This window comes from Myotis yumanensis, unplaced genomic scaffold (genome assembly GCF_028538775.1).
Source record: "Myotis yumanensis isolate MYYU_CA2020_CCGP unplaced genomic scaffold, mMyoYum1.0.hap1 SCAF_2, whole genome shotgun sequence".
Classification (NCBI taxonomy): Eukaryota; Metazoa; Chordata; class Mammalia; order Chiroptera; family Vespertilionidae; genus Myotis; species Myotis yumanensis.
The window spans coordinates 5,550,883-5,667,977 of record NW_027223753.1 but is presented as its reverse complement, the minus strand read 5'-3'; the positions used below and the strand labels follow the sequence as shown (position 1 = coordinate 5,667,977).

General features: G+C 45.7%; 2 protein-coding genes and 1 pseudogene across 3 annotated transcripts; 1 reads left to right on the top strand and 2 right to left on the bottom strand.

Annotated features, from left to right (window-relative positions):
* Positions 1-257: 257 nt before the first annotated feature.
* UBE4B (ubiquitination factor E4B) lies at positions 258-91,796 on the bottom strand. 2 transcript variants are annotated; one of them, XM_070404049.1, is made up of 29 exons: positions 91,182-91,796; positions 65,474-65,660; positions 56,187-56,322; positions 49,113-49,200; positions 47,969-48,113; positions 46,148-46,376; positions 45,285-45,701; positions 44,172-44,315; positions 37,340-37,481; positions 36,330-36,430; positions 35,246-35,360; positions 31,062-31,145; positions 28,611-28,667; positions 27,894-28,010; positions 27,699-27,797; positions 27,030-27,143; positions 23,727-23,925; positions 20,045-20,183; positions 17,106-17,205; positions 15,810-15,937; positions 14,748-14,846; positions 13,780-14,015; positions 11,825-11,951; positions 9,637-9,781; positions 7,215-7,349; positions 4,993-5,184; positions 2,605-2,779; positions 1,966-2,112; positions 258-1,636 (listed from the first exon to the last, which is right to left on the bottom strand). In XM_070404049.1, exons 1-29 carry the CDS (start codon positions 91,203-91,205, stop codon positions 1,575-1,577), a joined length of 4,083 nt encoding a protein of 1,360 aa, XP_070260150.1. In that variant the 5' UTR covers positions 91,206-91,796; the 3' UTR covers positions 258-1,574. The 2 variants fall into 2 exon arrangements, with proteins under 2 accessions (XP_070260150.1, XP_070260152.1); XM_070404051.1 differs by lacking the exons at positions 44,172-44,315; positions 45,285-45,701 and having other exon boundaries at positions 91,182-91,791.
* A 16,030-nt stretch (positions 91,797-107,826) lies between these two features.
* On the bottom strand, positions 107,827-115,070 carry RBP7 (retinol binding protein 7). Its single transcript, XM_070403125.1, has 4 exons — positions 114,942-115,070; positions 108,840-109,018; positions 108,622-108,723; positions 107,827-108,071 (listed from the first exon to the last, which is right to left on the bottom strand). The coding sequence occupies exons 1-4, from the start codon at positions 115,012-115,014 to the stop codon at positions 108,021-108,023; spliced, it is 405 nt and encodes a 134-aa protein (XP_070259226.1). The 5' UTR covers positions 115,015-115,070; the 3' UTR covers positions 107,827-108,020.
* LOC139001612 (gamma-glutamylaminecyclotransferase-like) lies at positions 112,415-112,881 on the top strand (annotated as a pseudogene).
* Positions 115,071-117,095: the final 2,025 nt, after the last annotated feature.

Here is a 117,095-nt window from a genome sequence, read left to right as displayed (position 1 = left end):
CAGGGGAGAGATATTTTAGATAAGGGACCAACTTGAGAACGGCAGAGACAAGATGTTAAAGCTCAACCCCCTCAGACAAGCAGACAGTGGAATGAGAACCAAACGGAGCATCAACTCGCACAAATCCCAATGTTTTCTTTCGAACACAGCCACTCCTAACTGCTCCAGGGGAGATAACGCACCACAGGCACACTCACTTAGCTCTTGTTGTTTATCCACCCCTTTATTTTCCACAAAAAGAAGAGACTCAAAGAAGATGCCTTCTAAATGTGTATCACCATTTATTGTAGTTTGCATTAGGAAATGAACAGAGGACATTGTCTGTGGAGGGGAGGGGGAAAAAAGGAAAAGAAAAAGAAAGTTTTTGTAGACTTAATTTCTTCAAAAACACTTTATGGTTTCAAATCCTTTTTTACCCCAAAGGAAATTCGAGAATTCAAGTATGTTAAGTAGGGAGCGGTAATACAAAAAGTCTTATGTTTTTGTGCGTGTGTGTGGGTGTTTGCCTGTGTGTGTTTTTACAAGCAGACATCTCTCCACATTTCTGGCACCCCTTTTTTGCTTTGGTAAGGCCAAGCCCCAAAGGACACATCATGTACATGACCCCTGCCTTGAACTCACAGACCCAAGAGTTGAGGAATTTATGGACCCTCCTCATAGGATAACTGTAAAGGTTTCGAACTGTCATGAAGCATTAAAAACACCAACCTCCCTTCCCCCCAAACCCTAAGTCATTTAATCCTGATAGACTTAAGCATTTCCTTTGCTGCAGCTGCTCCTTAGGTTCCTAGAGAGGGTTTATGACAAGGACCAGAGCAACAGAATTCTCTTCATTTTGCTTAGAATTAAAAAAAAAAAAAAAAAAAAAAAAAAAATTTAAGGGCCATTTCAAAATAAAAATAAAAACTGAAATTCAAATTCTGAAAATATCTTGCCTTTTTTATTAATCATCTAACACCAATTAAAAAAACAAATATGTGAATATGATATAAAAATACGATCCCAGGATTAACACTTTGTTGCAGGCACAGTTATCTCACAGAATATATGTTTGGAGAGCCAGGGAAAGGAATTTATTTTTGTTTTCGTTTCTCTTAAAAAAATCCACAGCAGTGCATGTAGGGGCAGGAGAGGAAGGGAAGGGGAAAGATTCTTTAGCAGCAAAATGTCCAAGGTTCTCTAATCACAATTAAATCAATGGAGATTGGATTTAGAAAAAAAAAAAAAAAAGATGGAGGGGATGCTGCCCAAACCCATTCATTATCAATCACTAAAAAACTTCCGCTGCAAAAGCCCCAAATTGTGACATACGAAGGACGTGCTGCATTACACCAGCAATCAATCAGTGTGTCCCTCACGCTTTTGACCAGTTTTGTCACTTAAATATATATACAGGAATTGGGCTCCTTCTCGTGCGTGTCCTTGCAGATGGCCACCGCTCGGTCGCGTTGGGGGGGCTCTCGGTGTCTTCGCCAGGTCTGGCCTCCACATTTGAAGAGCATTTCACCACCGATGCTGCTTCTGCTTGCCTCGCCGGCCGTGGCTGCTGCGAGCAGAGGGTGGGCGAGGGACGGTTAATGATCACTGTTCTGCTTCTCTCTCATCCAGGCGTGAATCTGTTCTTTTAGTTCTGGCACTGAGAAAAGAAAAGGGAAGGATGAATGCCTTGATGGAAGGGCTTTTCAGAGAGATGATGCTCGTTGTTGGTATGAATGGAAAGAAAGGCCATTCATTTGCTCAGTGCAATGAAGACTGAAGAAGAAAGCAGCAGGACATGAGGAGGACTAGACTTCTACAGTGAAAAAGAACAAGGAATGCTTCGTGTCTTTTCCACTAAGTGTCATAGACTAGGGAGAGTTTCTGGATTTGATAAGTTCCACATTTGATTAATCTCCAACACTGTGGATTTTGGCCGCCACATTTGTTGCTGCTGTAGGCACCACCCCCCAGCTGTGCACCCTGTACCTGGCTCCAGCATGCTCTCGGTCAGCGTCTGCCGGTTGAAGGGGTCCGTGGGGGAGTTGAGCAGGTGCCGCAGAATGATGGAGCGGTCCATGATGGTGCCGGAGGGCAGCCGCACGGGGTCAGTCATCAGGGTGTCCATCAGAGGGTCTACAGAGACAGAGCAGAGCAACTTCTAACCTAATAGGACCTACAACCGGAAACAAAACGAAGCCTCTCCGGCCAACAGGGAAAAATAAAACAGATGTCCATAAGAATAGCAACCAAATGGGCCCCAGGTTTCGAGGGAAAGTGACCTTTTATCAGCTACCGCTGGGAGGAAAGAAGAGAGAAAAAGATTGGGCCAGACAGCTTCCATTTGGACTTCTCGGGATGCTTTGGAAACGCCAATCCCCACTTGGAAAGGCGAAGCGGCCTTAGAATCTTCAGGGTTTTACCTGGTTTGAAATCAGGCTAAGGAGCTTTTCTCCTCTTTTAATTTACAATATGAGCTAAAAGCAGGCAGATGCCATTTCAGACAGTGTCTCAAAAGCAACCACCGCACACCAGGAACAAGCTGGAAGCACAGAACGTCCGTCCTTTCACTGTTACTGTTTCCAGTGAACTCAGGTCAAACTGGGCAGGAGGAAAGCGGCCACTTGCCTCGGAACTCGTCCGGAGCGTCGCTGTAGTCGATCTCGGCGCGTGCATTCTTGGCCACTATCTCCTCCACCTTCTCGGCGAGGAGTTTAAACTTCTCTATCGCGATTGTGGATTTGATCCCCGCCTTCCGCATCTTCGAAATAACTTCTTCAAACAACTCTTTGCTGTAGGATCTCTGTGGATGAGGAAGACAATGGAAAATGTGAATACAGTGTAAGTGGGAAAAAGCAAGCTGCAGAAGAAGAATGATCTATTTGTGTGCGTATTTTCTAAAAAAGTCCTAAAATTATAACGTGTATATACAAATACTCTTACACAACTATCTATATATAAAAAGCCAGCGACCGGAACACCGTAACGACCAGAGTGACCGGTCGCTATGACGCCCACTGCAGCCAGCGAACCGGCCTGATCAGGGGGTGGCGCCGGCCAGCCAACCTCCCCTGGCCCCTCCCCGCAACTGGCCCCACCCCTGATCAGCCTCTCGCACCCCAATAGGGGGCAGGGCGGCCGGCCAACCTCCTGCAGTCCCTCCTCCTGCCTGGCCCTACCCCAGATAGGCCTCCCCACCCTGATCAGGGGCAGGGCTGCAGGTCAGCTTCACCCCCAATCGGCCCCCACACTCCAATCAGGGGCAGGGCTGGCCAGCCAACCACCCATGGCCCCTCCCCCAGGCCACTAGCCCCTGATTGGTGCCTTCCATCCCATTCAGGGGCAGGGCAGCCAGCCCACCACCCACAGCCCCTCCCCATGCCTTGCCCCACCCCTGATCAGCCCGTGGCCCCTGCTCCCAGCCAGCTCCGCCCCCGATCGTCCCCCCACACCAATCAGGGGTGGGGCTGGCCAGCCAACTGCTCACAGCCCCTCCCCGCCCCCAATCGCCCCCCTAAATCAGGAGTGGGGCCCACCGGCCAATCACCCTCGACCCCTTCCTCCAGCTGGCCTGGCCCTGATGGGACCCCAATTGGGGAGGGCCAGCTGGCCAACCTCCTGCCGTCTCCTCCTCCTGACAGGCCTGGCCCCGATCCACCCCAATGGGGCTGGGCTGGCCGGACCTCACCCATGCAGGAATTCATGTACTTGGCCTCTAGTAAATACATAAAGATGGGATAGTACACACCAAACTGTACAAGGTCATCACCTCCTGGGAGGGCTTCGGGATTAAGGCAAACGAGGGGAATTTGGAAATATCTGAATTACTTTTACAGCAAGCCTGCATTTCTTTTTAAATTTAAATATTAAAGAGAAAAATCTAGTCTATTTCAGCCTTTGCAAGGCACTGTGCTCTAGCAGCATGAGAGACGGTAGAAATTTTAGCTCTTTTTCCTAAAGGTAAATGTGGTGAAAACAAAGTACTTACGTACGTGAGTAATATCTCAATAAAGCTGTTATTTTTAAAAAGTACTTACAGTTCCCCCATTTTAACCTTTGGATGAAGGTAAGGGTGAGGAACCTTCTAGAATGCTTACCGATGGTTAAACTGAGATGTGAGTTGTAATTGGATAAAAGTGTGAACAGAGATGGGAAGACAGAAACGAGCATGGAACTTTGGGGCATTATAAGTGGAGAGCAGAGCGATTGAGATCAGGGGCTCAGGGAGGCTCTGGATCCTGCTCTACCCCCACTAACTTCACACAAGCTACACCATCTCATTTCAAAAGGAGGAATCTAACTAAGCCTGTATCATAGGATTTTGTGAGGATCAAAGAAGTGAAAACATGGAAAGTGGGTAAACCTGGTGTTCAGTTAATACGAATTAGTTATTTTATGTTCCAATGGTGCAGGAGCGAGAAGAGGAGGGAGGACATTACTTGGAAATCCAGGGTACAGCTGGGACTGGCTACGTCGGGAGCCATGGAAACGAGAAACACAAGCAGGATGTGGTCACAGGGACACAGGGAGAAGGGGAGGGAAGAATGTGAAAATAACCATCGAGGGTTGAAGCCTGGAAGACCAAAGTGAAGGCAGCACTAAAGCTGAGGCTTTGGGACGACAACGTGGCTCCCCGAGAAAACGGGGCTCTTCCTGGGAAGGTCACGGACTTGTGGAATGAAGCCCCGAGCTAGATCTGCGTCCAGACCGCAATTGGAGGTGGACCTGGGAGCCTAATATTGCCTTTTACGCCCGAAGGAAAACGGCCACTTCACCTCCATGTACAGCAGACAAGTCCCCTGGGCGCCGTGCTCATGATTCCCACTTATGCTCTAAAAATGTCTCAAACCGTATTTTGAAAAGTATCACCTTCCTTAATTTCAAGTGGGGAATTCAGGGACAGATGGCTATGTCATCGCACGGAGCTGCCAGGAAATCCAGAACAGCAAACTCGAGTTGCCAGGCAGCAGCCTGACCCCAGACTCCCTCTGAAACAGCAGGGACCCTGGCACTGACCTGGTCGTCAGCGATGGCTTTAGCGAACCGCGCACAATCCAGCTGCAAGTAAATATCTGTCAGTTGGTCCAACAGCTTCTTTGGTTCAAAGCCATATTTCTCGGGGTTTTCGACTTTCAGGTCACGGCACTTGGGACCACAGAGTTGCTGAAGATTAAAGTTCAGCATTGCAGCCAATCGGGGTCCAAGTTCCTAGGAAATCACAGGATAATAGGACAATTCATGCTGTTGAGACCAGTGAGAAGGACCAAAAACTCCCATTTCAGTGGGGCGACAGGAATTGGCTGGATTCATCTTCAAAGAATCCCTGGTAAGTGCTATGAATCATCAGCTGAAGGAAAACACTATATTCAAAATTTTTTACTCTCCATTTCCAATCCCATCATTCTAATACTTAATAGAATGTTGTAAGTTAGGGAATATTTATAAATACCAACAAAAGGCAACCTTTTCTATAAAGTCATTCTTTTACTTATAAAAACAAGGATCATTCTAAATTTGTAAGAAGCAGGTAAAAGAGGGAAAATTATTCGTAATTCCATCATCATAACACAAGTCATAAGTTTTTGAATATGCTCTGTAGGCCATCGTTGTATGTTTTACTTTTGTATAAATTTCAAAAGTCCCTGGCAGTTCAGGCAGTGCACACCATTCTTCACTTATCAGGCACAAAGAGGAGAGAAATGCACAGAAGCAGAAGGTAAAACTTATGTCTGAACAGTTTTAAATTTAGCCAGAAAGACAGAGCCAATGTAAGCGAAACAGCTGGAATAAGCAATCATGCAATAACCCCACGAGAGGACACAGCACCTACTACTGTTGGGCACGCTCTGCTGTAAGCAAACCGGAAACAGGGGAATCTGGCTGCGAGAGGGTAGGAGCAAACGCCGGCCCTGAACAAGGCGCTCTGAAGGCACCCCTTCGGGTGCAAGGCTTTCATTAAATCAATGACTGGATTTACACAAATTCAACTTAGCGCAGGAACCTGCTTTTCAGGAATTGGCTTTTGCAGAAAGTAAAATACTCTGGTATTTAATTAGGAACCTGTGGGATATGGAGGGAGAAGCATAGGAGAGAGTTGGAAATCTGTTTTCCTCTGGAAGTGGGAATTTTGTGTAGGGAAGGAAAAGAACACAGCAAAGCAGGCACAGGCATGGACTGGGCAGAAGACCAGCCCAGGCGTGTGGACAGCCCCGGTCTATGTGCAGGCCCTGAAATAAGTTCATCTCAATGGACATGAACAGACTAGGCTTAGCTTTCAATAATTTCCTTTGAAAAGGGAAGACTATGGAACTAAATATGGCTTCATGTTAATTTAGTCTTCAATCGTTTTTATGTTTCCTACCTTTTCACTATCAGTGGCACTGCCCTTGGGGTCACTGAACATGAAACCAAACATGGTCACAGCAGGGACTGGCAAACTACCAGCCGTGGCCAAAGCCGGCCCGGTGCCAGTTTCTGTAGTTTCTGAAGTGCACTTGCTGTGCCTGCTCTTGCAGGGCAAGGGCAAAGCTGAGTGGCTGCGGCAGAGACCATGTGGTCCACATGCCTAACTGTTTACTGTCTGCATTTACAGGTAAAGTGTAAGCCTCTTTTTTGCCTTCCCACGACCCTTTGTCCTGGCCATACCATGAAGTTCCTAAACCGTGTTGGGGTGGTAAGGGGGGCTCAAGTGCAGCAAAGCAGAGATCTTCAGTGATGTCGCTCAGCTTCAATTTCAGAAACAGGACGAGGTCTTATGCTTCATGTCAAGGCCAAACATTTTGACAACCTTGGATCTATCATAAACCTAACGATGGCTCTCATTAACCTTTGGCTTCTTGACTGTCACAAGCTACACCTAAGAGAATCCAAGATTTTCTACATTATCAACTACTTCTACTTAATGGTCTCTAATTTCTAATTGATGCTACCTTACTTTTTCTATAAATAAAATACAGGAATCAATAATGATAAAAATACGTCATAGCTTCAACATTAACAACCCAAAGTGCTGTCTAAACAGAAAGTGGTTCCTAAGTTAACTTGGAAGCGACCACTTGTGGACTTCAGTCTATCAACGGCGCTGTGTGTATCAATGAGCCTAAGTGGGGAAAATCAGTAACAGAATTTCCCTCGTCAGTGACTGTGACACTGAACCTTCCAGACTCCATTTAGTTACAAGTGACCGAATCTGAACGTGGAATCCAACAGACACAACAAAGCCCCCAAAGTCTACTCACTGGCCTGAGGAAGGGCTTCTGGACCTGCTTCGTGAGGATGTGGAACATGTCCACGGTTTCCGTTGCCAGGGCAAGATAGGAGCGTGACACCCGCTCGTCCTGAGCCAGCTGGGACTGCCGGGCCTGCTGCTGGTCCTGGGAAAAGTGAGCAGAGGCCAAACAAATCTCAGGACTAGTCATCAGCTCACCGACACGCCAAGTGAGAGGAAAAATAGTCAGCTCATAAGTGGAAAAGCCATCGAGAAGCCAACGTCCTTAGGGAATGACAGGACAGCCCACCCCAGGGAACCCTCCAGATCACTGAAGCTTGTCCTGTCCGCATCGAACTCATTAGGGCTTTGAGTCAGGCGACCTCGGCACTTCTTTTAACTTACACAGACTCAGTTCCCTTTGTGATAAAAGAAATCACCATCAACTTCTTTGCAGGATGAAATGAGTGAAACTTATGTCGTGTCTGATACATGTTCATTTCCCTTAATAAAGACTTTTACTTAGCATTACTTTAAAAACATGTGATATGATACTAAGACCTGTGGGTATTGTACGTGCAGGAGGCAACCAATTGATATGTCTCTCTCACATCAATGTTTTTCTTTCTCTCTCTCTCCCTTCTTCCCCCTCTTCCACTTTCTCTAAAAATCAATATCCTCAGGTGGCCCTAGCTGGTTTGGTTCAGTGGATAGAGCATCAGCCTGCAGACTGAAGGGTCCTGGGTTTGATTCTGATCAAAGGCACATGCCCGGGTTGTGGCCTCGATCACCAGTAGGGGGCCTACAGGAGGCTGCCAACTGATGAATCGCTCTCATCATTGATGTTTCTATCTCTCTCTCCCTTTCCCTTTCTCTCTGAAATCAATAAAAATTTTTTCTTAAAAAAATACACACACACACACACACACACACACACACACATACACACCCTGGGGTGAAGATTAACAACAAAAAGATGGAGCCTAGAGGTTCTGCTGAGAGGGAGAGGAATGAAGGATGACACGGGGGTGCTGAGCCAGGGCAACTGCAGGGTGCAGCTGTCGTTTGCCGAGAGTGGGCAGACCTGGCGAGGTCTGGAGGGCTACACAGCGTTCACTTGAGACAAGTTAAGTCTGAGTTCTCCAAGAGACCACCCGGCAGAGAGGCAGGTCAACAGCGGTTATAGAGCCAGGAGAGACCTGAGCCGGGAAGGCACATTCTGGATTCCTCAGAATACAGACATTTCAAGGCTTGGGACAGAGGAAATCACCCAGCAGTGATTTTCAACGGGGGCACCAGGCCACGCGCAGCCGTTTCTCGCTGCCTGCAGACTCAGGGAGGAGGGCCCATCACTGACATCACATGGGCGAGAGCCAGAGATGCTAAATGTCCTGCAGTGTGTGGGACGAGTCGTTCATAATACAGAGTTATTATTACATCAAAATTCTACTACATTCAAAATACCAACCAGCACCCTGAGGAAACACCGACCTAGGGAGTAAGTGTGGAGAGAGGAGCAGCCTGGGGGGCTGGGCACTGGAGCGCAGGGGGTGGGGAGGCGAGGAGCAGGCAGGGAGGTGGAAGCTGGGAAGTGACTTCAAAGTCAAACGGAAATGATTTCTGAAATTGCACTTGTTAGGGATTATTTATGACCCTTTTCCACCCATTAACACAGACAAAATCAATGCTATCTGTTCAGTCGTCTCAAACAAGTGCTATGAAGCTCTGACTGTGAAGAAGATGACGTGCAAAGACCTGTATCCCAGCATCTACAATACACGCTGGTCCAGGAGAAGCCTCGTAAGTGGATGACACACTAGCATAGACAAAGCTGAGACTTTGCAGCGACACCGATGGAGGAGGCCAACCAGATGTCAACACGTGACGTCAGCAGTAGTTGGCAAGGGCCTGGCAACTGAGCGGGGACCATCCACATGGCTGCAGTGCATGTCGGGGCGGGGCAGTGGGCCATCAGAGGCAAGACATGATTTCCTCACGGAACCTGGCAAAACAGCCTCTTTTCCACTAGTAACTGAATAGAAAAGCGAAGATCAATGGAAAGAAAAGCCCCACTAGAACCCTGAGTGATCCCCCAGATGCCTAAAGATCACATGACATTCTTGTCTCGCGGACAGAATTTGAGATTTACTCCTAGTTACTTTCATAAATCTTAATAACATATTCAGACAATAAAAGCTCTTCTCCAAAAAGCCCTTTAAAATGAAAAGGCACAAGTTCTAGACACCAGGAAGACTTGGTAACTCACTTCTTAGCTTCAGAGCAAGTGTTTAAGTTTTCTCCTGCCCCAAACCTAGGATATAACTTCATGGAAGCCCACAGGTGGGAGGAAGGGCGCACTGACGAGAAGTCAGAGTTACGGCACAGGCCCCCACACGCAGCCCCGCGGGGGCCAAGGCAGCTTCCCGCCAGGCTGTGCCGGCCCCTGTGCTCACCCGGGGCAGCTGCTCCCACTGCTCTTTGTTCTTCATCTCCTCTTGCACCTCGTGGATCCGCTTCAGGGACTCCAGACTTTCATCGAGCAAAAACGTCGTGTCATTGATCAGCATGTTGATATAGCGAACAAACTGCTTCCCAGAGCTGAAAAGGTATTTACATGGGACATGGTCACACATCTCCCTCCACCGAAACGCGGCAGCAGATCCCACAGAAGAGGGCCACGCAGGTCGCCCTACAAGACCTTGGCACAACTTGAATACCACAAGGTCAAGGCCTACAGGTCTCTCCTCACACTGTGCTGCCCTTTGGGATGAACTGTGATGAGCTCACCCCAGTACGTGCTGGAGATACCTGGCATGACTCCTGAGAGCCAACTGCTAATATTTTAGAATTCTATTCTGAGCAGATTCCCGTGGCAACTTACATTTGGCAACAGTGGACGTATTTATACTCCAGAAAACCAGGACATACTGATACCTTTTCCCTTCAGAAAGGAGGTTTACCAGCACACCCCTGGCTCATTCCCTCAAGGATTTTAAGCAGAGAAAACACTCTTCCAGACTAGGAAAAAAACATGCTTAAATTTGCCAGGATAAAGAAAGCACAAAAAATTACCCACCTTTAAGAGACAAGAGAATGACTGACAGCTATTCCCATTATAAAGAAGACGCACTGAAGGAAAACTGGAGCCTAGCCAGCATGGCTCAGCAGTTGAGCACTGGCCCAGGAACCAGGAGGTCACAGCTCGATTCCAGGTCAGGGCACATGCCCAGGTTGCGAGCTCGATCCCCAGTAGGGGGCGTACAGAAGGCAGCCGATCAATAATGCTTCTCTCTCTCCTTCTCTCTCAAAAATCAATAAAAAAAGAAAAACTGGAAGCTGTAACACTGATAGAGTGGGCCATTAACTTGCTACAGAGAGCTCGAAGCTCCCAGCTCATAGCACTGTCCTGTCACCTGTTCTAACACAGGGACTCGCTGGTGATGGAGACGGCCTGGCCTACCTGTTAGGCTCTGGAAGATTAGTAGAGAGAGGAGGGCTACACTTCAGGACCGCCCACTGAGCATCAGGGCCGGCCAGCCCAGCCTGGGGCATAGAAGCTCCCTTGACAAGGTCGGAGCCTGGACTCCAGGAACGTGGAAAGTTCCCGAGCCCCATGCAGAACCAGCTGTGGGCCTGCCTGGTTTCCTACACCGGTGCTAGGCTTCCGTTGGAACATAATTCTGACCAGAAGAGCAGTTCATGGAAACAAAGAACTACCTCACAGTTTCCTTTGCAGCAAGCTATTTAGCAGATAGTGACTCCACTGGAAATACGGACATTATTGACTCGTAATCAGTGAACGAGTGACCGCCAGACCTGATCAAAGATCTAACGGGGGCTGCAAAAAAAGGTCCAAGTGGATGGGATAAAACTCCTCCTGGAGAGTAAGGCAAGAGTTCAACCTTACTGCCTACCTTTCTTTCCAAAGTAGTTTAGATGGAATTACTAATGTCAGGTTCAGGTAGGTGCTAAAATTTCAGGGGGCTAATGAAAAGACCTTACTCGCAGTGGTTCTCAACCTTCCTAATGCCGCGACCCTTTAATACAGTTCCTCATGTTGTGGTGACCCCCAACCATAAAATTATTTTCGTTGCTACTTCATAACTGTAATTTTGCTACTGCTATGAATCGTAATGTAAATATCTGATATGCAGGATGCATTTTCAGGGGTCGCGACCCACAGGTTGAGAACCGCTGCTTAGAGCCTTACTACAAATGCAAAGAACGACACTTCAAGTGACAACCCTAATCTAACTGCTTCTGAATCTCAACTCCTCCGAACATTCCCAGCTCTGCAGCTTGGTATCATGGTCAAGAACACAGTAAGATCTCGCTGCAGTCATTCCGACAACCTCCTTTAACACGGTAATCACGAAACACTTAACACATCATCTCAGAATAACTGTCATTCTTTCCTTATGTGCGCCATCCCCAAGGTACCGTGGCCAACCTAGAGTTCAGCAATGTCTCGTAGGCACAGACATTAAGATGACCTTCTCACGTTCAGCAGTACCTTCTGGAAACTTAAAGGAGGCTGAGACCAAGCACACAGCCAAGAGCCAGCTGTGAAGGCTTTGAAGCAGCCACTCTCCCTGTGCTTTGCAAGAGAGCAAGCGGTGACAGTGGGGGCGCAGTACTCACTTGAACTCCTCCATGAAGGTGCCGTGGTGAGCTATGTTCTGCCAAAGGCTTTTAAAGATGGTGCTAATGTGGTAGCGAATGGTGAACTTGTCATAGAACTCGCTGGTCGCTCCGGTATGCTCGACATCTAATAAAGAAAGACACACGTGTCATATATAAACTGACTGGAAGGATACGGAGAAAAATGTTCCTAGATTCTCTACTGAGTGCAGGGATTATCAATGACTTTTATTTTCTTCTTGGTATTTTCTGTATTTTCCAATACATTTTTTGTGACTAAAACAACCAGACACCTGCTGACCTCACCCTGCCCGCTTGCTGGCTGCAATCCCCCCTTTCACTCTCTGGCTGCTTTCTTACCTGATTCATTAAGCTGCCCGGCCTCAGGCCTTTACACCTGCTGCCTCTGTCGCCTGCCACTGTGGCTGAGATCTCCTAAGACTCACTCTTTTGTCTCATTTTCAAGGTTACTCCAAGCCCTCTTCTCAGCGACCCTCCCTGCCTAGCTTCTCAAAGTAGCACCCCCCACCCCACTGTGAGAGTGTATTATTTATGGGTCGGCATCTGTCTCCCACCTAGAACGTCTGACCCAGGGTGGCAGGGATTGTGCCATCTTCACCGACAGGCCCGAGCATCAGAACCAGCCCAACACACAGGAGCTTCAGAAGCACGTGCTGCATCAGGGCCTGGTCTACTTGGGCTAAGGATGGCCTTGCTGACTAGATCGGCCTGGGAAGAGGAGTTTTGAAATAAGTCATCAGAGTCCCTCTAAGTTCTGAGTAGCAGACTTTTGAGAGCTGGTCCTTACAAATAAATACTCTTATTTTGAAACTGAACTTTCCTTTTGAAACAAAAATTTGATCTTAAGAATTTCCTAAGCTAGCCTATTCTCCAGTGGTTCTCAACCTTCTGGCCCTTTAAATACAGTTCCTCATGTTGTGACCCAACCATAAAATTATTTTTGTTGCTACTTCATAACTATAATGTTGCTACTGTTATGAATCGTCATGTAAATATCTGATCTGCAGGATGGTCTTAGGCGACCCCTGTGAAAGGGTCGTTCGACCGCCAAAGGGGTCGCGACCCACAGGTTGAGAACCGCTGCTATTCTTCCTGGGGTGCAAAAAGGTGCTTGTTCTGTATCTGTCTCTCACATTACTGAGAGGCAGGCGTGTTCAGGGTGTGCTGGGCATGCGGGGAGTGTGTGCGATGCCCCGCTGCAGGCCCTCCGGCGCCAGTGCCTTGGTAACCGTGGGAGGCACAGCACAGAAGCCAGGAGCACCTGTGCTACAGCCCAGCTGCCGAGGTTGCTGCCTCGCTAGCTGCTGACCTTCAGCAAGCTTCTTGACCTTTCTAAGCTCCGGTTTCCTCACTTGTAAAATGGAGATATTTATAGCACCCATCTTGAGGCCTGTGGTTGGGATTAAGTGCAAGGATCAGTGAGGATTCAGTAAGTGGTGGCTATTCTTAGCAAGGGTATCATCTGTCCATGACCACAGAGGTGTCCAGGGCCAGAGGGGACACTGCCTGGTGGGAGGGGAGGGAGAAGAGCACCCGCCCGCCAGCTCCTGGGACCTGAACAGTGGGGCCCCGCCAGGCCCAGCACCGGTCTCGCAGGGGAGGCCCAGCTTTATCCCACACACCTACACACCCGTCGCTTAAATCCAGAAGCCAGTGACAGCTGCAGGCACGGGGTACAAAATGTTAACTTTTTTAGTTTTAACACTAACAATGCATGTTTACTGAAGAAAATTTTAAAAGTTCAGGTAACAAAACAAACAAAAAAAAGAAATGAACTACTCATAATTCTCAGGGAACCAGTAGCACATGCTCTGCTCCCAGTGGGCTACCGAGCCACACCTGTTAGTGGATGTCAGCACATTCGGTAACAGGTTTAGAGTAACTTCACCACTGGCTTTAGATGGCCTTGTCGGCCTGTCTACCCAGGAACCTACCTGTATAAAACTTCATCAGGGAAGGGACCAACAGTTTGGTGGAGAGAGGATGGTTCTCAATCATTTCAAAGAACTTCTGCGTTCGTGGCTGAACAGCAGGGTTGGTCATAAACATGACTTCTACCAGTTTGGCCACCAGGTACGGATTGCGGATGTAGTTCTGGTTGCACAACATCACAACGAGGAACATCACAATATCCTGAGTGCAGGGCTCGTAGAGCACCTGAGGCGAGTATCTGAAGGGCAAGAGGAGTGCGAGATGAAGCCCTGAGTCTCAACCTGGGTGGGCGCTGGTGTCCTCAGGAGGGGAGGCGGCTAACAGGTCCCGGAGCCGGGATGCTGAGTCTCCTTTAATTTGCTGAGTTTAAAGTGATTATTTATATCGTAACTAGATAGATTTAAAATCCATCATGTCTACTGGCCACAACATTGTAGACTAACTTATTATGTTTCAGAAAAGAAACCAAAGCTGTGATTAAATCATCATATGGATTTCAAAGATCTTCACTACCCAAACACTTAAAAAATATTTTAATAGAGTTATTTTCATTTCAAAGAAGCCAGTTATAAACTTAACCCATTACTTTGCTACCTTTCTCCAATTCTACCATTGAGAACAATTTTGGTACAAAATATAGATGTGGTTATTTCTGGCTTTTGAATGTTCACTCAGATATTTATAAACCGCTCCTGTTTCTCAGAAACACATTCTCCATCATTAGAAGTTCAACTCCATTTTCACAGAAGGCATTATTGCCAGCATCGTTAATCCTCTTTGCCTCCGAGATATTATTGGAATTGGCCTGGTGCCACAGTTTGGATTTATTTTTCCAATCTCCAGGCAGCAGTTAAAGCAGTGACACAAAACTTCCGGCATAAAATGGAGGTTTGTAATATAATTAATCACAGAATATGCACAAAACATATAAAAACATATAAGTTCTATGTAATATGGTAAAGAAACTTACTGTACAATAAAAAATAAAAATTCAGCAATATCTTCTACATAAAACTCAGGCAATGCTGCAAACGCCTTGGGGACGTCTGAACTTAAAGGCAGTGTTACACTGTCAACGAGAAAAAAGCACAGGTCACAGGTGAGACGACAGTTCGGGCCGCACTTTCAGTAACACTTTCCACGCCTGCAGAGGGCTCCCACAGCAGGACGCACAGGCTTCGCAACAATAACATGAGAACCGTAAGCTGTACAGGTGAGGATACAAGGTCAACAACGCTCTCAGCGCAACAATAAAAGTTATCTCTAGCTTTTTTAAAAAAATTGATTTCAGAGAGGAAGGGAAAGAGAGAGAGAGAAACATCAATGATGAGAGAGAATCATTGATCAGCTGTTTCCTGCATGCCTCACACTGGGGACCAAGCCCGAAAATCCGGCATGTGCCCTGACCAGAAATCAAACTGTGACCTCCTGGTTCACAGGTCGACGCTCAACCACTGAGCCACACCAGCCAAGCTTATCTCCAGCTTTTAGCTTCCAACTTATAGATTCCATCTTCTACTGATCAAAGATTGATAAAAATAAAGCCAATTTTTACAAAGCACTATGTCAAAATTAAAATTGCAGGTGTTGACATTCCCTTTACTGTAACTAATTACAGGGAAAATATTAATATTACATACTCTACATAAGCACAATCTGGAAACTGAAAAATGAATTCTTTATTTTTTTTCAACCCTCACCTGAGGATATTTTCCCATTAATTTTAGAGAGAGTGGAGAGAAAGGGAAAGACAGAGAGAAACATCAATGTAAGAGAAACACATCGATTGGTTGCCTCCTGCACGAGCCCTAACCAGGGCCTGGGCCGGACAGGAGCCTGCAACCGAGGTATGTGCCATTGACCGGAATGGAACCCAGGACACTTTGGTCCACAGGCTGACGTTCTATCCACTGAGCCAAACCGGCCAGGGCAAAAATGAGTTCTTGGTGAGGGGAGGGTTTGGGTTCCACTTGTGGGCTGTGAAGAGCAATGCGCTCCACACAGCCCCGACAAAGAGGAAGAGCGCACTCACTCGGGGTAGGCAGGGTCCAGGATGCGGAGCAGCAGCTGAATGAGAAGGCCATAAAAATTCAGACATCTTCGCAGGAAGCTCTCGTCAAGTAAACCAGCGTCAGCGCAGGCCTTGCATCGTACCAGTTTCTGTGGAAGCAGGTGTGGCCCGGCCATGGTTAGTTGGCAGCTGAGCCCCGGCAGCGTGCTGGGCGGGGTGAGCCAGGAGAGGGGAGCTGGGGCATCCAGAGCTTCCCCGCTAACTAGCTTTGGGTCGTGTTCTAAGAAAAACAAAAGCTATGCCACACGGACCACTGGACACACAGCCCAGCACGCAGCTCAGAGGCAGGTCACTGCTGCACATTTGAGTAACTTGGGGAGCTCTTCGGGGGCCAGGGATGATTAGTGGGAAGAAGCCAGACAAATCTGCATCTGAGTTCCAGGGCACCACTCATGAGCTGCCTTTGGGGAAAACGCTTGTCCCCCTACCTCAGAGGATCACTGTGGGAATAAGACACACGCACATGCGCACACAATGACATATTAAACAGTTTGTGGGCTCCTTGAAGCGTCACCTTTGGAGAGCTTAAGGGTTCTGCAGACCCCAGACAAGAGCCCCTGCCTTATTCTGCATCTCAAAGGGGTCTAGTGTCTTAGCAAAACTAAATATGACCTTAACGTGTGACAGAAATCCAAGTCAGACTAATCAGCAGAAAGCACGACCAGCTGACACTCAGCTTTCTAATTTGAATATAAACCTAAGAAAAATGCCTCAATTTGCTATCTGTGCTTCCCTCGTACAACCTTCTCAAGCTATGTTTCACGAGAAGAAATCTTCCCATCCATAGTTGGTTCTGTGTGATGGATCATTTTCAATTAAAAATGAAGAATGAGGAGGTGCAAAAGAAAGAAATCTTTCCACGACCACGAATCTACTTTGCCACACACCATGAACACGCATGACTGGAAGGAATGGTGTGTGCTTTGGGGGCAGGTGGCAGGGTTGGGGGTAGTAGGAGGGGAGGGCACTGCACAAGGTAGGGAAAGGGAGGAGATGCTAAACTGAGGATGTAACATCGACTAAGAATTCATGATGTCGTTGGCACAGCACTTGATAGTTTGTCCTGAGGCTTGAATGTTATATAGATACATGTGAACTACCAACAAGTTTTAGATGCACCATTTTATCTCGGGGGGGAGGGGGGAAGAATAATGAAGAAAAAATAAGGACACGAAACTGCTTACTCAGGGCACATATCCTGCGGGAAATACACTATCATGAGGCTGGTCGATACTTATCCCAATTACCGATACGGACCTTAAGCTGAGTTTTGCAGCGCTTCAGCATTTCACGGTGTCTAGTTGCCAGGGGGGAATCTTTCCATTGGCTTTCGTTATTTTTCAAATCTTCTACGGTTCTGAAATCAAAGACGAATGGTCAAATGAAAAGAAAACACACACACCCACTATCCATCTCATCTATTCATTCTGACCATTTCATTGACTCTCAGACACATATTTTCCCCCAATTTTAGCATTTTGAAAACCAGAGAATGTCTTACAATCAATGCACGTTATGGTTTAATTGGCAGCATTTTTCTTTCTTATTGATTCCTAAAATGATGTTGTAAAAGTGATGACACTTTATTTATTCATTTACTTATTTAACATATTTTATTGATTTCAGAGAGGAACAGAGAGGGAGAGAATGATAGAAACATCAATGATGAGAGAGAATCATTGATCAGTTGCCTCCTGCACGCCCATGACTGGGAATCTAACCAGCGACCCCTTGGTTCCTGGGTTGACGCTCAACCACTGAGCCACACCAGCCGGGCTCTTGATGACACTTTAGATGTGATGAAATACAGTAACCTCTTTTAGAAGGAAATACATTGTTCCCTTGTTTTTCTTGGAGGGAGAAAAAGAGGTCTCAAGAAAATTCAAGGTTACTATGCCTGTTCGATTACCCAAAACAAATGGCGAAAAGGCGACTTCACTGATGGCCTTTCCTCCTTTTCTTTTACAATCGTCACCTCTGCTTGGAAGACCCCTCTCTGTGATCACCTTTGCCACCTGCTCGTTCACTTCCTTCAGGTGTCTGTCCAAGTATCACCTGTCAGTGAGGTAGTGTCCCCGATCTGTAATAATGCTGCACATTTTAAAGATTGCTCACTTAACATTATTTCAACCCCTTTCTATCAAGACATTGTAAGGAACTAGAGGTTGATCTTTAAAAACAAAACAAAACAAAAAAAACACTACCACTCCCAGACTCCCTTGCTGCCAGCATTTCTGCACATGACCTAGTCCACCAAGAGGCGAACCCTCACTGACAGCAGAAGTGAACGTTGCCAAGTGGCAGCCACATGGTTCTGGGAGCACTTGGTGGAGGCTCTACTGTCCGGCTGACCCCTGAAGCAGCTTCCTGCCAGGCCAGGCTCAAAGGAGAACCGTTTTTCTAGCCATTTCAAGGATTCAATAAACCAAATGGTAACCTTTAACAACCCTCTGATAAACTAGAGTACTCTGTGTGCAACTATGCGTGTGATAGAACAATGCTCCCCCCTAATGTCACACCCCAACCCCCAGAACCTGTGCACGCATTTGTTACCTTACATGCAACAGGGACTCTGCAGATGTGATTAAGGGTATGGACCTCGAGATGGGAGATTATCCTGATTGTCTGGGTGGGCCCAAGGTCACCACAGGGAGTCAGAGTAAGAGGAGGAGATGTGAAAGCAGAGGAGGGAGAGTGCGAGCTCAATATGCTCTGCTGCTGATTTCGAGATGGAGGAAGGGGCCGCGAGCCACGGGATGCAGGCGGCCATCAGAAGCTGGGAAAGCCAAAGCAAGAGCTTCCTCCCTAGAGCCTCCAGAAAGAATGCAGCCTCGACTTTAGGACTGTGCCCCCAGAACTGTGAGATAATCACTGATGTTGTTTTAAGTCATGAAAGTGTGGTGATCTATTGCAGCAACAATTGGAAACTAATACGATGACCTATATTACTGGCACCAGAAGAGGACACACAGGTAACAGGCCCTGAAGAGAAACGGGCCTCTGGGATTAGTTCTCTGACGGGGCAGTGAAGATTCGGGCACCTCAGGACAGAACACTGGCAGCCCAAGGCTCTCTGTGGAAAAACAGCTGCAAGAATGGCCACCAGCGATCTCCGGGAAGGAAGACACGAGGGCTGCTTCTATGTGGAGAGCTTACAGAATACAAGGACAGGCCAGGATACTCAATCTCACCTCCAGGAATGTCAATGAGCCAAGGAGTTCTAAGATGACCATAAAGTAGTGTCTGGTCCCACCAAGCATCACATTATATTATAAACTGAATCGATAACCTTACTGGGTCTCTTAGCTGTGAGTGAGAGCAAAGATGGGCACTCCAAGAATTCAAAAGGAGTGTGGGAGACTTTGATGACTTCGAGGTGGTCATATTACAGGAGAATGCCAAATTCCCTTTCATTGCCCCAGAACCATACCCAGAGTGAGGCCAATTTCTGTCCTTACTGGCTAATTACAAAGTCATATGCAGGGAGTTCATATTGGAAGAAAAAGAAGGGCAAGATTTGCTAGTTTGTCATATTCATTTCCCACGGCTAGTGTAACAAGCTTGCACAGACTTGGTGGCTTGAACAACAGAATTATCGGCCCAGAGCTCTGGAGGTCAGAAGTCTTACGTGGTCAGCGTTCCTTCCGAGGCACTAGGGAAGAATGTGTCCTTGCCCTTGGCAGCTCCTAGAGGTCACCTATATTCCTCGGCTCATGGACCAACCACATCACGCTGACACCTGCTTCCGCCATTATGTTTCCTTTTCTCACTCTGTGCCTCCTGCCTCCCTCTTATAAGGACCCTTATAATATTGGGTCCACCCAGATAGTCCAGAAAAATCTCCCATCTCAAGATCCTAAACTTAATCATATCTGCAAAGTCCCTTTTACCATGTAAGGTAACGTGTTCACAGGTTCTGGGGTCTAGCACGTGAACATCTTTGACACCGTTACTCTCCCTACCGCACACGAGGTGACAGAAATGTGGGAGTATGTGTGGGAATGGATCTTAAAGGGCTTCATCAGCAAGAGAGGAGCGTGTAGAGCAGCTTCAATGACATGGTTACACCCACCAGAGACTCTGGACGCAGCGCCATCCTGAGTGGCTGGGAGGGGTTCTAACTGTGTGCCCCGCTATCTGAAGCTTGGAACACGTGGCGACTCAGGCAACCTCAGGACAGGACATCACACACATACCTATTGAGCTCCCGGATGGCCCGGAGTCTGCGGATATAGCGACGGCAACTTGGCAGGATAGAGAGGTGGTGGGCGTGCAGCGTAAGAAAGAAGCATTCTGTAGGGAATTTCGGCTCAGAAAAGGGAGGCTGATCTCCATCTAGGAAAAAAAAACACATTATCCCCTAAATAAAAGTGGTTGCAGGACTAAATCAAAGAAAAAGCACAACCAATAACGCAAAATGACACTTGAATTTCCCAATAGTTTAATGACTCTTAAAAAATTATAGACAATAAAAACTAAAATCTGGGGGGGGAACAATCCCTAAAAAACATATAGACTTGACTAATGTTATAAGAAAAACAGAATTCCTGTGGGCTTGCTCCATTTAAAGAGCAGGTGTTCTTCCCCGTCTGATGAAATGTCTACATATAAGTACAGCAACAACCTTTTGTAATGTGTCTTCCCAATGTGTTTATCTATGACCTGTATTCTTCAAAATGGGTGTTTCTTAATTTTCTCTATTAGAAGTGGTACTGGGAGAATCTATGTACAATAAATTACTCCCTCAGCCCAGCTTTGGGAGCACATGCTGGAAAGTGAAGTTACTGAGAATGATGGAATTCTAGCCTTTGTTATGAATCCCCAGAATCCACATTAGGGAGACTAAATAAATGGATTAAATGCCACCTAGTTCTTCACAAGCTCACATTCTTCTCTTATCACTTTGTTTTTGATAATTTATAGCTATCTGATATCTTGAATTTCTTTCCATTTGTATCTTATTTTTCCTACAAGTACACATATTTTCCCTACAAGTATATTTTATTTTCTATGACACTTACTGCTTACATTTTGTTTCAAATAAAAAACCCCATCTCTTGATAAAATATAGTTCTCACCTTACATATTTGTAACAGTTCTGGATTTTGAATGGCATGATTTTATGAATTCTAGGACACTAGTTTTCCTCCTTTCTTTTATTTTACATATTCGTTTTGTCTCACTCTATACATGGTATGTTTAGAAATTAAGACACACACACACAATGTCTCTGAAAATGTGCTTCATTTCTAAAATTACTTTAAATTTCTCTCTTACATCTAGGTTAAATCCTGTTTGGCTTTTCATCTTTTATTAGATTTTTAGAAAAATGCTTAACCTTTGATTCTTCTGAATTTCTTAGTCTATAAGGTATTCCAAGACTTAACAAAACCTACTCATTGAATGGCACTAATCACACACTGACATTACTGTTCGCAGGTACCTGGCTCTTATGACAGTCTAAGTGCTTTTCTGGAATGTGCCTGCCTGGGCATGATGCTGTCGCTGCAGCGAGCAGGCACCCGCCACCCTCCCTCATAAACAGTGCTGCGGGCTCTGGTGGCTGTCATTAAGCAGCTGTCCTTAGTGTGGAGAGAAAGGTCAATGACCATAATGGTTTCAAGATATTCATATATTAATCATACCATCAATTCACCAAGATCTGTGAGATATTTCATGAGAATTTTAATTGGCACATATAAAATATATATGTAGCTAAACTGCTGCTGTCAGCTTTATTAAATATTTATTTATTTAAACTCAGAGAACAGTCTATTTCCTTCCGTTTCTTCTACGTATATATTTGATTTTGGCCAGTCCAAAGAACTTTTTTTACTGTATTAATTTTTATTGCATATTATATCCCTAGCTCCTAAATTCATTTTTTGGAGAGGCAACAATGTGTGAGGAATCACTAGCATCCAAACAAAATTATCTTCTTTCTAGACCAGGGGTGGGCAAACTTTTTGACTCGAGGGCCACAATGGGTTCTTAAACTGGACTGGAGGGCCGGAACAAAAGCATGGATGGAGTGTTTGTCTGAACTAATATAAATTCAAAGTAAACATCATTACATAAAAGGGTACGGTCTTTTTTTTTTTTTGGTTTTATTCATTTCAAACGGGCCGGATCCGGCCCGTGGGCCGTAGTTTGTCCACGGCTGTTCTAGAGTCTATAAACTCTAACTTTTTAACCGGGGCAGCTGGGAACACCACCCACGTAGCAGGATGTGGCCACTCAGGGGCATGTCGGGTATTGAGATCCTTTGGGATTGGACATAAACAAAAAAGTGGAGAGGCAGAAAGTTATCCCCTCCCCATTCCCCTCCCCGCCACCCTTAGGATCCACTTTCAAACCCAGTGTCATTACTGTTGAGTTTCTGCCCATTGCTCTTGCATTTCCACTTTTCTGTTTACCTGCTCACCTGTCTCCCAGATACATTCTGTCTGTCACAAGCCTCCATACCTTCCCTCTGCCTGTTCTTTCTTTCTCTGTCTTTACTCCTTCGCACGCTCTCCCTCGGCCTGCCTGGGCCTCTCTGGGGCACGACTGCTGTTAGCCAGGAAAAGGGCTGAGGCCAGGCAGCCTAGGCTCCTTCTTCCTCCTCCCTCCCCCTCCTCCCTCCCCCTGAAGGGCCTCTCGGAGGACCTTCCTGAGCTGCAGCCTTCCATCGGGCAGGGCTCCCTAGAAACCCGTGACCACCTCCTCCACAGCCTGAGACTCCCCCCACTCCGGCCCTGACCCCGAGAGCCCACAACTTTTTTTTAAGTAATTTTCCTTTTTATTTATTTTATTTTTAACATTTAAGGAATATTCTTTTTTTTTTTTTAATATATATATATTTTTTTATTTCAGAGAGGAAGGGAGAGGGAGAGATATAAACATTAATAATGAGAGAGAATCACTGATTGGCTGCCTCCTGCACGCCCCCTACTAGGGGTGGGGATCGAGCCCACAGCTCGGGCATGTGCCCTTGGCCGAAATCGAACCTGGGACTCTTTAGTCTGCAGGCTGATGCTCTATCCACTAAGCCAAACTGGCTAGGGCCAGAGCCCACATCTTAATTCTGAAATCTGCCCGGCTTATCTGAAATCAGGTCTCCTGAGTGAAACAGAAATTCTGTAAAGAATTACACTGCCTCCTTCACTACTGACAAACATGAGAAACTGCAACCCAACTAACCACCAGGAAGGATGAACACAGACCAGGTTGCGTGGCAGAGCAGAGAGAGCCCTGGACTCGCGCACAGAACCGAGCAGCAGCGCCACGTGCTGAACGGGCGAGGCGAGCGTGGCACCTTTTGGAAGCTCAGTCTCCTCATATTTAACTAGAAAACAACAGAGTTACTATTAAGATATTAAAGTTCTTTTCCTGATCAGCCCATAAGCCTACACAGAGAATTTCCTATAGAATATATGGGATGGTCAAAGGGAAGGCACACTATGAATCTTTGTTTTGGTTAAAATCTCCCATGACTCTGAAACAGCTCTGTACTAGCCAATAAAACCTGGCCCTAAAACAGTCATTAATGGTAAATATCAGTAATGTTGCCTGATTGGGCAAGACCACAATCGAGCCCTCAGACACGCTCCCTGCTCTGCCCCCCACTGAGTGAATCCGGGGTCTGATGTCACCGCTGCAGGGGTGAGGAGTCAGTGAAAACTGTCCCTGGGGGACAGGAGCAAGGGCCAGAGGGAGCAAGGAGGTGGGGGCAGGAGGCGACGGACAGGGACGCTGAACTGGTGTCAGATCCAAGCTGTGGGGTGACGCTCTGGGTGCCACTGCATCCTGCTGTTGACAGACGCATACCTATTGTTTTTTAATTAAAAAAATAGAAGGGTAGCTTTTCAACGACCTGATAATGAACACATCACTCACAGAGTTCCGCCAGCCAGTCCTTCACATCCTCCATCGTGGCGTTCACTCTGGTCTCATCGGTGGGCAGAGTGATCCGACACCTCGGGTGGAATATATACGTGGGGTCAACTGTCTCTAACTTGATCTTTGTACTTAGCTGCTGCAGCACCCAGAGAAAATTCAGCATAAATCCATCTGTAGAAACCAATCTGTCATCTGTCTGTGAAACATGAAAGGAAGTACTTAGAATAATGACTAAATAGAAATGCTGACCAAACATGCATCTTTTCTTTTTTTTTATTAAGAAAAAAAAAATATTTTTAAATCCTCACCAGAGGATATGTTTCCATTGATTTTTAGAGAGAATGGAAGGGAGAGAGGAGGGGGAGAGAGAGAAACATCGATGTGAGAGAGACACACTGATTGGTTGCCTCCCGCACATGCCCCAACCCGGGCTAGGGATCGAGCCTGCAATCCAGGTACATGCCCTTGACTGGGAATCGAACCTGAGACCCTTCCATCCACAGGCAGATGCTCTAACCACTGGCCAAACCAGCTAGAGCAGCGGTCGCCAACCGGTGGTCCGCGGACCACTGATGGTCCGTGAAGTCTGAAAGGTTGGCGACGGCTGAGCTAGAGCACCAAACAGTCAACGACAGGACACACATATCACGTCACCACTGTCACTCTTTAGCAGCTACCACTTGTTGAGTGCTCATCATTGTGAAGCATTTCATACGTTCTCTCACCGAATCTTCACTAAAGCCCGTAGAAGGCAGTTATACTATTACTAGAGGCCCGGTGCCAAAAATTTGTGCACTCGGGGGGAGGGGAGTCCCTCAGCCCGGCCTGTGCCCTCTCCCAGTCTAGGACCCCTCAGGGGATGACCACTTGCTGGCTTAGGCCCGCTCCCCGGGGGATTGGGCCTAAGATGGCAATCAGACATCCCTCTGGCAGCCCAGCAGCCCTCGGGGGATGTCCACTCGCCAGCGGGGAACAGGCCTAAACTGCAGTCAGATATCCTTAGCGCTGCCGAGGCCGGTTTGGCTCAGTGAATAGAGCGTCGGCCTGCGGACTGAAGGGTCCTGGGTTCGATTCCTGTCAGGGGCATGTACCTGGGTTGCAGGCACATCCCCAGTGGGGGATGTGCAGGAGGCGGCTGATCGATGTTTCTCTCTCATCGATGTTTCTGGCTCTCTATCTCTCTCCCTTCCTCTCTGTAAAAAATCAATAAAATTTAAATAAATAAATAAATAAATAAATAAAAGGTATCCTTAGCGCTGCTGAGGAGGCAGGAGAGGCTCCCACCACCACCACTGTACTGGCAGCCATCAGCCTGGCTTGTGGCTGAGCAGAGCTCCTCCCATGTGAGAGCGCCCTGACCACCAGAGGGCAGCTCCTGCATTGAGCATCTGCCCCCTGGTGGTCAGTGTGTGTCATAGTGACCAGTCATTCCCGGTCTTTCTGTTGTTAGGGTCAGTTTGTATATTACCCTTTTACTATATAGGATAGAGGCCTGGTGCATGGGTGGGGGCCGGCTGGTTTGCCCTGAAGGGTGTCCTGGATCAGGGTGGGGGTCCCGCTTGGGTGCCTGGCCAGCCTGGATGAGGGGATGATGGCTGTTTGCAGCTGGTCACACCCCCTTCAGGATGGGGGTCCCCACTGGGGTGCTTGGCCAGTCTGGGTGAGGGGCTGAGGGCTGTTTTCAGGCGGGCGGGTGACTGAAGCTCCCAACTTCTCCTTTTTTTCTTTTTTTCTTTTTTATTCTGGGATTTATTTACCTTTTATGGATGTCACTGGAACTGAGAGCCGGCTTTAGCTCTGAGGCTCGGCTCCAGCTCTGAGACCTCGGCTGCTGAAAGCAGGTATCTGGGTTTGTTTGGCTTCTATAATTGAAACACTGTTGCAGCTCCAGCTCTGAGGCCCGGCTGGCTGAAAGCAGGTTTCTAGGGTTTGTTTAGCTTCTATAATTGCAACATTGTTTCTTAGAGTGCAGCTCAGAGGCTGGCAGCGGCAGGTGGGGAACCTTGGCTTCCTCCATCACTGGAGCAAGCAAGTCTCCTATTTGCTTCAGCTGCCTGGCTGCCGGCCGCCATCTTGGTTGGCAGTTAATTTGCATATCGCCCTGATTAGCCAATGGGAAGCGTGTAGGAGGTACGGTTAATTACCATGTTTGTCTATTATTAGATAGGATTCCCATTTTCCAGAGAGGAAAACTAAGATTCAGAGAATTAAGTGATTGGCTAAGACTCTCACAAACAGCAAGCAACACACTACACACTGCTGCCTTCCTCTTCATTCCCCTCAAGAGCATGAGAACAACTAGTGTCACGGTCCCGCCTGACAGTCTCTCTAGCCGACAGCATTGGCACGGTCCTCACTAGGAACAGAACAATTGTAACAGCGACAGTTACAACGCAGAGTGCTCACTATGTAGTGCTCACTATTCCACCAACTTTACGGAGAGGAAATATACACGTTCAGTGTTTATCATCCCCATTCAGCAATGAGGAAACGGAGAAACAGAAGTAACTGCCTAAGGTCCCACTGTTAGCAAACACCGGAACCCCAATGGCGAATCCAGGCAGTCTCGTGCAAGGTCCAAGCTTTGACCTACACTTTTTCCATCTTGAGTAGAAATGTCACATCATTCATTACTAATACAGGGTGGACGGCCTTGTAGCTTTTCTGCTCTGGCAAAACAGTCCACGCCAGTAGCCTCCACATAGGGCTGGTCTCAGGTCTGCTCCGGCTCCCGCCCACTTTAGTCCCTTCTCTACACAGATTCAGACGGTTCCTCCCTGAGCAAACTGATGGAGCCTCTGACCACCCTCCTAACACACCACCCACCTTTTACTTCCTGTTCACGGTCTTCCAGCTACAAAGGCCGGCATGTGGGCTTGCTCCAAAGCTAGTCCATTCCAACCTTAGTGCCTTACGCCTGCCTAGAGAGCCCTTTCCCCGGCCTTGCAATGGCTGGTTCTTTCTATCAGTCAGGTCTCTGATCAAATGCCACCTCCTTAGAGGGGCCTTTCCGCCACTCAGACAAAATTCACCCACAGCTTCTTTCTGGAACCTCCACTGTCACTCTCCAGGGCGGTACCTTGCGGTCTTTGCTTCCTAGGAGCTATGTCTGCTGAAACCATGTCTGTGGGCTCACTCATTTACCCTACAGGACACCCGCTGCACAGAAGCAGGAAGTGTCTCCATCTTGTTCAACACGCATCTCCATCTCCTAGGACAGTGTCGGGTCAGCGCTGAATGAACAGAGGAGTTAGAGGAATGAATTAATGAAGCAATAAAAGGAGCCTTTAGGGGTCCTACCTGCATCTGTGCTTTTTTCATATTGGCATTGACGACAGCCGCCATGTAACCAAGGGCGGCCTCCCGGGTTTCACCATTTAACAGAATACTATGCAGAATCTTGAAAAGCTCTTGCTGAAATTTATTTTAAAAACAAAGAAAAAAATTAAAGCTTTACTTTAAAAACCATTCCTTTGGACTTAAGGACGGCTAGCTCCCTCCCCACCTTGTCTCCTCCCCACTTCCTCTGATTGCAAGAAGCTGGCGACAGGAAGAGCAGACGACAAGCCCACACTCAACTGTGTCGACAGCCATTAGCATGGAAGGGGATGTGGAGTGGAGAAGGAAGTAGTTAGTTTTAATAAAATAGCCTTTGCCATTTCCTTTCCAGGAGAGGATCACAATTACCTTAATGACGCTATAACTAGCCTATAATTTTGCTGCTTTTTTTGAGAACTGAAGCCATATAAACTACATTTGGGACCAGCGAGTTAAACTAACAGCGCTCACTCACCCCATGTTTTAAATGCCTAAGAGCAAGTTGGAGAAAGCCTGGCCACTAAACTCAGGACCCGTGCCCAGCGATGCCTCCTACCGAGGGCGCGTAGCATTCTTGCTGACCATTCAAGGCACCGGTTACTCGTCTACCGCCTTTTATTCATCCCCCGAGTTCATTTTCTGAACACCTACCCTTCCCAGCTCCAAGTAATGCTGCAATGATTGGCTAACCACTCGAGTATTTTCCAGGGTAATAGCAGGCCCTGAGAAATATTTTTCAACCACTTTAGCCTGGAAAGAAAAGAAACAAATTCAATCGACATATATTATACATTTGGGAAGGAATCTGAACACAAGAGCAAAGGTGCAAATGGCCACTATACTTACATCATCTTCTGCGAAGACTGAGAAGCTAAAAAAAGACCCCAAATAGGAGAGTCTCTGCAGCTCCCGCCCGGACCCAGGGCTGAGGGACTTCGGCAACCACAACGGCAAGGAAGCGACCTGTGCAGAAATGAAAGCGGCAGATGAAGCCGGCTGTCTCTGCGAGGGAGGTAAAACAGTCATGGACAGAGTTCCCAACAGCCGACCTCCGCAGCGGGTCCTGAGCCACCAGCACAATGTGGGCATTAACATCCCAAAACACACGCTCCCACGTGTGCTCGCTTCCCCCTGCTGGTGTTTTCTCATCTCGGATGGAGGAAAGCCTCCAGCTCCTCCATACTTTTATAAGATATACTTCTAAGTTTCTATGGACATACTTTTAAGTTTGATGTTTCAGAAACTCTGCGATGGAGTGCACATGAACTCTTCTTATACTGCAAAAGGATTCAAGTCAATTCTTCCCTAGGACTTGCTATTCTAGATGTATTATTCTAGATGTATAATACTAACCCAAAATTTAAAAAATCACTAAAGAAAGTCAACAGCTTCATCCCAGGAAATGGTATATGACATCAATTTAAGAATCCAGAGCCACCCACACATGCTACCTATGTCTAGATCTAAATGCCCTACGGCGGACATCTCCCATGATGCACTGAGGAACACCTTCTGAGTTATATGCTCACTCCAAGTGTGCAAGCCCACCAGGGAGGCACTTACCAAATTGCACACGGGGTGTGTCTTCCCAAACTTGGTTTCGCAGAGCTCACCCAAAGCCTGGAAATCAGATCAGAGAATCGTTTAAACATATTTCATCAGACCACAAAGCCTTCGGAGCTGGAGGCTTTCCGAAGAATAGCTCTAACTGCTGCTGTAAATGCGCATGTATCCCTCCCAACCCTAACAGCTTCACTGCTTCCCTGACTCAGCAATACATCGCCCTGTAAAACACTTAACATAAAACAGAAATATAAAATGAAGCTAAAAGTCACTCAAACCTTACACCAAGGGACAACCTCTATTGATATTTTAGTTAACAGCTTTCCAGACATATTTTTGTGCATATACACAGAGATAAATGTATCTATATATTTTTGAAATAACTTTTTTTCCATGTCAAAAAGATATGCTTCATAAACTGTAGATGGGTAATCTTGCCAGTGCTAAACAGAACTATAAAGAATTATAATTTAATAAGCTATCAAATCCAGAACATATTTAAAAGTATTCCTTGGTTTCATGATCTCTGGTATTTTTGAGAACTCCAACATTTTCCTTCTGAGTGTCAATCATTCTCATATCAGAGAATCATGAAAAGTGTTTTTTTAGGGACAAGCAGCACTAACACAGCCACTGTAAGCCAATCAAATGCCATGTGAACAGTGGGCTTACTTCTCTCTGCAATGTGGACACGGTGCACCGACACGTCTTTGAGAAGCCCAGGCTCAGTGCACCACCGAGAAGGGAGTATTCTTGCTGCTCAGTTCAGGGTTCCCCAACTTTGCTGCACTTTGGGATCTCCTGGGAAGTGTCAGAAATCCCAATGCCAGGCCACAGCCTCACCACGCACGCGATGAATTCAATTACAGTGCCTGGGAGCCGGGCATCAGGATTTTGTAAAGGTCCCCAGGTGAGTTGAAGGTAGGGCAGAGTTGGGATCCACTGACCTAGAGAATAATCAGTTTCTGGTTTTGGCTCCAGGAGACTCCCTCTGCCTGCCTCTCACTACTGTCCTTTCCCAAAATGCACACTCATTGCTGTACAGGCACCAATAATGGTACAAAATAAACTGATTGTCTATCATAATGAAAGCCTTTGTGTTTTGTTGATATCTGACACTAAAAGCTCCTTACTGAATCAAACCACCATAGGAAAGTCAGCGATTCCAGGAAGGAATATTTACAGAATATGGTGGTAAGTCATGTGCACCGAAATACTTCACCACTGAGTTCAAACCATCAGCTTATTCCACTTCCTTTTATCTGCCACACACAGAGCAGAGCATAAGGATGAATGACTTTTGTCAGGAACCTGAAGAGCATGTGCGATGAAGAGCCCTGTACAAATCCAGGCAAAAACGATCTTTAAAACCAGAGTTCCGGTTCCCAGCAGGGTCTTTAACCTGCCTGTGAGCTCGGTTTGGGGTTTTTAGGAGGTAAGTGTACCCTTTGTGCACGCCTCTGCGCCAGCATTTATCCCGTGCACTTTGCTGACTGTTTTGCTGGTTTTTGCAGCAGACTACGAGCACCCTGTAGAGAGCTGGTCCCTTGTCTAGTGGGCTCCTGCATCCCCAGGGCCTGGCACAGACCGGGTCCTCAGTAACTAACAAGTTAATTGTGAGATATAAACATTAAGTGTGTATAATGATTAAATGGAACAAATGCGGTAAAAAATATCTATTTAACCAAGACCTCAATTTATGGAAGGCTGTATTTATACACAGAGTTAATGGATTATTTTGATATTTCCCTTCATATTTCTAGAATAAAAAATATTCAGTAGTGCTTCAAAGTATTTTTCTCCTAAAATTTCAAAGAAGCAAATTCAGAGAAGAAAAGAGCCTGTTATTTTGTTTCTGGTTCCAATATTTTTATCACAGTCAAGGTCCTCGATGAGAATCTAGCTGAAACGTTCGTCCACAATTTCTGCTGAGCTAAGTAGATCCGTGTTTTCCATGTTCAAGTAAAGCTTGAAGTGTATAGCCCCAGGAAATGGAAGGTGAACAAGAAAATTGCTCTTAGACCTTCTGTACAAAGTCACTACATAAATGATAAAGCTGTATACTTTTCTTAGAATAGCCTAACCTTTTATTTGCATTTGTAATTTTTTTAAGCTAAATTTTATCCCAAATAGTATGGCATGCTCACTGCTGGGAGAATCAGAAGGATACCACCAATAATGATCGTTCTCATAAGCTATCCAATGAGCGGGGGGCACTTTAATGACTGATCACTGACTGTCTAGGCCTCGATGGGTGGGATGGGTACTGGGCTGCTAACTGTCGTCGCTGACCCATCCCACTGCATGCCACACACTCTGCATGGCCACACAATGATTTCGTGTTTTAAATTTGAAAACAAGGTTGATCGTGGACCTGAAAGAAAAGTGTATGTTAACATAACCTGGGAGAAAACAGCTAGTGAATGGGTTATAAGAAAGAAGCAGCTTTACCATGAGGGGGTATTTAAAGTAGTCACTCTCAAGGGAGCACTCTTTGGCAGCAAGCGCCAGGCCTTGCAAAATGGGGATAAAGATCTGTAAGAAAACAAAACAAAATGAGAAATATAAGTTTAAGGAAATTTAAGAATGGGAGGCATCGTAAATAAAGTGCGGATCTGAATGCACAGGCGTCTCCCGCATCCCCAAGGAAAGGCTGTTTGCATATAAGGGAGTCCAGACCCAGCCAGGGTGCTGCTGTCCTTCACGCCCAGCCACAAAGTAATGCAGCCGAACTGTCCAGAAGCAACAGCACACGGAGAACCCTAACACCCTGGCAGGACTTCCCACTCCCCGGGATTCCACAGAAACTCAGGAATCTGGAGCCTCCAGGGGTCCCTGCTTTAATCAGCTCAATTCTACACAACTCAGAACACATGTTTCTGATCATCAAGCACCCATAATCTGTAAAGAAACTGGACTACATGTTCTAATACTTTCTCACCTCTATCAATGGTGTTAAGAAATGCTTTTCACCTCCCACCTCCATCTAATTCCTTCCATCTTTCCCTGTATTTTGAAGAGAACAAGAAAAACAGACCAATAATGGATATTATTATTACACTAGAGGCCTGGTGCATAAAATTCGTGCACGGGTAGGATCCCTAGGCCTGACAGGCGATCAGGGCCAATCGGGGCCTTTCGGCTGCCGGCCGGAGCCTTCCTACATTCCGTGCTGCCCGCTGGTGGTCAATGCACGTCATAGCGAGCGTTGAACTACGGTCGGTCAAACTCCCGAAGGAACAATTAGCATATTAGCCTTTTATTACATAGGATTAACCTTAAATATGTAGAACAAAGAGATAGCTGATAAACGTTAAAATTGAAAAAGACAACTTTATCAGAATGTCTTCCCTCCACATACACAATAGCCTGCTGTCAGAGCTGCAGGGCACTCCCATGTCCTTTTACAAGTTTACCACTAATGCCAGGGCACACAGACGCTGCCAGATGAGCACAGCACACATGACTTCGAATGTCACGATGCACTCATACTCATCAACACATCTGGGGATCTGGTAGGGATTCGAGACTTCTAATTCCATTAAGGTAGAAAAAGTCGTTACCAACGGCTAACAATCTGAATGCCAACATGTTGGAAAAGGGAGTTCTATGAAGCCCCTGGGAAACCTGAGAAACTCCCTTTCCTACTAATAACCTCCTTCCATTGTACTGAGCACCTTCATGGTTTAGGAAGCACAGTATTACAGAAAGGTGCCCTGGACTACCCGGGCCTTACGGCATCCAGAGGTATCAACACAGCTCTGGAAGAAATCATTCTAGTTTTGCAAATGAGCAATCGGGGTGGAAGTAATGTGCTTGCGTAAGAGCTAAAAATGGAGAGGAAGTGCTGAGATGGGGAACGCCAAAACTGCAAGCAAGAAAACAAACAAACAGAAGTTCCAGAATCACCAGAAATAAATTTCTTAACTGGTCATCTCAAGTAATCTCTGAGCACCGTTTTCAGGAATGCTATAAAGTAAAGCATCATTACTCTCTCTAATAGAGCTTTCCTTTTTTGTAAGTAGAGTTTGCGTAACAAACAGACAATATTGCTAAGCTTATTTTTCAAATAGGCAAGTGTTATACTATCTGTGTGACTTACATATTTTAATAATTCTCTTCTATTCATATAAATAGCTCCCAGCAATGATAAAAAATGCTACAGGTGTTCATCTCCAAGCTTAAATTCTAGCAACAATTTATTTCTGATATCTTTATTTATCTGTGAATATCACAAATATTTACATTTTAGTCAAAAGATTTAATAATTTAAAGAAGACAGGAAACTTGTTTTTCAGTTCAGCAACTCTGTTTTACTCATCCTTTCTAGAAAAGACATGGTGATACCTAAGGAGAGACAAGCCTTGTTTAAGACTAAGTGGCAGATAAGGCATCAGAATCCTGTGATTAAAATTAAGCAGGCCGCCCCTGACTGGTTTGGCTCAGTGGATAGAGCGTCAGCCTGCGGACTGAAAGGTCCCAGGTTCGATTCCGGTCAAGTTTCTCAGGTTTCCATGTACCTTGGTTGCGGGCACATCCCCAGTGGGGAGTGTGCAAGAGGCAGCTGATCGATGTTTCTCTCTCATCAATGTTTCTAATTCTCTATCCCTCTCCCTTCCTCTCTGTAAAAAATCAATAAAAATATATTTAAAAAAAAAATAAAAAAAGCAGGCCTGCGGTGGTTGACACATTGTGAATATACTAGATGCCACTGGACTGTACACTTCAAAATGGGTACCTTTGCTATGTGAATTTCACCTCAATTGTATAAAAACAAAGAGGTCATTTTATAGCCTCTATGCAATAAAACAGGCACAACACACTCCTTTCAGCTGATCATTGGGATGATATTTTAGTTGAAGCTACTCTGGGTCCCTCAAATGATGTCTTTATTAATGCAAGTATTCTAGTTAAAGCAGTTACACATATAACACAATGTATCACCTTTCAAGACAGTTACTTATTTTCATCAGCGTTCACTCAACGTTCTAGAGAAGAAAAGCTTACTCTGATGCCTTAACTATTCCCCTATGTCAACGAGACCATCAGGTAAGAGAAGCAACAGATGGATCCAGACAGAGTATGCAATGCTAACTGGGAGTTTCACTCCTGAATTTTAAAGACACAATTTCTGAGAATTCAAAGACATTAAAATGAATAGCTATAGCCTGGCTGGTGTGGCTCAGTGGTTGGGCATCAACCAATAAACCAGGAGGTCACAGTTCGATTCCCTGTCAGGATACATGCCCAGATTGTGGGCTCTGTCCCCAGTGTGGGGCAGGCAGGAGGCAGCCAACCAATGATAATCTCTTATAATTATAATTGATGTTTCTCTCTCTCCCTTCCTCTCTGAAATCATTAAAAATATATTTTAAAAAATTAATAGCTATAAGTAATCCTCCTATATAATAAAAGGCCAATATGCAAATTATCTCCTCTACTGGAAGTTTGACCAGGGGGTGGGGCTGGCCGCCACCCCCACCCCCCTACACCCCGATCAGGGCAGCTATCCAGACCCACCCATGCACAAATTCGTGCACCGGGTCTCTAGTATTAAGTATAAAAACAGTTTAATAGGAATCATATCAAGTATAGCTTGCCTCTGTTATTCTTCCTAGTCACACAAAAAAGAAATGATCATACAACAAACTGAGAGAAAATGTCATAAAAATCCTTTCATGAAGGGAAGGAAGCAGCTTGTGTGAAAGTGGCTGTGGCAAAGTGCATACTATTTTTTTTAATTTTTAAAAAATTGATTTCAGAGAGGAAGGGAGAGGGAGACAAAGATAGAAACATTAATGATGAGAATCATTGATTGGCTGCCTCCTGCCGCCCCCCACTGGGGATCCAGCTGGCAACTGAGGCACGTGCCCTTTGACTGGAATCGAACCTGGGACCCTTCAGTCTGCAGGCTGATGCTCTATCCACTGAGCCAAACCGGTTAGGACCAAAGAGTGTACTTTGTAAGATAAGCCATAAAGCAGCAACCAAAAGGCAATGCTAAAAAAACCCTGCAAGCCTGAGCTTATTAGTTATTATTATTATTAAGCTTTATTATTAAATGTTGCATATCTGCATTTTCACCTGACTTTACACAATGAGGTATCAAAAATGAATGAATAGTTAATGAATGAAGTAATCAGTAAGATATGAGACATCACCCCCAGATTACTGGTAGGAAGAGAAAGATTTTATGTGGTGTGCAAATTGCCACTGCCCTAATTTGGTCATTAATTTATTAATCGCCTTTTTGTAAACACGGAGAGCTAATTTTCAACACTACTCATCAAATGCACAGTGAGCCTGATGCTATCTCTTGGTATTCCTGTGTTAAAAGCTCCTTAAAAATCAGGGACACACCCTTATATTTCTTATTTCCCAAAGCACTTAGCACGAATCCTATTTAGAATATTCCTGCCTCATTGATTAGTTGAAATGGCACCTGATTTGAACAATGCAGCTGTCAATCTGATTTCCCTAAGAAAGGGATCTCAGGTCGGTCTCCTTTCTGAGCAGATAACACGTGCATAATAAAATTCAGGAACAGAGTTTCAATACATGGTGCATTTAAAAACCAGCCTCATCATAGAAACTCCTAAGCTAAAAGTCTTGGTAGCAAATTCCCGAAACCTTACCTGCTTGAACACTTCTTCATCCTGGTGAGTGGTTCTCACCAGCTCTTGAATGAAGCCGTATGGGAGGTTCCTACACAGCATGTACGGCACCAAGAAGGATGGCTGCTGCATGGACCTGCGGACCAGGAGAGTCAATAACTGCGATGAGTCAACCAATTACCCCATAATACAGAACACATGGAAGGCCATGTCAGCAACTGCCAGCCAAATGTCAAACTTGAAATCTCCCAAATATTCTACAGGACATAGGTAGTTTAGGTAAAAGATCACTCTTCTTATCTATTATAATAAAGGCATAATATGCAAATCAACCAAATGACCGAACAGCAGAACGACCTTCCGGACAACCACACTATGACACGCACTGACGCCAGGCCAGCCAACACAGGTATGATGTGATTGGTCGGGGGGAGGGGGGACCTGCCATCGCCCCACGATTGCCCTGCAGAGGGAGGCCCAGGCCAGCCAAGTGATTGCACTGCACGCCTGTCATCCACAGAGGGAGGTGACCCACGGTGGGGTGGGAGGAGCAGTGCCACACAGATGGCAAGCAGTGGCAGCGGTGGAGGCAGGGCCAGCTGCCGGCAGCTAGGGGAAGGAAAGCCCCGATAGGCTCTGATTGCCGGCCAGGCCTAGGGACCCTACCCAAGGGGTCCCAGATTGCAAGAGAGCACAGGCTGGGCTGAGGGACACACACACACCGTGTACGAATTTTATACACCCGGCCTCTAGTCATAAATAAATTCCTTTCTGTCTAAAAACTGAGAGATTAGCCCTGGCCAGTGTGGCTCAGCGGTTGAGCATAGACCTATGAATCGGGAGGTCACGGTTCGATTCCTGGTCAGGGCATATGCCCGGGTTGCAGGCTCGATCCCCCATGGAGGGGCCTGCAGGAGGCAGCCAATCAATAATTCTCTCTCATCATTGATGTTTCTATCTCTCTCTCCCTTCCTCTCTGAAATCAACAAAAAATATATTTTAAAAAATTCACCTCTTTCACTTATTGGTTTATGCTTTATCCAATTAAAGATGAGCAGTGTCTAGACTTCCCCTGCTAACATCAAGCAATCTCGGTTTCTCCTACCTGGGCTGGGTGAGGGAGCCTTGCAGTACTAACGCAGTGTGGGATATGCACTGTGAGCGGATGTTGCTCAGAAGCTGGCTGACCGCTGGCTGGCTGCACATCTGAAAAGAAAAGACAAACAAAATAACCCCAGACTGTTGAAAACTGACAACATTCAGAAGAGACGGAACTCCAGAAAAAGGCATGCTCTGCTCTTCCTTAATTCACACTGAACAAGCCGGGGTAACTGTATCACCCCGGTCACTACTTCTGCTGAAATCTACATTAGAGAAGAAAGAAGTGGAGGCTGGAGGCGACCACTCAGGAATCTCAGACATGTGCCCACTCGCTCTGCTTTGCTAAGGTTAAGAGCAACAAACCCCAGAGGCCCTGCAGACATATGAAACCAACAGGTGGACAACCAGATTAGTTTCTAATGGAAAACTAGAACTAGAAAATGAAGTAGGAATAAAATGAAATGATAATGAATTCAGCACAAAAGAGAAAAAGTATAGCTTCCTAAGTTTAAATGCAGTTTTGCAACTTATTATGTAAGTGATTCTGGACAATTACTTAATCTCTCCAAGGTTCATTTGCTTATTCATACAACATTAAAAATAGTATGCATCTTACTATTAAAAATAGTAGCCTGGATTACACCAGGCTAACTGAACTGGGAATCTGAACTAATGCAGGCCCAGCACAGCACCTGCCAGTCTACGGGCTACATAAATGTTGTTTATTATGATTATGAGAGACTATCAGAAATTACTAGGGCCATGTAAGCTGTTGGTAGCAATGACCCTTGGCCCTGTCACTTCTTCCCTCTGCTAGGATGTGAGTTCTATGAGGGCAGGGGTCTTCGTCTGTTTTGTTCATATCCCAAGCTCCTGGAATAGTGCCTGGCACGTAGTACATGCTCAATAACACTTCATGAATAAATAAATGAATGCTAAGTAGGGGGTGGAAACTATTATTTATCAAATGACCAGGCTCTGTGGGCTCTTTTAGATGAATCTATTTCTTATTACCTTTGGTGCTTTTTTTTCCTCTATTCCAACTCGGTCAAAACACTCGATGAGGTAGTTCAGCATATCTGTCTCCTTGCAGGTCTCAATGGTGAAATGGTCACTGTAGGAATCCCAAGAACTTGCCCCACCACAGGCTCCAAAACTTTGGAGAAGAGAAGAGAAAGTGATGGTTCGCACCTCTCCTCAGCACATTGTTTTAGACAGTTTGCACTTCTGCAGCAGAAAGCCTGTTGGGACCCCTGCCCCGGGCCAGAACGCAGGCCCCATGCAGCCAAGGCTGGAGCTGACTGCTCATCCCCCTGCTCCAAGGCCACCCACAGTCATTTCTAATAAACATTTTATTCTGACTTAAGAAGTCTGACCAGAAACCCAACATCTTATCTTTTGGGAATGGCAACTTGCAAAACCAGGAGGCCTAAGCACGGCGAGGCATCAGAAGGGAAGCCACACGTCCCTAAGCCAAGCGGGCAGCATCGCTCGGGCAGACACGGGGGTTAGAGCACACTGAGCTATCGCTGACAGGAGAGCAAAACACCCCTCCTCCTCCTAACTCCTAGCGTGGATCTCAAAGCCTTCAGCTAGCATTTGGCAACAGGGCCAGAGCTTAGGAAAACTGTCCAGTTAGGAGACATGAAAATGTTGGTTATCAACACAAATTTTCCAAAGCTCTCAGTGAAAAAGGCAAAGCAGCACAGTAAGAACAAAACCAAACCCTTGCTCGGGGAGAGTCCCAACCTGGGGTCTCTTCCCAGCCTACAGCTTACCTGTCACCTGAACCCAAACCTCATCTCATGTGCAGAGAGGGTTAAACAAAATCATGTGAAGTGCTTTGTAGACGAAAGCAGGAGACTGTGTGAGGCATTGTTATCATCAGTATCACTGTTCTCTAGGCCAAAGCCAGACATCACCACAGGGTTAGGTGTGAGAGAACTCCAGTTTAGAGCATTAGGTCATATGCCCAATCTGATGTTAACTCACCGATTGATTTGATTTGCACAGAGGAGACAGATTAATCATGGCATAGGAAGAGGCCGGGAATTTTGAAATGAGATGAAATGAGAAAACATAAGCTTACCCAAAAAGTTACATGTGAAAGATGATAAAGGATGGGAAGAATATCAGGAACCTGAGAGACCCATTCCTACTTCAACGTGGGCCAACAAAGGATAGAAATTAAAAAGCAAAAGGAACTGACACATTAACAACATGTTACGTACACAGACGGGTAGATACACAAAACTAATTTTGGAATATAGACATAACCAACCTTAGCTTTTAGAAAAATATAACTGCCTTCAAATGACATTAAAGTATTTCAATCAAAAATATGAAAACAATGCCAGTTTTATATCCAAAGCTTCCAGAAAATTTGAATTCCTACAATACAGGCCTTACTATAGGTGTGATAGGGAAGGGAGGGAGGAGTTAAGGCGGAGAGGCAGGCAAAGGCACCAGGCAGCCAAGGCCCTCCTGACAGGTGACTAGCACTCACAGAGCACCCGGACAAAGCCAGGACAAAGACGGGCAGGCCAGCATGGGAACCCTAAAAAACAACACACAATTAACTTCTGTGTCTTCTTATCTGTTAATTTTGGGGCACTCTTCATGAACTAAGGGCAGGACCTGATATCTGTTCACTGGCCTGACAACAGAGGATGGGTACTGTAACAAAGCACAGGAAAAAACCCGTAAGAACAAAACAGGAAAACCCACCCACAAATATAAGAAGTGTGCTGAGTCCCCGAAAGCAGAAAGGGGGAAAGGGATGTTTGTGTTCACCTCAGCTTCCCCCCCACCTGCTATCCCTGCCTCCTCCTCTGACGTCAGTCACTCAGGGGCTACGGTAGGGCGACAGGTCCCCAAGATGAACTGTGCGAATACAGGCTGTGCCTACGCACCGTTAAGGTCACCTTTCCTTTGAGCAGCTCTTGCAAATGACAATGAAAACAGAGACTCCTCGTGTTTAAAAAGGAAATTTAAAACCATACATTGCCTTGGCCCTAAGCCCGTATTTCTCCATTTTTACATTTCTGAAGCGGAAAGCACCTTATATTTCTTGGATGTTGATGGGTCCTTGCCAGCAGCAAGGAGTCCATCAAGGCAGTGCCCGCACTGCGTGGGCCCGCCTGTGAGACACTGAGACACTGGCCTGCTCAGATGGTGGCAGGTCATGCCCGGACACTAGACTCCACTCTCAGCCAGCACACCCATCCCACTGTGACTAAATCTGAACACCTCAAGCCAACTGAAATATCTTCACAAATGCTGCACTAAGGCATGAAGAGTGACAATGCAGGTAGAGACGGCCTGTCAGGTGCCAGGCAATGCAAGGGAAAATAGTAGAGTTTTCAAAGCTAGGAGGTTGGTGTCTGTTGGTGACCATCTGTCAGGCACCAAGCAACACTTCCAGTTGATTTCAAGAGAAGAGAAAGAAAAAAGAAGAAAAGAAACAAACAAACAAAAAAAGGTTTAACCAAATAGGATATGTAGAGTATATTGACCAGTGTTGGTCAATATAGTTCAAAAGTGTAAGTTTAATCCTAAAGGTGCTAAAGTAGACCATGATCACAAGTATGAAAACCAGCCAGTCCAGCCAACACTTGCTATGCATATGTGTCAAAGGTCAAAAGTCACTTACAAGGAGCTGTAGATTCACAGTCAAAGAATTGGACTCAAATTCTGAATGACAGATAGTAAAGGAGAAAGTGGTGGATAGTTTATATGCCTAAATTCATGCTATTGATAAACCCTTTAAATGTTTTAAGTATTTTCGTTTTTTCCTAAAAATGCTGTTATATTTTATAACTGCTGACATATGAAATATGACATCGGGAATGTGTCATATGTAAGTCCTAAGAGTATCTCTGGGAAAACATATGAGCCATTTTCTGAAACTACATCAGTCCTAGTTAATAATGTAATTACCTCACATGCTGGAATCACATAATACCTGAATCCTTCTGAAAACACAATGAAAATATTCCTGGGGATATTACACATGCCTCAGATCTGTGCAAACTAAATCCCATTTTAAAAACTTGTTTCTTAAAAAGATTCCATTGCAGTTTCTTTTCTTCTCCAAGGGGAATAATCACCCTCCTATTTTCTTTCCTTTTTTCCTTTTTTTTTTTTTTTTTTTTGCATGCAGGTCCTGCAATTTTATATCTTCTCAATGCAGCGTACAATCAGAACGGTGTAGCTTTCAGCGATGCACTAACAAGGGAAGCAGTGTGCCTGCTGCTTCCAGGCCCTGCCGTGGGCCCTGGGTAACACGCAGAGTCAAAGAGCTGCAGACCTGTTCCTAGGCACCTACGTTCCAGGAGAGAGGCTCAGTAACGACTGAACAGAGCAGAGCTCTGGGGGAAAGAAAAGCAGAGGACGGGGGACAGAGCAGGGCGGGACGTGTGCGTGTTTTATACCACGTCTAATACAGCAGGGTCAGGGACACAGTCTGATAAGATGGCATTTACACACAGACCTGAGGGAGTCGGGCAGCCAGCCAAGTGCAAAGGCCTAAGGCAGGAGGAGATATGCTGAGTAAGTTCAAGAGCAGGAAGGAGAGTAGGAGCTGGAGGAGGGAGGCAGGTGGAGGCAGATGCGGTGAGAAAGGAGGCGTGTGTGTTGTATGTGCGCATTTGTGCACGTGTGTGTACGTGAGCTGCGCAGTCTTGTAGACCAGGGTGAGAGGTTTTGGGTTTTATTCTGAGTGAGGAGGGAAGTCACTGGAAGGTCTTGGGACTGACAGGAAGAATGATTTATTTTAGACTATTTCCATGTCTTATCTCCAAGTAGTGACGGCCAGCACAAATCAGAATAAACGTCACTTTTTCACTACCTTGTCATTTTTCTCTTCCTGTTCAGAGAGGCTCATGACTTTCAAGATTTGACCTGCTTCATTGCAATATCTAAGCAGTGAAAAAACAAAAACCGGAATATTTCTTTCTAGTCACCCACTTCCTAGGAAACAATGAGAGAAACTTTCCTCAGAATAACTCCTATGTTCTTTATCACAAGACAATTCTCTCACCTCACTCACTTCCACTCCTGGGAGAAGTGGTTCCTTATAATTCACACAGCTCTCTCCACACAACATTGCAGAAGGAATGGTCCTACCTTCTTTAAATTAACCCTTAGCATCGCCACTATAAGAAATGAAGATATGAACATAGGAACCTATGTCCAGACTACTTCCAAAAAGATTTGCATGACATCAACTCCACGGGACACACAGAGGGGGGCAGATATAAGCCCTGCCGATTCCTTCCTCACCTTAATCTTGAATGTAAGAAGTGGGTGTTGAAATCTTCCTTCAAAGGAAATAAAACTCTGAGATGATGAATTAGAGAGGGGAAAAGGAAAAACCATTTGCTGAGCGCTTCATTAACAAGGTTTGGCCCTTCCTGGTTCTGGCCCTACCAGCATTCTCAAGTTCCTCTCTATCTGTTTAATCAGTTATGTCTTTTTACCCATCCTTTTATATTCTTTTTTATATCTATTCGGAACCTCTAAGGGGCCAAAATCTGGATAGATCAGATTCCATTTTGACAGCCAGCAAAGGGCGTGCCTGCTGCCTGGGATGCGATTCTGTAATTACGGAGTCAAATGTTCTTGCGCAGAACAGAGTAGATGCTCTTGGCAGCAAAAGAACCGGTAAGGAACGAGAACAACACAGTCCTATTGGACGAAGATGGACACGCCAGAGGCAGCCCGGGGGCTCTGACCCAGGCTCTGCACGGCCTAGTCACGTGACTCGCCTCCCTCCCCGTGGCCCAGTTCTCACAGTAAGGAGGAGGACTGCTGGGCGGATTACGGTGGCAATGAATGCAGCACTGACAGTGGCTGGCACGTGATGCTCAGTGAGTGTGCTCAGCTATTATTACACAACCCCGGAGTTTTACTTCTCCTGGCAGGTGTAGGATCTAGATCTGAGACAAAGCTGGGATGTTGTAAGTCCAGAAAGACAGGTGTTAGTGACAGCAGCACACCATCTGATACCTTTGTTAGAGAAAGCTGGGATTAAATAGGCCAGGGAGAGAGAATTCTCCCGCAGATAGTTCACAAACAGCTAACAAAGCACTTATCATGCATGGAAACTGATTCCTAACGAGGATACCTGCCGCATAACTATGATCATGCAACAGGATTTTCCTACAAGAAAAAGGCACCTTTTCGGCTGGGAAGCTTACTCGAGAAAGAGCGGCATAATGTTCAAGCTAATACAAACATCAACCTTCCTGAGTCAGCAGTCAACCTGCGCCCCCGTTCCTCTCCCTTTATACACTCAGTCCTCTGCCCACTGTCAGAGGTAATGAAGTGTACCTACTCCTACTGCCGGCTCTATTTATAGCCTGGAGTTATTTTTAAACAGTGTTGGGCACAAATACTGTACCAACTCAGCCCAGAGGAAACTTCAATTTAAGAGCAAAATTATAAGACAATGAGTCAGAGTGTTAGAAAGACGGTATTGTTGTATTTTCTTTTTCAAAGTCACCTGGACAACCTAAGTAGCCTTTTTCAGGAGGGAACACTCAGCAATATTAATGAACTGTGTTTAGGCCTCTGCTGCCATTCCAAAGGCCGTCTAAACAAGCAGGGGCTAGCCCAGCTGGTTTGGCTCAGGGGTTGAGGGTCGACTCAAGAACCAAGAGGTCACGGTCAGGGCACATGCCTCGATTATGGGCTTGATCCCCAGTACGGGCCTTGCAGGAGGCAGGTGTTCAATAATGTTCCTCTCATCGATGTTTCTCTCTCTCTATCCTTCTCCCTTCCTCTCTCTCTAAATATCAATAAAAACATATCCTATATAATAAAAGCCTAATATGAAAATCAATGGAATGGTGGAACGACCAGTGGAATGACCAGTCGCTATGATGCACACTGACCACCAGGGGGCAGACACTTAACGCAGGAGCTGCCCCCAGCCCACAGGCCTCGGGCCAGCCAAGGCGGGTGCCAGCAGGGGATCCCCAATCACCCTGCCGGTAACCCCACAGAGGAAGGAGACCGGCAGCGGTGGCAGGGGGCAGGGCTGGCCAGCAAGTGGGGCGGGGGACAGAGCTGGTGAGTGGGCAGCGCCAGGCCAACCAAGGCGGGTGCCAGCGGGGGCCCCAATCCCCCCGCCGGTCGCCCCACAGATCGGCCCCGATGGCCAGCCAGGCCTAGGGACCCTACCTGTGCACGAATTTCGTGCACCAGGCCTCTAGTTTTTTAATAAATAAACAAGCAGAGTCTAGCTTCACTGAGGTCAGGAGGCGATCAGTGAAATCGAGGTTAGACATGAAAGCAGACTCACAATTACAGTGGAAGGATGACCCCATAGGCCCATCAACCGATTGCCCAGACTGAGCCGGGGCAGGACCCGCGCAAGCGCGCATACGCACACACACCAGCACCTCTGCCGTTCCTAAAGAGCAGTCATCCATGCAGCTGTGTGCAGGAAAACATGCCTCTCAGAGCACATGTTGCTACATCTGCTTGCTCACAAGAATATCCTCGCAACAGGTAAGTGCAGGGTTCTTCATTTGTAGAGCTTAGGGCGGCTGAAGTTAATGGTGACTGATCTCTACTCTGTTATTCATGTTTTTGACAAAAGATTATATGTAAGTTTTCTCTAAACTTACCAGGCAACAACTATGAAAATTTTCCTATGTGCCCTGTACCCCACGAGAGGGTCCTAGCATTTCAGGACATGCAACTGCTCACATCTTCACTCTCCAGTGGGCTCGCCTTACCCTATGCTGTTGGGTTTCAAAGCAGCCCCCTAACCAGGGCTTACGGGAGTTAGTTCCTAAGCACCTATGCACATGCAGGGGTAAGACTCCATTCCTGATACCTGGACCCAAACTGGACACAAGAAAACTCATCACCACCACCAACACCTTCATCATCACCATCATCTTCTTCTTCTTCATCATCATCATCACTACTGTCCCCAGAAAGCGCGAGGAAGAGGAAGGAGAAAGGACTGTCGTACATACTACCACAACAAAAGCAAAAAAGGTGATCAGGGAACAGAGGAAAAACAAGAGGAAGAAAGTTTTTTTTTTTTTAATATATTTTATTGATTTTTTACAGAGAGGAAGGGAGAGGGATAGAGAGTTAGAAACATCGATGAGAGAGACACATCGATCAGCTGCCTCCTGCACACCTCCTACTGGGGATGTGCCCACAACCAAGGTACATGCCCTTGACTGGAATCGAACCTGGGACCTTTCAGTCCGCAGGCCGACGCTCTATCCACTGAGCCAAACCGGTTAGGGCCAGGGAGAAAGCTTTTGCTGTCTGATTAATTAAAGCTTATGCTGGAAGTTTTCTCTACTGACATGCAGGAAAGTGATTCACCTGAGCCACGGAGATGCACAGGGGCCTGTGAGAGGGGCACTGGGTTAATGGAACTCTGGGGCCACCTCTGTCTAGGAGCTGGAATCAGAGTCAAGGCATGAACGCTGGTCCTGTCCAGTGACCAGAGCTAAGGGACATCAGGCCCAGCTCTGCCCCCACCACTGCTTGGTCTGACTATATTTCAACTACAAGTGTCAACAGTATGAAAGTCAAAAAGTGGTTCTGTGATCCACAACTCTCAAATACCAACTGCCTACAGTCTCTGAAATTCTTGTAATGAGGAGTGACATGTGAATTCAATTTTAAAAACTAAGTTACTTTTTCTTCCTTACTTTTATTTTTTTTACAGGACAGAGAAAGGGTGAGGGGAAGGTAGGGAACAAAGGTGCCCACACCAGAGCCACCCATGCTTTCTGGTGTTACCAAAGCCGGGCAGAAGCACGGAGTCAGGGCAAGAGCCTACCAACTAGTTAGACACACGGTTAATAACCCCAACAGAAAACCCATGTAGCTGGAGTCAGTGCCACACAACAGTCCTTCCAAACGTGTTAACCTGTTTCCCTGCACTGCACGCACGCCGCCAGCTCTCCTGCTGAATAAATACCTAGGAGAGGTCCTGAGGGAGGAGGGGCGTCTGCTCAGGGCACTGGGTGAGGCGGGCAGGAAGGCTGGCCCCGTGCTGGCGGCCCTCTGTCGGGAAGAGCTGGCCGGCACGGCTTGAGGGCTACTAGCGAGGGCGGGGAGGCTCGGGGAGCTAGACGGAAGGGAGAGGCCTGGGGACCTCGGGGCAGGAGAGGCTGAAGGCCCCCCGGGGTGGGTGACAGTGTAGGGGCGATACCGCAGCGATGGCGATGGCGGCTGGCTTCCCGCCGCAGTCCCGGGGGCCGGGCCATGAGCACTGAGGGAAATGGAAGGGACAGCCACGTGGCTGGCCGCCCCGGAGGGGGAGGCAAAGGGCAGGCTCATGGCCGGCACAGAGCTCCAGAAGCTCGCGCTGGGAGCGGGGCTAGTTTCATAGAGGCTGAATTAGGTGAGAAGAGGAGGAAAGAAGAGAAAATGGAAGAAAAACTTGAGATAAAGAATTAAAATAAAAAATATCACGCTTTTAAAGAACAGTATAGTCACACTTCCCATCTCTAAGCATTCAAGTATACGAATCTTTGAGATACCTAAATAAGAATCGCCTAATTGCTGTAAAGGTCTAGAAGTTATACTTCTATTTTAAAGCCCTCTCGCCAAAGAATAATGTACAATTTTATTTCTAAATTTTAGTTTACCAAAAGCCAAATCATGGAAAGCCAAAGAGACCAACCTGAAAAGGACAACACCTCCCGCAGTGACCAAATCCAAGCCCCCAAATATGACACCTGTTATAATTTGCACAGGCCCCCGAAAGAATGCTCCCTTCTCCTACATGCTCGTGGCCGTTTTACTACCACTTAACTGTGCAAAAAGAACCGCACTGACCTAGACAAAGAGCTGGCGCCGAAGGAGCCCACACCGCAGAACATGGGACTCGTTCCAGGGACCGAGCCAGTATTTAGCGTGAGATTTCTGTCGGGTGACCGAGCTGCCGCGGCAATTGGCTGTGACGTGGCTGTCAGACTGGCGAACGGGTTTTCATCTCTAGTCTGAGTGGACATCATTAGCACTTCCATTAAAATCTGGCCAATCAAGTCCTTAAAATCAGAGAACACTGTTGGAAAGGCAGAATAAAAGGGAGGTTACACGTGGTTCTTTAAATACACAGTCTTTGAAAGAGCCAAAGGGAACCAGAGAGGTGCAGGGTGGTGCCCCGGCCTGGACTGGACCCTGGAACAGGAAAGAGATGTTAGTAGCGAACTGGAGAAATCCAAATCAGGCCTGGAGTGCAGTTAATAGGAATGTCTTAGTTTGGACAGGTCTACTGTGGCTATGTAAGATGTTAACGTTAGGGGAACTGGGTGAAGTGTATGCAGAAACTCCCTATACTCTAATACTGCTTTAGAAATCTAGGATTATTCCAAAATACAAACCTCATTAAAAAAAAATTATTAGAGTGCAGTCAATGAGTTACTGCTGACCATGTATTAGCTGTAAAAAAGTTACTCCCAGCTAGAGGTTAGTTTATCACACTAGAAATCAACTGGGTTAATATTTCTTCTCCTGTATATGTTTTATACACAGTAAAACTATCAAGTACAAAGTTCAAAGTATTTTATGAAGGGTCTGACTTGTAGTCACCGTCTGGCTCTTTGGAGCAGATTCCCACTGCTTAGCTTCCTTCTCACTCTCTGCAGCTCCCAACTGCTTTACTGTATGTAGGATTTAAATACATTTTAAACATCACTACATAAATAACAGCTCTGATGCAGGCAAGTCTTATCTGATTTGGTTATTAAAAATTATAACTTATAGCCCAGCTGGTGTGGCTCAGCAGTTGAGCGTCAACCCAGGAACCAAGAGGCCATGGGTTCGATTCCCGGTCAGGGCACATGCGCAGGTCGTGGGCTCGATCCCGTGTGGGACTTGCAGGAAGCAGCCAATCAATGATTCTCATCACTGATATTTCTATCCCTCTCCCTTCCTCTCTGAAATCAATGAAAATAAAATAAAATGCATCTAATGAGGGATTAAGTGCAAGGCACTCTTTGTGGCACTGGGAATGCGTCAGTGATCAAACCAGACACAAATCCCTGCCAGCGGCATTGCTGTGATGTGCAAAGAACACCCTTGCCCACCTCCCCTACCTCTTCTGTATTCCAAAGGGCTGCCATGCTGAGTTTTATTACTTTGTTGTAAGTGTGGTTTGTGCAGCTTCTTAAAATAGAATACTGGGAACACAGCAAAATATCAGTATGTCCAATCTTGCTAAGCAATTGAATTCAGCAGATTTACTCCACTGTCTACAAAGGACCTGGGAGGCACTTCAGGCAGGTACAGGCCATACCGAGGGCCTCTCTCAGGGTCCCTGCAGACTACCCAGAATGCTCCTGCTTTGTAAAAGGTGCTAATGCTCTAAGCATCTTCTTTTTACAAAGGAAAAAATGTCAACCCTGAGACAACGGACACTATTAACTTATTTATATAATTTTCTTTTAGAGAATCGCAAAAGTAAAAAAGAGATGTATTGATAAGATCAGTGGAAAGTGGCCATACATCAGTGCCCTGACCAAGAAGTACCCCTGTACTCAAAACCCTCACCCAGAGCAGGACAGTGACGGGATAGCAGGGAAGGACAAGACCTTACATTCTCTTTTTCCCTTAAGGACAGGACTCCGAAATAGGGCAGGTAAGCTAGAGTCCTACCTTCTTTTGGGTTCTGCTTAAATTGTGCAGAAAGAGAAGAAAGAAAGATGACATCTCTGTCCCGGTCCTTCCAGGAGACACGAAAGATCTTACAGACCAGCTGCAAGGCCTGCTCTTCAGATACTTCAGAACCCGACGACGGCTCCTTGTGAGGAAGAAGATTTGGGGGTTAATTTCAAGTGGTGGGAGGTCCGAGTTAGACTTCCATAGAAATACTTAATCCTGACTTAATTCATTTCAGAAATGCATAGAACTATTCACCTACTGACTTAGAGAAAGATAAACTTGTTACTGTGACTCTAGAGCTACACTTTTCATAACACTAAAGAACTATACAAAATAAAGCACCACACTGCTTCCACTCCAACTTGTAAACACGTGTTGCTGAACACTAATAACTTACAGAACAGAAAGTGACCCAATTACCTATACCAGTTCTACACCACACCAAAAATAGCAAAAACCCACAACACCCTGTTTCTAAATATAGAAACTGGACTCAGATGATAACAAAATATGAAGACTTCATGTTTTCAAGAAGTTTGTTCTTGCTACTGGGTCCCACATACTGTCTCAATTTCCAGTCATTTTCCTTGGAATAGTCCCAAAGACATGATTGATCTACTTGCTTAAGCCAAACACCAACAGAAAACATTCAAATTAGCTCTGAATGAATTCCTATTACAAACCAAATTTCCTGTTGGAAACATGGGCCTGAAACAAAGATAAGGGAAGAATTTTATCAGTTAAAAGGACTGAGTTAGGCCAGCTGGCATGGCTCGGTGGTTGAATGCCGACCTATGAACTAGGAGGTCAAGGTCGATTCTGGTCAGGGCACATGCCTGGGCTGCGGGTTTGATCCCCAATGGGGGAGTGCAGGAGGCAGCCAATCAGTGATTCTCTCTCATCATTGATGTTTCTCTCTCTCCCTCTCCCTTCCTCTCGAAAAGACTGAGTTATACTTCCATTAGTAAGGGCAGGCTGGGCTACCCATTTTTCCTCAAAATAAAAAACCAATCACCTGACCAGGACCTGCTGATTGGGTGGCCACTCTTAACAGACTCCGCAGATACAAGACATGAGCGCTGTTTCCCTGTGTCATGTCACCTGTACTAAAACAGAAGCAAGGCTTCCTCTTACCAACCTTGTCGCTGAGGCTCCTTTTTTCTCTTCGATCATTTTCATCAACTTCCATATTTTCAATTCCTGAATCCACATCCACCTGGGACATGCTTTAAGTACAAAAGACAAATACGTCTTTTACCTTTCATAAATCCACCCAATGTCCCAGCCTCTGGCTGAGGAAGTTTTCAAATATCAATCAAAATCAGTCAGGAAAGCGAAATAATAAAGGTTCATCCTTTGTTTTTCTATTAATTCTTTAAAGAGCTCTCTTCATATATTAAGATAGAAACATTCTATCATAATTTTAATATTTTTCCCAAGTTGTCATTTTCTTAGGCTCACTTTCAAAAAAATAGTCAGAGCATATTTTCTATACATATTATGGTAAGCTATAGACAATCATTCAGAGCCTGATTATAAAATCTAGTTAAGAACATATAGTACTTTCCCCCACATTAAATAAATAAGTGTCCCAGGACCATCTATTGACAAGACCATCATTTTTACACTAATATGAAGTCACCTATTCATATGTCCTATTATATAGTATATGTGTGGTTCTTTCTGGACACTGGTTTCTGTCCCATTGGACAAGCTGTTTGTCCCTGAGCCAACACCACGCTGTCTTACTAAAACTTCACACTAAGTCTTGATACCTGCTGGGTCAATGCCTCCACCTGGTTCTTCTACTTTAGGAGAGTCTGGGCCATTCTTGACCCTTTGCTTTTGGATACAGAACTAAGAATTAGCTTGCCAGGTTCCTTAAATATTCTGCTGGGCCCTAATCAGTTTGGCTCAGTGGCTAGAGCGTCGGCCTGCGGACTGTAAGGTCCCAGGTTCGATTCCGGTCAAAGGCATGTACCTTGGTTGCGGGCACATCCCCAGTGGGAGGTGTGCAGGAGGCAGCTGATCGATGTTTCTCTCTCTCATCGATGTTTCTGACTCTCTATCCCTCTCCCTTCCTCTCTGTAAAAAATCAATAAAATATATTTTTTAAAAATATTCTGTTGGGATTTTGACTAATTTCACTGACTCCAGAGATCAAAGTGAGGAGAAATGGCATCGTTATGTTACTGAGTCTACCCATGGTATCTCTCTCCAAGTATTTAGGCTTTCATTAAGGTCTTTCGATAAACTTTTATAATTCTCTCCACAAGTCTTTCACTTCTTTTGCTCAATTTATACCTATGTACCATATATTTTTAAATGAAATTATGAATGGTACCTTTTTAAAAATTAAGTTTTCTTATTTTTGGTTGCTGCTAGTACACAGTAATGTAACTGATTTTGGACACAGATCTATTTTAAGCAACTTTACTTATACACAGGGTTCACTAGGTAATCATTTTATCTTTGAACAATAAGTGTTTTGTTTCTTCCACTCCAATCCCTACTTGTTCACTGCACGGGGTAGGATCCCCATGGTGAAGAGAAGCAGAAATAACAGCCATTCTTGTTATTACTGATTCTAAAGAGCGTTTCTAACTCCTCACCACTGAAAATGAGAGTGCTGTAGTTTTCTGGTAGATGTTCTTTATATTAGTCAGAATAAGATAGGCTCTGCTGTGGTAACACATATACTCTGAAATCTTAGAGGCTTAACACTATAAGGGTTTATTTCTTGCTTACGCAAAGTCTGGTGAGAGTGAAGCATCCTGACTTCATCTTTAATCTATGCCATCTGCAATACTCAGCCTCCCAGGTCACTGGAGCAAGAGAAGAGAGGGACGGAGGAGGAACATCGGCTCAACTGCCTTTCCTAAAAGTGACACATGTCACTTCCACTCACAGTCTATGGGACAGAACTAGTCACTTGACCCCAATCTAGCTGCAACGGAGCCTGGAAATGCTGGGGAAGGTATGATTATTTTGTTAACTCTATCTCTGCTATTGTCGGTTTAAGGACGCACCTTTCTGTACCCTGTTTGTTAAAATTTTTATCATCAACTGTTGAAGTTTAGCAAAATTTGCAATGGTTTTTCTCTTTTATAATATGGTGAATAATATTTATAAATTTTCTAATGTTAAAAGCACCCTTGGATTTCTGACATAAACTGAAGTTGATCATATTATATTGTACTATATCATATCACATTAACCTATAAAATTATATGAGCAAGGTTCTTTCGTTGAAAATTTTTAAAATACTGATTCAATTTATTTCATGTGTTTTTTTTATTATTATTCAGGTCTTCTTGATTCAATTTTGGGAGAAATATGTTTTTCTAGGAATTTGATTTTCATCCAACTTTTCAAATTTATTTGCATTTGCATATTTACACTTTTCATGGACACCTTTCAATAACAAATATTACTGAGCGCCCATTCTATGTAGGGCTTGTGCTAGGTGTCTGAAATGTCAGTGAACAAAAAAGATAAAAATAAATAAATAAATAAATCACTGTGTCATGGAGCATACATTCCATCTAGAGATAGAAATAGAATAAACAGCCTGGCCTCTTGGTGGCTCAGTGGTTGAGTGTCGACCTATGAACCAGGAGGTCACAGTTCATTTCCTGGTCAGGACACATGCCTGGGTTTATGGGCTCGAGCCCCAGTAGGGTGTGTGCAGGAAGCAGCTGATCAATGATTCTTTCTCATCATTGATGATTCTATCTCTCTCCCTCACCCTCTCCCTTCCTCTCTGAAATCAATAATAAAAAAAAAAAAAATTAAAAAAAAGAGACAATAAACAATAAACATAAATAAGCAAAGCATATAGTATAGTGAGTGCTATGGAAAATTTAAAGAAAAAAGAACAGGGAAAAGGCAACTGAGAGTGCAGGGCTTTCTGCTTGAAATGGGGTGAGCCTCACTGAGAAATGCCAGATGAGCAACAATATGAAGGCGGTTACTCATTCATGCCCAGGGGAAGAGCATTCCAACCAAGGGGTTCTTAGTCCCAATATTTCCTTGTATTCTTTTTTCCTTTTTAATATATTATAGCTTTATTTTCTTCTAAGGACCACTCTAGCTGCAACACGCAGATCATGATTCATAATATTTGTTACTGTTCAGTCCCACATACTTTCAAACTTCCATTATGATATTTTCTTTAACCTTTATATAGAAGCATACTCCATTTCTAAAATTTACAAATGTCTTAAGGTTTTTTTAAAAAAGTTTTTTTGCCCTAGCTAGTTTGGCTCAGTGGATAGAGGGTCGGCCTGCGGATGTAAGGGTCCTGGGTTCAATTCTAGTCAAGGGCACATGCCCAGGTTGCGGGCTTGATCCCCGGTAGGGGGCATGCAGGAGGCGGCTGATCAATGAGTCTATTTCATCATTGATGTTTCTCTCTCTCTCCCGTCCTCTGTGAAATCAATAAAAATATATTTATAAAATAAATAACTTTTCCCCCCCATATTAATTATCAAACCTAATACTAGTGAGAAAACATGTACGATTCTGACTGTTGAAACTTTTTGGTCAGTGAGTATTAGGAAAGCAATGTGTATTCTCCAACTGTACAGGACAAAGTTCTGTATCTTTCCACTGGATCAAGCTTGCCAGCTGTGTTGTTTAATTTGCCCATACGCTTATTCATATTTATTCTCTTTAATCTATTGATAAATGATCTATTGTTAAAACACTCCCACTATGACTGTGTCAATTTCTTCTAGTTCTGTCAATATTGGCTTTATTGCATATTGCTGTTATATTACTAAGTACATAGACTTTCAGAACTGTTAAATCCTACAGGTAAACAAAACTTGTGTCGTTATATAGTGCTAACGTCCAGTAATACTTTGTGCCTTAAAGTCTACTTCATTAATATGCTTACCCCAAGTTTCTTTTGTTTACTTTGTTTCGTTTGCCTGGTATAACCTTTTATGTTTTTTTTTTTACTCTTAACCTTACTTCTCTAACCTAATCTTTCAGATATCCCTTTTATAAACAAGGATAAAGCTGGGTTCTGTTTTGTTTTCAATACAACCTATTCCTTTTCACTGTGATTTACTGTAATTGCTAACATATTTTCATTTTTTTTGACCAGCTTATTTTGTGCTATTTGTCACTTTTTAGAAATTTGTTTCTTCCTTCCCTTTCTTTGAATTGACTTAACTCCACCCTCCCACCTCCTCACTATGGTTCCATACTTCCCTTTTACTGGTTTGGAAGACATACTATATTTCCATTCTATTAGTGGCTACCCTTGAAATTTAATCAAGTATTCTTAACTCAAAATCTAAAAGTTGGCCAGTATCTTAAAAAAAAAAAAAAAAAGTTGGCCAGTACCTTTACCCCTTTCTCAAGTATAAAAGGACTTTAGATCTTGCTTGGGTCAACGAACCCCCAAAACGCCCCTTACGGCTAACCTGCTACTGCTGGCCAGCTAAATGTTAGACCTATCTAATTTTTCTACACTGTTGTTATTGCTCTATACCATCAGTGTTTATTATTTTCTTCACTCACTCTTCTTGCATGTCACACATTATTCCTGTGATCATTTTCTTTCTTAACTACATCTGTTAAAAAAGTCAGGGGGCCCTAGCTGGTTTGGCTTAGTGGATAGAGCATTGGCCTGCGGACTGAAGGGCCCCGTGTTGGATTCCAGTCAAGGGCATATGCCCCAGTTGCGGTTGCAGGCACAATCCTCAGTAGGGGGCGTGCAGGAGGCAGCCGATCAATGGTTCTCTCTCATCTGTGATGTTTCTATCTCTCTCTCCCTCTCCCTTCCTCTCTGAAATCAATAAAAATGTATTAAAAAAAAAAAGTTGGGGGTCTTTTAGTGGCAGGTTATCAGGTTGTGTTTTTAATCTATTAATGTCTTTATTTCATCCTTGCTCTTAAAAGATCGTTCCACAAAGGTACACAATTTCCAGTAGACTTCCTGTCAGCATTCAATGCTATTACTCCAACATCCTCTGGCTTCCATCTTTGAGACATCTAATAGTTGTTCTTTTGTAGAGAATCTCTTTTCTGACTACTTATAGGTCTTGGGTATTCTGCAATTTTATTAAGAGATGTCTAGATAGAAATTGCTTTTTGTTTAACCTGTTTGCGAGTTGCTGGGCTTCCTGAATCTGGAGATTCATATCATTTATCAACTCTAGAGAAATTCTCAACCATTTATCTTTTTTAAAAAAAATTATAATTGACATTCAATATTATTTTATATTTCAGCCATTTATTTTTTGATAATGGCTTCCAAATCAGTAGAGGAAAAAATGTCTAATAAGGAGAAGAGTGGGGAATCTCTTCAAGTCTCTCTCCTCTCCTTTTAATGTTTCTATTAAATATATATTGATTCTGTGTACTCTACATCTCCATCTTTCATATTTTTCATCACTTTCTCTCTTTGTGGTGTACTCTGGGTAATTTCTTCAGCTCTATCATTCCATCTGTTAATTCTCGCTTTAGCTATGTCTAATCCTTTGTTTAACTCGTTTCAATTTGAATTATCTTTTCCTTTCTAAAAATTGTATTTGGTTCTTTACAAATGTGCTTGGTTGTTTTTATAGTCACCTGCCCCTTATGTTTTCAATTCCTTTTTTAATTTATTTAAATATACATATTTTATATTCTGTACCTGATAATTCCAAAACCCTAAAATCTCTAGATGAAATAACTATTGTTACTAATCTGTTGGCTGTTAGTCATACTGGCTGTTTTCTGCTGTGCTTTGTGATTTTTGACCATGAGCTAATATTACTTGGAAATTTTTCTAAGGAAATTCTCTGAAGACATGATGCTTTGTGTTTTCTTCTGTTAGATGCCTTGGTTCACTGTATATGACAATTCTTAGCCTGAGGTTTTTTTAGACTATACCAATAGTGTGAATCTAGGTGCTAAACCCAGATGAAAGTTACCTATTAGCCATGAAATCACAGAGTTGACTTGATTAACAAAAAAAAAAGTCCGCCGAAACCGGTTTGGCTTGGTGGATAGAGCGTCGGCCTGCGGACTGAGGGGTCCCGGGTTCGATTCCGGTCAAGGGCATGTACCTGGGTTGCGGGCACATCCCCAGTAGGAGATGTGCAGGAGGCAGCTGATCGATGTTTCTCTCTCATCGATGTTTCTAACTCTCTATCTCTCTCCCTTCCTCTCTGTAAAAAATCAATAAAATATATTTTAAAAAAAAAAAAAAAAAGTCCATGTATTCCCAGTCGGTGTGGCTCAGTGGTTGAGCATCGGCCTATCATTCTCTGTCAGGGCACATGGCCGGGTTGTAGGCTCAGTCTCCAGGGGAGGCATGCAGGAGGCAGCTGATCAATGATTCTCTTTCATCATTGATGTTTCTGTCTCTCTTCCTCTCCCTTCCTCTCTAAAATCAATAAAAATATATTTGAAAAAAGAAAATACATGTATTCAAAGCAATGGTAATAAGAACAAAATTGTTTTTACTCTATGGGGTTAACTTGATCTTTTCCCTGAGAGTGCCGACCTTCCTGAATTCTTGCCTAATGTGTGTGGTCTCTGATCTGGTTCCTCACCCCCAACCCCACCCAACTACCAAAGCTCTATTCTAGTACTTCTCAACCTTTTTCATATCATAACACACAGAGAAGATAATATTTGTCTGGCCTACTGACATAAACAGAGGGGGCAGCTTAGGGCAGTGGAATGGGTCTGGGAGTTGGGCTGGGTGTCTGGCTGGACCATGGAATAAAGAAATAAGCACCTCAGCCACTCTATCACCTGGTCATGGTGCACTTGCAGCACAGGAAGGCTCTGCTCCAGGACACCCTGATCCTTACAGAGCTCATAGACTGTTTGGCTCAGCTAGATCCGTCCACTTACTGAGCTCCATCCACATTTTAAATGTTCACTGATGAGTAAAATGTCAAAGAAATATTTAGGGGCTGACAGATGATGCCACCTTTGTGTTTATAAAGACATTAAAAAGCTAAAAACATTTCTTACCACCTACACCATTATTTCACAAAAGATATTTCAACACCAAAAACATAAAAAGGTATAAAGAACACTTCAGAATAATACAAAGATATTTAAGTTTAATAAATTTAGCTCTAATTTGCTATGGACTGGCATGGATCTCTGGGCTGGCGTCTGAGACTAATGACTGAGACTAAATTGAATGGATCTTTCTCTTTCCATCAATACACTCTATTGGGAAATCAGCTCACTTTACCTTTTCTCACAAGAGACACCATCTATATCCATGCTCTGGGAACGTGAGAGAGACTGCGATTGCGTTTCAAGGCTATTGGAGGGCGAGCTGCTGAGAGAACTGACTCCTTCACTGCTCTGGCTTCGATGGGCTACTCCTAGGCAGAAAAAGACATGAAAGAGTAAGTCTCACATGAAGTAACAGTAAAACCATTTGTAATGACAACAGTAAGTATACACAATTGGTATTCATACCATGTGACAGTCAGCAATCGAAGAATCTATAATAATAAAAGGGTAATATGCAAATTGACCAAACGGCCCAACGACCATCCGGATGACCTTCAGGATGAAGCCGGGGCAGCCGCCGGGGCTGCGAGAGCCGAGCCCCTTGCAAATATTTTGTGCATCGGGCCTCTAGTTTCTAATAAAAGATTACACTAAATGCAAAAGTAATATTAAAATCATAGGAACATTAACACTTAGTCATAACTTATCAATATACATCGTATGAGGTCAGTAACACAGCTGTATCTAATATCTAAAACTGATTCCTCATCACCTTCTTTTTCACCAATTTAAACTATGATCCTGGAATACAAGTTAGCTTCCATCACAGGCCAGGAAAACCCTTGAAATGTACCCAGAATAAGAAGGGCTATAGAGACATGTAGAGGGAGAGGTGTGATCAAGCAAATACACTAAAATGTTAATGGAAGGATCTAGATGGTGGGTATATAGGTGTCCATTACAAGATTCTTTCAAATCTGCTGGAGGCATAAACTTGTCATAATAAAATGTTGAAAGCACGCAATAGACCCATCTGAGCTATTGCTAAATACAGGTCAGTGCACTTACTGAGTGAACATCTTCTCCGTGGCAGCCGGGGTAAGGGAGTAACTGACGCTGCTGACCTGCCTCACAGAGCTTCCAGAGGCTTGAGCCACAGCACGAGAGGGGACAGATTTCTCATCGATGTCTTTAAAGGCAGGTTTTCATAGAATTTTAAAAAGTACTTTAACTCTATGAATATCCAGACATCTGCAAGTACTTTTAAAAATAGAGGGCATAAAAAATAAAAAATACAGGGTGTTCCAAAAAAATGTATACACAGTTTAACAGCTGACACCTCAATTGATGTTTCTTTCTTTTCAGATGTAACCCATTGGGATTAATAGTGGTATTCAATGTGTATATACATTTTTGGGACACCCTGCATATACCTATTGTGGTGAAAGGAAAATGAGACTTACATTTTTTAAAAAACAACTTGAGTTACCAGTTGTAGCTGAAATAACTACCAAGTGGATAACATTTTAACCATCCCAGCATTCCAAGAAAGTAAAGCTGGCACCTTTAATGTCTCTCCATTGAAGAATGTTACAAAACATTTATCCGCTCCTGATAGCAGGTATTAACATATACCTGTTTATTAAAACTTCTGCAGGACTCATGAAGGAAAAGAGAAATGAAATTGTCAGTGTTCCTAAGTAGACACAAGGGAAATATGGACAACATCTAATGTAGTGAGAATTCTGAGAGAAGCTTGTGGAAGACAGCAAAACTTTAAATTCATTAATTCAAGAAGGGTAATGCAAAGTAAGTTCTCAGTAAATATTTACTGAAGGACTAGATAATAGAGCACCAATAATGTCCTTAGGAGAACATTAGTTTACCTACCACAGTGAAAGGTCTGACAATTTTTTAATAAAAATGAATCAATAATAAAGCTCAACAATTTTTATGGGATAGCAATTCAGCAGATTTTAAAAGCCTACCTGATAAAACCAGGCTTAGAATAAACTGGTAATTACAGTACGCTGTCTGAAACCTGTATTTGTAAGATCACATTCCACAGCTACACTCTGTGTACAATAGCCCATAGCAGTACAGTGCCAGGGTATTCCACCCCGCTAATGGACTGCATCCCAGTGTTTCTATAAGACAGCCAGGAGATCATCTGCATCCTCCTGAACTCCCCATGTGAGCCTCACGTTCTGGGTCAAGTGGCGCAATTCTCCCAGAATTAACTATGTTTACTAGTTCCTCCATCTGTACAACCACATGACCCCACTCCTTTCTGAAACTTAAAAATCAGATGGTCTGATTTTATTTAGAATCAATATGAATTCAATATCATGAGTAACAACCAATCAAAGCACTTGTACAAAATACCGCGTTGTTCTCAAACCACACACACATGCGTCTGTCCTCACCCGCTCCCACCCCTAACTTGAGAACTCACTGTCAGGAGGCCAAGCTTTAAGGCATAGGTAGCGCCCCCTTCATGTCCATAAAACCAGACATTAGAGAATTAAAACACAGGCAACACCTCTGATCCTCCTTTAGAAGATGAGTAAATTCTCTACGTACCAAATTTTACAGAGTGAGGGTGTGTATAACAAAGAGCGGAGAGAGCCATGTCTGCTCAGTAAAATATGAATTACGACTTTCAAAATGGCAGCTTCCCAAACTGCTATGGTGACCAGGATCTTGTTAAAGGTAAATTATGCATTCTGTGTGGGAAGGCTAGATTTTTTATTTAATAGGGTTTTATTTTTGTAAGATTTTGCTCCTAGCATTGAAGTATTTACTGAATGATATTCCCTTTCAGGTATAAACCAAACCAAATGCCTATAGTTAAGCTGCAACACTAGCTCTGTTCCAGTATTTCTCTCTCTCTCACACACACACACACACACACACACACTATTTTATCCTCTTGAGATTTTTTTTTTTTTTTTAAATTAAATCTTTATTGTTCAGATTATTACATTTGTTCCTCTTTTTTCCCCCCATAACTCCCCTCCTTCCAGCTCCCACCCCACCCTCCACCCTCACTCCCCACCCACTGTGTTCATCCATAGGTGCATGATTTTTGTCCAGTCACTTCCCGCATCTCCCACACCCCTTTTTCCCCCAAGAATAGTGAGTCTATTCCCTTTCTATGTCCCTGATTCTATTATAATCACCAGTTCATTCTGTACATCAGGTTATTTATTCACTTGATTCTTAGATTCATTTGTTGATAGATGCATGTTTGTTGTTCATAATTTGTATCTTTACCTTTTTCTTCTTCTTCCTCTTCTTAAAGGATACCTTTCAGCATTTCATATAATACTGGTTTGGCGGTGATGAACTCCTTTAGCTTTTCCTTATCTGTGAAGCTCTTTATCTGACCTTCAATTCTGAATGATAGCTTTGCTGGATAAAGTAATCTTGGTTGTAGGTTCTTGGTATTCAGCACTTTGAAAATTTCTTGCCATTCCCTTCTGGCCTGCAAAGTTTCTGTTGAGAAATCAGCTGACAGTCGTATGGGTATTCCCTTGTAGGTAATTGAGCCTCTTTCTCTTGCTGCTTTTAAGATTTTCTCTTTGTCTTTTGCTCTTGGCATTTTAATGATGATGTGTCTTGGTGTGGTCCTCTTTGGATTCCTTTTGTTTGGGGTTCTCTGCGCTTCTTGGACCTGTAAGTCCATTTCTTTCACCAGGTGGGGGAAGTTTTCTGCCATTATTTCTTGAAATAGGTTTTCAATATCTTGCTGTCTCTCATCTTCTGGCACTCCAATGACTCTGATATTAGACCGCTTAAAGCTGTCCCAGAGGCTCCTTACACTATCTTCACACTTTCGGATTCTTTTTTCATTTTGCTTTTCCAATTGGGTGTTTTTTGTCGAATCTTTGGTTTGATTATTGTACTCCTCTGGTCTGCTATTGGGTATAATATTCTTTATTTCAGTCTGTGTATGCTTACTTTCTAATTTCTTTATCGTAGCATCGAGGGTCTCATTAGTTTTCGTGAGGTTCTGCACAAATTTATGGCAAGCCCTCAAAATTGCGATTCTTAGCTCCATATCCTCCATTTCTGTCATGTTTTTTTGTCTCCGCATCTTTTATGCTTTCTTGGTGCACCCCCTTGTGGTCTCTGTGCGCAGTCTTGTTCTAGCCAAGCCTTAATTGTTGTAGTTAACACTAGGGGGATTTGACCCTCAGGCCGACTGGCTATAGGAATCAGCTGTGCGGAAAACGTCTGTCTTCTGGGGAGGCGCTAATCCAGCCTTTGCCTGAGGCGATCGGCAAATGGCTGTGCGCAGGCTTTGGGCGGGGCGGGATCAACAGGGCGGGTGGAGGGAGCAGTTATGGCCACGCTCAGTCCCGTTCCCAGAGGCTCTGCTTCTCAGAACCCCGGCAGCCGCTGCAAACCTCGGAGAGAAAGCTGCCCTCAGGTTCCAACTGATGCCGGGTAATCCCGCTTCTCCCGTTTGAGTCTGGGTCCCTAGAGACTCACCCGGATCTGGAGCCCAGAGTCTGAGACTCACTCCCGACAGAAAACGACAACCGCGCCCTCAGCCACCAGCCCGCTTTCGCGCGCACCTCGGTACCTTTGTATTTTCCACACTGCGCCGCCTCTGAGCCTCGATTTGCTGTTCTCTTTCCTTCTAGTTGCAGAGTCTCTCTTCAGCCAGCCTTCCTGTGGTTCTGGGTGATGTCCGTTCAGTCTTTTAGTTGTATTTTTGAAATGGTTGTTTGCGGCAGCGGTCTCCGGTGTTTACCTACGCCGCCATCTTGGTCGACCTCTCCCCCCTCTTGAGATTTTTAAAAAATGTTTTTTCAATTGTTTTTAGAGGTAGAGGAAAGGAGAAGGAAAGAGAGATAGAAATATCAATGATGAGAGAGAATCACTAATCAGCTGCCTCCTGCACATGCCCCCTGGGGATCAAGCCCACAACCTGGGCATGCGCCCTCAACCACTGAGCCACACCGGCCAGGATTGAGATTTCCTTAAGCCACACATGCTGATGTCATTTTGGTCATTTCCTCTTGTGATTGATTAATTCAGCAGATCTTTTATTTGGTGCCCATCATGTGCTACCACTGTTAAAGGCACCGGGGACAGAGCCTGCGCCCCATGGAGCTTACACTCTAGGAGGGAAGGCAGAGAAAACAGGACATGCAGGTAGCACATGTGCCACATCCGCCCAAGAAAAGCGATCTGTGTCGGATAGAGGTTGTGGTTTTAGACAGGGCGGCCAAAGAAATGTTATTGAGAAGGTGACAAATAAACATCTGGAGAGTTAAGCAAAAAAGCCTGTGGATTTTAGGGCATGAGCATTCTAGGCACAGAAACGGAAAATATAAAGGCCCAAGTCGGGATCACGCCTGGAATGTTCCAGAACAGCAGGGAAGCCAGCATGGCCGGAGCAGAGGAAGTAAGAAGAGCGGTGAGAGAGGAGGTCAGGGCGGCAGCAGGGTCAGGCCACACATGGCCCTGGTCGGGGGGGACTGACGTTCACTCGGGGAAGGCAGGGAGCCAGAGCAGGGTTTTGAACTAACGTGACCTTTTTATGAGGGGATTGTCTTCTGTTTTGTTCTGCTTAGACTTGTTTATTTAATAAATTCATGTAAATTTGTTTCTCCAGTCTGCCAAGGACATGGCCAATAATATCTACCTGCATGTGATTAGGAATAATGGCGACTATGGAGAAACACAATTAGGACTTCACAGCACAGAGGCACTGCCAAGAACTAAGAGCTGTCCTCGTCTTTCTGTACGTGAGTGTGGGCATCGGAATGAGCTTGCCGTAAAACTGACGCTGCTGTTGTATGACCTGGTACTTGTGCTTTAGAGCAGTGGTTCTCAACCTTCCTAATGCCGCGACCCTTAATACAGTTCCTCATGTTGTGGTGACCCCCAATTTCATTGTTACAAATTGAACATAATTAAAGCATAGTGATGAATCACAAAAACAATATGTAGTTATATATGTGTTTTCCGATGGTTTAGGCGACCCCTGTGAAAGGGTCATTCGATCCCCAAAGGGGTCTCGACCCACAGATTGAGAACCGCTGCTTTAGAGGGACTCACTGGCTCCACACCGAGGCCAGAGAGGGCCTGGCGAGACCAGTGAGGAGGCCCCCCAGCATCCAGGCAGGATGTGCAGGTGCCTCGGACCTGGGTGGCAGCAGGACAGGTGAGGTGAGTTGTGAGAATCTGCTCAGGTTCTATTTTGCTGATAGGCCTGGAGTAGGGGCCAGGAATCTAGTTCGAGGGCCACATCTGACCCACTGAATAAAGTTTTATTGGAACACAGCTACGCTCCTTCATTTACATATCGTCTGTGCCTGCGATTGTGCCACAGGGTGGAGAAGAACAGCTGTGGCAGAGACTGCACAGCCTTCAAAGCCTAAGTTATTTACTGCCTGGCCCTTTACAGAAGAGTTTTCATGACCCGCAACTAGAATATGAGGTAAACAGAGGAGAAAATGCTTAGGCTTAAGCAAACAGGAAAAGAAGAGTTGTCATTTATAGGGACGGGGTCCTGGGGGAGGATGGCATGCGAGGAAGCATCAGGAGCTCTGACTGTGGACGTGTCAACTGTGAGATGCGTATTGGATGATGTTTGAGTCTGAGGCTCCAGGAACAGGTCTGGGCTGGAGTCATCAGATTAGAGACAGTAAAGCCAAGAAGCCAGATAAATCAGTGAGAGAATAAACACAGGAGAGGATGAGAGCTTAACTATTAAGTCCTGGGCATCCTCACATTCAGAACGCAGAGAAATCAAGAGCCATGCAGAGAACCAGGAAGAAGAGAGGCAGGAGGAAACCAGGAGTGTGGGGGCCTAGAACAGCGGTCGCCAACCTCTCGGACCTCACGGACCATCAGTGCTCCGCGGACCATCAGGTGGTGACCGCTGTTCTAGAAGATGAGAGGAAAGCACTTCAGGAAAAGAGGGTAAAGCCAGGCCAAGTGAAGCTGACAGGTAAGATCAGAAGTGACTCAGAAACCACGGGCCTCACCTGAGGGATCGATTCAGCAGAGGGTGTAAGGGCGGGGAGTGAGCACAGGCAACTCGTCCCGAAGTTCTGTTGTGAATGGATGCAGAGATGTGGGGGGAAGCCCACAGGGGAAATGAGATCAGGAGTTCCCCCTTTTTTTAATCCTCCCAGAGGATATATATATTTATTGATTTTTAAAGAGAAGAAGGGAGAGAGAAACATCACCCAACAGGAAACCAAACCTGCAACGTAGGCATGTGCCCTGACGTGGAATCGAACCTGCAATCTGTCGGTGTACGGGACGACATGCCAACCAACTGAGCCACCTGGCCAGGGCAAGAGTTCCTTTTTATTTATTCCCATGATGGGAGAAGGAACAGAATATAAATGGCTATTAAAAAACGAAAGTTTTTTACTTGAGTTGGAAAAATGGGACTGCTGGGCAAGGGCTCTGAGCAGGTGGGAGGAGCTGGGACCTAGGGTGGGCCTGCAAGGACGTGGGGCAGTGCGAGCCCTTCAGGCGGTCTTTTCTGCCCCGTGTTTCTCCACGAATAGGAAGGCGGGCCATCAGCTGAGAGTGAGCGTGGAGAATGAGGCCGCAGACTGCAGAAGGTAAGGAATAATTAACAGAGTGGGGAAGGAAACCAGGAAATATGGTATAACTGCCTGCACTGTTAAGGGTCCACTTGGTTTGTGGTCATGAATCTAAAACGAGACAGGCAGCACGGTCTGGGCTTTTCTCTAGCTTTGTTCACTGCACAGGGGCATGCTGGGGTGAGCGCTGCTGGTCCCAAAGAGACAGCGTGCTGCGCCCAGGAGTGCTGAGGGGCCTGCCAGGAGCACAGAGTTCTGGGTCTCCTGCCTGACCTTTCCTGATGTAGTGAGACTCCCCATCAAACCAGTTCTCCCTGGACAGTTTCTAGCATTCCTGGGGGGAGGGGCACGGGAAGGAAACAGGACTAGGGGAGGGGGGATGGCAACCATGGTGAGACAAGGAGTGCTGTCTCCAAGGAAAAGGTAAAACACAACCGGAATCCCGAACGCTTCTCCTACCAGAGGCCCAGCACAGCTTCTCGGAGTGTACAGAGGAGACACTGCAGGCAAAGGCACTGTTGATTACTAACTGATGATTTGGCCTGAACTGCTCTCACTTTTCTAATGATATCTAAGCATTTATTTTTACATAAGGAGGAGGCTACAATGATATCTACAACAGAAACTCTGTAAAACACGTTTATCTTATTTTAAAATATATTTTTATTGATTTCAGAGAGGAAGGGGAGAAGGAGAGAGACAGAAACATCAATGATGAGAGAGAATTATTGATCAGCTGCCTCCTGCATGCCCCCTACTGGGGATTGAGCCCGCAACCTGGGCATGTGCCCTAGACTGGGATTGAACCTGAACTATTCAGTCTGCAGGCCGATGCTCTATCCACTGAGCCAAACCAGCTAGGGCGGTAAAACACTTTTAATTGACTAGTCAACCTAAACAAGACAGGTTATTCAGAGGGAACTAAGGCAGAGTGCATTAAATGGCCACAGACCTAAAAACTCCATGTTCAATTATTAGATGATATGATAATCAATACAGATCTCTTAGCACCTGCTTTCTCATAATTAGGATCTTAAATAATTATAATAATTACTACACTGGTAATAATCATGTTTGATAGAAATGTTCATTTAGAGAAAGGACAGATATTTTCAAATATTCAGTATGAGTCACTATCATCGTTTCCCAACAAAGATACTTCTAGATATCAACCTGAACTCATTAATTATAAAGAAATAAACCTTGCCCTAGCTGGTTTGTCTCTGGATAGAGCATCAGCCTGAGGACTGAAGGGTCCCAGATTCAATTCCGATCAATGGCATATGCCCAAGCAGCAGGCTCAATCCCCAGTAGGGGGCATGCAGGAGGCAGCCGATCAATGATTCTCATCATTGATGTTTCTATCTCTCTCGCCCTCTCCCTTCCTCTCTGAAATCAATAAAAATATATTACCAAAAAAAAAAAAAAAAAAAAGAAAGAAACCTTTTGTTAGCTAAGTAATTGTCAATAAAATGGTCCTAAAACATACCAGGTAAACGTTTACACCCTGAAAATTCAGAGAAAGCATTCTATGCCAATGCAAACAAGGAAATCTGTAATTAGAGGCTTGTTACTTTGACCATTATTTCAATCTCATATTTTCAGATGATTTGTCTTAAAAGCATCAACCAAACTCATCAAATCAGCAGAACCAAATATAGTCTTAATCACTTTGCCATCAAAGACAAGACCTGACCCTGTTGGGAAAAAATGGTAAGTTATGGAAAGGAAAACAGTTAGTTTTAACAGATCACTATCAAAATGAGTAGACATCAACAAAGCATGCTGTAATAATCTCACATTCTAAACTATGGCTTGCAGGATTTTAAACAGTTGCTGTCCAATTGATTGTACCCTGTTGTGGAAATGTCAAAACTATAAGCGAATAAAAGGCTACGATTAGAATGATAAACACACCCAGCTATGAAGAGAGGCTTACCTGATGCACCTATTGGGGAGGTAGCTGGGGTCATGTTGTGGACATTGAGACCAAGACTCTGGGAGGGGCCGGGGGCTGATGCCGCTATAGGGGGCCCCGGAGGGTTCTCCCTCTGGGGAGAGGTGAGCGGGGTGGTCGGTTGGGAGGTCTGTCCACCAGCAAGTCGAGCCAGGCGCCTCCGCCGGATCTGCGCGGGGAAAGGGCATGTGTGAGTAAACAGCAGGAACACTGCCGGAGAGGAACGCTAGCTCATCAGTAACCACACTAGAGCTGAACGACTAAATGTGCCTTGAGAATAAAGTACCCGTTTGAGGAAAGTATTAACTCCGTGTACCAGTATTTCTGCAAGCCACCACCTCACTTTTTAAAAACTGCAGCACATAATTATTTTAATTCCACCCGGCCGGCTTGGCTCAGTGGCTGAGCATCGACCTATGAACCAGAAGGTCACAGTTCGATTCCTGGTCAGGGCACATGCCCGGGTTTCGGGATCCATCCCCAGTGTGGGGCGTGCAGGAGGCAGCAGATGTATGCTTCTGCCTCATCATTGATGTTTCTATCTCTCCCTTTCTCTCTGAAATCAATAAAAATATTTTTTGAAAATTTAGTTTAATTCCTAACCCAAACCAAATGTTAAATTAGATGTGAAGGTGAAATAAACACATTTTCACACACACACAAATAAATAAAACTGCATCTTACTCGCCTTATCTTATGTTTATCACACTTCCTTGACTGATTTTGTGAATTTACAATTAGCACACCACACTTATAAACACACTAAAGCTTGTTATTTTATTAAAACTATGTAACATGGCCATCTTCATCACTCAAACATTGACAGAAAGTAACAAAAATTTTACTAAGACACAAATTTTACTTATCGCGTTCAAGAGCAGAATGATTAGTTTTTCTTAATTTCAATAAAAATGTAATCTACGACTTCTTCCTTATACCAATATCCCAGAGTTATGAAGATATTACAATTATGTCCACGAAATCCCAGTGGATCGAAGAACCGCTTCCCCGTGTTGAGAGTCATTAAATTCCTAACCAGTCAATACTCTCACTGACCACCTGCCGTCCCAGGCCCTGAGGACGCGTGATAACAAGGCTTCCGCTCTAAGCAGGACTCAGAGAAGCAAAGCAACCAGGCTGCTCACACTCTTTCCATTAGGAATAGGGAAGGGGACACATTACATATGACAAAGGTTATCAGGGAGGGACCTCATCTGAACTGAGAGGCTCGCTGTCATTGTAACATTGTAGGAAATCTGCTCCTTTACTGTTCAGACAACCGCGGCAACCTGATTCTGGACCCCACGCTCAGAAGCCCCGTGTGTCCCTGCAGCAATACAGCTAACCATCAACTTCTACGAAAAATGAAAGCAGTACTTGTTCATCTGTGTTCACAGCAGCACTATTCCCAATAGCCGTGAAGTGGAAGCAGCCCGAGTGTCCATCCATAGATAAACGGATAAATGAAATGTGGTGAGTCCACACAATGGGATCTTACTCAGCCTTAAAAAGGAGGGAGATTCTGACGTACACACCACATGGTGAACTTTGAGGACATTCTGTTACGTGACAGGAGCCAGTCACAGAGAGACAAATGCTGTGCCTTCCACATGAGGTGCCCAGACTAGGTGAAGTCACAGGGACAGAAAGCAAAATGGAGGTTGCCAAGGGCCAGGGAGATTTTAAAAATCTAAGTATAGAATAAAATCGGAAGTGACAAGAAAGGGTAGCATGTTGTCATAGTCCCTCCTCCCACCCACTCTCCGCACGCACGCACAGGAATTCTTTACAATCACCGGTCACTCCCCCGCGTACACCCGGACTAAGTCCTCACTGCGCCAGCGGCTGCCTCCGGGCGCACGGCATCCCATGCAGCCACGCGGGCCCTCTGACATTTACTAGAACATCATCTTATCTCTGGCCGCTTGCTAGTCCTTTGGCCTCTGGGCACTTTCTCTCATTCTTGGCATGGCTGGTTCTCTCTCCAGCTTGAATGTCACCTGCAGGACTTCCCCCGCCATGGCATCTAGCACAGCCCTCCGTGCCACCCTCACTTGATGTCACGGGTCTCTGTTCACATCCTTCGCACACTCCTCATGGACTGCTAATACTTACCTTTCTTACTCACTGTCTTACTCTGTTTCCCTAGTGCTGTGGTCGGCAAACTGCGGCTCTCGAGCTACATGCGGCTCTTTGGCCCCTTGAGTGTTGCTCTTCCACAAAACACCACAAAATACCACGTGCGGGCGCGCACGTACAGTGTGATTGAAACTTCGTGGCCCATGCGCAGAAGTCGGTATTTTGTGGAAGAGCCACACTCAAGGGGCCAAAGAGCCGCATGTGGCTCGCGAGCTGCAGTTTGCCGAGCCACAGTTTGCTGACCACTGCCCTAGTGGAATGGAAGCTCCCTGAGAAAACCATGCCTACCTTGCTCATGCGGTATTCCCAGCTTTGGGCACAGTGCCAGGCACATAACAGCTCTGTACATACTGACCAACGGGAGAAATTAATATACGGAGTTGAGGGAGGCCAAGGACCGAAACCACACACGAGAGTGTTTAACTGAATATTCAAAACCCAGGCGGTGCATCATCTTCTAGTCCTGACTCCTCTTCAGCTACACATTCAGCAAACATCACTGAGCACCACAGTAACCTAAGCAGTTCCACTCCCACGGAGCTCAGGTTCTAGAGGCCGAAAGACAAGAGCCGAATGAACCGACATGATGCCAGGTGGTTATGAGCACCATTAGTGAAGAATAAAGCAGGAGGAAGAGCCACAATCTCTGTGGGAAGCACACTGAGGGCCTCTCTGGTAAAGGGGCGTCTGGACACCCCTGAAGGAAGAGATGGTAGCTGGGGGGTGCGGTGGGACTGTGCTTGGCATGTTCAAGGTCAGGAAGACCAGTGTGGTTGGAGCAAAATGAGCAGGCGAGAGAGAGCAGAAGACAAGCTCAGAGATGAAAGGGGTCTCCCAGGCCTGGGAGAGCTCTGGCTCCGGGAAGCCACCAAAGGGCTTTGAACAGAACATGATCTAACTTACATTTTTACATTTGTTTTGGCTGCGATGGGGAATAAACTGGGGGGAGCACGGGCGCAGGCAGAGATACTGGGGCGGCTACTCCGAAGTCTAGGAGAGGATGGGTGATGGCTTGGACTAGGGTGGGTAGCTGTGAAGATCGTGGTGCGTGGTCAATTTGGGATACATTCTGAAATTAGGGCAGTATTTTAATATCTTAAAATGTGTCCATGTATACACACCAATACAACAGAAGGTCTGGTGAAGAGAGACTAAATTTTCATGGAAACCAGCATTTAAGTTTCAGTACCTTAGAGGCAGTTAAATTTAGCTCATGCTTGACTTCAAAGTCAAATTCAACCTTTACTACCAACTACCAAGGTAGTTTCAAGATAAGTCGCTTAACCTCTGTGCTTCAGTTCCGCATCTGTCCCTGGAGATAAAAACAGTGCCTTCCTCCTAGAGCTGTGAGAAAACCACCACCCTCGCCTGTTCTCTACCTCACGGCTCCTGCCTTCGTGGCTCTACTACATCTGTGATGTTCTTTGCGTACAACTTACTCACCACCCCCCACAGTAAGTTTAAGACAAGGACTTTTCTCAGTTTTGTTCTGATGTCCCATCAGTGCCTAGAAGAGTGCAGTGCACATAGCAGGTGCTCTTTAAATATCTGCTGCGTGAATGAAAGAAGAAATGAAAACTTCTAGAAAATGCATTGCACATAAAGTTTACTGAATAACACTATCATCTTTTGGTAAAACATGAAGTCACTTTAACGCTGGGTGCCAAGTTCAGCCTGACATGTTAGCTTCAGATGTTCTCGGTGACATAAACGTAGAATAAATGTCCTGGCTCACTGCAATGTGGGCTTGAAGGAAGAAAAGGAAGTTTTCCAAGAAGAAAGATCTCCACGGTGCTGGTATTTCCCAACCCCTGCCCCCACCACTCTACAAGCACAGGTTTTAAAAAAGAATGAAGAATCAAACTGTGTGAAATACCCTGTAGACTGTTAAGGGAGATGGAGGAGTGCAGTCAGGGACAGAGGCAGGTCCATGCAAAACATGAACTGGTAGGACGGGTCCTGACTCCCCATCTTAAAGGCCTGCTGTTAAGAGAAGAACAGCCATGACTGGGCAGTGCTCGGGGCTGCCCACAGCAGCGATGCCCTTCAGTGGACTGACCACTTCCTACAATGGTGGTGACTTTGAACTGGTTCAGCAACCTGAGGACCCTGGGAACATCTGGACAGGAGCCTCCCAAGAGAATGGTTCTGAGCAACTGCAGGTATAAAGGCCTATCAAATCAATTGGACTATTAAGAGACTTTAATCGTCCAATTTTATCACGAACAGAACATATGGGACACAAACTAAGAATAGCCCCAACATACCAAAATATTATTAAACATTTTTCTCTGCGCTTACTCTACTTTTTTACACTAAGCGTAAGACTGATATAAAGTCTTTTAAGTTAAGCAAAAGTACTTTTTTAAAAAAAGTTTGTTTCCTCAGATGTCACAGAGAGAAAACACCAAAAGCGTAAAAAAAGGAACTTGTAATTCCTCAACTTAGGTCCTAAACCACAAGTCAACCCAAATATACTAATAATGAAATCTCATTCCTAAAGTTTTCTTGTCTTAACTATTTCCGTTCTTGCTTCGCAAATGACATTAAAACAGGGCTTTCCCCAGAACTGTTCTATCCTAATGTAGCATGTCCTACCCTCACGTTCCTGACGAACTAAAAATAGATTCAAGACAGAGCTACTGCTCAAAACAGCAAGGGACACTGAGGTGGTGCGAGGCAGAACCTAAGACAGGATGGGCCAAGCTGGTCCTCTTATTTTTAGCACTTGGTGGGGGAAATAAATCCAAAAAGCATGTTTTCAAGTTAGTGAACAGTCATTCTACCAAAGCATCTTACTTTTCTACTAAAAAATTAAATCCCCACATAAAGAAAAAAGCTTTCTAGAATGGTCTTCTTCTAGACCAGCGGTTCTCAATCTGTGGGTCACAACCCCTTTGGAAGTCGAACGACCCTTTCACAGGGGTCGCCTAAATACATCCTGCATATCAGATATTTACATGACGACTCATAACAGTAGCAAGATTACAGTTATGAAGTAGCAACGAAAATAATTTTATGGTTGGGGGGGCACCACAACATGAGGAACTGTATTAAAGGCGCGGCATTAGGAAGGTTGAGAACCACTGTTCTAGAGGGAGCTCCTGTTTTAATTATTATTGTGGTTTTATTTTTTTAATAACTGGCCATATATAAAACTTAGAAAATGCTATGACAATTTCACAATATGCCTGTATGTAAGCCTAAAATACATCCCAAAACGAACACATTCAAATCTGAACACCACAGCTCTGCGATCTAAAATCCACCCACAGTTACCTTTTAAAAATCTGTAATTTTAAATTAATTTTCATTTAAAAGCTCCAAAAGTCCTACTGCTTAAACTGCCTCCCATTTTGAAAATATGTGAACCTCAGTCTACCACTGCCATCCTAGATAAATGAGGCCCAAAATGTGGAAGAAGGCTTTTTCCTTCGATCCTAACATAGCAAGAATGACTTACATTCTCCTTCAAAGGTTTGGCCTGGACACAAGTAAATGTCTCCTTACTTCTCAGCACAATCCCATCACCAACTCGCCTGCAAAGAGGAAGCTAACTCAGCATTTTGATAATACAGCTGCCCTGGTTGGTCACTGACAACTACTTCGGCTGCTGGATAGCCTAAGACAGAAGAAGGTAATGAGTAGCATGACCTAGCCTTATCAGGTGCCAGCTGCTGTTCTAAGGGGTTCACATAGGTAAACGTAGCTAATAATCCAAAGAGATGTATACATTTATTTTCCCATTTTATACAGGAGAAAACTGAACTCAGCTAGAAAGTTACAGAATAGATGGGAATTTAGTCAGTCTCACTGGGGAGTGCACGATCTTAACCATACCCCAGTAATCTTACAGCAGAAAATCCCTCCTGAGGTGCAGTGACTTGCAAATAGAGGCAACCTTACTCCCCTGATGGCACAGCGCTTGTCCATTATTAGTTATGAATAAATGAATTTATGTATAGCATGTTAGTATTGCAGATATTATAGTCAGACTCTAACAACATTCAAACAGTGGTAAACTCCCTCTTTGATGAGTGTGTATATTAAAATAAAGAATGTTTCCATTTTCTGGTTCAAGATATATGTATAAAGTACCACTAAATAAAAGGGGGGGGGGGAGACACTTCATGAACATATTCTTGCCCCCCAAATGCAGTCCTTTCTTGGTTTATCAAGTGTCTACTTTGCACCAGGCACCATAGCAGGCACTAAAGATAAGACAACACGTTGAGTCATAATCCCCACCCTCAAGCAGTTCCAGATCCAATGGGAAAAGATATAGAAGAAAATCAACAATTAAAATACAGCATGATAAGGTCTGCACAAGATACAGTGGAACAGAAAAGTCACCAAGGAGGCACTCGGGGGCATCTGTTATTGCTTCATAGGGAGGTTACATTCCATCCATATCCATCCATCCCCCGATCCATATCCATCCATTCATTCACCCATCTATCCACCCATCCCCCCATCCATATCCATCCATTCATTCACCCATCTATCCATCCACCTCTCATTCCTTCCTTCTACCCACCCCACCCCATCAATCATTCATTCATCCATCCATCCACCTATATAGAGCTCAGTAATGTTGTATCTTTAAAAGAAAACAATCTATTTTCTATTCACTTCAATATCTCCTGCTCTTTAAAGGAGGTATATATTTATATTATATTATATATATTTTATCACAATTTTTAAAAACCAAATATAAAAAACAGTGTGAGCCCTAAACCAGTTTGGCTCAGTGGATAGAGCGTCAGCCTGCAGACTGAAGGGTCCCAGGTTCGATTCTGGTCAAGGGCATGTACCTTGGTTGCGGGCACATCCCCAGTGGGGGGTGTTCAGGAGGCAGCTGATCAATGTTTCTCTCTCATCGATGTTTCTAATTCTCTATCCCTCTCCCTTCCTCTCTGTAAAAAATAAAATATATTTTAAAAAATACAAAATAAAAAGCAGTGTGAAAAGGGGCACATGTAGTAATTCCCTTTGGGCATTTTAATTTACAAATTAAATCACAATGGATATTATTATTAGTGCAAATCATGCATAAATGAAAATGGAGATGATACTTAAGAAACTTCTATTTTCCCCCATCTTTCGTGTCCCTTCACATAATTTCTAATGCATATGAAACAATTACATAATTGCCATTCTAATCACAACATCTCAAGGCAAAAGACTACTTTATTCACAATTCCCTAGACCAGAAATCACCAAACTTTTTTTTTTCTTTCTTTCTTTTTCAAATATATTTTATTGATTTTTTACAGAAAGGAAGGGAGAGGGATAGAGTTAGAAACATCGATGAGAGAGAAGCATCGATCAGCTGCCTCCTGCACACCCCCTACTGGGGATGTGCCCGCAACCAAGGTACATGCCCTTGACCGGAATCGAACCTGGGACCCTTGAGTCCACAGGCCAAAGCTCTATCCACTGAGCCAAACGGGTTAGGGCCTCACCAAACTTTTTGAGTGTGAGGCCATCTGTACAAAGTAAAATGAACAAGCAAACAAAAGCCCTTACAGATGACCACCTGAGGGCCCCACGGCGTCCTTCAGGAGGGAAAAGTGGCACTTCTTTTGATGAAACTCCAGGGAAATGATGCCTGTTCTGTATCACAGGTAAAAGATTCATTATGTAAAAGGTTAATTAATCAATTAATGGTCACCAAGCACAAACCTAAAACAAAAAAGTCTTAAGTGACACTACTGCTCTGCTCTGCACAACTGACATTCAAAGTTCAAAGGGGCTATACATTGTTTTCCTGTGCAGCCTAAGTGTTAACATTTTTAAAAATTACTGCTGAAACCAAAATATCAATTCCTCTAATGGATCTGCATACAGTAAGAAAAGGGCTTTTTAAAAAAAACCAGTTTTTTAGCATTTTTAACTTTTTCCTTCATCTTGTCTTAAAAAATATTTACTGCCTGCTTTGTTCTGAATGTTCTTATCTCTCAATACCCTAAGCATGACAATTACCTATTTTTTAAAAGGCTAGGTGACCAACCGACCATCTGACCAACCTGCCGGTACATATGACGTGCACTGGCAATTTAAAAATAAACGTTGATTCGCACATGTGCGATACATATAAAGCTTTTTTAAAAAATATATTTTATAGATTTTTTTACAGAGAGGAAGGGAGAGAGATAGAGAGTTAGAAATATCGATGAGAGAGAAATATCGATCAGCTGCCTCCTGCACATCTCCTACTGGGGATGTGCCCGCAACCCAGGTACATGCCCTTGACCGGAATCGAACCTGGGACCTTTCAGTCCGCAGGCCGACGCTCTATCCACTGAGCCAAACCGGTTTTGGCTACATATAAAGCTCTTACTGGCGCCAATAGCACGCATGTGTTTCGATCTGCCATTGTGATCGTAAATTTGGTTGTTTTTGACATTCTGAAGCTGAAAGAAAGCGGAGTCATAGACAGAATATGTCTGAAGACGAACTATTGGCACAAAAGATTGCAACCTAACATAATCAAAGCTGAAGTATTAACAGGATCTGCGAAGGAGAGGTTGTTCTGATTCCAAGAATTGATTTGTCCCCGTCTGACACTGGCCTCCCATTTAAATAATTCGAAGACAGTTTCCCATGATGCCAGCATTTGCAATGACTATTAATAAATCACAAGGACAAACTCTAGACAGAGTAGGAATATTCCTACCTGAACCCTTTTTTGGACATGGTCAGTTATATGTTGCTTTCTCTCGAGTTCAAAGAGCGTGTGACGTTAAAGTTGTAAATACTTCATTGCAAGGGAAATTAGTCAAGCACTCTGAAAGTGGTTTTACTCTTAATGTGGTGTAAAGGGAGATATTAGAATAAGTTTAATCAATTGATCAGTTATTGTTTTTATCAATGTTGTTTTCATATCATGTCTTTGTTATTGTTGTTATATCATGTTATTGTTTATTAATCAATTTATATATTATTTTCATATACATTTTACTAATTTTCTTTCATCTCTGACACTTTTATTTTTTTTTATTTTTTTTTAAACATATTTTATTGATTTTTTTACAGAGAGGAAGGGAGAGAGATAGAGAGTTAGAAACATCGATGAGAGAGAAACATCGATCTGACACTTTTATTATAGAGAAATGGCAAACAGTGATATTAAAATATTTATTCCAATTAATTTCCTTTCAATGTGCACGAATCCATGCACCGGGCCACTAGTATGAGTATAATATAAATCAAATCACACCAAACTTTTTATGTTCTGCTAGATTAAAAAGGTTGCTAGATATTTTAAAATTTTGCATTACTTTTCATTTCCTTCTTAGAAATTTCCTCACTGGGACATCCATATATACAGAACATTTCCATCTCTAAGATTAAATGTACTTTATTGTTTTTTAAAATTAGTAATCAGCACAGGATTATTTTTGGTCAATCATAATTCCTGACTGGCCATCACAGATAAGTATTTACAAATAAATACTAATACTATAGAAAACTAGCCATTGGATAACATTTTTAAAATATGTATATTTTTATTGATTTCAGAGAGGAAGGAAAAGGGTGAGAGGAATAAAAACATCAATGATGAGAGAGAATCATTGATCAGCTGCCTTCTGCATGCCCCCTATTGGGGATCAAGCCCGCAATCTGGGCATGTGCCCTGACTGGGAATTAAACAGTGACTTCCTGGTTCATAGGTCAACGTTCAACCATTGAGCCACACTGGCAGGGCTGGATAACATTTTTAAATTCTAAAACCAACAAGAGCTATAGTTTTAAACACAATTTATACTTCATGAAAGCAAGTGTTTACACTGTAAGAATATTACCAAAATATATTATCCTTGATAAAACACAAAAGAAATTTTACTGAGGTTGGAGAAATAAGATGTACAAAATGAAAAAAGATAATATGGAAGTAAATGCCTATATGTCAAAACTCTTGATTTTAAGAAAAAAGAAAGGAAAAAAACCAAAAACTCCTGATTTTAAAAAAAGTGAATCAATTTGATAAAGTTAAATAAATTAACTGAAGATTCGATATCACATATGCAAAGAAACCTGTTAAAATTTTCAAGAAATTCTATTAATGACACGGCATTACAGTCAGACACACACTAATATTTTCTCCATAAAAACAGGAAGAATCTCTCTGGTGAGCTTCCGTGTGGTTTTCTATATTCTTGGGATCTAGTCGAACTCTACCCAGTCATAGCCACTTGCACAGAGAAAGTCAGTGGCAAGCAGGACCAGCTACAGCATTTCCGGGGCCTGGAGCCAAATGAAAATGCAGAGCCTCTTGCTCAAAATGTGTTCAGACTTGCAAGGCAGCAACAGCGGAGCATGACAGCAAGTGTGGGCACTTGTGAGTCCAGGCCACATGCCCGGAAGCTGGTCCCAATGACAAGTACAGATACAGGGTCTGACAAAGAGAAAGCCCCTGACCTGACGTGGTTCCAGGTGAGTGCCTGGCAGATGACAGGTGCTCAGTATGACTTGCTTGGAAATCCGAGGAATTCCGTTCCCAAAAAGGTCCATGAGCAAAGTGCTACCTCATCTCGTCAGAAAATTCAACCAATTAAATCACCAGGACACTATTACACATCTGGAATCTATACCAAACACTGACAGGAAGCAAGGAAACAATGTGCACTGAGTTATCTCATAATGTTTAATTAGGAAGCTCATTAAGGCAAGGCTGAGCACTTCTCAATACTAGGACCCCAAAGACCCCTGTTTCCCCTGCCTGACTACTGTCTTCAAAGAAATGGACAAGAAGCTAAAGCTATGGCAGCTGGGAAGCAATTAACACTTGGAGTGGGGGAAACGAGTTAAGTCGGCTCGCGTGAATTGCGCGTACTCCGCGGGAGCCGTCTTAACTCGGTTCATATAGATTTGCGGTGGAGTGCGGGAAACGTGTAAACTCGGGCCGATTGTAACTGCGTATTACCAAATATTTGTTTGTTTGCCGTTCACGAAGATACCTACCTGCGTATGCGAACTGTTTCATACCCATTGGGGTAATAGGTATCATAAAAATCCCTGATTTTGCGCGGGAAACCTAAATAATTGCCCGCGCCATCTTATATTTTGGCGGGAAATTCACCCCACACCGGAGTGTTAACACAAGACATCCAATTCGGAACGTCTCCACCCCCACCAGGCACCCTGTCCCAGCCCTGCAGGAGAAGAATCCCTTCAAAAGGCAAAATAAGTCATCGGATTTGAGTAGATGAGTCACCTCGAGTTTCGTTCAGATCCGCAGCTTGTTTTTCCTGGGGCTCCTCAGGTCCCGCCTGTCCAATTCCCTTCCCTTCAAACCCCCAGATTCTGGCCCCTGATCACTCCAGGTTTTAGAAAATGGGAGACATGACAAATGGTGACAGTGTGGCTTCAGCCGGAAGGTGGCCCCTGGGGGAGAAGAAACTCTAGGAAGTAAAGGGGAGAGAGAGGGGAATCCAACACCTTTCACACAAGCCAGGGCTTCTCTGAGGCCTTAACCAGGCGGACACAGCCTTGATGCTCTTGGCATGATGACATGCAAAGGGTTTCTTAAATGTTATATGGGCACCAACTGAAATTCTAATTATGAACAGCTCGCTCTTACTCCGGAAAGATAGCTGATCTGTCCCGGGAATCCACTCCGCCAGGCAGTGCTTCAGGCATCTTAGGGTTCACTGCCATTCGGTAATTAATCTGTAGATCAAAGCCCTAAGACAAGTATCCGAAACCCCATTTTACAAGTAAGGAAACCAAGGCTCAGGAAGGTTAAATATTTTGCCCAGGGTCATTCAACTGGTTGGTGGAAATAAAACCCAGCTATACCTGACTATGAATTACAACTCTGACTTAATGTTTCTTTCAAGTGCCTACTTGAAAAAGTGCCTTTCTTTAACTTAAATGTAGTGGTAACAACAACAACAAAAGAACTATTGCAGCCGAAACCGGTTTGGCTCAGTGGATAGAGCGTCGGCCTGCAGACTCAAGGGTCCCAGGTTCGATTCCGGTCAAGGGCATGTACCTGGGTTGCGGGCACATCCCCAGTAGGAGATGTGCAGGAGGCAGCTGATCGATGTTTCTCTCTCATCGATGTTTCTGACTCTCTATCTCTCTCCCTTCCTCTCTGTGAAAAATCAATAAAATATATTTAAAAAAAAAAAAAAGAACTATTGCAACATAAAAATTAAGAGTCACATGAATACACACTGTATTCAACTCAGGCCATTTAACAAATATCTTTTGTGGGTCATTCTGTGCCAAACCCTGTGCTAAGAGATGGATAAAAAGAAACAGTGAAGCCCTAACCGGTTTGGCTCAGTGGATAGAGCGTCCGCCTGCGGACTGAAGGGTCCCAGGTTCGATTCTGGTCAAGGGCATGTACCTTAGTTGAGGGCACATTCCCAATAGGAGGTGTGCAGGAGGCAGCTGATCGATGTTTCTCTCTCATTGATGTTTCTAACTATCCTCTCCCTTCCTCTCTGTAAAAAAGTCAATAAAAAATATTTTTTAAAAAAGAAACAGTGAAAACTAGTCAGGAACATATACTGCAAGAGGAAATATGCGAGCAAATAGACAATCCCAGTGCAGTGTGATTAGTACCAGGAGAAGTTATTTTAATCAGACACCTTTTCTGCTCTTCCTACTCCTCCCACCTTCTCCTCCTTCAGCTTCTGCTGACTCTTAAAATGTTTAGGAGAGTCTGGGGTCACACAATTGGCTGACCCTGATAATTGCAAAACCTTTCAGGCCAGCAAGTACACACCAGAATCAGAGGTTTTTCACCATCTTCCATTTTCTCTCAAAGGTTCTAATACTTTTACAATCAATTTCAAAAGAATACCTGTGCCCTGGCTGGGTGGCCCAGTTGGCTGGAGTGTCCTCCTGTAAACCAAAAGACTGCAGATCCAACCCCTGTCAGGGCACATTCGGGAGGCAACTGATTGATGTTTCTCTCCCACATCAATGTTTCTCTCTCTCTCTCCCTCCCTTTCTCTAAACATATTCTTGGGCAAGGATTTTTTTAAAAATAATTCTTTATTGTTAAAATTATTTTGTATGTCTCCCCCTTTTCCCCATTGACCCCCTCCAGCCCACCCCCGCCCGAGGATTTTTTTAAAAAGTACAAATTGGTTGTTACAGAACAGTCACGGGGATATAAAGTACAGTATAAGGAATATAGTCAATAATCTATAATTATAAAAGGTTAATATGCTAATTAGACCAGACATCCTTCTGGACGTCATTCTGGATGTCCTTCCGGATGAAGGTGGGGCCGGAGGGAAGCCAGCCCGGGTCCCGGTGCCTGTGAGCGACAAGAGGGAAGCCAGCCCCAGTCCCGGGTGCCAGAGGGAAGCCGGTGCCGGCAGCCGGGGGAAGGAAGGCCTACTTATGCATGATTTTCGTGCATTGGGCCTCTAGTATTCTAATAACTATGTATGGTGTCAGTGGATGCAAGATTTATCGGGATGATCACTTAGTAAATTATATAATGTCTCATCACTGAAACGAATATTGGATGTCAACTGTCATTGAAAATTTTTTAAAAAATGATTTCAATAAAGAATTAAAAAGTAAGCCTCTAGCCCTAACTGGTTTGGCTCAGTGGACAGAGCGTCAGCCTGCGGACTTAAGGGTCCCAGGTTCGATTCTGGTCAAGGGCATATACCTTGATTGCGGGCACATCCCCAGTAGGAAGTGTGCAGGAGGCAGCTGAATTGATGTTTCTCTCTCATCAATGTTTATAACTCTCCATCCCTCTCCCTTCCTCTCTGTAAAAAATCAATAAAATATGTTGTTTTTTTTTTTAAAAAAAGCAAGCCTCTATCTTGTTTAAGCCATTATTATGCTGAGGCTCCCAATCTTAACAGAATTTATGTGGCAATGGCTTAGGGATCAGCACAGGGAAAGATGTTGCAGGAGGAAGGCTGGTGAGCCTTGTTAGGCCACAATAAAACATTTGGTAAAACCTGTGACACCTTGGAAAACAGCCTGCATGCCAACATGCCTGTAATTCTAGGGAAACTGGTTGAACAGTTTAGAATTTGGGTGCTTACTGGCTTCTTGCCACCTTGAGCAAGAAGTCCCACAAGAATGAAACAGACTCAAGCTACAGCTCGCTGATTTGCATGCAGGGATAAGAGGAAACAGATGTGCCTGAGGCATGTCCATGGTCTCGTCTAAGTTTACTCAGAGCCTAGTAATTCGGGGCTGAGTAGGGGTGAAAGGCCGACTCCTTCAGTGTCCAGCAGGAAACAAGCTGCAGAACCCGCAGGGGGTAGTCTCCAATGACCTGACTCCCGAGGAGAGCAGACCCTGAAGACCTTCCAGAGCGCCAGGGGCAAGGGGATTCCTGGGAGAGAGCGGGCAGGGTGCTGACCAGGCTGTCAGGCACTCCCACACCGCCAGGCGGGGAGCCCATACGCACCTGGCAGGAGCTGACAACGCTATGGACAGTTAGGGGTCTGCATACCCACTCTTTCCTTTTCCAACTGCGAGTTTTTATTTCCAGCCTCCTAGCCTACTCCACTACACTACACGCGGGGGAGGGGGACAGCAGATAACGTATATTTTATTTTTTAATGTATTTTTATTGATTTCAGAGAGGAAGGGAGAGGGGGGAAGAGAGAGAGAAACATCAATGATGAGAGAGAATCATTGATCTGCTGCCTCCTGCACGCCCCACACTGGGGATGGAGCCCGCAACCCGGGCATGTGCCCCAACCAGGAATTGAACTGTGACCTCCTGGTTCATAGGTGGATGCTCAACCACTGAGCCACACCAGCCAGGCAGATAATTTGTATTTTAATCTAAAGGTTCCTGGGCTGTAAGGAGTGGGAAAAAAGTAGGTTTACAGTTGCAAGTACACAAAACACAGAGTTTATTCCTGTATTATTTATTAATTATTGTATTATTTTCTTGTATTACAACTGTAAACCTACTTTTGCCCACCTTGTGTACCTCCCAGAGATTCTGGGCTCTGAAGGTGACTGAGGGCTGTCTCCTTTGGGAAGGTGCAGAGTGTGGTCAACATTTGGGAAGAAGGGTTTAGAAAGAAAGGGCTAGACTGTTGTCCCCTTCTAGCATAAGGGAACTTTTAGCTGAACGCTGAACATATGGTTACCCAGTAAAAGTGTATTTCTCTGCTTCCTGGCAGTATCCATGGCCATGTGACTCAGGTTCTGGCCGGTGGGAGGGGAGCAGAGGTGATCGGAGCCACTTGCAAGCTGTGCCACTAAAGAGAAGGAGCACGACTTCTCCTTCCCCTCCCCGCCGGGCAGAACTCAGACAGACATGGCCCAAGAGATGGAAGCCATATGTTAGGAGAGTTGGTACAAGACCGAAGGCGCCTGGGCCCCTGCTGAGCACGGAGCTGCCACAGCAGCCCCCTGCCTCCTGCCCAGACTTCTACTTAGAGAGAAATCAATGTCTATTTCCTTTAGGCAGCTGCCACTTCATGGCTCTCTGCTACAATGGCCCATCAATGATATCTCAACTCACGTGGCCAGTCAGGACTCCTCCACAGCCCATACCCACCCCGTCACCCAATCCTATTGGCTCTACCCACAAAATACCTGGCCATCGCTATCTGACCCTTCCTCGCCCCCCTTCACCACTGATCCTGGTCCTGATAATGGCTCCTAAGCTTTCTCTCTGTTTTCACTCTTTCCCCTTTATCTATTCTCTTCACAGCCGCCAGAGGGATTCTTTTAAAACATAAATCAGAATGTAAGCCCCATGAAAGCAGGGACTTCTGCCTGTATTGTTCACAGACAGGCAGAAACCCACAAGTCTGTGAAGCTGTGTCCCATTTTGCAACTGAACATACAAGTAGAAGGACTGCCTGTGTCACGACTGCCACCTGGCCAACGGGGATTACACCATCGTAAGAAGCATCCCCATTTCAAAGGTGCTGGAATGTGGAAGTGTGGTCCTGAACAACGCTGTGCGTATGTTGTGTTTCATCAAATATAAGATGCCACTGATTTTGAGCTGCCCCATTAGTTTTGCACCAAGAAAAAAAAATACTGCCCATTAAACCACACAAAATGCCTAACGACAGACCCACACAGAGCAGTAATCATTTCACCAGCCTCTCACTGCTCTGAAATTCCTTTCTTTTTTTGTTTTGTTTTTTTGTTGCTGTTAATCCTCACCAGAGAATATTTTTTCCATTGATTTTTACAGAGAGTGGAAGGGAGGGGAGAGACAGAAAGAGAGAAACATCAATGTGAAGAGACATTGATGGGTTGCCTCCAGCACTCACTTGCCCTGACTGGGGATCGAGCCTGCAACCAAGGTACATGCCCTTGATTGGAATCGAACCCGAGACCTTTTCAGTCCACAGGCCGATGCTCGATCCACTGAGCAAACCGGCCAGGGCTGAAATTTCTTTCTGAGGAATATGGAGTGTCTCTGACCTTCAGCTGATTGTCTGGATGTGAAAGGCAATCCTTCTAACTGTATGTTCAGTTGCAAAATGGGACACAGCTTCACAGACTTGTGGGTTTCTGCCTGTCTAAAGCTCCCTAATGCACTTGGTTGTTGCTTTGCAATAAAATATAAAATTGCAGTCATTCCTCCAATAACAAACAGTAGTAGTTCTTTATTAACATCAGACTGACTCCCTATTAGTTTCCATTCCTTTCCTCATACAAAGAACATTTCCTTTCATTGCTGATCAAAGTGTAATTTGTTTGAATGCATTTAAAGTGGCAACCAAATGCAACACAGGTAGCACTCAGCTGAAGGGGCAATAACATGAACAGGTATAACCAGGTTGGCACATAAACAGGAAATGACACTGTGTCACAACTGCCACCTGGCCAATGGTGAGCACACCATTCCTAGAAGCATCCCCATTTCAGAGATGCTGGAATGTGAAAAAAGGGAGGGAGGGCTTCAGAAAGGACTGAAGCCCAGTTACAAGAGCTCAGTAAATTTCTGCTACAAAATAATGAATAACTTCCTCCCCTGCCCTGTGCCCTTGCTAAGTAGGCTCCAACCACACTTGCTGTTCTTGGAGCAGATCCAGGATGCACCCCTGTGGCTGCTGTTCCCGGCACCTGGGAACACTCTTCCCCCCGGATGGCTCTCTGTCGTCTTTAAGTTTCTACTCAAAAGCCACCTCACAAAACTGCATACACTCCCCACACCCACTGCTCTCCACCTCTTTAGCCCACTTTATCCTTCTTCATAGTACTTATCGCCAATGACAGCGCCGGTGTACAGTGTTTTCCATGGCTCCTCTGCCTGGAATGAAGCTCCAGGCAAGCAGGGCTCGGGTGGTGTCTGACACGCAGCAAGTAAGCAGTCAATGCCCCGGAATGAGCAGGAAGACGTCTCCACCTAGACTCACTGTAAGAACTTGAGAGAAAACACACTGTACAGAGCAAAGACCTGAAGGCCACAGGCCCCGGTCAGTCTTTCTCTCTTCTTCCCCCAAAAGAGTAGAGGATATTTGATGAGCTCCACCCTTAGCAATAACCAGGGCTTCCGCTGCCCATCTCAAAAGGAACAATAAGCCCTGACTGGTTTGGCTCAGTGGGTAGAGAGTCGGCCTGCAGATTGAAGGACCCCAGGTTGGATTCCGGTCAAGGGCATGTACCTCGGTTGTGCCCCAGTAGGGGGTGTGCAGGAAGCAGCTGATCGATGGTTCTCTCTCATCAATGTTTCTAGCTCTCTATCCCTCTCCCTTCCTCTCTATAAGAAATCAATTATATATATATATATATATATATATATATAATTTTTTTTTTTTTTAAAGGAACAATAAAAATGCTTCCCTAGCCAGTTTGGCTCAGTGGATACAGCATCAGCCCTCAGACTGAGGGGTCCTGGGTTTGATTCCAGTCAACTTAGGCACATACCTAAGTTGCAGCTCAATCCCTGGCCCTGGTTGGGGTGTATGCGGGAGGCAACCAATCGATGTGTCTTTCTCACATCAATGTTTCTCTCTCTCTCTGTCTCTCCCCCTCCCTTCCACTCTCTCTAAAAATCAATGGAAAAATATCCTTGTGTGAGGATTAACAACAACAAAAATTGCTATAAACAGTAAAACTTGCTCAGGTTATTTCTGTTTTGCAGGTAGTTTAGTAAAGGGATTAAGAACTCTTGGATTAGCATCCAGGTTCTACTGCATATTAGTTGTGTGCCTTTCAATGAATTATTAATTTTATTAGCCTCAGTTTTCTTATCTTTAAAATGGGGATAATAACACCAGTCTTGCTGAGCAAGTTAAGTGCTTAGCACATATTAAGAGCTCAATAAATGTCGGCTGATATCATTATCATTCTCCGTCTCTTGGTTAAAATGAACAAAAGGAGTGGAGAAAGGGCCTGGGAAGCTGCATCCCACACTCCTACCAGGACTGAAGAGGAATCCTGGGTATAGTGGTGGCAGCAACCATCTACCTGGGAAAAGTGAGCTTAAGTTCTGAGGTCTGTCACAAAGGTCTTAAAGATGGAGATGTCTGCTCTGGCCAGGTGGCTCAGTTAGTTGGAGTGTCGTCCCACACACCAAAAGGTTGCTGGTTCAATTTCCAATCAGGGCACATACCTAGGTTTCGGGTTCGATCCCCAGTTGGGTTGCGTACTGGAAGCAACCAATTGATGTTTCTCTCTCACATTGATCTCTCTTTCTCTCTCTTTCTCTCTCTCTCTCTCTCTCTCTCTCAACATATCCTCAGGTGAGATTTAAAAAAAAAAGATGGAGATATTTGCCAGGCCAGTGTAGCTCAGTGGTTGAGTGTTGACCCATGAACCAAGAGGTCACCAGGTTTGATTACCAGTCAAGGCACATGCCCCAGGTGCGGGCTCGATCCCCAGTAGGAGGCGTGCAGGAGGCGGCTGATAGATGTTTCTATCTCTCTATCCCTCTCCCTTCCTCTCTCTAAAATCGGTAAAAACATATTAAATAATAATAATAATAAAAAAGATGGAGATGTTAGCGAAGAAAGGCCAGGGGAGGGGATCTCCATGTTGGCTCATCTTTGAAAGGTTTAAGCGAAACCATCTGCATCTCCAAAATCTGTTCCTTGTCTGGATTTCCTGGTTCCTCCCACCCACCATCCTTCTCCAAGCTAGAAACCAAGGACTCGATTCTTCTTTATTCCTTCTCCACCCCCACCCCCTTCATAACAAACTCATCATTCGAGGTGGGTTAACTTAGATCCTGGATATTTCTGATGTCTGCCCTCCTCCATACCCACTGCCAGCGCCTTACTTTGGACCCCAGCGCCTCACTCCTCGAGAGCAACAGAGCCTCCCGCCCTGCAGCCACCTTCCACCAATCCACCTTCGACACCTTTGCCAAGTCTAAGATCCCTCAAAGGCTTCCTACAGCCCTACTGACAAAGTTGAAACTCCTGGGCATGTCTGCAAACCCTCCAACATCTGGCTCCCCCGGCAAAATCCCGTCTCCAGTCCCACTACTGCTCGCTTTTTCCTGATCCTGTGTCACAGCCAGTTCCAAGGGCCCTTCCCCGGCAACTACTGCTCAGCATAAACATCATTTTTTTCTTGTAAGTCTCCACCAACACACTGCCCCACCAGGGTCCCTTAATGTCTTGTCCCTACCACCACCACAATAGTAAGCACCTGGTACTGCTATTGTGGGATTCCTATCTACCTATCTATCTATCTATCTATCTATCTCCATCTCTTCCCCCTCCACTTGTTAAACTATAATTTAAGAAAAAGGACTGTCTTTCTCCTTACCTATGTAACACATTGCTGGGAATACACAGCGTCTTTTTTTTTAATGTATTTTTATTGATTTCAGAGAGGAAGGGAGAGAGCTAGAAACATCCTACCTAATAATAGACAAACATGGTAATTGACCATACCTTCGCTACGCCTCCCATCGGCTAACCAGCGAGATATGCAAATTAACCACCAACAAAGATGGCGGTTAATTTGCATACAGAGGCGCAAAGCGGCAGAGCGAAGATTGAAGGCGGCTCCAGCTGGGGCAGCGAAGGCTTGAAGGCGGCTCCAGCTGGGACAGCGAAGACTGAAGGCGGCTCTGGCCGGAGCGAAGGCCTAGGTATCTGGTGCCCGAGGAAAACTGGTGCCGGAAGCCAGGGGAAGGGAAGGCCTATTGCACGAATCTTTTCGTGCAACAGGCCTCTAGTCAATGATAAAAGAGAATCTCTGATCGGCTACCTCCTGCATGCCTACACTGGGGATCAAGCCCACAACCTGGGCAAGTGCCCTGACCGGGAATCAAACCATGACCTCCTAGCTCATAGGGTGACGTTCAACCACTGAACTATGCTGGCCAAGGCACAAGCATCTTTTTAAAAAAATGTTTGTTGAATGAACATTCTGGAGGAGCGTGATGTAAGTCAGTAAGAAAGACTATACATTGGGTTGTATCATGCATTCTATAGAAAAACTATGCAGACCATGCATGTTAGGATAACCTATATAATAAAAGCCTAATATGCAAATCGACCAAACGGCAGAATGACCAGTCGCTATGACATACACTGACCACCAGGGGGCAAATGCTCAATGCAGGAGCTGCCCCCAGAGAGAGGCAACCATCGCCCTGCAGAGGGAGGCAACCAGCGAGCAGGTGGCACCAGGCCGGCCAAGGCGGGTGCCAGCGGGGGATCCACCAGGTGCCCCACAGATAGGCCCTGATTGCTGGCCAGGCCTAGGGACCATTCCCGTGCACTAATTTCGTGCACCGGGCCTCTAGTTTATATAGAAGTTGTGATGTTTTTATTGCCAGTTGTTAAGCAGTAAAGTGTAATTTAAAAAAAAAGCTTTTAGATTAGGAAAGCTGAGTTTGAACTCCAACTCCATCACTTCTAAGCCAGGTCACTATGGACAAATTACTTAATCTAAACCTCCGTTGCTGCACCTATAAAATAAGGGAAAGTGAAGGACCTCCTTGATTGTAGTCTTTATCAAATGAGACAATGGTGGCAAAGAGCCTGGCACAGACCAGGCTTCTAAGCTGTTAATAAATGTTGGTTCCTGACTGTCAAATCTCAGTGGAGGGCATGGGAAGAGATCAACCAAATAACTTGTATGTGTATATGCATAACCCATGGACACAAACAATGGGGTGGTGAAGGCCTAGGGCAGGCTAGAAGGGGGTCAATGTAATACTTTCAACAATAGAGATTTTATTTTTTAAATATCAGTCCCTTACCCTAGCTGTTTGGCTCAGTGGATAGGGCGTCGACCTGCGGACTGAAGGGTCCCGGGTTTGATTTCAGTCATGGGCACATGCCTGGGTTGTGGACTCCACCCTTAGCAGGAGGAGTGCAAGAGGCAGCTGATCAATGATTCTCTCACATTAGTTTCTCTCTCTGTCTCTCTCTCTCTCTCTCCCCCCTCTCCCTTCCTCTCTGAAATCAACAAAAACATATTTTTTTAAATGTCAGTCCCTTTCCACTAAGAGAGTGCAACTAAAAGTTCAAGGTCCTGTGGACAAAAGCGGCCACATGCTACCCTGACCAGCTCAGGGAAGGCCTGCATGGCAGTCTTGCAAACTCAAGGACCTAGGGCAGGGGTGGGCAACCCCTGGCACAGGTGCCAAACATGGCACACCAGTAACTTTTGCTGGCACGCGAAACCCTCTTATAATCTTCCATTTACAATTTTTTTCTTAATATCGACTTTTGTATTTTTCAGATAAATTCAGTGTAGGTGCATCTTAGATAAATAATTTTACATAACAAGTTATCTTAAAGACCATAGACATGGATTGACAAGAGAGGGGAAGAGCAATTTCTATGCCTCTGCCTTAACTCTCCCTGCCTCCCTAGATCCGACCAGTATTTTGGTTTCATCCACATACACTTGTGAATCTTTGTTCTCAGTGATGAATTTTGTTAAGTCTCGTAATAGGAGTAGCCTGACGGATGAAAGTAGTAGCTCGTGCATATCTCTGAAGGTCATGAAATATAAACCTGATGTGAAATCTCTGTCATCAGTGATGCAACAGCAAAAGTCCCACTGATAATATCAAACGGAGTCATAAAGTTTTCTGTCAGACTATCAGTGTACATGTATACATTAAAAAATAAATGTATTTTTCATCATCATATACTGTGTTTTTGTCGCTCGAATGAATATAGTTCTTCACATACGTACACCTTAAGAGATATCAAGTAGGCATAACATGTTCTCAAAAAATTAGGGTTGGCACGCAGAAGAATTTTGAGTCAGAGATTTTGCTGGTTTTGGCACGCACTCACAAAAAGGTTGCCCACCCCTGACCTAGGGTGACCACAAAGGATGGTCTGAAATTAAACTTTAACTAAGGGCAGTTATGATGGGTAGTCAACTCCTAGGCCGGTATGGTCCCTGACAAGGTCAAGTTTTACCTTAACTGAGCTTATTGTCTTTTTGCATCTACAATAACATATCATTGAAATGTCAAGGTAACTTGTAATTTTCCTTTTTTCTGGACCCCTCAGGGTACAACCAAATGATCTTGGTGCCAGGACAGAAACCATAAATTTCTTCCTTGTTATTGTTATCATGTTAATTGTTGACTGTTAACTGTCCTGTACCCACCTAAGTAATGTGTCTATCATTTTACTTTTTATCCATCCCAGAGGTTTACACACTTTGCTTTCTTCCACCTCCCTAATCTACCAGCAATAGATTTCCTATAACCCACCTATGTCTCCTTCTTTGATTGAAAAGTATAAAATTAGGTAAAAAATAAAAAATTTTTAAAAAGTCATTCTCCGGAGCTTTATCCCAATCTGTTGAGATTCTGCTTCCCAGCAATTTTCGACAGTTTGGCTCAAATAAACTCACAAAAATTCTTTACAGGTTTGAATGTTTTTACATTAACAGTCCCATCTTCTACATTTGAGAGGGAAGACTAACCACTCTTCTAAAACCTTGACCACACCCTAAACCCTAGCCAGCCATCTTGAAGATGAACCAGGTCATAAAGATTTAACAAAAGAAAAAAAAAAAAAAGCGAGTCATTTCAATGCAATTTCATCACCACAGTTGAAAACAGTTTAAAATACCTGCCCTACTCACAGCACCAGTTTGGTATATGAAAAACACCACCTGAGCAGGGCGCAGAATGAATATAATGTAAATAATGACCCTTTGGAATGTGGGCTTATGACAAGGTTGAACTGAGTCATGGATCTGCTCCGCAGAGCAATGAATTGCCTGCCATGCGCTATACATAGAAAGAGCAGCAATGAAGTTAACCAACTACTCTACTTTGAAAGCACAAGAGAAGAAATGTACAAGAACTCAAGGTGATCTATGAGAGACCCCAAAGTGCCAGACTGTAAAATCTTCTAGAGCTACCAGTCTGGTTACAGCAGCCTCTATTTATCATGGACGATATCCTCATACATTTTCATTTTGTTAAAAAAGATGAAACTCTGCCTGGCCTAACTCCCTATTTTAGATGGAAAGATCACCTACTGTCTTGCCTGATTTCACCCTGAGATGTATGTTTGAATTTTTAGTAACATAAGTGTATTATTTTCTAACTAAATGAATGTCACCTACCCTGTCGGCGACAGAAGTTCCCACCAATAGAGTAACAATGCAAAGACAAAACCTTTGGAAATATCTCTGTTGACAACCGCTCACCTAATCGCAGAATTAAAGGAAATGGATTTAAGGAGGTGGAAAAAAACACACCTTAAGAACATTTTTAAAAACAAACAAACCAAAAACTGTTCTAGGTTCTGCTGAGAGTAAAATTACCAGGTATTTAACTACCCCTTTGTGTTCAGGCCAACTAATTTGTTGAACATAATTTTAGACTGATCTTATATTCGTGAATTATGATGCTCGCATGATTTTAATATTCTGTTGATCTTGATAGATGGTTTTCTATCTCCTCCACTACCATTACATTTGTCCTTATATGGTCACAAAAAAGTTAGACCTTCCTCAAGGACTGGATAGAGTGAAGAGCCACAGTTCAAATATACAGAATCTTTAACTGGTCTGTATGCTTTATTGGTTTGATAACAATTGCTTGGTGAAAAGTCAAGTATGTAAAAACTTCTAAACCAGGGACAATTTAGAGAATGTCAAGGGAAAAAAAAAAGTAAAAAATTATTAAAAAACACAGATTCTCTGTCTTAAGAGAAACTACTATTGGAATTAATAGTAAAGAAAAAAGGGAGGAGGACACTTAAAAACTACATAAAACAAAGTGCCCCTAAGGGTAACGCATAGTTCCTTCCTGAATAAAAGAAACTGCTCAATAGTCTCCTAATTTAAGATTACGCTCCTGATGTAGTTAAGACAACAGAGACAGTAACACAGAATGGGCAATCCTGACTTTGCAAACAGCCAAATAGCACAATCAACAAAATTATTTGCTTCCTTTCCTACCTGACCCTTAACCCACCACTTGCATGCCCCATCCCTAGAGAACTTTTGTTACAAAGTAAATACAGGGTGGAGCAAAAAGGTTTACAGTTTGGGGTACAGAAAACCCAGTTTATTTCTGTATTGTTCTTTATTAAATATTGTCTTACTTTCCATATGAGCAACTGTAAGCCTACTCTTGCTCCACACCCTGCACGTTGAAACTCTGTAGCTAAAACTGAAGCATAGAAGTTTTATAGTACAACCAACGTGATGGATGGCTGCTTTCACGACACTCTAGGGAAGTTCTGTATGAACCAGCGGAAGAAATGAGGTAGAGATTGAAGAGAGGGAGGCCAGCAGGGGTCCTGGGAGGGGTCCCATTTGTGAAAAGGGAGAAGTCAGTAGAATCACATGAAAATTCCTTGTACCCTAACTGCCGCTGTTTTTATGACAATCGTGTTAAATAACCTCAGATTATTTAAAGTTTAAAGCATCAAGAGAGGAATCTGTAAGACTCCCTTCAGAATCGTAACAGGGGCAGTTTTACAAAGCCATTTGCTTCCAGTTGCTTGTCGTTCCCTGTCTGCTACAGCAAAACCAAGTTTGAAAGGGACAAAAACCAGAAAAAGGGCTGAATTAAAGAGAAGTGGGCCAGGAGTCATAAGTGGCCTGTTAAATCACTAGAATTTAACTGGAATTCACTAATAAGCTATGGAGAATATACATGGGTGTGTGTGGTTTTTTTTAATATCAAATAATCTGTCTGCAGGCCGCCCCCAAACACAAACGTGTGCTTAATCAACTTACACAATGAAGTAGCCATACACACTGGGGTTTTCAAATACTTCCCTTAAAAATGCATACACACATTCCGACTTCACCCCAAAATTAATTCTCTAAATCTCTGCAGCAGCCAGGCGCGAGCGCACGCGCGGGCGCGCACACATTGAACTTGCTGTGAATCTAGCCCTTGTTGCTTCAATACCCCGAAGAAAAGAATAAACGCCGCGATAGGCTCTTCCCTTCAGGCCCGAAGAGAAGATTCGAAAAGAAGCAAATGGAGTCCAGGACGAAGGCAGAAGGCGAGGGGTACGGGAGAGTACAACCGGGGACCCTCTCAGGGGGGACTCGCCTCCTCCTTGGAAAATGTCATCTCCGTCCCCTCGCCTCTGGCCCAAGATCACCCCTTTCCAAAGCGCCAAAGAGTTGCCAACTCCTCTCCCCAGGTGTCCCCCAACCTCCTCACCTCATCAGCGCTCAGCTCCTCCATCGCTTTCCTCTTAATGGTGAAAGGCGTTAGGGAGCGATCCTTCTGTGCTTTGAGACCAGGGCGCGAGGCGGGTGGAAGGTGTCGGTCGGGCTGCCGGGTCCCCCGAATGGGGGAGGCTTCAGAATTGCATAGTCAGAGGTGAACAAATAAGAACACACGAGGCACTGGACCGCCTGGGCGCCGGTCACCCCGATCGCCCCGGAGCCTCCTCCAGCGGCTGGAACCCCGCGCAGCCTGCTCGGGCCGCCACTGCTGCGGCCACAGGGTTACCCGGAGGCGCCACGGACTACCCGCTGCCGCCCGGGTGGTCCCGGCCGGGGAGCTCGGTCTCCAGCTCGCCGCGTGCCCCGAGCCCGGCGTGTCTTCGTGGCGGTGGCGGCGTGGCCGCGGGGCCTCCTCCGGATCCTGCTGCCCTTCCCCCCCTTGATCCTCGGTGGAAAACTGGGCGACTGCAGAGTGGACACCCCGAGGGTGGGCGACCCCAGAGCCGCCCCGGCGGAGCCAGCGGTGACGGGGAAGCCCCTCCCCGCCCCGAGCAGGCCGGCCACGCCCCGCCTCCACGCCGGGGCCGGGCCGGGGGAGGAGGCCGGGACGCGCGATGCTCCGGCTGAAAGAGGAAATCCCCCTACCCCTCCACCCCTGCTCTTACCCCCTCGCCCCACCAAGTATTATTCATCAAAACAACAGGGCGGCCATCTTTGAGAGGGATCACGTGACCCCGCTGGGGAGGCGGGGCTTCTGGCCCCACGACGAGGCAGCCAATGAGGCGCGGGCGTCGCGCCGCCGATTTCCTCTCGCCGGCGCCTGCTCCCGCCCCGCACACCCCTCCCCCGCAGGACCGCGGGCGGGGGCGGGGCGGGGGCGGGGGGCGGGCTGCCGCGGGGGGGCGGGGCGCGGGGCGGCGCGGTGCCATGGCGACGCGCGGGGGTGACGGCGCGGCGCGCTGGGTGCAGGTAAGCTCCCGCGAGGGCCGCGCGGGCGGGTGGGGGCGGAGGCCACGAGGCGGGGCGTCCCCACCGACGCGGGGAAGATGGGCCCGAAGGGGACTCCCGCCCGCGGCCCGGCCTCCCAGCGCCTCCGTTGTTCCCCGGCGCCTGCCTTTCGGCGGCTCGCAGATGCCTCGGGTCCCCACGGTGCCTCCGAAAAGAAGGTAAAGGAAACGGCAGCAGCTCCCTTTGTGGGGCGAGCGCTCTCTACCGCACGGACTGCGCTCGATCAAAAACGCCTTTCTGTCCTTCCAGGTCTGCAAGGGAAGCCCATTTGGAGGGGGACTGGGACACGAAAACTTCCGTTTGTGTTACCGTAGAGAGAGGTTCTGGTTTGGGTTCTTGCAAAGTGTGTTCCAAAGTGACGGTAGTATAAATGCGTGATGCAAGCGGAATAGGGAAACGAAGTTAAAGAGCCGTCTGCAGCCACCTAGTAAATCCTGTCTTCCCTAAATCAAGGGCACTGCGCTTCTCCCCAAACAGGGGGTGAATAGCTTAAATCACCCTACTCAGGGGCATAGACAACAGAATCCAACTAAGTGGCATTTGCCAACCACACCCAAGGACAGACACATTAAGAGAGTAAATCTCATTTTAGTACATCAGCTGACCCTCCCCTAAGATCTCCCGCAAACACCCAGCCTTTAAAACCCCTGAAAATGAAGGTTCCAGGGCGCTCTGCCTCCAGGCAGCTCGCCGGTGCTGTTCCCTCCCCCATCACGCACCCATCCCTAATCTCTAAGGGACCCCATGAGACGTGCAACCAGGGGAGCAATGGGCAGCGGCAGCTCCTCCCAGGATAAGCCTCTTTTCTCCGACTTCCCAGTGAGCCAAGGCAGCCCAGCCCAGGCTTTCCTGTTGCTGCTTCCATACCGGTCCTTGTTCATTGTCGTAGGTATGTTGCTGCTGTGGTCAATAAATTGCTTGCTTTTCTACACGTTGTCTCTTCATTGAAATCTTTGCCTCGAGAAGGCAAGGACCAAGGTGTGTAGTCTCCTCGTCTCCCGGTAACAGGTGATTCCCAGGAAACTTTGAAGTGAATATACCTATACAAGGAAGACCTCTGGAGTCAATGCAAAGAAACCATCCTCAGCTAGACAAGAACACATTTTTTTAATTGGGACATAATCGACATATAACATCATATTAGTCTTAGTATGATTTGATCTATGTATATGTTGTGAAATGATTACCACAATAAATACAGTTAACATCCATTACCACACGTACTTACATATTTTCTTGTGATAGGAGCTTTTAAGAATTATTCTCTTAGCAACTTTCAGATATAAAGCTTTGTTAACTATAGTCCCCATGCTGCACACCACATCCCAGGACGTATCTTACAACTGGAAGTTTGTACAAATCTGAATTGATACACATCTGAATTGTCAACGGTATCATGTAATTCCTGATTTTGCCACATATGAAGAATATACTGTATTGGATGGTTACTAAACCACAATCTTAAAGATTGGATTCTAGAATAAAAAGAGGTTCTTTTTTGGTATTTGCTTAAAACAGTAACCTGACAGCTAGATGTGTAAGGAATTAGTGAATGAAACTAGACGGCTGCTGACTTTGCATATTATCTGCTGTCCGAGAGAGGAATTCTCTGTAAGCCAGAGCTTGGACTCCTGGTGATACTGATGTTCATATGGGTATATGTGGCTACAACTCTTCAGACTAATGTCTCTTTCCTCCCACCAGACCATTTGTCATAATTCTTGTTGTTCTAGCTTTTGCCCCAATAATACTAAAATTTATAACAGTTTGTCTCCACCAGATTACAAGCCCTACTTGTACTCAGGAAATACCCCCCATGGACACCGTCACAACCTCCTTTTGTGCCCTCTGACAGAGACCAAGGGCTTTTGGCCTTGAAGAAAAATGTCACCCCCTTTCAGCAGGAAGCAGCTATAGGAGAGGCCCGAGGCGCCTTTTTCTCTGAAAGAATTCAGTGCCAAAATCCTTGAGGAGGAAAATGTTAGACCCCCAGCTTTCAGGGGGGGAAAAAATGGCTGGAATGTTAGGCACTTTCTCTACCTTTCCCCTGTGCTCCATTATGCCCTGCCTGAGGCTCTCACCCTCCAGCGGTTTCCCTATTATTCTCATTACAGGTTTCCTCCAAACGTGATGAAAGGCTTTCGGTTTACAGTAAACCGTCTCACCCAGTTTTCAGTGGGCTTCCTGCGCCCAGCCTCCTACCCACCAGTTACTCTGACCTTCACAGGAGATATATATTAGTATATCCCGCTATTCCCACTCTGGACTATTCATTTTAGAGCTCAGCCCTTCTGGTTTCCAGATGATCTAATAAATGTATAATTTTTTTAAGTGTACAATGGTAGCCCTGGCCAGTGTGGCTCAGTTGGTTGAGCATCATCCCACTGGGTTAGATTCCAGGTCAGGGCACGTACCGGGGTTGGGGGCTTGATCCCTAGTAGGGGATAGGCAGTAGGCAGCCAATTGATGTTTCTCCCTCTCCCTTCCTCTCTCTAAAAATCAAACATATTTTTAAACAATAAAAAAGTAAAGTGTAGCCCTAGCCAGTTTGGCTCAGTGGATAGAGCATCGGCCTGTGGACTGAAGGGTCCCGGGTTCGATTCTGGTCAAGGGCATATATCCAGGTTATGGGCTTGATCCCCAATAGGGGGCGTGCAGGAGGCAGCTGATCAATGATTCTCATCATTGATGTTTCTCTCCCTCTCTCTTCCTCTCTGAAATCAATAAAAATATATTAAGAAATAATTCCTCCTACTTGGAGCGGGATTTGATTTCCATAGGGTTACACGGGTATGCCTCATGTCTGCGGGTGTCTCCTGTGCTCAGCAGACGTAGTTGCCAATGCCAGGAAAGAAACCAATGCTGCTGACTCAGCCTCTCACGTATACTTGCATTGAAAGTCTATAATGGGAAAGCATTGTGCTAGCTACAAAGACGGACTGGTGAATCGGGGACACAAGGTTATGGCCCTACCCAGAAAGTACTTACAGTCAAGGAGACAGACGAATACATACAGAACTACAATACAGGTTAGAAAGTGCTAAGTGCTATAACAGGAACTCAAGGGAAGTACTAGGAAGCCAAAGGAAAAAGGTGATAGCTCCTGGTTTGGAGGACAGAGCTCTGACTCACTGAAGGAGGAAGGTATTCTGAAGGAAATGTATCAACATCCTTAGGATGATCTCAACTTATACCATTAATCCCCCATATTTGTTAAAAGGACAATTTCTATATTATTTAATATGTGTTTATTGATTTCAGAGAGAGGAAGGGAGAGGGAGTTAGAAACATCAATGGATGAGAGAGACTGCCTCCTGCACGCCCCTTACTGGGGATCAAGCCTGCAACCAGGGCATATGCCCCGACTGGGAATCGAACTGTGATCTCCTGGTTCATGGGTTGAAGCTCAACCACTGAGCAACACCAGCCTGGCTCCCACACATTTTAAAACATGATAATTCATTTTTATGATCTCCTGAAAAGCAGGAACATTTTGACCCCACCTTTCATTTTACAGCCAAATAGACTGACTCCATATCTTTCTGATTAAAAAAGTTTCCGTCAATATTATACTTAAAATTTAACATTGCTCTGGCCTATCTGGCTCAATTGATTGAGTCTTGTACCATGCACTGAAAGGCTGCGGGTTCCATTCCCAGTCAGGGCACATGCCCAGGTTGTGGGTTCAGTCCCTGGTTGGGGTGAATGCAGGAGACAACTGATGGATGTCTCTCTCTCTCTCTTCCTTCCCCTCTCTCTCAAATCAATCAAAAACAAAAACACCCATATTTTTAAAAAGTTAACATTGGAAGAGTTTTTTTCAATTTTTAAAAGCTAATCAATATTTGCATTTTAATCAAGAGATTTAATATGTTTTAGTCAGCTGAATCACTCACCAACTCAATATGTTTATTTTCTCATTAAGTAAAAAGGAAATTATTATCTGAAGGAGAGTCCACCTCCTGGCTCTATCCTATCTAATAATAGACAAACATGGTAATTGACCATACCTTCGCTATGCCTCACATGGGCGAATCAGTGCAATATGCAAATTAGCCGCCAACAAAGATGGCAGCTAATTTGCATACTGCAGGCAGAGCAGGATAGCGCAGCCGCCAGTGCGAGAGCCGCCATCCAGGCCCTCATGTGCGAGCCCAGAAGCCGGTGACTGGGGGGAGATGGGGGTCCCCTGCCCAGGCCTGGCACCTCTGGCAGAGGCATCAGGCTTGGGCGGGGGCGGAGCCGGCAATCAGAGAGGTCTGGGGGTCCCCTGCCCAGACCTGATGCCTGGGCCAGAGGCATCAGGGCTGGGCGGAGGGTGGAGCTGGTGATCGGAGGGAGATGGGGGTCCCCTGCCCAGACCTAACACCTGGGCCAGAGGCATCAGGCCTGGGCGGGGGGTGGAGCCGGTGATCGGAGGGAGATGGGGGTCCCCTGCCCAGGCCTGACACCTCTGGCGGAGGGGCAAGGGGCCGATCCGGTGATCAGAGGGTGATGGGGGTCACGCCTCTGGCCGAGGCATCAGGCCTGGGCGAGGGCAGAGCCAGTGATTGGGGGGGAGGTGGGGCTCCTCTGCCCAGGCCTGAAGCCTGGGCCAGAGGTATCAGGCCTGGGCCGGGGGCCAAGCCAGTGATTGGTGTGAACTACAGAGGAAACACCTTTTCTGACTGCTCATTGGCTAAGCTCCCTGTATGCCACTGGTAATATTCTTAGTAACTTGGGTAATAAGAATCCAAAAAGGTGATCTAGGGTTTTTCACCACACTCCTGGCGAAAAAAACCAAGGTCCACTACTGGAGGGCTAAGAAATGTCATATCCTGCCCTAGCTGGTTTGGCTCAGTGGATAATGCCTTGGCCTGCTGATGGCAGGGTCTGGGTTCAATTCTCACCAAGGGCATGTACCTAGGTTGCAGCCTCCTCCCTGGCCGGGGCCCAGGTCAGGGCTCATGCAGGAGGCAACCAATCAAAGTGTTCCTCTCACTTTGATGTTTCTCTCTGTCTTTCCCTTTCTCTTCCACATTCTCTAAAAACCAATGGAAACATATCCTCAGGTGAGGATAAAAAAATAATAAAGAAATTATTATTATTATATGAAAGACACATCTTGAAAATGCCTAAAGAAAGTTGTCATTTTTTCATGGTGTAGGGACTGGAGTCTGTGTTGATGAAAACACCTTGGTAGCTGCGGTGACTGGCAGTGGCTGCAGCAGCGGGGTGATGGGGCTGGTGCCTTCCCCTGATCAGCCCGGTCACCTCCCACCAAGGGAGGCCAGACCGTGGCTTAGGCCCGCTCCCCAAGGGGAGCAGGGAGCGGGCCTAAGCCGTCACTAGGACATCCCCTGAGGACTCCAGTATGTAAGAGGGGGCAGGCTGGCCTGAGGGGCACCCCCCACAATGCATTGGGCCCCTAGTTTTCATCATAAGTCACTATCTCCCCCTCGCTTTACTCTTAGAAAAGAATTGATAAATGTGTCAGCTAGAAGGGGACCTGGCGGAAAGTAACCACCCCACAGGGCAGTAAATCAGTAATATCAGATTCGATGGGTTTGGGGAGAAAGGCGAGGTACATAGAATCACAAACAAACAAAATACTAATTGTGCCCCTGTCCCCTCCTGCTTCTCTCTTAATATTTCCAGTATCTTCAAATGAGACTTGGCCGACATCACAGCAGACCCAAGAGAGGGAGGGAGAAGTTGTATACTGGATTTAGAAAAGCATTTGGAGTACACAATTTGTTTTGTTTCCTTAGGTCCGCGGTCGGCAAACCGCGGCTCTCGAGCCACATGAGGCTCTTTGGCCCCTTCAGTGTGGCTCTCCCACAAAATACCACGTGCCGGCGCGCACGTATAGTGCGATTGAAACTTCATGGCCCATGCGCAGAAGTCAGTATTTTGTGGAAGAGCCACACTCAGGGGGCCAAAGAGCCGCATGTGGCTCGCGAGCCGTGGTTTGCCGACCACTGCCTTAGGTTATGAGGTTGACCTGAGGGAATGATAAAAAGCATATTCCCGCCTCCCCCAGCTTGCCAGAGGGGTGTGTGCAAGAACCAAGGGAGAGGCAAGAGAACTGTTGAAAGGGAGGTAAGTCAACCATGCAAACTGTAAAACACAAGGCACGTTTCTGTTTTTATGCAGCCACATAAAAATCACAAGCTTCCATCAATGTTATAGCTGTGTATTGAGATATAAAAGTACTTACAAATAAAGCTATTTTACTTCCATTGGTATATGGAGTTCCTGCTTTATTGTATCTCTAGCTGACATACATTTAAAATGAGGTTCCAGAAAGCACTTGTGGTCTGCATAATTCTGAGAAACAAGTTTCTAAATGATGTCTTAGCACGCTTTTCTGCACCCGGATTTAATCACAGGGATTGTGCCTTTGTTTTCCGAAAAATCGCACCAACAGTGAAATAGCAGAGCAAACAATCAAAGGAGTATTTTTAACTCTTATCCATTTCTCCAGGGATAGCTTTTTCTCTCTTTCAAAATACCGTTTCATTGTGAAATACAACCCACCTACAGAAAGGTGCAGGAAAGTGGTCATAAAGTAACCGAAACCTGTGTGTTCACCACCTTGGTCAAGGAATCGGGCAATCCCAGACCTTAGTCACCTCGGCTCTGCCCCCCAGACCTTCCTGAGCACAACCCTGTCCCTTAACCCTAGCGGGGTCACTATCCTGACTTCCATCATTGATCCTTTCCTTGCTTTTCTTCATAATTTTACCATTGATGTGGGCATCCCAAAACAATGTAGTTTATATTTTGCCTACTTTTGAATTGTATGTAAATGCAATGATACTATAGTTTTTTTTTTTGTATCTGCCTTTTTGGTTCAACATTACGATTTACCCATGTTATTGTATTTAGCCTAAAGTTTATTCATGTTCATCGCTATACAAATATTCCATTGTTATGAACAAACCACAATTTATTCATCTATTTTACTCTTTCTTTCCCCCAGTTTTTTAATCCTCTCAAGGAAAAAACTGCATAGTCACCTTAATCAGGCCATGTCTTGTATTTAAGGTCAGGTTCATTTTTATTTGAATAATCCAAGAACTCATACATCATTGAGCCAAAGCCACCCACCACAATGGGTTCTGACTATAAACATGACAACTGGTGTGGTTTTGTACATTCTGGCTAGCTTTTCCAGTATTTCTGTCTTAAGTTCTGTTGCTTCCCAGGGTGAAGGACATGATGACCACTTGCTAAAGTAGTCCTTCAGTCATGAACTTCCTGGTCCGGCTAGGGACTGTGCTGTTCATGATGGTGGTCTATTCTTAGGCAGCCAGGGAGGAAAAGAGCCATTCCATTCTCGATGAATCTATCTTTCCAGATTTGGGCAGTTGTAAACAAGGCTGGTATGAATATTTTTGTTTCTGTATCTTGGCATCCCTAAGCATATGCATATCTTCTTTTTCTTTTGACTTGAAAATAACATAGTCTGTTTTTATAATGGAATTATTGCTTTTTTTCCTGGAAATTTTCAGTATTTTGCTTGGTTTACTTACATTCATGTGTTTGAATAGAAAGCTCGAGTTGTCTATTTAATATTTGGACTATATGTTTTGTTTTGCTTATTATTTTTTTCCTGGAATATATGTTCTGGTTTTCAACCTGGCGATGCCATCCAGCATCCTTCAATGCACAGGGAAATAGGAACACTTACACAGGATGGTAGAACCATCAGCACAATGGTAAATAACATGGGCTCTAGAATCATGTAGATTTTTGCATTTTTATTTATTGATTTTAGAAAGAGAGAGAGGAAGGGAGAGAAAGAGAGAAAGAAGCATATTTGTTGTTCCACTTATTGGTTGTTTCTTGTATGTGCCTTGACCGGAGATCAAACCCTCAACCGTGGCGTATCACGATGACGCTCTAACTTAGCTACTCGGCCAGGGCTAGAATCATGTCGATTTTTAGCAAATTGTTTAGTTTCTCCAATCTTCAGTTTTTTATTGTATAAAGCTTGGATAATACCACTTACCTTACAGTGTTATTCTAAAGCAGGTCCATGAGGACTCCTTACAATGCAAATAACAAAATCCAACTCAAACTGTCTTAGATACTAAAGTCCTTTATTGACTCACCTGACCTGAGAAAGTGGGAGGTGGGGGGCAGAGAGGGAGAACAAAATTTCTTACTACCATCAGTGAATTAAAATCCTTCACTCTGATTGGGCCAACAGTGCTCTCAAACCACAATTCAACCAATCTGGGCCCACTCACAGAAGTCCGGGGATGTCCATTCTAAGCATCTGGCTGGAACAAAACGGGAAGAGGATTAACTGGGTGTCAGGGAGGGAACCAGTGTCCACTCCACCAGAATTATGAATAACAAGAGTCCTGGGCTCAGCCTATTGACTGACCCTCTGTCCATTCTAATTGTTTCAGGGGCTGCCAGCACCATAATCTGCCCTGTCTGTCATTCTTTTTTTTTTTTTTTTTTTAATATATTTTATTGATTTTTTACAGAGAGAAAGGGAGAGGGATAGAGAGTTAGAAACATCGATGAGAGAGAAACATCGATCAGCTGCCTCCTGCACAGTCCCCACTGGGGATGTGCCTGCAACCAACGTACATGCCCTTGACCAGAATCGAACCCGGGACCCTTGAGTCCGCAGGCCAATGCTCTATCCACAGAGCCAAACCGGTTAGGGCCTGTCTGTCATTCTTAATACTAAAATAAGCATTTTTCAAAGTGATAAGATAAATCTACATCTCCTCATTAAAAAAAAAAGTTACTCTGTAATCTTATGACTGGTGATTTTTATATTTGCAGAAAATATTTTCACTGAGAGAACAGGACTGGGAATGTACTGTTATTTTCAACCTAAACCAAAAGCTTGTTATTGTCACTGATTAAAAGACTGTTTTTCAAAGGGCCTTAAATATTGTACCCAGAAGATATAATTAGATGCTAATGAGAACATGGAGTAAATATCAAAAGCAAATCTGTCATCTGTGCAGGACTGAAGACCTTTCAAATGAAGGGAGAGCAAGAAAATTAGGGGAAATAGTTTCCTACAGAAGAGCTTGGGAGCCCTCGCCGGATTGGCCCAGTGGATAGAGCACTGGCCCGCAGACTGAAGGGTCCTGGGTTGGATTCCGGTTTCGGGCATGTACCTTGGTTACAGGCTCCACTCCTGGCCCTGATCAGGGCACCTGTGGGAGGCAACCAATGGATGTGTCTCTTTCACATCAGTGTTTCTCTGTCTCTCCCCTCCCTCACACTCTCTCTAAAAACCAATGGAAAAATATCCTTGAGTGAGGATTAACAGCAACAACAACAAAAAAGATCTTGGGAAATAAAGTAGAGATTCTTGCCCTGGGCAAGAATGAAAGCAAAAATAATAATTATTCATTGTAAGTACATCCACTGAGTTCACTCTCTGAAATTCCAAAGACGTTATGAAATAATAGTCGGCAAATGGGCTCAAGGGAACTTTTTGGAGCGATGGATGTGCTCTGAAACTGATTTGTGGGGAGGGTTGCACAACCGCATACCTTTACTGAAAAACATGGAACTGTACACTTATAATGGGTGGACTTTACGGCACACAAATTGTAATTCAACAAACCTGTTAACATTAAGAAAAATACACTAACAAGAGGCATATTCCAATAAGTTACATTTTTATTATAAGCAACATCAAAATGCTGTTTCTCTTCCTCCTCCCCATCCTCTTTTTCTTCCTTTTTTTTTTTTTTTTCCTTTAAGTGCATCCAGAGCATGTAGCTAACAGAGATGCCCTCTAGAACAGTGGTTCTCAACCTTGGCTGCACATTAGAATCACCTGGGAATCTTTTTGAAATCCTGATTTCTGGGCCTCATCCTCCGGAAATTCTGTTTCTTTGTTATAAGGTGGGGCCACAACATTAGTCACAAAGAAACAGAAGTTCCGGAGGATGAGGCCCAGAAATCAGGATTTTAAAAAGATTCCCAGGTGATTCTAATGTGCAGCCAAGGTTGAGAACCACTGTTCTAGAAGGTCTTCCTTTGCCAAGGACGAGCCTTTCCACCTGGTTGTGTGAAGAGCCAACATCTGGTAGCGATTTCATGGAAAGACCTTTGATCAGTGCCCTTTGGAACCAAAGCGTTAGAGGCCCAGACAGAATCAAAGTCTCTGAAGCTTCTCTATGAACAACAGGAACACTGGGCTTGTACATTTTTGAACCGGAGCTAGTTTTTAAAATTTCAACTTTATTGCTTTAATAACTTTAATAATTCCAGCTTTAATAACCGACATATTAAAGCCCCTGCTTTAATCGTGTTATTGATTCAACCTACCTGGTTGTCAGGTCAAAACCAGAATCTAGCACATCTTCACCTGGAAGTCATGACCTAGTCCAGGAGTGGTTCTTAACATTAAGATGGGGCGCAGCTGCCATGTGAGGCCGAGAGAGAGAACGTGTTTCTCACAGTGTCCGAAGATGGAGAGATGGGTTTCCAGCTTTGCTTGTTGGCGGGTTCTTTTCTCACTTTGCTTCTACAGCCAGAAGCAAACATACCCGAATAGGGGACTGGGGACCCAGAATAGAGGGTGAAAATGCCGTGTGCACGGAGCCTCGGAATGTGCAAAGTTAACTTAACAGGAACTTGTGTCCCCGAGTCCCAAGCACATCCGAGCACAGAGTAAGCACGAAGCGCCTATTAAAGGAATGAAGAAGTGAATTGGAAGTTTTTTTCATGGAAACAGTCTCCTGGTGTTCCAGTGGCCAAAACAGCAGGAGCAAAGGGAGAAACATACATGAGGAACAAGGGTTCCCTCAGCTTCCTAACCCCGTGACCTTGGGCAAGTCACTCAATGTAAGACGATTTATGTCTGTTCTCCGAAGAGATGACTGAGAGATATACTGGAGAGGGCAAAAGTAGGTTTACAGTGGTGTTGTGCGTACACAAAACACAGGGTTTGTTCTTGTATCATTATTTATGTTTAAATGTGTCTTTATTATTGAAAGTATTACAGATGTCCCTTTTTGTGGCATTATTTATTTATGTGTAATGAAGGGCAGCAATGTGAGCACTTACCAGAACGTGCCTAAGTGCACTGTGCCATTGTGGGATTCTTTTGAGCTAATAAAGCTCTTGTGATCATCATACCCTGCGTGTCATTTTCCACGCAGACAACTGTAAACCTACTTTTGCCCCCTCCTATATGAAAAGATGTTCAAGGCCACTAATCATCAGAAAAGATGCCAATTAAAATCACCATGAGATACCACCTCACACGTGTCAGAATGGCTTTCATCAATAAATCAACAAACAAGTGTCAGCGAGGATGTGGAGGAAAGGGAACCCTTGTGCGCTGTTGGTGAGAGTGCAAATAGGTGGGGCCGCCGTGGAAAACAGCATGGAGTTTCCTCTAACAATTAGAACTACCTCATGACCCAGCAATCCCACTTCTGGGTATGTACCTGAAGAAATCCAAAACATTCAAAAATACACATGCACCCCTATGTTCACTGCAGCATTATTTACAACTAGAGGCCTGGTGCACAAAAATTTGTGCACTCGAGGGAGGGACGTCCCTCAGCCCGGCCTGTGCCCTCTTGCAGTCTGGGACCCCTCGGGGGATATCACCTGCTGGCTTAGGCCAGCTCCTCGGGGATTGGGCCTAAGCTGGCAGTCAGACATCCCTCTGGCAGCCCAGGAGCCCTTGGGGGATGCCCACTTGCCAGCGGGGAGCAGGCCTAAGCTGCAGTCGGACATCCTTAGCGCTGCTGAGGAGGCGGGAGAGGCTCCCACCACCACCGCTGTACTGGCAGCCATCAGCCTGGCTTGTGGCTGAGCAGAGCTCCCCCTGTGGGAGCGCACTGACCACCATGGGGCAGCTCCTGCATTGAGCGTCTGCCCCCTGGTGGTCAGTGTGTGTCACAGTGACCAGTGATTTCCAGTCGCTCTGCTTTTAGGGTCAATTTGCATATTACCGTTTTATTATATAGGATAGCCAGATATGGAAGCAACCTGAGTGTCCATCGGAAGACAAGTGGATAAAGAACACACGGTACATATACACAATGGAATATTACTCAGCCATAAAAAGAATGAAATATTGCCATTTGTGACAATATGGATGCTCTAGAGTAGTGGTTCTCAACCTTCCTAATGCCGCAACCCTTTAATACAGTTCCTCATGTTGTGGTGACCCCCAATTTCATTGTTACAAATTTAACATAATTAAAGCATAGTGATTAATCACAAAAACAATATGTAATTATATATGTGTTTTCCGATGGTCTTAGGCGACTCCTGTGAAAGGGTCGTTTGACCCCCAAAGGGGTTGCGACCCACAGGTTGAGAACCGCTACTCTAGAGGGTATTATGCTCAGTGAAATAAGCCACAAAGAGAAAGACAAATGCCATATGATCTCACTTATATGTAGAATCTAAAAAACAAAACAAAAATAGACTTGTATATAGATACAGAGTACAAACTGATCGTTGCCAGATGGGAGGGGGTTTGGGGAACTGGGTGAAAAAGCTGAAGGGATTAAGAAGTAAAAATTAGTGCCTTAGCTGGTTTGGCTCAGTGGATAGAGCATCAGCCTGCGGACCAAAGGGTCCAGGGTTCAATTCCAGTCAAGGGCACCTACCTGGGTTGCAGGCTCCGCCCCCCCCACCCCCCACCCCGGCCCAGGCCCTGGTCAGGGCTTGTGCTGGAGGAAACCAGTCTGTGTGTACATCAATGTTTCTCTCTGTCTTTCCCTCTTTCTTCCACTCCCTAAAAATCAATGGAAAAATATCCTCAGACGAGGATTAACAACAACAAAGGAAGTACAAATTAGCCGTTAAAAATCATCATGGGGTGGGGATGTAAAGAATAGCATAGGGACTATAGTCAATAATATTGTAATAACTATACATGGTGCCAGATAGGTACTGTATTTATCAGGGGGGTCATTTTGCAAGTTATATAAATGCCCAACCACTGTGCTGTACACCTGAAACAAATACTGAATGTCAACTGTAACTGAACATTTAAAATACAATTTAAAAAAGACAATTTGTGTCTAAATTGTCCCATCTATATCATGGGAATAAGAATATTATTTCATGTATTGTAAAAATTAAACAAATTACTCTATGTAGACTACTTAGTGTTTGGCTCGTAATAAACATTATGTAAGCGGTTTATTATTTTTGGTGGTTTACTGTTATTGTCACCTACTTTTCAACTTCCCTTTTAGTGAATGAGCACTTTCTGTCTTTCTCTACACACCGACCCTACTTCTGGGTCTATACCCAAAAGAATTGAAAGCAGGAACTCACACAGATATGTGTACACGCACCTTCATGACAGTATGGAGTCACCATCACTAAAAAGTGGAAACAGCCCAAAGGTCCATCAAAGGATGAATGACACACAAAAAGTGGTCTCTCCACGCAATGGGGTGGAATAGCACTGTCCTCACAGGAAGGAAATTCTGATTCGGGGGTGAACCTTGCAGATTTAAGCTCCGTAGCAACATAAACCAGACGCAAAGAACAACTATAGGGGGACTCCGCAGCTACAGGTACTCAAATTCATAGGGGCAGGAAGAATGCTGGTGGCCAGGCCTGGGGGACGGAGGGAGGAGGGAGTTGCCGTTGAATGGGGACAGGGTTTCAGTTTGGGAAGATGAAGCGCTTTGCAGATGGACAGCGGTGCCGGCGGTACCGCAGTGGGAATGCGTTTAATGCAAGCGAACTGTACTCTGAAAACAGTAAACTGGTAAGTTTTTGTTGTGCATATTTTATCACAATTTTTTTTAAAAAAAACCACCTCGGAGGAACACTTTGTAAAGTATACAATCGCCTAACCACTATGCTGTACACCCGACACCAATACAAAATAATATTGAAGGTAAACTGTAATTGAAAAAAAAATGTTTTAATTAACAAAAAAAGAACCCTAAAATCTAAAAACAAGAAAAAAGCAAGTGCCCTCCCTCCTTCCCCGGGAGCCAAGGACGCGCGGCTGGTCCAGAAGGGGGCGCGTGGGTCCTCCTGGCTCAGCAGCAGCAGCAGCAGCAGCAGCAGTAGCATGAAGTCCCCCAACCTGAACTCCCGTAACTGCAGGCCCCGGGTGGCCTTTCCCCAGCCCCTTCCGGTGCTCAGGGTGGCTGACAGTGCCATCTCTGCTTCCCACGCCACGGCCTGGAAAGCTGTCCTTCCAGAAGCTTCCTCTAACTCCCGGGGGCGGGGGGGGGGGGGGGGGGGGGGCGGTGTTATTCTTTTTTTTTTTTAAATATATTTTATTGATTTTTTACAGAGAGGAAGGGAGAGAGATAGAGAGTTAGAAACATCGATGAGAGAGAAACATCGATCAGCTGCCTCCTGCACATCTCCTACCGGGGATGTGCCCGCAACCCCAGGTACATGCCCTTGACCGGAATCGAACCTGGGACCCTTCAGTCCGCAGGCCGACGCTCTATCCACTGAGCCAAACCGGTTTTGGCTATTCTTATTCTATTCAGCCTATTTCACTGCTGCACAGCGGGGCACAGGATGGCCCAGAAATAACGGGGAATAAACAGCCCAGGCGGAGACACCGCCTACGCCTCAGGCTCCAGCCACTTTCATGAAGCATCGCCTGGCAGGTGCTCCCAGAGGCGTCCAGGAAAATCCGTGCAGCTCCCCAGCCCCCCACATCCCCTGTTTGCAAGGAAAAGCTCACTAGTGGGCAGTTTTCCGGACCCTTCCTCCCGGCACAACAAGCCCCATAGGAGGCTGTGTGCCTCCTCGGAGGAGGAGGAGAGTAAGTCTTCTCAGGAGGCCGCACTTTTCTGTTAATTCCTACTCTGATATTCTGTTAATTTCTATACGTAACATTTTTCTTTCTTTAATTTTATTTATTTATTTATTGAGTTTAGAGAGAAAAGGGAGAGAAAAACTCCGATTTGTTGGTACACTTATGCATTCTTTGGTTGCTTCTTATATGTGCCAGGGGATGGAACCCTCAACCTGGGCGTATTGGGACAATGCTCTAACCCACTGAGCTACCCGGCCAGGGACAAAACTTTTCTTAAAATGCCTGATGAAACATATCTGTGGGGGTAAAAGGATGAAGGTAAAACTAAAAGCATTTCCCACTTTGATTTTGTGGGCTGCTTATGTGGGGAAATTTTAAAAAGAGCGTTTTCTAGTTATAAGAGGAAAAGGGAGGAAGAAAGAGGGGAGGAGGGACAATATCAGGAGGGAGGGAGGGAAGGAGGGAGGGAAGGAAGGAAGGAAGGAAGGAAGGAAGGAAGGAAGGAAGGAAGGAAGGAAGGAAGAAGGGGAAGCCAGACACACTTCTTGGTGGAGCTATTAACCATTTTTGTCTCAATTCAATTTCCTCCTTCGGCTCCTAAACTAGTTGCCTATCTCCACAGACAGACTGGGCCCCCTTGACCTGTTCTTCCCATTTGCCCCCAAGCCCCCTGTCCTGTGGCTGACAAATTCCTCCACGCTCTCAGGCTTACCCTCCGGCCCTCACAGCTGCCTGTCCTTGTCACCCTGTTCAGAGGGCTCGGTTCACCCACTTTCCTCGCCAGACCTCGAGGCAGGAATGACATCTCATTCATTGTTGTGTCATCACAGACCGGATTACTTCTTAAATAGTGGGACTTGCTAAAATTTAGAAGGAAGAAGTCAGAGTCGTTGGACAGGTTTATTGAAGTTGAGCAGTTTGCCCCTAACCCAAATGGTTTGTGGTACAGGCTGCGTGACACCTCTCTGACCACAAGGCCCATCACCAAACGAGGGCAGATGAACACCTGTTCATTCTGGAATGTAGTCGGGCGTTAAGCTGCGGCCCCACGTGGCTCGTGGCTCGGTCGCTGGACCCCGATCAGGCTCTCTGGAACGTCTGCTTGCACACCTGGCCCTCGCAGAACATTTCCTGGGTCAGGAGGAAGGAAGAGGAGGGAGGTGACTGGGCACGTGGCCTGTTATTACTCACAAGGATCTGACACAAACGTGTGCTGTCTTTGCCAACCCCCTCCTCCAACACTCACACCAACTCAGTTCTGACAACCACCAACCCAGAGGTAGTGCAGAGCCCACGGGTGCAGGGCTCGCTGCCCCCACTTCCGGCATCCATCGAAGTCCCAGGCCACCTGTAATTCTGACCAACCAGTTATGCATTGGGGGTTCCCGTGACTCCCTCCTCAAGTGCAATAATTTGCTAGAATGGCCCGGCCGGCGTGGCTCAGTGGTTGAGCATCGACCTATGAACCAGGAGGTCACGGTCGATTCCTGGTCAGGGCACATGCCCAGGTTGTGGGCTCCATCCCCAGTGTGGGGTTGGGGGACTTCTAAATCTCAATCTCTTCATTTTTAAATTGGGAAAAAACAGTAGATTGATAGAATTGCTGGTCATGGTCTCCCTGTTTCACATTTTCTTCAACATTAGATCATCTCACTAAAAAGAAGAGGGATATGGCAAGTACCAGGTGGAGCGTGTCGCCTTCGATCCAATGGGTCCAGCCTCTGTCCTTCTTTTCCCCCTTCTGGACACAGGTGAGCCTGTCATTGTCCCAGGTGACCAAGCTCTGCGCGGCGGAGGGAGAAAACATTGGTTTGTTGTGACAGGATCGCGACTATTACTCAGTTGACGGCCAATTAACCTGGCCAACTTAAGGGCCTATGTTACTGCTGCGATGTTTACCTTGCATTTCCTGTTATCCAGGCCTTTGTTATCTTCATCAAATTCTTCTCCAACTTTAAACTGAACAAGGTAGTTCCTTAGGCTGCTGTACGTGTGGATGGAGAAAGAATCCCCATTCTGCTCAATCACCTTCTGCGGCTTCAGCAGCTTGGCTATCTTCCGAGTGGCAAAGTCAATACCTTAAAAATAATTTTAAAAAGAAATCTCAGCTTTCACCCGAGAGGCAAACGCAACGAACTTGGCAGCTGTCCTCATAAGTGTTGCATTTGATGGTGAGTGTTTCTCTGACAGTGTCAATGTCGTCTGCTGCTGAGACGGGATCTAGAGGGAAAGCTGTCCTGGCAAACCTCCATCCAGAGGCTGGTTTAAAAACTTCAACAGCTTTGGCGGAATACGCAGCGTGCCTCAGGGGTGGATTGGAAGCCGGGCACAGCAGAAGCACGTCTGCTAGAAGGAGGGCACCTCTCAGCTGAGGGGGGGGGGATGTGTGTGTGTTTTTAAATATATTTTTATTGATTTCAGAGAGGAAGAGGGAGAGATAGAAACATCAAGGATGAGAGAGAATCATCGATCGGCTGCCTCCTGCACGCCCCCTACTGGGGATCAAGCCCACAACCCGGGCATGTGCCCTTGACCGGAATCAAACCTGGGACCCCTCAGTCTGCAGGCCGATGCTCTATCCACTGAGCCAAACCGGCCAGGGCACCATCTGTGGGTTTTATCACCTGCGTTAGGGGGTGACAAAGGGACAAAGGAAGCCATCCAACCTCAATTACAGCAACTCTGCCTCTTTCTGCTTTATGTATTTACGCTTCAAATGAAGACAGAATTTGAACAGTTTCTGAACAACAACTATTAAAAAAAACACACCACACACACATCCCCAAAACCTCAAAAATCACTGCAATCATGCACACGATTCTATTCACTTAGGAATCTTGAATAAGCTTTAAAAAGGGTCACAGACGAAAACATGGAATACTGTGAAGGTCAGGGTTTCGGTATAGAAAGTGGATTTGAACGCCGTTTCTCATTTATTAGCTGTGAGCACGTCGTGTGGCTAGAGGTTGTGAATGCTTGCTCCCTATTCTTCAGGAATTTATAACCAAGAATGAAGGGGAAACAGAGTAATCAAAATCCTCCTTTAAGAGAATCTGCTCCAATGAAAGGAAAACTGAGAACAATCTTCTTGAACCTAAAAGTGCTGGGATTATTTGAGTTCTGTGCCGCCAATCCCTGTAAATGCCATGTGCTAATTTTACACAGATTCTGAATAAAGGACATGGACTAATTCACCGAGCACTTTGTTAATTTAAATATTTAACTGGGACGAAGACCTCAAGCTCTGTTTTTGGCCAAAAGGGACAGATCACCTGGCTGTATTTTCTTCCATCCAATGAACGAGATAAGGACTTTCTGGTTTTTATTACAGGAGCCATCTTTATTCACTTGAAATATAAACCTCTGTGTTTAAAAAAAAACATGTTTTAGCTCACTGTGTAAAGTCATGAGACATGGCTCAGATAGGAGAGAATGCTAACTCCCAAAATGAACTTAATTCAAACAACTGAACGTAAAAGGAGCTTTCACGTGCTCTGGCTGGTGTGGCTTGGCTGGGTGGAGCACCATCCCATGCATCAAAAGGTGGCGGGTTCGATCCCTGGTCAGGGCACATACCCAGGTTGTATTCGACCCCCGGTCGAGGCACATGCAGGAGGCAGCCAATTGATGTTTCTCTCTCGCCCCCTTCTTCTCTTTAGAATCAATCAATGCTTTTTTAAAAAAGGAACTTTCATTTTTTAAAATGAAATATAGGATTGATTGTAGGTTTTCTACCCAAGTATCCTTGTAATTCTTTTTTTTTTGTTTTTGGTAATTTTTTATTGTGGTCAAATACACACGTTACCCATTTAAAAGCATACAAGTCAGTGGCATTGAATAATCATAATGTTATGCAACCAACAACATTATTTCCAGAAATTTTTCATCACCCCAAACAGAAACGCTGTATCAGATGGGGTTCAGGACACTCCACCTCAAAACCCGTCACCTTGGCAGAGTGAATATTTCCAGCTGCAGGTCCCTGAGGAAGGCAGGTGCAGGGGGGACCCTTTGACCTCTCCCTGACGCAGGTGATAAAACCCTCAGATGAGCGGTTCCCTCCTTATAACAGGGGAAGGAGCAGCCTCAGCTTCACCCACGAGGGACACAGAGAGGCATCTGAACACTTGCTAAGTTTCTAAGCTTGTTGGTTACTTTTTAGTTCTACAGTTTCTATTTGTTTCCTTTTCATCTCGCCAGATGTTACTTTTTATAGAGTCTGATTTCTTGCCAAAATTAAGCTCAGCATAAGTGCTTTATAGTCTGTTTCTGATCACTCCAGTATCTGGAGACCCTGTTTGTACACGCAGACCCAGGGTAAGGTCCTGAGATTGAAAATCTACTTTTGTAAGCGGAGGGCAGGAGAGACCGAAAAAATAGGCTGGCCCCTCCGGGCTGGTAATTAACAGCGTTTCTTAGGGGAACATCCAAGACATGTCGTGGATGACTACAAGATGAAATGGACCCCCTCACTGCTTGGCAGGTGCCAAATGATTATATTGGGTACAGCGGGGGGCAGTCACAGGTAATGGCACCTACATGCTACCAGGTTCGGGGAATGACGTTACATGCCTGACTAGGGCAGGACAACAACCTGTTCCAGGGACCAGCGCTGGCAGGAGGCAAGGGAAGGGGGTGAGTTTATGTCCGAATGAACATCAGTTACAATCAGACAGTCTCTAAGGGGGTCTGCAGAAAGTCACCTCCTTTCTGGCCGGGTCCAGCTTGCAGGACACTCGCTGGTCACTCATGGAGCCCTCTCCTCCACACTCCCCCCTCCCACCTGCACCAGGACGGACAGCAGTTAGGACACGACTCTAGACTCTTCTCAGCCTGGCACCAGAAGAGCCTACAGAATAAACGTTACTAAGTAGCCCTTATTTTCCCTTCGTTTTCCCATATATTTACTTTCCTGTTGTTGGCCACCCTGGGAACTCACAGTCCTTTTGTCTTGTCACTTCTCTACGGAAGTATTACTCGTCGCTAAGAAGCTACATAAGTCAGGCTCTAACCACTCCTTTGAGACACTCATCGCCCCAGGCCGAGTGTGTCCACCTCTGTGTGTCTGTCCTTTGTTAGCCTAATTCACAGGGCCCCTGCCAATGAACCAGGTGGGTAGAGGAAACTACATCTTTTCCTTCCGTACGAGGTTTTGTGTCAACATAAATCAGATTTCGCTTGAGAAGTTCCAAACTTCCCTACTTAGTGTGAGAAAGGACAGGGAGGAGAATCTGAAAAACACACTGGACATTTCAAAGTGGTCACAATGGCCAATTTTCTGTAGTAGGTATTTTACCACAATAAAAAAAAAATTGGAGGCCTCGCCTGGCAACTGCTTGGCCGGAGCGGGCTGGTACCGCGTCCCGCCTCCAGGGGGCGCCCGGGGGCGGCGGGTCAGTCTCCGCCGGAGATTTCCGCTCGGCTGCCCGGCCCGCGCTCCCCGAGGGCCCCGCGCTCTGCAGCAGGCCTGCCGGATGGCCGACGTGTTCGTGTACGGGACCCTGAAGCGAGGCCAGCCCAACCACAAGGTCCTGCTGGACGGCACCCTCGGCTGCGCCACCTTCCGGGGCCGGGGCCGGGGCCGCACGGTGGAGCCGTGCCCCTTGGTGATCGCCGGGGAGCATAACGTTCCGCGGCTGCTGAACCTGCCGGGGCGCGGCCACCGCGTGTCCGGGGAGATCGACACCGTGGACCAGCAGATGCTGCGCTTCCTCGGCGAGTTCGAAGGCTGCCCCGACCTGTAGCAGCGCGTGCGGGTGAGCGTCGCGGCGCTCGAGCGGGAGGGCGCCCAGAGGAGCCCCCCGCCGCCGAAAGGCGCCTGCAGTGCTTCGTGTACATCACGGCCACCTACCCGCCCGCGTGGGCCCAGCTCCCGCACCTCGACAATTACGACCCGCAGGGGGCGCACGGGCTCCCCTATCATCCACGGGAAAACAGATAGAAGCCCAAGGAAGGCTCCCTAGCCAGGGGACACACAGAGCCCTGAGGATCAGATCACCCCAGCGTGGTCTGCACGCACTGAATGCAGAAGCCTAATGATGTCCTTTGAAACAAATATTTGTAAAACTCCATCTGTGGGAAAAGAAAGGCTCTCTTTCTTTTACTGTCAGCCTATTTCCTAGATACTTTTGACATACCAATCACAAGATTGTGCCCTTAAACCTATCCATCCCATACTGCTTTATTGCTTGCTGCTTAAAGAGCATTAGGTTTTTTAATGTACTGGGTAAGACAAATTTAGGATTTTAATTCCCCTAAATGGCATTTCAGGAACTCATATGTTATCATACTTTTCTTGCTTCCCTGTCTGCTTTGCTTTAATCTGAAGATGACATTTAAAATGAATGTGAAGACTTTGTGTTGCAGCTAGATTTTAGCAGCCCTACTCTATTGATTCTGACCTGTATAGCACCAAGAAAAAAAAAAAACAATGCTAAGCTGATCTTGGATGTCTCAGTGTAATAAATAATAAAAGAAACTCAAGAAAAGCATGCTGCATTTTAGAGTAGTTTTGGAGGACATACAACATTTTTCTTCACAATTTGCAGATCAAGCTTATTAAAGAGACTATTAAAGATGATCATTTAAAATTAAATGTTTTAGAAAATAAATAAATAAAAAATTGGACTCCCAGCTCAATTTACTGGTGGGGAAACGGAGGCCTGGTCTCAGATAAACAGAGGCGAGCCAGAGCAGCCCCCAGACCCCCGTATTCTCAGCAGCTTTGGTCCATCAGTCAAAAGTGCCACTGATCGGTGGCATTTCGTCAAAAGCACTTGGCACACAGTAGGTGCTCAGATGCAGGAGTCTGAGGAAGGAGGCTGATGGCTGGACAGACCGGGGATGGGTGAGGAAGGCAGGCCTCCGCCATCAGGGCGGGGAGCACCCTCCAGCCCCTCTGGGGAGCGAGGACACGGGTCAGACCCCGCGGGTCCGGCACACCCCTGCCGCCGACCCTTCTCCAAGCCTCGGAGACCAGGCTCCCTAAGCGCTCAGGCAGCACGGACGGACCCTCCTCGGGGCTGGAATTGCATCCTGAAGGCGGGGATCGAGGAGCGGGAAGCGCCCTCTACGGGGCCTGGGTTTCTTGACTCCCTGCAGTCCTCCCGGGGAGAGCGGAGGCCAGAAACTAAAGATTTCAAACGCGGTTCCGAATCTAGCGGCACCGGAATCTCCTGGGCCGGGGGCCGCCCCGGGCGCCCCTGGGTTCAAGGGATCCCGGCCGGCTGCCCAGAGCCCTGCGTTAAAGGCGGCTGCGGGGCGAGGGTCACCCGGGGAGGGGCTTCCATCCGGGGCGCCCCTCACCTGCCCGCACCCCACCGTGTCCCTGAGTCTGCCCGCGAGGTGTCCCCCGTCCCCCCACCTCCGCCTGGTTACCAATCGGCGCTGGGGCAGGAGCCGGGCCCGACGGGCAGGTAGAGAGACGGTGGAGGGGACGCGAGGAAGGAAAGGTGGGGGCTTGGGAGCAAGGACTGGGGGACAGTCGGGCGGGCGGGCGTGCGGGCGAGGGGACAGTGATCCCTGCTGGGGAAGATGGAAGGATGGGGCAGGCGGAGAGGCGGGCGGACCGGCGGGCAGACTACCCCGGGGGACGGGGGAGACGGGAGGACAGGGAGACGGGGTAACCGGGGAATGAGAGGACGGGCCGGCGGGTCGGAGATGCACGACAGACGGGGGCCTGGCAGACGAACACGCGGGGGGACGAGCGGACGTGGGAAGGAGAGACAGGGAGCCAGCCGCACGGGGAACGGACGGACACCCCGGCGCCTTCACCCCGACCCGAGACGGCGCCCGCCTGCGACCCTCCACCGCCCCGCCTGCGACCCCCCCACGCCCCCCGCCTGCGACCCCCCACCGCGCCCGCCTGCCACCCTTCACTGCCCCGCCTGCGACCCCCCACGGCGCCCGCCTGCGACCCTCCACCGCCCCGCCTGCGACCCCCCACTGCCCCGCCTGCGACTCCCCACGGCCTCGCCTGCGACCCCCCACGGCCCCGCCTACCCAGGGCCAGCATGTAGCCCTCGAAGTTGTCGCTGCTGCTCAGGTTCCAGGTGCCGCTGAGGTCGGCGGGCATGGCGGGGCTGGGGCGACACCGCGGGCTGGGGGCGACTGCAGGGCGGGCGAGCAGCGTGCGCTCGGCCTAAGTGCGGGGCCGGGCCGGACAGCGAGGGGCGGGCGGGCGGGGCGGGGCGGCGGGGGTGCCCGGACACTCTCTCCGAGGAGCCCAGTCCCTCGGGGCTCCCTTGGCCGCACGTGTCTCTTTTCTGCTGCGGCCCCTGGAAACGCCTGTTTTCCTCCGGGCTCCTCCTCCTCTCTCCGCAAACGTGCGCGGAACCCAGGCTGTGATCCAGGCCAAGAGTTAAATGTCCATTTCTGACCCCTCCATGAGCTCTAGACTCAAACACGGCCAGCATTTACTGAGCGATTCCTGTTTGTTACTATTTGTCACAAAGACCTACTTCTCCAATAGTTACTTTGTTATCTTCATTGGACAGAGACAAAGACTGAGACAGAGAGAAAGTAAGTAACTTGCCGAAGGTCATATAGTTGGTGGAAGAGTCTGGATTCAAACCCAGGCAGCTTGACCACGGAACTCCCACGCCAGCTCTCACTGCCTACCTGATGTCTCCACTGGATGTCCTAAAGGCCTCTCAGACTTAACATGTAGGACAGAAGCATAAAACAGACGTATTCTCCAGCGCCACTCTCTCTGCAAATTGCACCACTGGTCAACTAGTGCTCGCTATGGCTGGCTCCCCTGTTTCCAACCCATCAACAAGACCTGTTGGTTCCACATTCTAAACTAAGCCTTTCTCATGCCTTACCTCCTCCCTGGCCTGGCTGTTTCCACTCTGATCCTATCAAACCATTCTCCAGACTGTAGCCAGAGCGAGCTTTTGAGAGATGTAACTCGGATCTTAGCACGCCCCTGCTTAAAACCCTTCAGTGTAGCCCCCATTTTCTAAAATGGAAATTGGTACCCTCTGCTGTGGTTCATAAAGCCATTCCTGATGGGGCTTCTGGATCCTCTTCCCACAGTTCCATCCTGACTCAGGACTCCGGGTCCCGCCAGGTTTGCTGTGGCCGCAGCCCTGGCAGAGCTCAAACCCTCGTCTTCCTCAGGTCTGTATCTGGTGCTCCCTCTTCCTGGGCTGTTTTCCTCCTGGGTTTTGCATGGCTGGCTCCTCGGGCTTCCAGTTCAAAAGTTACTATTAGGGGCACAGTCTTTCCTAATCATGCTCTGGGCAGAGGGGAATGCTCCCTGAATACCCGGAACTCTTTCACTTTCTCCCCAGGAGGCGCGATGAGTCACCTGATGGAGGGCAGCTAAGGCGACCACCACTCTGGTTCCCTGAGACTGAAGGAGTAAGTGCCCAGGATGTGACATGGATCTTTCACGGCTGAAACTGGAAAAATTCAGGAAAACCTGAATGAGTTCCTTGCCATTGATCCATTTTTATCAACTCGGCAGTGAATCTATCACAAATCCTAAACACAGGGTATTTCATTTTTTCCCTTCTCCCCTTGGAACACGGACTTGAGGACCCACACGTTCCCTCCGGCAGACTGCTCCAATGTCTAGCCCGGGGAAATGAGTGTATAAGTATTATCTGCCTTCCAATGTAATGACTGAAAAATAACAAAAAAACCCCCATTAATTTGCTCACAAACCTGCAGTTGGGCAGAGCTCACAGAAGGTGGCTCATCTCAGCTTCATGAGGCATCAGCTGGGGTCACGTGACTCCGGTTTGGCAAAGTCACTTCCCAAATGGCTCAGTCTCCTGGCTGGTAAATTGGTGTTGCCTATCTCTTGGCTGGGAGCGCAGCCAGGCCTGTGGGCTGGGGGGCAGGTTCCTCCTCACTGGGCCTCACCATGGGCACCAGGCAGCCAGCGTGGGCGCCTTCACAGCAGGGCTGGCTGGCTGGGTTCTAAGAGGGCATGTCCCAGGAGGACCAGGAGGACGCTGCACATCTTTTCTGACCTGGCCTCAGAAGTCAGGCAACATCACTTCCACCATCACAGACTCACCTGGACCCCAAGGGCGGGAACACGGACCGCATCTCCCAATGTCACATGGAACAGCATGTGGAACGGCAGGTCTTAGAATGGCCACCTTTGAAATAATCTGTCACGGGAACCCATTCCTCCTCCGA

Coding starts and splice junctions, on each gene's coding strand:
- UBE4B (XM_070404049.1), bottom strand. CDS start 91,205: ATGGAGGAGCTGAGCGCTGATGAG. Junction 65,661..91,181: donor AGGAGCTGAGCGCTGATGAG/GTGAGGAGGTTG, acceptor TTCCCCGCGCAG/ATCCGGCGGAGGCGCCTGGC. Junction 46,377..47,968: donor TAAGCAGAACCCAAAAGAAG/GTAGGACTCTAG, acceptor CCTTTCCAACAG/TGTTCTCTGATTTTAAGGAC.
- RBP7 (XM_070403125.1), bottom strand. CDS start 115,014: ATGCCCGCCGACCTCAGCGGCACCTGGAACCTGAGCAGCAGCGACAAC. Junction 109,019..114,941: donor GGGCTACATGCTGGCCCTGG/GTAGGCGGGGCC, acceptor ATTATTTTTAAG/GTATTGACTTTGCCACTCGG. Junction 108,724..108,839: donor TGGATAACAGGAAATGCAAG/GTAAACATCGCA, acceptor TCCGCCGCGCAG/AGCTTGGTCACCTGGGACAA.